Below are 115,354 nucleotides of genomic sequence, written 5' to 3' on the forward strand. Positions count from 1 at the left end.
CATTATATGCGGGACACTTATATACATTATATGCGGGACACTTATATACATTATATGCGGGACACTTATATACATTATATGCGGGACACTTATATACATTATATGCGGGACACTTATATACATTATATGCAGGGCACTTATATACATTATATGCGGGACACTTATATACATTATATGCAGGACACTTATATACATTATATGCAGGACACTTATATACATTATATGCAGGACACTTATATACATTATATGCGGGACACTTATATACATTATATGCGGGACACTTATATACATTATATGCGGGACACTTATATACATTATATGCGGGACACTTATATACATTATATGCAGGGCACTTATATACATTATATGCGGGACACTTATATACATTATATGCAGGACACTTATATACATTATATGCGGGACACTTATATACATTATATGCGGGACACTTATATACATTATATGCGGGACACTTATATACATTATATGCGGGACACTTATATACATTATATGCAGGACACTTATATACATTATATGCGGGACACTTATATACATTATATGCAGGGCACTTATATACATTATATGCGGGACACTTATATACATTATATGCAGGACACTTATATACATTATATGCGGGACACTTATATACATTATATGCGGGACACTTATATACATTATATGCGGGACACTTATATACATTATATGCGGGACACTTATATACATTATATGCGGGACACTTATATACATTATATGCGGGACACTTATATACATTATATGCGGGACACTTATATACATTATATGCGGGACACTTATATACATTATATGCGGGACACTTATATACATTATATGCGGGACACTTCTATACAGTATATGCGGGACACTTCTATACATTATATGCGGGACACTTCTATACATTATATGCGGGACACTTCTATACATTATATGCGGGACACTTCTATACATTATATGCGGGACACTTCTATACATTATATGCGGGACACTTCTATACATTATATGCGGGACACTTCTATACATTATATGCGGGACACTTCTATACATTATATGCGGGACACTTCTATACATTATATGCGGGACACTTCTATACATTATATGCGGGACACTTATATACATTATATGCGGGACACTTATATACATTATATGCGGGACACTTATATACATTATATGCGGGACACTTATATACATTATATGCGGGACACTTATATACATTATATGCGGGACACTTATATACATTATATGCGGGACACTTATATACATTATATGCGGGACACTTATATACATTATATGCGGGACACTTATATACATTATATGCGGGACACTTATATACATTATATGCGGGACACTTATATACATTATATGCGGGACCCTTCTATACATTATATGCAGGACACTTCTATACATTATATGCGGGACACTTATATACATTATATGCGGGACACTTATATACATTATATGCAGGACACTTATATACATTATATGCAGGACACTTATATACATTATATGCAGGACACTTATATACATTATATGCAGGACACTTCTATACATTATATGCGGGACACTTATATACATTATATGCAGGACACTTATATACATTATATGCAGGACACTTCTATACATTATATGCGGGACACTTATATGCATTATATGCGGGACACTTATATGCATTATATGCAGGACACTTATATACATTATATGCGGGACACTTCTATACATTATATGCGGGACACTTCTATACATTATATGCGGGACACTTATATGCATTATATGCGGGACACTTATATGCATTATATGCGGGACACTTATATGCATTATATGCGGGGCACTTCTATGCATTATATGCGGGACACTTCTATACATTATATGCGGGACACTTCTATACATTATATGCGGGACACTTCTATACATTATATGCGGGACACTTCTATACATTATATGCGGGACACTTCTATACATTATATGCGGGACACTTCTATACATTATATGCGGGACACTTCTATACATTATATGCGGGACACTTCTATACATTATATGCGGGACACTTCTATACATTATATGCGGGACACTTATATACATTATATGCGGGACACTTATATACATTATATGCGGGACACTTATATACATTATATGCAGGACACTTCTATACATTATATGCGGGACACTTCTATACATTATATGCGGGACACTTCTCTACATTATATGCGGGACACTTATATACATTATATGCAGGGCACTTATATACATTATATGCGGGACACTTATATACATTATATGCGGGACACTTATATACATTATATGCGGGACACTTATATACATTATATGCGGGACACTTATATACATTATATGCGGGACACTTATATACATTATATGCGGGACACTTATATACATTATATGCGGGACACTTCTATACATTATATGCAGGGCACTTATATACATTATATGCGGGACACTTATATACATTATATGCGGGACACTTATATACATTATATGCAGGACACTTATATACATTATATGCAGGACACTTATATACATTATATGCAGGACACTTATATACATTATATGCAGGACACTTATATACATTATATGCAGGACACTTCTATACATTATATGCAGGACACTTATATACATTATATGCAGGGCACTTATATACATTATATGCGGGACACTTATATACATTATATGCAGGACACTTATATACATTATATGCGGGACACTTATATACATTATATGCAGGACACTTATATACATTATATGCAGGACACTTATATACATTATATGCAGGACACTTCTATACATTATATGCAGGACACTTATATACATTATATGCAGGGCACTTATATACATTATATGCGGGACACTTATATACATTATATGCAGGACACTTATATACATTATATGCGGGACACTTATATACATTATATGCAGGACACTTATATACATTATATGCAGGACACTTATATACATTATATGCAGGACACTTCTTTGAAACGCAATTTGAGCCGTTTATCATTGAATTCAATGAAGAACAGCGCAAATGTTCGGCCGTCAAAGACGCCTCGCATAATGCAAGGAGGAGCTTTTACGTCTGAAACGACGCAGCTGTTTTCTCCTGAAAACAGTCTCTAATTTCAGACGTAAAAGCCAGTTATTGTGTGCACATACCCTTAGAGTGTAGTGCTTGTTTTCAGCCGTTTTCTGTCTTTCTCTAAACTATTTTTGGTAGGGGTGCCCTGAGGACAGTTTTTTTTTTCCAGGGGTCCCTCTAGTCCTAAAAGGTTGGGAAACTCTGCCCTAAGAAATCACATAATAAATCAGAAACTAAATACTGCCACCTGGTGGCAAGATGTGAAACTTACATTATCTCTCAAACTAGTCCAATGTTTTATAAATGTATTCTTTTTTTAAACATAGAAATTTACTAGTAATACTCGCTGAAATCAAGATGTTAGTCCGCTACTGCCATCTAGCTGGACAGTAAGGCAGCACAATTAATCTTTTGGGGACATATATAATTCAATTTAATACGTATATGGCTTCGTTCACACCTGTGTCGGTGTGCTCCGTTCTTCTGTTCCGTCAGAGGAGCAGAACAAGGGAACGGAAACAACGGTACCGATGCACAACGGTCACCGCCGGAAAGAATTGATTTGAATGGTTTCTGTTGGAGTGCACTTGTCCAAGATGGATGCGGTGGTCTGTGGTTGTTGTGCGCATGTGCGGGGCGCCGTTCATCACGGCGCAACATGGACTTGGGCTCTGTGCAGTTGCGCACTGCTCACTTCCGGACGCCGTGTACTGCGTAATTGAGGTGCCGCCTCTCCTCGTGCATGCGCCAGCTGAACATCCTATGGACAAGTAAGTGTGTTACACTGCTCAGCTGTGTACCCCCTATTTAAATCTTCTGGTCACACTCTTCCAGCACCCCCTGACGAAGCCAGGTGCGAAACGCACGTTGGGGTGTTCTGGCAGTGGAATGGCTCATGGTGGGTTTTTGGTATGCGTATCTTGAGGTCTTAGTGATCTTTCTTTTCCATGACTGTTACTATATATTCTTTGTGGTCATACTTCAGGCATTTGTTGTGGTGATTGATATCAGTACATTTATACTCATGACACATATTTTATAGTCTATGATATAGTATGCATTATACTACCATTGTTTGCCCTGCCTTATATTCATCACTGTCTATTCTCTTTGTACTATCTGTACATTGTTTTTATGGGTGGTAATTTTTAAAGTGTCTTGATCAACTGTGTGGTTTGTCTTCAATAAAGTCATTTTGTATTTTTCTAAGATACGTTTGATTTGGTCTTATTCTAGCATGTAGGGATAACTTTTTGGTGTTTCTATGCATGGGGTCCCATATATGCAACTTTACTCATTGATATATGACCTTGAATTTATAGGTATTCTTTTTTTGGTTTAAATATCTCTCAAACTAGTCCAATGTTTTATAAACGTATTATTTTTTTTAAACATAGAAATTTACTAGTAATACTCGCTGAAATCAAGACGTTAGTCCGCTACTGCCATCTAGCTGGACAGTAAGGCAGCACAATTAATCTTTTAGGGACATATATAATTCAATTTAATACGTATATGGCTTTGTTCACACCTGTGTCGGTGTGCTTCGTCGTTCTGTTCCGTCAGAGGAGCAGAACAAGTGAACGGAAGCAACGGTCACCGCCGGAAATCATTGATTTTAATGGTTTCTGTTGGGGTGTGCGTGATTTTACCAAACACAATAGCACAGCATGCTGCGCTATTGTCTCCAGGGATTTCGGCCGGATCTGTGACGAAAGCCTCTACTGGAGCCTCCAACGCAGGTGTGAACGAGGCCTAACTTTCGCAAATAAATTCGGATCAGCCTGCATCGTTAGTGTCAACGGTGACACATATCTAATAACCAAAGAACCCGCCATTTACTATTTTTATTTATGGGCATGGCTAGAATTGGCGCAGATTTATGCTTCATACATAAAGTGCGCACGTTTCCTAGACTAAAACAAAACCAGTTGGCCATCTGATGACTGATCTGAGCCAGCGTACCTTGTAGAATGGTTGAAGAGTAAAAAGCGTTAAAGATGTGATGAGATAAGTCGACTTAAAGAGAACCTTTCACCTCCCCATAGATGTTCAGCTGAGTGCAGCATGTAATAGGCAGGGCTGTGCAAACCCTGGGGCACTTCACATTTTTTCCCTATCTTTCTCCGTTATTTAGATATCGGTGCCGCTATATTTGGCCGATATTTAAATAACCCCCTGAACGTTCAATGGGGCGTGTAATATCGCTGTGACACTGTCCAACCAGCCACTGAGTGTCACAGCAAGAGATAGAGAGAGGAGAGCGTGTGCGCATGCGCAGCTCAGAGCTGTGAGAGCATGCGCGCACGCTCTCACTCCTTAGCTTTCAGCAGACAAGCTGTACAAGACTGATCCCTCCCGAGAGATCACAGTCTTGTCCTTGTCTGCCGAGAGCTGAAGGGTGAGTGGGAGCGTGCTCGCGCACACGGCTCCGATGCCGAAGATACTCCCGCCGCCATGGAACAGAAGAATTCACATTCTTCTTGTCCTCTTCTGTTCCGTGGAGGCGGCGGAGCTGCGCACGCGCTCTCCTCTCTCAAGCTCTTGCTGTGACACGGTCAGTAGCTGATTGGACAGTGTCACAGCGATGTTACACGCCCCCTTGCCAATTACACACCCCATGGACAGTTCAGGGCACCGATATCTAAATAACGGAGGAAGATGGGAAAAAAAGTGAAAGTGCAGCCCAGCCCATAACATGCTGCACACGTATGGGGAGGTGAAAGGTTCTCTTTAAAGGAAATGATAACACCCATCATACATACTGGAACATTTATCTGATGTTTTATATGTTACTGCTGTCCTTTATTGCAATCCTCTATGTCCTGTACCTTAAAGGGGTTGTCCAGGAAAACATGGTAACTTTCTTTCAGAAACAGCGCCACCCGTCCATGGGTTGCATTTGGTATTGCAGCTCAGCTCCATTGAAGAGAATGGGGTTGACATGCAATACCACACATAACCCATGGACAGGTGTGGCACAGTTTTTTTTAAAAGAAAAACAGCCGTGTTTTTATATTTCTGGTCAACCCCTTTAATGAAGTCTTCCATTGAGGTACAGGACATACTGGCTCATGTAATGGTGTAACTGGCGCCTAGTTTCTACAGTTGCCCCCTAGTGTACACGCCGGTCTATGCGTCACATAGATAGCCATTAATTTGGTTTGGTAATGCTGCATTTCCCATGCAGTGGCCAGGTGTGGCTTCCCCCAGCAATTTCAGCTCGTCACCAGGGGTTAGGGAAGCTGGACCCACAGCAATAGCCAGATAACGTGCCAACTTAGTTTTAAAAACAAGTTGTCTCGATGAAACAATGCCATTCATATTTGACCCCTAAAGTGTCCAGATAAACCCCTTAAAGGGGTTGTCCAGGATTAGAAAAACATGGCTACGTCCAAAAAAAAGCACTACACCAGTCCATGGGTTGTGTCTGGTATTGCAGCTCAGCTCTTCACTTCAATGAAACCAAGCTGCAATGCCACACACAACCTGTGAACAGGTGTGGCGCTGTTTTTTGGCAACCACATTTTTAAAAAAAAAATCCTGTACAACCCTATAAGGCTCCTGGTGTTTTATCTGTATAGAAAACACGAAAAGAAGATTAAAGAAATTCCAGTTAAGAATAAAAAAAAAAAAGAAGAGGCCCAATTTATGAAACGTAGATTTAATTCCAGTGTTCTATTTACAACGTCATCTCCTAAGAAAGGCTTTTTCTTTTATTAACTTTTAAAATAACTTAGTTTGAAACGCGCGCCTTTATAAAAGGTTTCTACCACAATGCAGACAAGCGGCGGAACCAAACTGCATTATTACCACTGGTCCATAAAGTAAAAACATGAATGTATTTCTAGGCAGCAGCCGCCCTTACTGCTCAATACATTCACCAAGACTAGCACCTTATACCACACCCAAAGTCCTAAGACATAAGTACTGCAGCCACGACGTTGTGCTTAAATAAGGGCAAATACTGACACGTGAAAGATCTACAACAGCGGTCTCCAGCCTGTGGCAGAACTACAACTACCAGCATGCCCTGACAGCCACAGGCCGTCACAGCATATGGGGGTTATCGTTTTGCCACTGGCTAGAGATCACTAGTCTACACACTCAGCTATGGAGGTCATTTGGTGGATGGATAGCCGGGGGGACTCTTCCTATGGCCACCCATAGATCCTGGCGCTTTGGTCGGTACCGCAGTGATTGGTTACACTTTGCGCTTCTTAGCAGGAGACGACTCGTCCTTTTCCTCCTCTGAAAGAAGAAAAACTATTATTAGAAGGAACAGAAATCCAAAAAGAGAAGATAATATTGCAATGCAGAAAACATTTTCATGTATGGCCAACAGGTTGGGCCCAAGATGATCGGCTGAACGATCGCTCGTACGAATGCTCGATCCCGATGATCGCCCTGTGATTGGATCGTTCTGCTGCCGCAAAAAATGACCGTTTGTCGGCAGCACGTTTTCCTGTGTAAACAGGGGATGTCCTGCCGGCACACATATGGGGACAGACGAATGTATTAACACTTAGTAGTCTCCATACTCCTGATCATTACTGCATGTAAACGGCGCAAACAAGCACCGATCCACATGAGTTTATCACCGATCGGCGCTCGTTACCTGGCAGAAAATCTTCCCGTATAACCACCCTGAGGGATTCCGATTTTCACATGTATGGTATTGGAGATATTAGAAATGCGGATCTGTCACCTACCAGAAGCGGCGCCCTCGGCTTCTTCATCCGGCAGGAACTTTGCTTTGTTCACTTGCTGGGGAGCGTCATCGCCGTTGTCTTCGTACATGCTGGACCACTTAATTGCCATGTCTTGCTCCGGGGGAGGTCCTTTCTTCTCCTCCACCTTGTAGGAATCGGGAGGTGGGACCGCATTATTCTTCCACACTTTAAATTCTCGTGGCGGCTGTTAGAAAAATAAAACATGAGATTTATTAGAACCTGCAAGAGGTGAATAAAACGTTAAAGTGTCCTGGCGACTTTCGTCCGGCGAGATGCATTTAAAAATGTGGAGAACATCCACTGCGGGGGAGGAGGAACGGGGGACTCAGGACCCTCATTCAAGTGATTGGTTGCGGTCTGGAAAGAGGAAAATAGTATCTCTATTCAAGTGAATGGAGATGTGCTGCAATACCAGACTCGACCTAAGGACAAGAGTGGTGCTGTTTCTGGGGAAAAAAAAAAAAGGTGAAGAGGCTTTTTTTTAAATCTTGAACAACCTTGTAGTCAGGTAATGCATTCTCTTACAACGTAGTCCGTGTGTAAGGAGTCTGACAACCTCATTATAATCCATTCAATGATTTCTATGCTGCTGCAGGTATAAAGCCAGCGGCACTTCACTCACGTCCTCCTTATAAAGCTCAATGGGAGAGAAGATTATCCGATTAAACCCGTCTGCAGGTTATAAGCCTCTACATGACAGACGGCTCCTAAGCTGCCGTCATCCTGACTCACCAGTCCACGTGCCGGTCACATGGTTATAGGTACACAGGCCACAATGGCTACTACTAGGGGACCGGCGTAAAGGAGCGCTGCAGCATAATGAAAGTTCAATGACAGCCTCCTAGTCTAATGTGAACGTCAGCACTGATCTTTTATTTAATGCAAGGCCATATTGCGTCTATAGAGGGTAATCCTTGCTGGAGTCTCTCTCTTAAAGGGATATTCCCACAATGGACAATTAGCACTTATCCAACTGATCACTGAAGGCCCTACCACTGTGACCCCCACTGATCATTAGGACTGGGATCCTAAACCCCCCCCATTACTGCAGTGAGGACATTGCATGGAGCGGTGGTCGAGCATGCCCGCTGCTGCTCCATTCAAGGTCTATAGGAAGGATGGAAACAGAATACAGCGCTTGGCTGTTTCATCATTTTTATAGACCTGGAATGGCGCGGTTGGGGGCAAATGCTCGACCACCGCTCCATTTATGCTCCGCTTTACTGCGGTCGAGCAGGAACGAGGAATGGAGGTAATTTATTTTGGCGATGTGTGGCCCTCATTGCAGGTGGCTGTCCACAGCCGGCCGTGCCCGTTATGGCAGACAGGGAGTACGGGTACGGCCGTGTGCATGGGGCCTAACTTTGTACTTTTAAAAATGTTTATAAACAAAGTTTGAAAAACAAAAAAAATGCATATCATGTAAAATAGCGTATTCTATTGGAAAGAGAGAGTTGTGTCAGCACTCGTCTGTCATACGTTGGGTTATTGGGGCACATCCTGAGCTCTCCTGGCACATACACTGATCATGGTGTGCAGATGTGATGTGATCACGCCGCACCTGCACCGATACAGTGTAGCAAAACCAGAACGGCCTGCAAAAAGGGGACCAGAAGCCAAATCTCCCGCCAGCATCCTCTATATAATCTACTCATCTGTCCACGTACCGCAGCCTTCTTCACCCCCAAGCACCGCCACAGCCGGCGTGGTGAGGACCTGCAGGACTGGGGTGTGTATTAGTTTAGGGGATCTTTAATTATATTGGGATGTGATGAAGGGAGGTCATAGGAACAATGTGGTTCAAATGCCATAGGTTGAGGTCTTGTCCCATAGAAATGGGCAGGAGATATTTTTACCCCCTCATTTCCCTTCTCTAAACCTGGCACATGCCAGCAAACCCGGAGCTGAAAACAGGATTATTTCTCTTCCCTGGACCCCATTTTTTTATCCCCTGAGATATTGGGGTCCCCCTATACCCTGATCCTCTGCATTATATCCCGTCATCCACACTATGCGCCCCCTCCTGGCTCCGGGTGGGATTACCTCCTCGGGAGGCCGCAGCAGGCGCTTCTCCCAGTTGATAGCAGTGGTGCTGGGGGCGCTGAGGAAGGACGGCCGGCTCACAGTCTGAAATAGCTCGTCCGGCCCCGGCAGCCGCTGGGAGGGGAGAGGCCTTTTCACCGCCGTCTTCACCTTCTTCTCCTCCTCGGCTTCGTCTTCACTACTGTCCGAGCTGGAGCTGCCATAAGCCGCGAAGTAACTGAGAGGATCCTTGTCCTCCTCCGGCGCTGCCGCCGCCATTGTGCAGCCTCTAATCCAGTCCCGGGAAACAGCTACTTCCGGGCGGAGGGGACGCACAGGCTGCAGCTAATCCCCCGCTGCTGTAGTGATGTCCGGTGTATGACACGAATAGAGCCCCTCTGCCGGATCACAGGCGGCTGCCATACAGAGGACGGGCGGTGGTTACTTATATGTAGTTACCAGTCTCATAGAATTGTGCACATAAGCCCAGCCTACAATGCCCGCCAGTGTGCCACCATACACAGTGCTATACTACCCCTATACACAGTGCCAGCCAGTGTGCCACCATACACAGTGCTATACTACCCCTATACACAGTGCCAGCCAGTGTGCCACCATACACAGTGCTAGACTACCCCTATACACAGTGCCAGGCAGTGTGCCACCATACACAGTTCTAGACTACCCCCATACACAGTGCCAGGCAGTGTGCCACCATACACAGTGCTAGACTACCACCATACACAGTGCCAGGCAGTGTGCCACCATACACAGTGCTAGACTACCCCCATACACAGTGCAAGGGAGTGTGCCACCATACACAGTGCTAGACTACCCCCATACACAGTGCCAGGCAGTGTGCCACCATACACAGTGCTAGACTACCCCCATACACAGTGCCAGTCAGTGTGCCACCATACACAGTTCTAGACAAACCCCATACACAGTGCCAGGCAGTGTACCACCATACAGAGTGCTAGACTACACCCATACACAGTGCCAGACAGTGTGCCGCCATACACAGTTCTAGACTACCCTTATTCACAGTGCCAGCCAGTGTGCCACCATACACAGTGCTGGACTACCCCCATACACAGTGCCAGCCAGTGTGCCACCATACACAATGCTAGACTACCCTTATACACAGTGCCAGCCAGTGTGCCACCATACACAGTGCTAGACTACCCCTATACACAGTGCCAGCCAGTGTGCCACCATACACAGTGCTAGACTACCCCTATACACAGTGCCAGCCAGTGTGCAACCATACACAGTGCTAGCCAATGTGCCGCCACTAGTCTAGACTACACCTATACACTGTCAGCCAGTGCGCCACGATACACAGTGCTAGACTACCCCTATATGCAGTGTCACCATAAACTGCCAGCCAGTGTGTCACCATTCACAGTGCCAGCCAGTGTGCCACCGTACAGTGCTAGCTAGTGTGCCACTATACACAGTGCTAGACAACCCCTATACACAGGGCCAGCCAGTGTGCAACCATACACAGTGCTAGCCAATGTGCCGCCACTAGTCTAGACTACACCTATACACTGTGTCAGCCAGTGCGCCACTATACACAGCGCTAGACTACCCCTATATGCAGTGTTACCATAAACAGTGCCAGCCAGTGTGTCACCATACAGTGCTAGCCAGTGTGCCACTATACACAGTTTCAGCCAGCGTGCCACCATACACAGTGCTAGACTACCCCTATATACAGTGCTTGCCAGTGTGCCACTATACACAGTGTCAGCCAGCGTGCTACCATACACAGTGCTAGACTACCCCTATATACAGTGCTAGCCAGTGTGCCACTATACACTGTCAGCCAGCGTGCCACTATACACAGTGCTAGACTACCCCTATACACAGTGCTAGCCAGTGTGCTACCACTTGACTACAGCTTTACTCTGTGCCAGCCAGTGCGCCACCATATACAGTGCCAGCCACCATACACAATGCTAGACTACCACCACTATACACAGTCCCAGACAGTGCGCCACCATACACAGTGCTAGAGTAACCCCAAACAAAATGCCAGTGTGCTACCATAAACAGTGCCAAAGTTCTCTCATACACAGTGCGCGCTGGAGTGCCACCATAAACACTACCAGTCATAGAGTGCCCCTGTTACACAGGGGCACAAGGGTACAAGGGTTCTTTCATCAACAGTGCCAGCCAGAACAATGGCAGAATACCACATCAATATTGGCAACCTAGAAAAGTGCCAGAGTTCCCCCATCAATAGTGCCAGAGTATCCCCATTATCAGTGTCAGTCAGAGAATGCCTATATTATCATTGCCAGAGTGCCTTATTAACAGTGACAGAGTCCTCCCATAGATGGTGACTGTTAGAGAGTGCCCCCATAAATTGTGTCCTCCATAGAAATTATTCTGAATGTCTCTCCCATGATGCCTCAGGATAGATCACAGACCATATGCGAGGAGATTTCTCTTGTGCTCATTATCGCCTCCTGCTGAGTAATTCACTGAAGGAGCAGCCACTCCGTGGGGGTGGGGAAGTGACAACTGCTAGAAGCATATTTCTGGATCAGAGATGTGGTCCTGTACCCCAGCACTATTATCATACTACTACATTGCTACTCAATGGGTAGGAGATTTTTCATACCTGACTGGATCTGGTCTATAAGATAAACTCCATCCAAAGTAAATGGAAATTCAGTCTTCGGTGGAGTTTTTACCAATTTCCTACAATGCAAAATCGAACTCCTACTGCGAGGATCTTTTGGGGTAAAATCTACAGAAAGTGAGCACAAGCTTTTCTGGTCTGGGCCACATTTTCAGATCGTACCACCAAGTTTATGGAACATCGAGCGAATCCGCCATAAATGTCTCACTGGTGAGGCTCTACTTCTGAGATTCCCACCTATCAGGAGAATAGGGGTCTCCTCTTCAGCAAGGGGGACGAGGTGGCAGCACATTCACCGGCCATCTCCATTGTAGTTCATGAGTGTTATGGAAACAGCTGAGAACTTCACAACTCTCATAAACTACAATGGAAAGAGACGCACACATCTCCACCTTGTCTTCTCCAGTCTGGAGTGCAGAACCTATAAGACATTTATTATGGGATGTCCTGTTGATATGCCAGAAACGTCTCAGATGAGAATAACCCTTAGGGTATGTTCACAGGGCCTATTTTCCGTCCTTTTTCGGGCTGTAAACGCCCCGAAAAACTGCTAAAATTGTGGGGGTTGAACGCCTACAAACATCTGCCCATTGATTTCAATGGAAAAAACTGCATTCCGTTCTCACAGGGCGTTTCTTATTGTATTCCGTTCTCACGGGGCGTTTTTTACGCGGCGGTTTCTAAAACCCCTTGCAAAAAGCTCTGTATTTACACTCGTTTTATGTTAAACGTGTGAACCTAGCCTTAAAGGAGCAATTTGGGTAAATCTTTTTTTTTTTTATATTTAAAGTTTTTATTGAATTTTTCAACAGACAAAAAGACACATGTCTAAACAGGTAAGTAGACATAATATTACATCTCATATCATGTGATACAAACACTAAAGGAAAAGCAAAGGAGGGTAACAACGAAGGGGGGACATTGGCACAATATGATCATGGGTTGTAGTCCAAATATTGAAGCACAAAGTGAGAACCAAAATTGCACCTAAGTGTATGTTCACACGACAGCGTCCGTAACGGCTGAAATTACGGGGATGTTTTCAGGAGAAAACATCCCCGTAATTTCAGCCGTAATGGCATGTGCAGGCGCTTGAACGCCGCGTCTATTACGGACGTAATTGGCGCTGCTTTTCATTGGAGTCAATGAATAACGGCTCCAATTACGCCCCAAGAAGTGACAGGTCACTTCTTTGACGCGGGCGTCTATTTACGCGCCGTCTTTTGACAGCGGCGCGTAAATATACGCCTCGTGTGAACAGACAAACGTCAGCCCATTGCTTTCAATGGGCAGATGTTTGTCAACGCTATCGAGGCGCATTTTTCGGACGTAATTCGGGGCAAAAACGCCCGAATTACGTCCGTAATTAGTGTGTGTGAACATACCCTAAGACACTTCTAGCAAATTTGCGATTAATCTTCCAAGGGTGTCACACCTTAAGAAAAGCTTTCCGAGATTGAGAATCCCAATGAGACAGCTCCTCGAATTTATAAATCTGATAAACCCGCGCAATCCAATGGACGATAGAAGGAACAGAGTCTGAGAGCCAGTGCAGGGGATTTAACAGTCGAGCTGCAACTATTAAAAAACTTAAATAAGGCAGAGGGGACAACCTGGACCGAGGAGGCCCATATAGAAAGTAAGGTAATTTCCGGCGACACAGGTAAGGAGCATTTGCAGATGGAGTTACATAATGTGAAGATCTCCTCCCAACATTTTAACAACAAGCCACATTCCCACCAAACATGATAAAAAAGTACCTCTCTCCGTCTTACAACGCCAACAGGTGTCACAATGAGACGAGGCAAACAAACATGTCTTATCTGGCGTCCTGTACCAACGGGATAATATTTTGTAACTTTTTTCCTGTATCTTAATGCATCTAGACATTTTATGGGGGGCAATCAGCAGGTCTACCTCATTCCATAGGGAGGTTACTTGGCTCGAAACTCTGTTCTCTCAAGGCCGTACACCACTTAAACTTTTTTCTCTGATTTATAAGAGAATCTCGATACCTCTTCCATCTCGGCTTGGGGAGGAAATTCACTGATGCTGAAATCTCTAGGATACTGATTGCCCCCCAATTTGGGTAAATCTGATGCACTGCTGGACATGAGGGGGCGCTGCATGACACAAGGATTCAAAGAACGCCACACAGTCATGGTCTGCATTAAGCATAGAACAATAAGGGTATGTTCACACGAGGTCATTACGTCCGTAATTGACGGACGTATTTCGGCCGCAAGTACTGGACCGAACACAGTGCAGGGAGCCGGGCTCCTAGCATCATAGTTATCTACGACGCTAGGACTCTCTGCCTCGCCGTGGAACTACTGTCCCGTACTGAAAACATGATTACAGTAAGGGACAGTTGTCCGGCATCGAGGCAGGGACTCCTAGCGTCGTGCATAACTATGATGCTAGGAACCCGGCTCCCTGCACTGTGTTCGGTCCGGGACTTGCGGCCGAAATACGTCCGTCAATTACGGACGTAATGACCTCGTGTGAACATACCCTAACAGTTTGCCCCACAATTGCCCACACAACAGTGCCAGACACACTGCCCCCGTAACATTGCACCTATACAGTGCCCTGATAACAATGCATCCACACAGTGCCCACCCGTAACAGTGCCTGCCACACAATACACCATTAGTATTTACTTCAGCCTGCTGAGCTAGCTCTATAGCCCCTTCATTCTGAGGATTCCAAGGTTTCGTTTTGATTTTTTTTTTAACTAGGTGAATGCTGGGAAGTGTAGTTTAAAGGGGTTTTCCCAGCCAGTAAAAATTGATAGCCTATCCTCAGGATAGGCCATCAATAGCTGATCGTTCGGGGTCTGACTGCCGGGACCCCCGTGGATCAGCTGTTTTGAAAGGGCCTCAGCAGTAGCGGCGAATAACAGTATTACAACCTCCCATTGAAGTGACTGCTGTGTCGGTGATTCACAGTATGAGCATACGAGCGCTGCGGCCCCTTCAAAACAGCTGATCGGCGCAGGTCCCGGCAGTCAGACCCCGAGCGATCAGCTATTGATGGCCTATCCTGAGGATAGGCCATCAATTTTTACTGTCTGGAAAACCCCTTTAACATTATTGTCATGGTGGCAGCAAGGAAGTAGCTAGCTTCTCCACCCTATTTGGCTTGGGACATAACTGCATTGATAGAAAAGTAAAACTTGGAATTTTTAACAAGGAAATGTAGCAGTTGTATTGTACATTCTAAGGCGTCATGCACACGACAACAGTTTTGCGTCCGTATACTATAGTATAAAATGCATGATTTTCTATGGACCAATGCACATGACCGTGGTTTCCACAGCCCGTGCATTGCCCGGAGCCTGGACTGCAATTGTAATGTCATTATACGGCCCACTTTCGCGGTCCGGGCTCATAGAAAGCAATGTACATCTTCTGCGTGCACGGGCCGTCATTGCAGACGGCCCGCGGATAACACTCTGCGGCCCGTCCGTGCCATAACCACGAATCGTACACACAGCTACAGTTGTGTGCAGGGGGCCTTAGGCAGATTAAAAAATAAATAAATTAAAAATAATTTCTTCAAATGTCTGGAAATGTACTTTACCAACAATGCAATACATAGCATGAAATGTTAAATTTTCATAGCTATTGTCCTGCTGATATCAGCCAATAGAGATCATGCTTCTACTGCAAGGGAGGCATGCATTGTGAGCAAGGTTTATCGAAATGAACAACCCCTCTAATAAATTAAGGGCTATTTAAAGTATCTAAAACATACTGATACTTAAAGGGGTTTTCCCACAAACACATGAATCCCCTATCCACAGGCTACGGGATACATGTGTGATCGCTGGGGGTCAGACCGCGGGAGAGCGGAAGTTCCTGAAGTGCTCCATGAGAATGGAGTACTGGTGTGCATACTCGGGCAGCGCTCCATTCATCTCTATAGAGCTGTCGGAGACGACGGTTCCTGAAGTCCCGTAGAAATGAATGGAGCTCTGGTTGAGTATGTGCACCAGCGCCCCATTTTCTTGGACTTTAGGGGGCTTCGGTCTTCCGTTCTCATGGATAGGGAATACATGCGTTTTGTGCTAAAATCCTTTTAAGGGTATGTTCACACGGCCTATTTACGGACGTAATTCGGGCGTTTTGGCCCCGAATTACGTCTGAAAATAGCGCCTCAATAGCGCTGACAAACATCTGCCCATTGAAAGCAATGGGCAGACGTTTGTCTGTTCACACGAGGCGTATATTTACGCGCCGCTGTCAAATGACGGCGCGTAACTAGACGCCCGCGTCAAAGAAGTGACCTGTCACTTCTTTGGCCGTAATTGGAGCCGCTATTCATTGACTCCAATGAATAGCAGCGCTAATTACGGCCGTAATTGACGCGGCGTTCAAGCGCCTGCACATGCCGGTACGGCTGAAATTACGGGGATGTTTTCAGGCTGAAACATCCCCGTAATTTCAGCCGTTACGGACCCCCGCCGTGTGAACATACCCTAAAGGGTATGGCCACATTTGCAACTGCTTTTATTTTATTCTAATGCTTCTAAAATGAAGTAGTCTTGATTAAAAATCTTCTACCTTTTTTTCTGTCTGCAGCTCTTATGCAGATTTGTGTCTCCATGGTTACAGACTACAAACAGACCCTGTGTGCAGTCTGAACCTGCAGACATCTGTTACTCCCTTCTAGGTGCCCCATATCCTACTTTCTGTAGGTTAGCAACAAGATGAGTAACACATGGATGTTGGATCAGACCACACACAGGGTTTGTTGGAGCTGTATACACAAAACGACAGGTTATTTTTATTCAAATCTATTTGCAAATTTGCCTAATTTTTTTAAATTTGGAAATCGGTCCGATCCCCATTTCACATGGTGAATGTTGTATACATATGAAATTGTCAGTGGAACCTGTTAAAAATTGGCAGAACCCACCAAAAAAAATCCCATGTCTATGACCGGCTTAAAGGAGAGATGGCATCGACATCTAGGTGCATTGTTAGAGTATGAATATGAATATTCTACCTATAGGGGGTGCTGTGGTAGGGAAATTCCTGATCTTACGTAGCAGAAACGCTTGTGGTCTGGCGCTTCTTTTTGACACAGAACTGCAAGATAGTAATATATTTTATTTTGACATCTTCCTAGACGTTCTCTATACATACAAATGTTATATACTTTACTATGACCATCGGATCATTTGATAATACACCACTTATAAGGTCCCATTCTAACAGAAGGTAGACATGACACAGTTTGGACCTCTTGGTTGGTGGTGGTGGTGGTGGGGGACAGGCGGTAAATAGCACCAGACCAACCTTCACTATTGGCCTCATAGTAGCAGCATTAGCTTCTTGTTAGTAGCTATACTATTGCAGCTAAGAAGTTGCTAAATAAGTATCCCTTTGCCCACCCTGTTCAATCCCACTCCATACAATGGGAACCAAGCTCCGAAAACCGGCAAGGAAAGTTTTTGTACTCCGTCCGACAAACCATTACCATGTATTTTTTTTCCTGTAAATTAAAAAAATTGCACCGCCATTCAGTGACTCGCGTTCTGCAGAACACAAATCCAATGCTACATGATGATAATATTTATTTGTGGTATGATGGATTAGAAGGAGAACTGGACCTCAGAGGAAGAAACTGGTTATCGAGTGTCGAGCATGCACACGACTCCTTGGGCTCTGTTGGAAGAATGATAGGAAGTGGCGGAGCTCCGAGTTCTCCTGGTTTTGGGAACTTGTTGGAGAAGTTAGAACTTTGTTTGCTGTTCCTTGATTTGTTCTCTACAGTAGATGGACTTTTCAATGTTAGAGAGGTGTTAAAATAAAGTGGGAGGCTGGGCTCTCCTTCAGGGTGGTAGAGAACTGTGGATTCCATTTGGGGTGACGCCAATTTTTCATCAGTAGTAGTTAATTCATTGGATGTTGTCATTGACATGTCCGAGCAGCAGTCTAGAAGACAAAAATGATGATTAGAGAATTGAATGAAAAGGTTCTATCATATATAGTGAGGAGGACTGTTCTTGAATACTGTGAACATGTTGCTTACTAACTTAAAGGGTATGTTCACCTTTGCAACCAATTTTTTTTATTACCCCAATGTATCTAAAGTAAAAAGAAAATGACACAAGTTTGCAAATAGTCTTGATTTAAAAACTGCCGTTTTGTGTCTACAGCTCCTATGCAAACAGAGGCGTAACTTCAGGTTTCTAGGCACCAATGCAAAATCTGTAACAGAGCCCCCAAACTATCATGCATCATTTATAATACTGGTCTCCTCAAATGAGACAAAACCATTCGGACCCCCTCATTCTCCAAGGCCCCCGAAGCAACGCCAACTTCTGCACCCCCTATAGTTACTTCCCTGTATGTGGACCTGTGTCTAGTTGGATTCTACTGTCATGTTTTTCTTCCTTCTATTTGCCCGCTACTTTTGCTACGATACGTAAGATGAGAGTATGACTGCAGGTCGAGACTACACAGGGTTTTTTTTTTAGTCGGTTACTATGGATACACATAGATTTGTATAAGGACTGTAGACACAAAATGGTAGATTTTTACTTAAAGAGGCCATGTGACCTGTTTATAAGTGCCCTATCTCCTACCTAATCTGATAGGCGCTGTAATGTAGATACATTTTTTTTTTTTTTTTTAAAAACGTTTATTTTTGACCAAGTTTGTGCTAATTTGTTCTAAATGCCCTACTGGGCGTTTTTTTAACTTTTCACCAAGTGGGCGTTGTAAAGAGAAGTGTATGACGCTGGCCAATCAGCTTCATACACTTCTCTTCATTCATGTCCAGCTGTACTCACAGCACAGCGTGATCTCGCTATGTCTGGTCATTCTCCCGACACCGGTGAAGTTACTGTGGGAGTAAGTGACGGCACAGCGTGATCTCGCGAGATCACGCTGTGCTGCGAGTACAGCTAGACATGAATTAAGAGAAGTTTATGACGCTGATTGTCTCGACAAAGGTGCGGGATCAGCATCCATCAGACATTTATAGCATATCCTGTAAATATACCATAAATGTCTGTGATGTGGATACCCCTTTAACTGCAGTTTTGGGTGGAGTAAATGCCTAAAATGTGTTGTCTAGAGAGGTCAATAAAAAAATTACCAAAACTATCTGCAAAACTTCTAACATTTTCTTAGTTAATCTGGCCGTAGTCATGAAGACTTGCCATGGACTCGACCAGCTTTGAAATATTTTCATGAAGATGATGAAATTTCCATTGGTCTGAGACAGAATTACCTTTGAAGGATTCCAGTCGTGAGTTTTTCACTCGTAGAACCTCGTCAGTGATTTTTTCTATAAGAAAGTCCTGTGTTCTTTGTTGCCTAATGGATTCGATCAAAGTGTCAAGCCCCTTTGGATTTTTGGCCAGTCGATCCAGCATCTCTCCAGCTCTTTTCCGGCTTGTTGTTTGGCACATTATTTCCTCAGTATCATCCTTGTTAAAGATCATCTTCGAGCGTAGGTAGTCAAAGTGTCTTTCTGCAATAAGTTTTTCGCATAAATAGGGTCGTAAGAGTTCAATGGCCTACAAAATACAAAAACATGGCGGAGGATGCATTACTGTAAAACTTGTGTACTCTCTAATTGGGTCCAACTGATGATCTAGGGGCTGCCTGTAGTCCACCAATACCTCACCGCTCCTCATAGGCCTTGATGGGGTGCCAGCAGAGGTAACATGGCTTGCAGAAGGACCAGAAACCCTCGACTCCCTCAAAGACATGTTGCCAAGCGAATACGCTGCTGCCAAACTACTGTTATCTCCCAGGTGAATAAAGGATCGGGATGTTGACCTCCAACATGGCTGATCCTTCTTTCCCCAACTGCAGACATTACGAGACATTTGGGCTGCCCCAATAAACCATGGGTCATTGGCTGATGCTGCTGTGATCGGTGGATTCGGCTGACTATTATCTGATGTCTCTGGCAATCTTTATCTGATTAACCACCTTCTAATGATGACATATCAAAGCAGTGAATGATAAAGTATGTGACCCCAAGTTCCCTAATCGTCACCACCATAACTCTGTAGTAGCATATAACAGTACGAAATCTGCTCTATGATTGGTTACCTGTTTTGGCTGCCTCTTGTTGGTTAAAGGGGTTATCCAGGATTAGAAAAACATGGCTGTTCTCTTCCAGAAACAGTGCCACACCTTTTCATAGGTTGTCTCTGGTATTGCAGCTCAATTCCATTGAAGTGAATAGGGCTGAGTTGCAGTACCACATACAACCTGGGGACAAATGTGACGTTGTTTTTTAAGGAAGGCAGCCATGTTTTTCTAATTTTAGACAACCCCTTTAAAATGTTAAAGGAACCCTGCCCATAATCCTTAACTAGGGCCGAGGACCCTCTTTTGTGACTATTAGCACTTAGTTCCCCCTAGCAGTCATATTCTCAGCTTCAAGATAATTTAGCTAAATACCTAAATTGTCCCTTCTTAGCAGGTCCACATCTCGTTTGCATGAAGCTCTGTTACTACTGGTGTTTTCCTTAAGGCTGGGTTCACACGACCTATTTTCAGACGTAAACGAGGCGTATTATGCCTCGTTTTACGTCTGAAAATAGGGCTACAATACGTCGGCAAACATCTGCCCATTCATTTGAATGGGTTTGCCGACGTACTGTGCAGACGACCTGTCATTTACGCGTCGTCGTTTGACAGCTGTCAAACGACGACGCGTAAATTGACTGCCTCGGCAAAGAAGTGCAGGACACTTATATACATTATATGCAGGACACTTATATACACATTATATGCAGGACACTTATATACATTATATGCAGGACACTTCTATACATTATATGCAGGACACTTATATACATTATATGCAGGACACTTATATACATTATATGCAGGACACTTATATACATTATATGCGGGACACTTATATACATTATATGCAGGACACTTATATACATTATATGCAGGACACTTCTATACATTATATGCAGGACACTTATATACATTATATGCAGGACACTTATATACATTATATGCAGGACACTTATATACATTATATGCAGGACACTTATATACATTATATGCGGGACACTTATATACATTATATGCAGGACACTTATATACATTATATGCAGGACACTTATATACATTATATGCAGGACACTTATATACATTATATGCAGGACACTTATATACATTATATGCAGGACACTTATATACATTATATGCAGGGCACTTCTTTGCAACGTAATTTGAGCCGTTCTTCATTGAACTCAATGAAGAGCAGCTCAAGATATACGAGCGTCACAGACGCCTCGTATATTACGAGGAGGAGCATTTACGGCTGAAACGACGCAGCTGTTTTCTTCTGAAAACAGGCTGTCATTTCAGCCGTAAAAGACAGCTAGCGTGTGAACATACCCTAACATTTTTCTATTCTGTCCTTCTAGACAAACCTAGAGGAATGTTTTTCTAAGGTCCCTATTGACTTCAATGGGATTTTTTTTTTTTTTTTTTATTCTACCCAATTAAAAAAATGGCAACCTGACAGATCTTTTGAAAGTCAATGAAGGGGTAAAAAACACCACAAACCAAAAAACAATACAGCAGATGTATTAATGTATTTACAACTGTTTTCAGGTATTCGGGCTAAATGTTATATTATGAAGTCCCTGCGACACTTTTTCCGACACATAAATGTGTCAGACAATGTAAGCGGGGCTTTAGAGTTATGACGGAATGTGACTCATTTATTAACATTTTAGTCCTGGTTTTGTTTTTAGCCTGCGCCGGATTCATTAATGCTTGTGCCCTGTTGATGACTCTGATGCACGTTGCACAGGGGAGAGATACTGGCGCACCGCTCACAATGTACGAATCCAGCTTGACATTTTTTGAAGAAAAATACAGAGTGCAAGAAGGTTGAGTTCCTATGTGGTCACCTTTTGTAGTTGGTAGGCAGCACCCTTTGGACTCATGCACACGGCCGCATTACGGCTCCAGGTTTGATTGTAATAGGACATGAGGCCTCTAATGTATCTCCGAGTTCATACAGAGGCATGTGGAGGATCCAACAAAACAAATTGTGGCATGTTCCATCCATCCCCGTATGTAATATTTCTGTACATATATTGCCCGAGGGAGAACGGCCGGCATGTAATACTACATTTAGTAGCGGACGTAAACTTCCCCCAGCAAAGTCAGCTGTTTGCCGAGGGTCTCGTTAGCCGGACCCGTAGTGATCAGGCAGCTCTCATCACGTACAACCCCTTTAAAGAGGCTCTGTCACCACATTATAAGTGGCCTATCTTGTACATGATGTGATCGGCGCTGTAATATAGATTACAGCAGTGTTTTTTATTTAGCAAAACTATCATTTTTGATGGAGTTATGACCTATATTAGCATACCTCCCAACTTTTGATTTTGGAAAAGAGGGACATTTTAAGCCACGCCTCTAACCACACCCAATATCCCGCATAAACACATCAAATCACGGGCAGATCCTTCTGCAAATAATACGCACAAATTCTCACTGCGGATCTCTAGACTGTCTGGATATCACAGATATTATGGATCCGGTTATGTCGTCTTTGTGTTACTTTTCCTATCTTGGGTATAACATTTGCTCATCACGGCGACAGCTGCAAGACAAACCAAAAGGCTGAGAACAATGAAAGTCAAGAGGGAGACCCTGTGGTTGATGACTTTTCAATTGACAGGTAGCAGAGTTACATGATGGGGATTTTTTTTTCCAGTTGTGTAACTCTGCTACCGGTCAATGGAAAAATCATCCATCAGAGCCCCCCTGTAGCTAGCTCCAGATACAGCCCTCCTGTGCATAGCGCCAGACACAGCCCCCCTGTAGATAGCGCCAGACACAGCCCCCTGTAGATAGCTCCAGACACAGCCCCCTGTAGATAGCGCCAGACACAGCCCCTCTGTACATAGCGCCAGACACAGCCCCACTGTAGATAGCTCCACACACAGCTCCCCTGTACATAGCTTAAGATACAGCCCCCTGTAGATAGCTCCACACACAGCCCCCCTGTACATAGCTCCAGATACAGCCCCCTGTAGATAGCTCCACATACATCCCCCCTGTAAGATAGCTCCACATACAGCCCCCTGTAGATAGCGCCACACACAGCCCCCTGTAGATAGCTCCAGACACAGCCCCCTGTAGATAGCGCCAGACACAGCCCCTCTGTACATAGCGCCAGACACAGCCCCACTGTAGATAGCTCCACACACAGCTCCCCTGTACATAACTTAAGATACAGCCCCCTGTAGATAGCTCCACACACAGCCCCCCTGTACATAGCTCCAGATACAGCCCCCTGTAGATAGCTCCACATACATCCCCCCTGTAAGATAGCTCCACATACAGCCCCCTGTAGATAGCGCCACACACAGCCCCCTGTAGATAGCGCCACACACAGCCCCCTGTAGATAGCTCCACACACAGCCCCCTGTAGATAGCTCCACACACAGCCCCCCTGTAGATAGCTCCACACACAGCCCCCCTGTAGATAGCTCCACACACAGCCCCCCTGTACATAGCTCCACACACAGCCCCCCTGTACATAGCTCCACACACAGCCCCCCTGTACATAGCTCCACACACAGCCCCCCTGTACATAGCTCCACACACAGTCCCCCTGTAGGTAGTGCAACACAACCCCCTTATACTTTGTGCCACATTGCCGCCAGAGCGGAGACTGGTAGAGGTAGCCGGCCCTACTGCTGCCGCTCTCCGCTCTGCTTTGACGTCACTCAACGTCAGAAGGCAGGAGTCTTGCAGCGGCGTTCTCACTGGTGTTGATGCCGGCCCGGGATTGAACCAGTCCAGTCACCAGACCGGTGAGGTCAGATGACAGGTCAGGTGACTGGACTGGTCCACTCCCGTGCCGGCATAGATCCCAGTGAGAACACCGCCGCAAGACTCCTGCCTTGTGATCGCTGCTGCAGTCAGCAGCGATCAGCTGTTTTGATGCTGCGCCCAGCGGGACATTTTGCAGACCGCCCGGGATGGCGGGACAGCGGTGACAAACCGGGACTGTCCCGCCGGATCCGGGACGGTTGGGAGGTATGATATTAGCTTTATACTTATGAGTTTCTTAATGAACAACTGGGCGTGTTTTACTTTTTGGCCAAGTGGGCATTGTGCAGAGGAGTGTATGACGCTGACCAATCAGTGACCAATCAGCGTCATGCACTTCGCCCCATTAATTTACACAGCACATAGCGATATAGCTATATCACCATGTGCAGCCACATAAACACACTATAACGCTACTCATGTGTCATGACAATGAATATACATTACCTCCAGCCAGGACGCGATGTCTATTCTCAATCCTGACGCTTCGCTAATACAATCCCAACGGCTAATACAATCCCAATCAAGCACGGAAACCGTAATCTCGCGAGATTACGCTGTAAACTGTCATTTCAAACGAGATTACGCTTGCTGTGCTGTAGTGTCGGGATTGTGTTAGCGAATTGTCAGGATTGAGAATAGACATCACATCCTGGCTGGAGGTAATGTATATTCATTTTCAGGACACTGCAGTAACGTTATAGTGTGTTTATGTGGCTGCACATAGAGATATAGCTATATCGCTATGTGCTGTGTAAATTAATGGAGAGAAGTGTATGACGCTGATTGGTCACTGATTGGTCAGCGTCATACACTCCTCTGTACAACGCCCACTTGGTCAAAAAGTAAAACACGCCCAGTTGTCCATTGAGAAAGTCATTAGCATAAATCTAAAATAGGTCATAACTCCGTCAAAAATGATCGTTTTTCGAAATAAAAAACACTACTGTAATCTACATTACAGCGCCGATCACATCATGTGCAATATAGGGCACTTATAATTTGGTGACAGAGCCTCTTTAAGTCTGCCCTCAGATCCCATGAACAGTGACAATGATTTTTAACCTGTTCCACAATGATTATGTTCATCACATGGAGATATTCCAACATGCCAGAAAATCTTGGAACTTATTGATCACTTCCAATTTTTGGAAAAATCTCCTAATTGCCTCATTACAAGGATTCTCTTCCTCGTCATCAGACTGGACTATAGAGTGAGGCTGTGTATTACCCATACACCCGAATTACGTCTGCCAAAAATAGGAGCAGATCCCATCATATAAGAGTAGGAAAACCTTTCTTTTTATTAGATCCGCTCCAGTTCTTGGCAGAAATATTCGGCCATAACAAGGTGTGACTGAATTGTCTGCAGCTTCCTGTTCCTTAGAATGTGCAGCCCCAAACACCCGCCTCATATTGTCCTCTCCTCACAGTATCGACCTGTCTCTTCATCCATGACTGGTTCAGGTGGAAATCCTCCCTTTACAGATCACCTCCATGTTGTTTACTGATCCAGTCGTCACCACCAATGAATACTTTGCCTCTGGTACTTACGTCTTTCTTAATATCTGCCATTACATCTTCATTCAGCAGGGGAGTCATCTTGGGCGCACCTGAAGGCCACCACCCCCGGCTTGTGACGTGTCTATAGAACGTAGTAAAAGGCGAGCAGTAAAGTGAGATCACAAGTGCGGCACATCTTTTTTTTTTTCATGCACAGACTCGCCCAGTTTCGTTTGAAGACTTTTATGCAGTGACTTGCTGTGCTTCCTGTTACAAGGGGACGGGTTTAAGCTAACAAGTTACTGAAAGCTTCCTGCCAGGGAGGCTGTGGATGGTACTTTGCCCGGTTCTTCCTCCGTTATGACGTGTTCGCTTTCATTTCCTGAATTCTTTGGCCGCTTATCTCACTGGTTGCTGCATTTTACCAAAAATTTGTAGAGCTGAGGCCCGAACAACAGATGTCATGACAGTCACTGCAAGAAGCCCATGAGCCATGTAAAGCCAGGGACATAAAGACAGGGACTGCGTGAGCCTGTGCGAAACATGTCTACCCTACATCTTGTACAAGGTGGTCATTTTCTAGTCCTTTATTTTTGAAAAAATGCTCATTTAACCCCTTGAGGACGCAGCTAATTTGATCCTAGAAGACACAGAGATTGTTTTTGTTGTATCACTGCGTTCCGAGAGCCATAACGTTATAATATTGACGTAGCCGTATAAGGGCTTGTCTTTTGCAGGGCAAGTTGTATTCTCTAATGGCGCCATTTTTGATTTTTTTTTATTAATGGTTTTTATTCTTTTTATTCATCTTGAACACAAAACAGAAAACAAGAAACAGTAGATATCATCATTACAAGCAGTATTTACCCAACTCTCTCCACCGCCCCCCCCCCAGTTCCCTGTGAGCGGAAAAAAATTGCACTATTTTGGGGTACATAGAATGTATTGAAAACATTTTATTAATTTCTTTCTGGGGGAATGGAAAAAAAAAGGAATTTCGCAATTGTTTTTCGGCATTTGCTTTTACGGTGTTCATCGTGCGGTATAAATAACGTGCTAACTTTATTCTGCGGGTTGTTACAATTACGGTGATACCACATTTATATTTGTTTTTTTATATTAAACTACATTTGCACAATAAAAAAAATTATTTAAAAAAGCAATTATCTGTTTTTGTGTTGTCATATTCTGAGAGACTTACACTTTTTATTCTTCCGGTGACTGAGCTGTGTGAGGGCTTGTTTTTTGTAGGACGAGCCGTAGTTTTAATTGGTATCGTGCTGAGATACATACGACTTTTGGATTACTTTTTATTCCATTTTTTTGCGAAGTCGGATGTACAAAAAAAACAACAATTTTGGCATTGTTTTTAATTTACAGCATTCACTGTGCGAGATAAATAACGTGTTAGTTTTATAGTACACGTTTTTATGGTTGCAGCTATTCCAATTACGTGTACTTTATTTTAATATTTTTGGACATATTAAAGCGCTTTTTAATGGGAACTAGGTTTTTTTTGTCTTTTTTTAAAAAAAAAAATTAACATTTTTGTTGCATTATTTTGTGTCCCACTGTTGAACGCTGCAGCCAATCAGCACTGGATCGCCGTAGGAAAGGATGAGTGAATTCTGGTTGTCTTTTTAATTCAGGTTAATCGCAGCCATTACTAAAAATTTTAGGAACAGCGAACAGAGGGGGAAGCGACCGTAGGGGGGGGGGGGAATTTTTATTATTTCTAATTGACATGCACTGTATTTCTGAATATACACTTAACAATACTTGTGTTTTTATATTATATATCTTGAAAATCTACTATAATATTTTTTTAAAGAAAAACAAAACAACCCGGATAACCCCTTGAGTAAAAATAAATTAACAAAAAAAAAAAGCTTTTAGGCAAGACAACACATGGGTAGCATGCACATGAATGGCATTTGCAATATTGACCAATATTACATGGGTCACATCTCCAGGTTATCTGATTTATTTCAGTACTACTTGGATGTTAAATTGTCAAAATGTTAGAATTACACGTCCAAGTGCATTTTCATGACTGTCCAGCAGAGGTCGCACCTGTCTAACTTTTCATCTAGTGAGAAATTTTTTCTTTTTTTGGGATGCTGAACAAAACTAGAGCATAAGGTCTTGTCCACAAGTGACGGAATTGCTGCAGAAATTTTTTTCAGCAATTCCGTTTAAAGTAGCGGACTTTCCACTGCGGAAAAAATGCACCATTTCCTGCGTTTTTGACTGCAGAAAATGGTGCATATTTTGCTGCGTTCTTCACAGTGCCAGGAGATGGTGACATCTCCTCTGAAAAATGCAGCAATTCAGTCCTCTTTCCGCAGCAGGAATTGAAATGCTGCGGCCCGAAAAATATGCACAGCAGGTGAATTTCTGCTCGGAATTCTTAGGGTATGTGCACACACACTAATTACGTCCGTAATTGACGGACGTATTTCGGCCGCAAGTCCCGGACCGAACACAGTGCAGGGAGCCGGGCTCCTAGCTTCATACTTATGTACGATGCTAGTAGTCCCTGCCTCTCCGTGGAACTACTGTCCCGTACTGAAAACATGATTACAGTACGGGACAGTTGTCCTGCAGAGAGGCAGGGACTCCTAGCACCGTATATAACTATGATGCAAGGAGCCCGGCTCCCTGCACTGAGTTCGGTCCGGTACTTGCGGCCGAAATACGTCCGTCAATTACGGACGTAATTAGTGTGTGTGCACATACCCTTACACAGCGTGTGGATGAGATTTGTTAAATCTCATCCACTTTGCTGCTACTGTATGCTGCTGCATATTTTCTGTTCGCAATTCCGGACGGAAAATGCGCAGCAAATCCGCTACTTGTGGACGAGCCCTAAACAAAACTTTTCTTACATATTTTATACTTTGTGCAACTAGCCTTGTCTGCCAGGATGGGACTTATCCATTCACTATATACTTTTATTTGATGTGTTCACAGACTGTAGTTATAAAACAGAATGAGCATTGGTTCATAAAAAGGTAAATTACGGATTTCCTCCATTAGGCCCCACGTACACGTCCGCAGATTTCAATACTGTCTGTAAATACGGATCTGTAGTCATTTATAGTCATCCGTAAATCATCCGCATATAAGGAACAGTGTCCGTAAATACTGTCCATAGTGCATCCGTAATGCATCTGTATTTACGGATCCGCAAAACAACAGGGAGGAATCTTGGGTAATCCCCTGGCATCGCACAGCAACGCTTCTATAATTACGGATGCACATCCGTAGCCGTCCGTAATTACGGAAGCGCCCATAGACCTCTGAGAAGTCTGTGCCATAATTATGGACAAAAAAAACCATGTTCTATCATTTCTACGGCTCGGACACCCATCTGTAAAAATACGGAAAGGTGTCCGTAGCCCATAGAAATGAATCGGTCCGTAATCACGGTCCAGCTCTGTATACAGGTTTCAGAGTGACACATGGAATCCAGTCTTGCTCTGTATACAGTTTGCATGGTGACACATGGGATCCAGTCTAGATCTGTATACAGGTTTCAGGGTGACACATGGGATCCAGTCTAGCTCTGTATACAGGTTGCATGGTGACACATGGGATCCAGTCTAGCTCTGTATACAGATTACAGGGTGACACATGGGATCCAGTCTAGCTCTGTATACAGGTTGCATGGTGAAACAAGGGCTCCATTCTAGATCTGTATACAGGTTGCTGGGTGACACATGGGATCTAGTCTAGCTCTGTATACAGATTGCTGGGTGACAAATGGGAACTAGTCTAGCTTTGTATACATGTTACATGGTGACACATGGGATCCAGTCTAGCTGTGTGTACAGGTTACAGGGTGACACATGGGATCCAGTCTAGCTGTGTATACAGGTTACTGGGTGACACACGGGATCCAGGCTAGCTCTGTATACAGGTTACAGGGTGACACGTGGGATTGAGTCTAGCTCTGTACACAGGTTCAGGGTGACACTTGGGATCCAGTCTAGCTCTGTATACAGGTTACAGGGTGACACATGGGATCCAGACTAGCTCTGTATACAGGCTATAGGGTGACACATGGGATCCAGTCTATTCCTGTATACAGGTTACAATATTGAGACATGGGATCCAGTCTAGTTCTGCATACAGGCTACAGGGTGACACATGGGATCCAGTCTAGGTCTAAATACAGGTTGCATGGTGACACATGGGATCCAGTCTAGATCTGTATACAGGTTACAGGGTGACACATGGGATCCAGTCTAGCTCTATTTACAGGTTACAGGGTGACATATGGGATCCAGTCTAGTTCTGTATACAGGTTGCATGGTGACATATGGGATCCAGTCTAGTTCTGCATACAGGTTACAGAGTGACACATGGGATCCAGTCTACCTCTGTACACAGGTTGCATGGTGACACATGGGATCCAGTCTAGCTCTGTATACAGGTTGCATGGTGACACATGGGGTCCAGTTAATCTAAATACAGGTTACAGGACACATGGGATCCAGTCTAGTTCTGCATACAGGTTACAGGGCGACACATGGAATCCAGTATAGCTCTGTATACAGGCTGCAGGGTGACACGTGGGACCCAGTCTAGCTCTGTAGACAGGTTACAGGGTGACACATGGGATCCAGTCTAGCACTGTATACAGGTTACATGATGACACATGGGATCCAGTCTAGATCTGTATACAGGTTACATGGTGACACATGGGATCCAGTCTAGCTCTGTATACAGGTTACAGGGTGCCACATGGGATCCAGTCTAGCTCTGTATACAGGTTGCATGGTAAAACATGGGATCCAGTCTATATTTAAATACAGGTTACAGGGTTTCACATGGTATCTAGTCTAGTTCTGCATACAGGTTACAGGGCTACACATGGAATCCAGTCTAGTTCTGTATACAGGTTACAGTATGACACATGGGATCCAGTCTAGTTCTGCATACAGGTTACAGGGTGACACGTGGGATCCAGTCTAGCTCTGTACACAGGTTTCAGGATGACACATGGGATCCAGTCTAGCTCTGTATACAGATTACAGGGTAACACATGGGATCCAGTCTAGCTGTGTATACAGGTTACAGGGTGATACACAGGATCCAGGCTAGCTCTGTATACAGGTTACAGGGTGACACATGGGATCGAGTCTAGCTCTGTATACAGGTTACAGGGTAACACATGGGACCCAGTCTATTTCTGTATACAGGTTACAAGGTTAAGACATGGGATCCAGTTTAGTTCTGCATACAGGCTACAGGGTGACACATGGGATCCAGTCTAGGTCTAAATACAGGTTGCATGGTGACACATGGGATCCAGTCTAGATCTGTATACAGGTTACAGGGTGACACATGGGATCCAGTCTAGCTCTATTTACAGGTTACAGGGTGACATATGGGATCCAGTCTAATTCTGCATACAGGTTACAGGATGACACATGGGATCTAGTCTATCTCTGTACACAGGTTTCACGGTGACACTTGGGATCCAGTCTAGCGCTGTATACAGGTTACAGAGTGACACATGGGATCCAGTCTAGCTCTGTATACTGGTTGACACATTGGATCCAGTCTAGCTCTGTATACAGGTTGCATGTGACACATGGGATCCAGTCTAGAACTAAATACAGGTTACAGGGTGACACATGGGATCCAGCCTAGTTCTGCATACAGGCTACAGGGTGACACATGGGATCCAGTCTATATCTGTATACAGGTTGCATGGTGACACATGGGATCCAGTCTAGATCTGTATACAGGTTGCATGGTGACACATGGGATCCAGTCTGGATCTGTATACAGGTTACAGGGTGACACATGGAATCCAGCCTAGATCTTTATATAGGTTGCAGGGTGTCACATGGGACCGAGTCTAGCTCTGTATACAGGTTTCATGGTGACACATGGGATCCAGTCTAGCTCTGTATAGTTTGCTGGGTGACACATGGGATCCAGTTTAGATCTGCATACAGGTTACAGGGTGACACATGGGATCCAGTCTAGCTCTGTATACAGGTTGCATGCTGACACATGGGATCCAGTCTAGATCTGTATACAGGTTACAGGGTGGTGACACATTGAATCCAGTCTAGCTCTGTATACAGATTGCATGGTAACACATTGGATCCAGTCTAGATCTAAATACAGGTTACAGGATGACACATGGGATCCAGTCTAGCTCTATACACAGGTTTCAGGGTGACACTTGGAATCCAGTCTATTTCTGTATAGTTTACAGGATGACACATTGGATCCAGTCTAGATCTGTATACAGGTTACAGGGTTTCACATGGTATCTAGTCTAGTTCTGCATACAGGTTACAGGGCTACACATGGAATCCAGTCTAGTTCTGTATACAGGTTACAGTATGACACATGGGATCCAGTCTAGTTCTGCATACAGGTTACAGGGTGACACGTGGGATCCAGTCTAGCTCTGTACACAGGTTTCAGGATGACACATGGGATCCAGTCTAGCTCTGTATACAGGTTACAGGGTAACACATGGGATCCAGTCTAGCTGTGTATACAGGTTACAGGGTGATACACAGGATCCAGGCTAGCTCTGTATACAGGTTACAGGGTGACACATGGGATCGAGTCTAGCTCTGTATACAGGTTACAGGGTAACACATGGGACCCAGTCTATTTCTGTATACAGGTTACAAGGTTGAGACATGGGATCCAGTTTAGTTCTGCATACAGGCTACAGGGTGACACATGGGATCCAGTCTAGGTCTAAATACAGGTTGCATGGTGACACATGGGATCCAGTCTAGATCTGTATACAGGTTACAGGGTGACACATGGGATCCAGTCTAGCTCTATTTACAGGTTACAGGGTGACATATGGGATCCAGTCTAATTCTGCATACAGGTTACAGGATGACACATGGGATCTAGTCTATCTCTGTACACAGGTTTCACGGTGACACTTGGGATCTAGTCTAGCGCTGTATACAGGTTACAGAGTGACACATGGGATCCAGTCTAGCTCTGTATACTGGTTGACACATTGGATCCAGTCTAGCTCTGTATACAGGTTTCACGGTGACACTTGGGATCTAGTCTAGCGCTGTATACAGGTTACAGAGTGACACATGGGATCCAGTCTAGCTCTGTATACTGGTTGACACATTGGATCCAGTCTAGCTCTGTATACAGGTTGCATGTGACACATGGGATCCAGCCTAGTTCTGCATACAGGCTACAGGGTGACACATGGGATCCAGTCTATATCTGTATACAGGTTGCATGGTGACACATGGGATCCAGTCTAGATCTGTATACAGGTTGCATGGTGACACATGGGATCCAGTCTGGATCTGTATACAGGTTACAGGGTGACACATGGAATCCAGCCTAGATCTTTATATAGGTTGCAGGGTGTCACATGGGACCGAGTCTAGCTCTGTATACAGGTTTCATGGTGACACATGGGATCCAGTCTAGCTCTGTATAGTTTGCTGGGTGACACATGGGATCCAGTTTAGATCTGCATACAGGTTACAGGGTGACACATGGGATCCAGTCTAGCTCTGTATACAGGTTGCATGCTGACACATGGGATCGAGTCTAGATCTGTATACAGGTTACAGGGTGGTGACACATTGAATCCAGTCTAGCTCTGTATACAGATTGCATGGTAACACATTGGATCCAGTCTAGATCTAAATACAGGTTACAGGATGACACATGGGATCCAGTCTAGCTCTATACACAGGTTTCAGGGTGACACTTGGAATCCAGTCTATTTCTGTATAGTTTACAGGATGACACATGGGATCCAGTCTAGATCTGTATACAGGTTACAGGGTGACACATGGGATCCAGTCTAGTTCTGTATACAGGTTACAGGGTGACACATGAGATCCAGTCTAGCTCTGTATACAGGTTACAGGGTGACAAATAGGATCCAGTCTAGCTCTGTATACAGGTTACTGGGTGACACATGGGATCCAGTCTAGCTCTGTATACATGTTACAGGTTGACAAATAGGATTCAGTCTAGCTCTGTATACAGGTTGCATGGTGACACATGGGTTCCAGACTAGCACATATATGTGTTTTACATTGTAACTAATACAATTTATACTTTTTATATTGAATTGGTGTTTAAAACACTCTTTTTCGCTGTAGGTCATTATTCTATTGAGTAAGTTAAACATCCTTTTCCATTGTAATTAATATTTGGCATATGATTGCCTCCCCTCACACACGAGATAGATATATGGTTTAATTCCCAATGATGTAGAGGGGGTTTATGTTTGATCTCTGTTTTGGTATAGCTCTGTATACAGGATACAGGGTGACACATGGGATCCAGTCTCCCACTGTAAACAGCTTGCAGTGTAACAGGTGTGATCTAGTTCAACAATGTTCAGGTTTGAGGGCGACACATGGGATCCAGCCTTGAGGTGTCTACAAGATACATGGTGACATGGGTGATCTATCCAGTGCAGACATTACTGAATATACAGAACAGAAAAAAACATTACACACACTCACATTACAATAAAATCAGGGAGGCTTTTATTAATGAAACAGGACAATTCAGAATAAAACCATAATGTCACAGTTATCGCTTAGTAGAAATATCCAGGAACATGGGCCGGTCATATGTGATCCTGACAACTACACCCTGGATGGCTGGACAGAGGATACTTCACTAGTGCCAAGGAGAAAGTGTTTAGACTGTGTAGATAGACAAGAACAGCAGAGGTATACCGGAAATCTGGGCACACAGACCACATGTTACATTGGTGGGTGCAACAAAGACACAGGTACTGCAAGATGACTGGCCATGAACTGTCATGTGACATTTAACATATAAATCTACTCAATTCAATGTATCAAGTCACAGGACTGAACTGGGTTCAGACAATCTCTTTTTGTTACATAGGTCTTCTGAATATAAGTTCTTCACAGGTTGTCCTATTACTGGGACCCCCAGCGATCGTCTCTAATCTGTGGAGGAACTCAGCAGCAAGTGTTCAATTCCTCTGCAGCGCCATCATTGGGGAAATTATGCATTACACAGTTCTCATTTATATCAATTAGCGATCAATATAATGCATGGATGTGCCAGGTCCTCCAGAGCAAGAAACGTTGTTTCTAGCATGCAGCAATAATTACAGCATTCTGCAACCTCTCGCGGTTGATCATGTCGAGGACGCATTAGTTGCAGAAATTGTGCAAATCAATGCATTTCTATACCCCACAGGTCTTGCATAAGCTTTTACCATGATTATAGTTCTCTCCAAATCTTTCACTCAGGTCAACTTTCAATAATTTTCACATTAGGCTGGGTTCACACGAGCATGTTCGGTCCGTAAAGGATGGAACGTATTTCGGCCGCAAGTCCCGGACGGAACACAGTGCAGGGAGCCGGGCTCCTAGCATCATAGTTATGTACGACGCTAGGAGTCCCTGCCTCGCTGCGGGACAACTGTCCCGTACTGTAATCATGTTTTCCGTACGGGACAGTAGTTCCACGGAGAGGCAGGGACTCCTAGCGTCATACATATCTATGATGCTAGGGGCCCAGCTCCCTGCAGTGTGTTCGGTCCGGGACTTGCGACTGAAATATGTTTCGTCCATTAAGTACCGAACATGCTCTTGTGAGCCCAGCCTTATTGTTGCACTATATACCTCCACACCATTCACATAGTGTCAATTCTACCGTCTAATGTTTTAATACTTATATTAGATGTGCATTGAAAACAAAGCCTACTCGGAATCTAGCTACAACGTTTTTCTGGTAAATACCTGAGTATATATACATGTTATTCACATCATAAAAGTTTAGTAGTTCACACAGTGCACATTTATAAGAGAAAAGTGTCAGTTTAAAACAATATACCTCAGAAAATGATTCACATATTAGTACTATTAAAGGGGTTGTCTCATCTCAACAACAGCCTCATAGAGGGGACCCCCATCTATGAGCCAGAGCAGAGAGCTGCTAACAAACAATGGCTCGCGCTCTGGCGTACCCAGTTACATGGATGACCATTCTTTTAATTGGCTGCCATGTAATACCATGTCTCCCCTGCAGTGGCCGCTGTAGGGAAAATTTGTGACAAACGGCAACTTTCCTAAGCAAAATCAGTTGTTTGCAGGGCTCTTGGAAGCTGGACTGGCGGCTTTGATATAAAAGGGGTGTGATGGGACCCCTTTACGGATACAGTCTTTAACATTAATGTGAATAATTCTGTATAATTTGAATTCACATTATTCTGAACTTCTATTTCATTTTGCTATTGTATACGTATTATAGAATATTCATATAGAGGGATTCCGGATACCATAGACAAGGGTGCAGCCAAAATTCTTTATCTACTAGAGGCCGAGTTGTCTTATGCCTCAATGATGTCATTAATAACTAGTGACCTGATAGGCTGTGACAATTTTGCAAACAGTTGTGATATACATATCCTACCATTGTGTGTATCCAGTTCCTATGCAGATCTAGGTGTCTCCATGGTAACAGACTGCATTCTATGTGTAGTCTGATCTTGCAGTGATGTGTTATTCCCTTCCTTTAATCCCTCTGCCTTCTATCTAAAGGTTTTAAAATAAAATCGTAGAATGATTATCATCATGTATATGTTGCTAAAAGAATTGGTTGTGACCAATGAAAATTGGTTTATATTGTTTTTGTCATTACTGATTGTAGCATTTATCAGTTATTGTATGAGAGAATACCTGTGCAGAAATGCAAATACACAATATTTTCAACAATCTAAATGATTCTCCACAAATTTCCCGAAGTTATAAAAAATATAAGAACACGGTTGGGAACAAGAAAAAATTCTATGATTATAGAAACCTTACTCTTCTTCATGAACTTTGGTTTGTGGCTGAATTTGCCTGTTAAAAAATGATATACACTGTGCTAGGATTGTTTGAGAAGTTGGTTACATCAACATAGTTACCTACAGATAAAATAATCATCGTCCTGCTTGTTTCTAAAGTTCATTAACTTGGTAGCTGCCTTCCCTTTTACATTGGAAGTTATGCCCATACAATTCAGCATAACCGATAGGGATTGTGTGACACTCCCCTGCACCCCCCAACTTCTCAGAAAAAGAAGAGACCTGTTTCTCAGTTTAAAGGGGAGATGCACATCTTTGGGAAGGCCATCTAATAGACACATTTGTCCCTAAAGATTTTTATCATATAGATACCCTAACCTCAAAGGTACCAGCCCTAGTGATAGATTTACTTTAAAGGGTTTATTCAATTTGACCAATCCCTAAGCAGATCACAGTGTCTTTATGCTGGGACCTTCAGTGATCATCTTTAGTCTGTGGGGAAACCTGGCATGAAGTGTTCAATTTCCCTGCAGCACCACCACAGGGAAAATTAAGCACTACACACTGCCCAATTATAGCCACAGGTTGCCTGTGTAATGCAGGACAGGACAGGTCCTCCAGAGAAAGAGACACTCTTTGTATCCACTCTGGCCAAGAGATGAGGATCCTGAACAGGTTACCCCCTCTATAAACTCAGAATTTCCTAAAAGGGTAAATGATAATGGGTTTTCTAAACTGGACAACCCCTTTAAATGGGTTGTATGAGTTTAGAAACATGGCTGCTTTCTTCCAGAAACAGTGCCATTCTTGTCCATGGACTGTGTCTGGTATTGCAACTTAGCTCTATTAATGCACTTTTTGAAAGAAAGCAGCCATCTTTTTCTAATCTCATACAACCTCTCTAAAGTTTTCTTTATTCTCCCAGACTTTATCCTTTGATCGCCTTCTATTAATCTAATGTGTAGATTCTGTATGCTGAGATATGTTACATAAGTCCAGTTGTTGCTAAGCAAATTTGTTTTAACTGTGGTTTAAGACTGTCAGATCTTCTTCAATACTTGTATTTCCCATGAAATAACAATTCTGGAGCATCTTCTCTTATAACTCCACATTGTGCTGTTCCTCTTTTATTCCTCCTGGAAATGTATGACTAAATTGTCAACTGGGTGTTACCATTCATTAGGGTCATTAGGGTGTGTCACTACTCAGACTGACACTGTTAGCACTAATAGGACGGTGTCAGACTGTGTAGGGACACGCCCCATTGGTTAGGAGGAAAAGTAACATCCAGCCGTTAATTTATTTATACATTTCCAGGAGGAACAACAGAGGAACAACAAAATGACGAGTGATCCTCCAGAACTATTATTTTATGGGGAATACTTAGTACTTTACTAAAATAGCCATGTCAGGAGAGCCGACAGGTCCTCTTTAGGCCCATTCTGCAGGTCCAGCTTCTCCCACACGTTTAAGATTTTTTCTTTCCATATATAAATGGTGGATGAAATGATAGGTAAAATAAATTATGACTGTCTACCCAAGAACACAATAACAAATAAAAACTGCACAATATCTAGATACATGGCCTGATTTCTTGTCATTTTTCAGTTGTAATAAAAAAGGACTTTCACTTTAGCGATACAAAAAAGTGCAATTTCAGAAACTTTTTAACAAGCCCCTTCTGATATTTTTTATTTTTTTATAACACAGTGTCATATTTTAACATGTGCATCACAATTTTTTCCTAAAACAATAAACTACAATTTTCTAAAATCCTAGTTTGCCTAAAACACATTTGATAAAATGTCAACATGTATTCAATACGGCTAAAAAGCAAAAACTTTTCTACCATATATGATACAATAAAGTCACCAAGCACTTAGGCACAGTGGAGGTGGCCATTTTTGTGGTGTACCAAATACTAATCTAAATGTAGAATATTGATTCATTTAGCATCCCATGCTATAGCGTGATAACGATTTGCACAAGTGTATTAGTCCGGGCCCCGGATAAGTCGCCCCCACTGTGTTAAGGGTGATAGGTGGTCTGGAAAGTGAGTTTTCATTACTAAAATTCTGCTATTAAAATTGGGCCTCACATATCAGAACTGGCACTTGTTTCTTATAGTAACTAATCAGGAGCCATGTTTTATTTTTTAAAGGGGTTCTCCAGGATTTTTTTTTAGAATCAGTGGCACTCTTGTCCATTAGATTTCCCATACATGGCACTGTTTCTGGAAAAAAAGCAGACCCTTTTAGCTAAGTCTGAATAATCCCTTTAAGTGCAGGTTAAAGCAATGAAAGCTGGACTCTGATTGGTCGCTATAGTCAAAGTTGTTTTCAAGCAGTCTTTAAACACGAGGCCCATTGGGGGAGATCAACAAGGTCTGGTGTACCACATTTCAGGTACCTGGTTGGCAAAATGAACCATATCCCGCATTAAACTATATGGCCGTTGGGCAATATGGAGGATGCTACTGAATTGACGCGGTACAAAATCACTTTCAAATTGTTGGTCTCTCATTTTCTGCGAAAGGAAAGCCCCAGTTCTCACTTTTGTTGTGAAAGTGGTTGGGTCTATGTAAATATGTGGCTACGAATTAATTAATTATGTACGTATATCACTCCCATTGTGTAAACTGCCCCCAATCCACCTAAATTGTGTCAAAATTTTACCAAATTGACATGGTTTGTTAAAATATTCAGAAATTATGGATTTCCGGGCGATAGATCAGGCTCTGTGTGAGAATTTAAGGCGTTTCTTGGATGGATAATGTAATTTAACAAGATGATTTCACCATTTGTGAGTTACTTTAGCCCTCAAATTTTATAACTGGATGTCTCGTAGTATTAGCTCAGTGTCGGATTGTCAGGTTAACGGACGTTAGAGAAGTGGGCACAGTGTGCACTTATTCCCAGCTACAGAGTCCAGACTCTCAGAGATCGGGCGACTTGTTTATCAGTAGAGAACAGCAGGTCAGACATCCATCCACCTTGGACAACTCGGAGTTGGCCACAGGAATCAGCATGTGCTCCTTCAGCTTCTCAAACACCTATAACAAGAGTATAAAAAAAAAATCACTGCTATTATCCAAATACATGTGAAAAATACTTTACTCATTGTATAATGCAAAGATCTGAAACTTTCTAATATACTTTGTGTATCAATTCATCACCATTTTCAAAATCTTTGCTTGCTGTCAGCAAGTGGGAACATTCTAATTTACATTTACAGGCTGGAAACCCATACAGACGTAATACTTCTCGTAGATAAGAGTTTCCTTCAGTCTAGGCAATCATCTGTGAGCTAAATACATAAGCAGTTGAAGTCTAGCCGATCCTGATAATTTGCTACAATGTATCAATGCAAATAAAATGTATCAGTCTGGAGTCTAGACTGGATACAATTGTAGCAAATCTTCAGCTGTGAGCAGGGCTGTGTGTGTTGGGTTTTCAGCCTCACTGCAAATAAAAGGGTCAGATTCAGCACTCATGCACGCAGCTGTAATACGGATCCGTAATTTGGCACCCACAGGGTCCATGTGGGTGACTTTGCTTTGTGCATGGGACCTAACAGTCTTAATAGTCAGTCATAAGTAACCAAGAATATTCAGGTTCTCTATAACTTACTTTCACACTCTCGGGGAACTCCTCGGGTGCTCGGTGGAGGAGTACATGACCTTTTCCAGGTACGTTTAAATAAACACAATTGGCAGCCGCATCATCAGGGACAGTCAGCTTGTCATATCGGTGATCGCTCATCTGCTGCATGGTCTACAAAATAGCAGAATCCCAATTCATCAGGTTTCTTTTACAGACACATAATTCTTAGGCTCTGTTCAGATCAGGTTTGGCCCATACATTTGACGTATGGACAGATGGATCCAAAAATATGTCTCAAAACCAACTTAGTTTCTATAAATTATATTCATATAGTGCAGTGCCAGGGCATGCTGGTAGTTGTAGTTGTACAATGGCTTGAGGACCTGCTCTATATGAATATAATTGATAGGGACACATACTGATCATCATTGCATTCCTTGGACCTTCTATGAGTTGTATCATATCCCAGTAGAGGTAAACCTGTCTGGTTAGTGTTTTCCATGTCTGTTGCTGAATGTTAGAGTTGACTGGTTGATCGTACTCCCTCTGGTGGAGGAAAGTGCAGAGTACAAATTTCCACCACCTGTTCAATGTAACCTTTATATAGTATACACTGTGCAGACCTGCAGCCGCACTGAACCACAACACTAACAGCTAGGCTGATCTAATGGGTCGTCTGATGTGTCAGTGCCAAGAAGTCCAGAGATTTTGAAAGAGTTAATAGGAGGGGATCGCTTGTCCAAAATCCTCTTCTATTAGTCTGAGTGAAGAGCGGCTACAGAGAGCATCTCTCACTCTGGAGGACCTGACTTGTCCTGTCCCGTCCTGAATTATTCCAAATGTTTAAAAAAAAAAGGGATCACTCCTTCGCAGAATCTCCTTTTTTTTTTTTTAAACATTTGCAATTGTCTATTTCATCGGACCACGCTGGGTTTTACCAGCTACCGGTGCCCTCTCCGAAGGTCAGCAGACTGCTAATCGATTGAGTCTATGTACTCTACATGCTCTAAGTTTGTGTTGTGCCGACTATCATGCACAAAAGAAGGGGAGTGTACTCAAAACTCTTTGTTTACACACCCTTCAGTTTACCTGTCCGTTTTACCCTACAATTTCACTTTAGGGGAGCGCCTTGTCTCTCTTTTTTTCCCCATTTTTTTTCCCAATCCTGAATTACACAGACATCCCATAGATTTAAATGGGAAGTGTGTAATACTCAGCTTCCCCTGTGGTGGCACTGCAGGGAAATGAAACACTTATTACAAGGTTTCCCCATAGATTACAGCTGATCACTGGGGATCCCAGCAGGTGGACATTCTGATCAGTTTATTGTCATGGGAATCTAACAAGTAAGGATTGTCCAAAGCACTTTTTTTATGTTTTATTAAAAGGTGGGGCTTTCCTATGACATACATCTTAAATGTTTTGCGAATGTTGCAGGCCATCTAGGAGCCACAGCATCTTCTTTATAGGAAGAATAAATATAGAGAGTGGGATCTAGCATCATCGGGAGCTTCATGAATTGGTTTTCCATGGTAGAGAGGACACACACGAGCCTCAGATGCACAATGTCAGGTGTCAGCTGGAATCATATAAAGCCACTGCCTTTCGATTCTGCAGCAGTAGAAACAAGTTCTATCAACAGGACAACTGAATCTTGGCTTGGTGGGGAACAAGAGAGCCCTTCCTGGAAGAATGTGCAGGACCATGTGGATAGCAATGGTCTGGGAATATTTTGTTTAGTTCCTACAAAATAAATCTCATTGCTACATCATACAATTATATTGTAGAGCATTATGTGGTTCCGAATCTGTGGCAGGCCTTCAACTCGACAATGTCCTATACACAAACAAGATCCATAAAAAATTATTCATATGGAAGAAGTTGACTCAACATTCTTGAATACCTTTGGGAATAATTAAAATATTGATAGCCAATCAGGCCTTATCATCCAACATCAGTACCCGATGCCCAACCTCACTAATATTCTTTTGACTGAATCCCAACAGCCATGATCCAAAATCCATTAGAAAGCCTCCCCTGAAGTGTGGAGATTGTTATGGCAGCAAAGAGAGGACCGTATTGAAAGGGGTTTTCCGCTTTGAAAATCAATTCTTGTTAGAAGGGCCCCTTGACAATAAGCTGATCACAAAGTGTTCCCCTTCTGGGAATCCCAGGAAACAGCTGTAATCTGTGGGGAAACCTGGAAGTGTTCAATTTCCCTGCAGCACCACCACAGGATAAATTAAGTATTACAGAGTTCCCATTCATATCAATGGGTTGTCTGTGTAATAGAGGACAGGACGGGTCTTCCAGAGCAAAAGACGCTCTTTGTAACCGCTCTCCACTCTGGCCAAAAAATGACAATCCTGAACTGGGGACCCCCCTCTATTAACGCAAAATTCTCTCAAAGGGTGTATGAAAATGGGTTTTCTATTTGTCCATAGGTCTGGATGAGTTGATCAATGAGCTCCTGTGGATGTGATGCTTGAGTGTTCGCATAGTACAAGCACCAGATAATGTAGTATTCTTGCCATTTTGTTCTTTACACTTATTAAACCGATTCATGTGTGTTTTGCATCATACCCGCAATATGGTGACAGTCTCAGGAATCTGACTGAGCTAATACTTACTTTGGCCTCATAGGAATATAATGACGCCATATGTTTTATTTTATGGTTTTGGCGCAAACTGAAGAGTTACACAGTAAATAGTAGCCTGGCGTAAGACGCAGAATACCTTACAGTGGCAACACCGATTACGTAATTCAGATATAGAACATTAAATATTTTCATATATGTATCCGTACAAGCCACAGGCCTTGTTCTTCTCCTTCAATGACGCAATATGAATAGGTAGCACTGAGGCCCCATGCACACGACCGTAAAATCGCCCGTAATCACGGACCGTAATTACAGTCCGTCATTGCGGGCTCATTCGTTTCTATGGCCCGTAACGACGGACATATACTGGAAGGTGTCCACGCCGTAGAAACTTTCCCAAAAAAATAGGACATGTCCTATTCTTTTATTTTACAGACCGTGCCCCCATACTTTAATGGGAGCACAGACCGTAAATGCGGATGACTGTCCGCGGCCTTCGTGCCTGTAATTATGGGTTGTAATTACGGGCACGGTTGTGTGCATGGGGCCTGAGGGCGTTGTCCGGCTTTGATCACCCCTTTTTGAAATGCCCTTTTAAAGCATGTTCATGTAATAAAGGGGCGCGAAAGCTGAAACCGGTGTCCAGCAAATATGTCACAACATAAAATAAAGGTTAGAATGAACTTAAATTGATTACTACTTCTTTTTCTTTGTGGTTCAACAGGGAAAACGAGGGGGGCGTTTCGTTGAGAGGGGAAACCGCAATATGAGAAACTATCAACTCTATAAAATAGAAGTAGCTATATTGGAACTTCATGTGACTGAGACATGAGGCATGTTGTGGCTTATTGTTAATAAATGAAAAGATAAAATATCTGCTCTGCTGCCATAGTGGCTGCTGATTTTTGATACGGTAATAGATACAGTATAAATTCAGTAGATTATGTCTTCAGAGACTTTCATGCATCCTAATAAACTCACTCAATACCTTTAGAGCTTTCTGAGCAGCCTCGCTGGAGCCGATGACAATGAGGTTTGGTCCGGCCATGCTGCAAAAACTCTTCAGATGCAAATTTTCACACACGGGGACCGTGGACACTGCATAATCCTGAAGGAATAGAAGAAGATTGAAAGTTATCCAGGTTATGAAGCGAAGTACCACGTTAAGATTTATACACATTGAGCTGTATTCGTATGTGTTCTTATGAGATAAATCTTGAGAGTTATTAAAATATATATCTATATCACTCAGATCCTATATAGTTTATTTTGAGGAAGTCTAAGTAGAACTCTGAGTAAAGGTAGGGAGACCTACAGGCAATGCACCCTGGGAAATATATGCAAATGAACTCCTCTCCAAAGTCTGTAGAAATGTTATCTACATGTCGGTCTTGTTAGCCAGACCCTCACACACACTGGCATTTTTAAAAGCTGCCAAAGACATAATGATTAAGGTTAAAGGGGAAGTCTCTGGGAGAACCCCATTGTAATTATTCATCAGGGAATCGTTTTTCACACTCCCCAAAAGAACACAACTCCTTAGCGGAGCCACAGAGGACACAAATGTTGGATGATAAAGACTGTATCTCCATGACTTTGTTGAGATCCCCCTGAGTCTCTTACATTCTGTAGAAGGGTTGGTGGGATGTATACATACAATAATCTGTCTGCCAGGGAAGGGGAGTTAGTGGCTGGTCCTGGGACTGGTAGATTTTGTGATAAATATTTATGCTTTGTTTTTTTAATGCTATGTTTTTGGAGGGGGGGGAGGGGGGTGAGGGTAATCCATAGGAGGCATGTTGTCTCTCTACTGATCTTTCCATTTAACCATCCGACCATAAACTATAATTGTGTCCACAGTATTTAAATAATTTGTTTAAATGGGTACCCCCTTTATGACGACCATTTGCCCTAATTGGGTATATGGACAGGTGTTGTCGTGGTAAGACAATCTCTTTGAACTCAATAAAACATTTTCTACTGGTCAGAGACTCTAAAGTAGGTCCAACATGTGTCCAACTATTTTTTGGGAGTGATTAGTAATAGTAAATTTAGCCATCATACACCTGGTTTAAGGTAAGTGCACAATAATGTTCATACACGTAGCCTTATTACGGATCTGCTTTGACTGGTATGGGCCCAGAATATACCTCTTTGTGCCTCCAATTTTATATAGAGGCACATGGAGGATTTTTTTCACAGATATTTATCCAGATTTTTCCTTGTATAATATATAACTTAAACTAACGTATAAAGTGTGCACACGGCCTTATTCTTACTTTAAATGTGTCAGCCAGAATTTCTGCTCCGCGTTGGTTGGTCCTTTTGGATAAACCCACAAAAAACTCACGTCCTGAGAAAAAAAATTTGGAGTTTTTATTCAACATGAACCACACACATATCAAATGTGCAGATACCCAGCAATGCAACGTTGTGTATTTACTGGGGTTTGCTGCTCATAATTTTTGTTTTCTATTGCCATTCCACTAAATATGACATATTATGTCATTAAATATTACATTGAAACTTTAAGGATATGTTCACACGGGCTATTTTCGGACATTTTTTGGGCCGCAAACGGCCCAAAAAATCGGACGCAGAACGTCTCCAAACATCAGCCCATTGATTTCAATGGGAAAAACGGCGTTCTGTTCCAACGGGCCGTTTTTTTACATAGCCGTTTTGAAAAACGGCCGGGTAAAAAAACGCCCGCGAAAAAGAAGTGCATGTCACTTCTTGAGCCGTTTTTGGAGCCGTTTTTCATTGACGCTATAAAAAAACAGCTCCAAAAACGGCCGTAAAGAGCACTGCGAAAAACACGAGTTGCTAAAAAAAGTCTGAAAATCAGGAGCTGTTTTCCCTTGAAAACTGCTCCGTACTTTCAGAAATTTTTTGCTAAGCGTGTGAACATAGCCTAAGAGGTAAATGCATTGGCTGCCGCTCCATTCAATGATCTGGGTGTTCACGATCGCTGGGGATCCAGAGCGATCAGAAAATTTCACCTGTTCTGTGGATCATTTATGATTTTGGTAATGTCCAAATGTTCAAACTGCACATCCCTTTTAATGGGGGAAATGTTCAACAGATAGAAATATAACCACATAATTACCTGTGAACAATACATCGCCGCCATCTAAAGTAGCGTTCTCATCTGTCATCTCAACCACATTCATCTGCAGATCCTGCAGCGCTTTCTTCACAGCCTCTACCTGCAAAAACAAAATTATTTGTCATTAGCAAAAATGATAATAGTAAAAAAAAGCAGTACAAATCAGATACAAAAACAGTAGAAATCAGATACAAATATGTGATCTGCTCCTGTGGAGGCTTTTACCTTTTTGACAGCAATTCATATCCGCTACTACATGTTATTCAACCAGCCCCAGCATATCTTAGGTTGAAACTTTTAATCTAGATTCACACGGGCGTTGCGCATCTCGTACGTGAAAAACGACAGTTTTTCACGTCCAAGGTGCATCCGTGCTCTGCGCTGTGGAATGCGATATCACGCATCCCCCATAAACTAGAGTCTATGGGGGGATGCGTGAAGCGTGACAAAATATATGACATGTCCTATTTTCTCACTGACCCTTCACACGGTCCATTGAAACAACGGGCATGTGAACGGCCACATTGAATTATATAGGTCCGTGTGACGGCCATTGTTTCCACGTTCGTGTGAATAAGGCCTTAGGGCCCAAGCTGGCAGTAATGGGGCACCTTGGCCGGCACAATGCACATACTGATTGTCTTTTGAAGGGGAGGCAAGGCATTGCATTACATTCGTCTGCAAATAAAGGAGCTCCTATGTGGCTGTGACATGGTATCATAGGTGGGATAAGCAGGAGTCCCCATTGCTTAACCAGCATAGCATACATCCAATGGAACTGCGGCGACATACCTTACCATGCAGACCTAACCTAAATGCTACTGGTGGGTCTCTCTTTATTGATCAGAAGGATCGGGTTACTATACCAAACCTCACATTTTCTGGGTTCCAACGTGATAAGTCAGATCAAAGCCCTAATACTTTATTCTGATTGTCTGTTGGCAGGTCATTAAATGTTTTCCGCCAACAAGCTCTGTGATTGCAGAGCAAAGCATTAAATAAAAATTTTAAAAAAAGCAGGTGCTGGCGCTGCCAAATTGTAAAGAAGCATGTCCTTTAATAGTTTAGAATGTCCAAAAGTAACGCATTTTGGGGTTAACCCTTAAGATTAACAGAACAACGCTAAGGCTATGTTCACATTTGCTCTGCCAAATCCTTCGTGCAACAGATACCACTGGCACCCGACAGACCCCGACTTACAATGGGGTCTGCCAGGTTCCAGCGTGGTTTCCATTGTCTTGCAGAGAAGAATAGCGCTGCATGCATCTATATTCTTCCCATTAAATTTGCCAAGGCTAAAAACGGAGGCTCTGACCGTAGTATGAACATAGTCTATTGCCCTGTTTACATCTATGTCGGAGCCACCGTCTCAATTTCGGTCAAAGTTGACGAGGAAATAACTGCCATTTTTTTCCATGAAAATGACAGCCACTCCACTGAAACACAATAGAATCCATTGTAATTCAATGCGGTTCGTAGGTGGTAACTGACGTATGAAGGATTCGGCAGAGCGTTGGGGCTTTTGTTATGAACAAGTGTGAATAGAGCCGAACAATCATCTTTTCGGATCAAATCGTTAACATTTATTTGCTTTCAGGCTACATGCACACGTTTGGTGATTTGATGCGGAAAATCTGCATAAAACCGCACAAAAATGCAGGTAATTCCGCAGGTAAAATCCGCACTTAAAGGCTATGGACACCTTTGAAAGGCCTTTTTTTATTTTATTTTTTATAAAAAAGAGGTCAATCAGTGTGATTGGTGCAACTTTATAATTAGTTTTTATTAAAAATAATTTTTACTTTTTGAGATACAGCTGCTTTGTATTCTCTATTCGCTAAATTCTGTTCCCGCGAGGTCCGTGGGATTGACGGGTTCAGTGTCAGCGAGTCCTGCGTGTGATCCACCTGTAATCTATCTCATTTAAGTTCACAATTTAGACGTGATAGATTACAGGTGGACGATACGCAGGACCTGCAGACACTGAAGGTCCGCGGGACTGACTGATTCAGGTCTTAGCGAACGATACAGCTGCTCTGTATAGAGAATACAGAGCAGCTGTATCTAAAAATGTAAAAATTAATTTTTAATAAAAACTAATTATAAAGTTGCACCAATCACACTGATTTGACCTTTTTATTAAAAAAAATCTATGCCTTTTAAAGGTTTGCATGGTCTTTATTGGTGTGTTTTTCTATGCATTTTTAATTTTGATGTGGAAACAGGTGTAGATTTTATGTTGCATATTTAGGTGAGTTTATTTTTTAAAAACTTGTCAAATACAATTCTGAGTCAGAAATACAAGATAAATTCACATGATACAGATTTTAAAATCTGCACCACAGGTAAATTTACAGGTGGAAAAATTCTGCAACGTGGAGATGAGACTACGCAGAATCTCAATTACTTTGCTGGTAATGTATTATGCTGCAGATTTGCCGCAGGAAAATCCATGTGGCAATTTCGCATGTAACCACCCTTTCTTTGGGGGGGGGGGGGGGGGGTTTCTTTGAAATTTTAATACATGTTCCTGCTGACCTCTGAAAATAAATCTGTGGACCTGAGTGCGGCGCCCTGCAACCGCTGACACTCTGTATTCCCACAATAGAGTCACCACATAATGCACTGTGCTGATCATTGTCAGCTACGGACTTGAATCTTTTAATTTCTTATGTAGTCTGTCTTTTTGCTACAATAGCATAATAAAATTTTGTTATTTTAATCCATTTGTAGTTGGAAAACAGGGCTTATGTTGCTGGCAGGCAATTTTTTGTATTGTGGCCAATACCCTGCTCACTTGTGGTGGCGAATGGTTGCAAGCTTTTGCCAATAATACCCGGGACAATCGTGCAGCCATTGGTCACCGCTAGTGAGCAGGATTTCGGTTGCATGCCGACATCACTATGTGGGATCGCTCCTTTAAGGCTTCGTTCACATCTGCGTCAGGGTTCCGTTCTGACGTGCCATTGGAGCTTGCCGTCAGAACGAAACCCTGACTGAGACAAACGGAAACCATTGATTTCAAAGGTGACGGATCTGGTCCATATGGTTTCCGTTTGTCTCAGTTGTGCAAGGGTTCCGTCGTTTTGACGGAATGAATACCGTAGTCGACTGCGCCATTGATTCCGTCAAAACGACGGGACCCTTAAACAACAATGACAAATGGAAACCATTTGCACCGGATCCTATGGCTTCCATTTGTCTCACTCAGGGTTCCGTTCTGAAAGGAAGCTCCGACGGAACGTCAGAACGGAGCCCTGACGCAGATATGAACGAAGCCTAATTTTTCTTAATCAGTAAAGATGAATCTACTAATGGTTGCATGGTAAATGTGGCTGCATTGAGCAACCAGGAAAATCCCTTTTGTAAATAATTCCCTGGGGCCACCAAGCCGATGTGACAAGCTAGAAGTTATATCGCTATGCAGATCATGTTACTTTTGAAGATTTTTAATTTTCTTGATATTTAGAGAAGAGATTTACTTTGGTGGAATGTCACATCAGAAGACAGTGGAATGTTTTGTACTTAATAGGATTAATAGTAAAATACTTCAGGACTTTTAATTGTCATTACACAAGTCCTCTGAACTGTGGAACCCGGAGCCGGTAGTCATTCAGTTCCTCATACCTGTACAATTAATACCGGTAAGAAGCTATGGAATGACGTAAGTGCTTATTTATACTGACAATTAATGCAGTGGCCATCCAAGTCTAATAGAAAAACATAAATCTCTCTAATGTCTGCCCCAAGTACCCCGGGCTGTAGATGGCATATGTCAAACCACACGATGAAATATGCAGCGCTGTAAACACGGCAATATATCTCCCGTACAACGCTCAAGCTTGACATAAATACGAGGCTGACATTTGACAGAAAACTGAGACTTCGTGGGACTTCTGAGAAAATTTATAGAAGAATCTTGGCTAAACTGAAATCAACAATGGTATGTTACATCACCGAAAATAATCTGAGCCCTGAAGAATTCACAGTATTTAGAAGCAAAACCGGCATCAGGTAAGGCGGCAGTGCCATTCCGAACAGAATACTTGACAGGTAACCTTACCTGAGAACGGTCAGGACTTAAGGCTTTATAGGCTTTACCTAAATGTTGCATGTCTAACATTTCTGTCATATCTCCAAAAAGAAGGGGCCAGACATCTATCCTCTGCTTTGTAGGATCCTTCTCCCCAGTCCAATAATACTAAACCTTAAAGGTAATGTCCATTCTTGATAACCATTTTCTTAATAATCTTAATAGATCCTAAATTCTGCACTCATTAATTTCTTAATATATCTTTGTAGCGGTTAGAGCTCCTTTTTTTTTTTTGTGATACAGACCTCCAAATAGTCAGAATGAAATAGTAAAATTCCACCACCACTAGGGGGAGCTTGGGAGCTCACTTTATACTGTTTATAAACTAAACTCCATAACCCAGGATGCAGTACGCTCCCCCTAGTGGTGGCAGCATGTTATCATTAAACTCTATTTAAAAAAAATAAAAAAAAATTATATATATATATATATATATATATATATATATATATATATATATATATATATACACACACGCAGAGAATTTGGAGCTCTGTATCAGAAAAACAGCTCTGACCTATCCTGCACTGATCCTGAATTACACCTTCTTTTATAGCCCAGAGCTGCATTCAGAATTCTGCTGAATGTTATTGTAAATAGTCAACAATCAAGTTGACAGACACCCCCATACACCTTTTTTGAGCTCCTAAAATGCAGTGGAATAGTTTGTTTTATTTGGGTACTCTAGGTCACTGTTATACATTCAATATATAGCGTTATTATGTAGGCATGGTATGGTAGATATTTTGCACTACATGTTATTTAGGTAAAGCATGGTTCTATTTTTCTCATTCCAAATGGGTTGGATGGTCCACACAGGTTTTGCCCAAGGGCTTCCACATGCCTTGACCTGGCCCGGAATGTAGGCATGTATTTGCCCAAAGTAAGCCATTAGAGGTATAGGGCATATTAATACTATATTCTCTTCTGTTAATACTATATTCTCTTCTGTAATGGACAGGGCAGCTTGCTCTGCCATTAGTTCCCGGTGACTTGGCTCCATTCTCCGGAATATCAGTTCAGGCTATATTCTTGCATATAGGACAAGCTATAACATTATTTTGATTGATCCAAACTGTATTTCACTTTGCGGCGCCGAAAAATAATATGAGTAATACGGAAACATCCTGAAATTTCGAAGCAGACACATTCCTGCGTTATAAAATGTCTATGAAGGTAGATGAGAGTATCTGCCAGAGCTCCTCCATTTCTGGGAAAGAAGCAATAAATGTGTGTTAATGACATTTCTAAGAATTTCCTGTTGTCCAACTCCACAGTAAAATCCAGTCTGTCGCACATGAAATCCATTACACGTGTATCAAGCGAGTCAGCCCACCAGACCAGAGGCTTCTCCTTCATGTGCTGTTTGGAAACAAGCTTGAGATATCAATCAGAACGGGGAAGTTATATAGTAATGCACTGCGCTATTAGGCCTTGTTCACACAGTGTAGTTCTGCTGCAGATTTTGCATGTATTTTTTAAGTCAACAACAGGAACAAACTAAACAGAAGAAATATACAAAGGAAGGCCCTATAGGTCTACTCTCCTGGATACAATTCTGGTTTAAGCTAAAAAAAATGCATGCAAAATCTGCAGCAAATCTATGCAGTGCAAACAAGGCCTTTGGCAATGAAGAAAAGTGGAACCAAGTGGAGGCCAACATTCCCCTTTTTACCATTTCATGTAAATGCATTAAATATTCAGGTTGGGGCATGCACACAGTGGCACATGCTTATACAAAGCAAAGGAAAAATAAGGAAGGGTTTTGATAGGAAAGGAGTATGCCCAAAAAAATCCAGAATTCCTCCAGAAGGAAGAACTCTTGCTCTCTAGTAGGTTACTGTCCTGTGAAAAGCTTGGAAACATCAACCAAACCACATATACCCATCTGTAAACAGCACTGTTTTGGATTGATGTCTACTTTGCAGTTAGCCACTTGTAGGTGGCACTAGAGAGACAGTTTTCATCCTTCTGGAGGACAGATATTTTTCATACTTTTTCTCAAGGACCTAAACATTTTCCTACCAGCTATATCTTTACAACGAGAATCAGTACCTTCCAGGAGCAAAGAACGGTGCAATTGGAGGTGTTAATTTGGGAAGCAGGGGAGAAGCCTTAATTTTTGGCCATATAGTGTAAAACATGGCCTTCCTTGACACCATATTGTAAAGTCATGTCTTCATATGTCTTTGTGAAGTATACTTAAGAGGCCTACTATTAATACAACACCGTTTATTCCTAGAATTTACAGACAGGTAGTTGTTATGGTCCTTGTCTGAGGATGGATATCCTCAAACTAATTTTTTTGGAATCCCGGTGATGTTCTAGTTTTGTATGTGTATATGACTATAGGTGGCACCAGAGAGATAGTTTTTTATTCCCCTCTGGTGAAGAGATATTTTGCATACTTTTGCCATGGAGCATTGGCCTTAAGACTCTCTACCAGCTGGATCTCCACAAGGAGAATCAGTACCTTCCAAGATTTATGATTATAGTAATTGTGTAAGGATCCAATGTTCACAGCTGGGGTCATACTTCACTTGACCCACAAAACCAGGTGATGTGACTTATTTATAAATAGTGGGAAGGTTTGTGATCTATGATTTTGGTGAAATGGGAAATTACCTGCAAAAGAGGTTCTTTGTAGGTCTTTGGTGACTACTACCCATTCCTCACCAAGTGGAAAGCACGTACAGTCATGTTTCAAGCAAACTCCGCCCCTGAGTGAGAAGGGTTTAAAAGTAGTGGTTTGAAGTGATGCATCATGGTACCTAACAAAAAGTGTAAAAATAATACACTTACACTTCTATAACCTATAATTTTTAAGTCCTATCATCATTGTGACCCTAAAAAGGTGCCATCTGTGTAAAATAAGGTGAATACTGGAGTTGTACTTTTAGTAAGAAAATACTGAAATAAAATATTAGCTTACATTTCATTTTGAAACTCAATAAAAAGTTATTATGCTAAAATATTTAATAAAAATACTTCCTGAACCATAAGACGAGTGTCATATGAGCCTGGCGGCCCTTGACGGATTGACACTGTGAATTATGGATACCACAGATCTGTCATTTTTTCCCCCCTTCACGGTTGAGGATTATGCATAAAACACATGACCCGATGACAGTTCGGACTGGAGCCTCTATCCCACTGGCATTATCCTGTCAGTAAGCGGGAGGACTGCATGCACGGTCTGCCGCTTGTTTAAACGTAAGGGGTTAGCGGAGGACAGCGCACTGCGGGTTTATACACACACACGAGTAAACTGCACCCGTACAACTGTTACAATAATGAAGCATCAGTCAACACAGCTTTAGATTATTACATCAGAAGCTCTAACCCCAGGCAAATATTTTCCACACAGTAGACATAACCTTGGTTGAAATGAAAACATGACCTGTCATTCAGCGCGGTACACGGCTATGCTAACTCAAACACCCCATTGTATAGAGCAACGCATAGATCACGAAGGGTCCTTCCTAAGAGTCAATGCCCGGCTTGTTTATTTCTAATGTTTGTGATAAAATTGACCATTAGGACTGGAAATATACTTGTTATGACAACCCGTCTGCACCACGTAAAAATGACAAGCATCTGAAGTTCATTTCATCACATTATATTACATAAGGGAAATGATATATGTATATGTTGCTGCCTAAAAGGCAAGCTGTGATGTCATCAGTTATAATTGTTAAATCTTTATATAAGATAATGCACTTAATATTGTGGTTTACCCCCAATAAGATGACATTTTTGTTATTTTTATATGATCCGTGTTTTATAGTCCAGAACTGCATTCAAAATTCTGCTAGTTTCTATTGGAAACAGTCAATAAGTTTGTCAACAGGACAACACCTAACAGTTTAGTTGAGATTATACAATGAATTGCGCTTTCGCATTCTGGGAGATTTGGTTTATTTTACATTAGATTACTGTACAGTGCCTGGTGTAAAACACTCCCAAAAGGCAAATCCCCAGAGCAAGTGGAGTACAGACACTGAACTAGAATCAAATGCTGGAAGATTTCAGCTCTGAAGCCCAAATTGTTAAATGCAGCTCTGGGCTATGACACAGGCTGTAACTCAGGATCAGTACAAGATAAGTAATGTAATGTATTTGCAAAGTTGCTCAACCCTTTATGTAGATTAATTCTGTGTAAACTGTAAAGCTTTTGTCCACAATTTTAAAGAATATTTCACACTGAAAATAAATATCCCCAGCTAATATAAGTCCCTCAGATATCTTCTGTCCAATTACTAAAACATAGCTTGTATTTAGGTGTTTCTCAGGTATATCTGCATCTGGAAAAGCTGTATGACAAGCAGTGTCAGTGCAGCGCCAACAGAAGTACGTGAACCAACGTTTCCCAAATCCTTACTTTGACAATTTATACAGACATGGATGTCTCAATATTCTCTATAGTGATCAGTATAGGAGTGTACTTGTTACATAGAAAATTCCTCCCATTACATGACGCTACCTCTACTCTAAGGATCTTTCTGAAGATAATAATCCATAATACGGGATGGATGATGATGGATATGTACGGTAGTTCTTGTTGAACTGAAAATACTAGAAATGCAGCCTATAAGTTGAACCCGAGATATTTCCTGCTCTGAACTTGGTTAAAGTGACCGCATGCTATAGTTATTGAAGACATGTACATTGTAGTGTATAATTTCTTAGTTCTATGAGCCTAAGAGTAGTTATTGTGTTCATTCACAGTTTAATATTTACAGCATGAAACGGAGTCAACTACTGTAACCCATACATACCAACTATCCAGGATTATCCAGGAGACTCCTGGAAAAAGAGGGGACCCCCTGAGACTCTCAGAAGGGTAGACTTGGGTGCTTAAGTCTTGTGAAGTTTTGGGTGTTGAAATCTGGGGTCTCACAAAGTTTTGAATGTTGAAGTCTGGTGAAGTCTGGGGTCTGGTGAAGTCTTAGGTGCTGAAGTCAGAGGTCGGGTGAGGTCTTGGGTATAAAAGTCTAGGTTCTGGTTGACAAGTATTGATTGCTAATGTCAGGGGTCTTGTGAAGTTTTGAGTGCTGACATTTGGGGTCTGATAAAGTCTTGGTTGCTGAAGTCTGGGGTCTGGTTGATAAGTATTGAGTGCTGATGTCTGGGGTCATGAAGTTTTGAGTGCTGAAGTTTGGGGTCTGATAAAGTCTTGGGTGTTGAAGTCTGTAGTTTGGTAAAATCTTGGTAATGGAAGTCTGGGGTCTGGTAAAATCTTTGGTGCCGGTGAAATCTTCAACGCTAAAATCTGAGCTGGTGCTGGGGTGCGTAAGTGACAAATCCTAAGTGTTTATATGTGTCTGTACAGTTCACGTGTACTACTCATTATCTAAGGGCATAAATTTGTGGGGGGGGGGGGGGGGGGGAGTCTATATATTAAGGGATGATGCTTCTTGTACTGCCCACAGTTTCTCCCTGAAGTGATTTCTCAAAAGTAGGCAAGTATGTTGAAACCTTTAAAATTCAATTGCAAACATTGTCAGATATGGAATTTTATTCTTTTTTAACATATAGTTGTTAAGTTCTGTCATCATTGGCATCAATGTGAAATTATGTGATGATTGGAGTTGTACTAGAAGTCAATTAAACTATAAGTACAGTCTTGGATTCTGGACGCAACGTACAAAAAAAGAACATGAAAAACTCATACAGAAATGGTTAAACCCAATGAGTGCAGCAAGACCACAGTACCAACCAATGTGCCACAATGCTGCCCATCGTCTTAACTGAGAGTCTTGAATTTCACAAAGTTCCAGGATACACAGAAATTTCTGTTCATGTCAAGCCTAACACAAGCGACCAAGTCACACAAGCAACTTAATCCATGATGCGCTTTTTTGCCTTGAGTCCATTTCAACAATGGTAAATGTTGCAAGATTTGAATTGCACCTTTGCCTGCAGAAACTTATGTGAACACAGGGGTGAATCTAATGGGGGTGTAGAGGTAACAGTTACACCCAGGCCTTGGTGTCTGAGGTTATCCAAAGTCTCCTATGCCACATGAGAAGACACCGATAGGGTGGGGGGCCCAAGTTAATGATTTTGCATTGGGACCAAGGAGCTTGAAGTTATGCCTCTGCATGAACGTCAGCTGAATTTCAATCAATATATTGTATTTTATATTTCACTGTCTATTTAATTCGGCCGTGTGATATGCTTTCAATAAATAAGTAAGGGCTTGTCCACACGTAACGGAATTGCTGCAGAAATTCTGCAGAAACTAGCAGAAATTCCGCTGCGGAAAGACCGCACCATTTCCTGCGTTTTTTACTGCAGAAAATGGTGCGGATTTTGCTGTGTTTTCCTCACTGCTGGAAGATGGTGACATCTCCTCTGAATAACGCAGCAATTCAGTCCACTTTCCGCAGCAGGCATTGACACGCTGCGGTACCCACTTTGCTACTACTCTATCCTGCTGCGTATTTTACGTCCGCAATTCCGGACGGAATATACGCAGCAATTCTGTTACGTCTGGACAAGACCTGAGAGTTCTCCAGAAAAATGTATGGATTTCATTACAAGCAAATCAGAAATGAATCAATCCAATGTGGTCGAGCAAAGTTTGTTATAAAAACACAAGAATTTATTCAGGCCAGTTAAAAAGGAAAAGTTATATAACCGTTTTACTGGCACCGGGACTCAGCTTAGAAATACCAGTACAGATTCTGTCTGATAGGGATGATGACATGAAATGGGGATCCGTACAAGCATGCTGAGAAAGTGCATCGCTGAATACTTTTTCTCTTCCTTTTACAAAATGATCAATTGTTAAATATTGGGCAAAGAAACATTCTCCGCTCTGTCTGGACATGCTTGTTGGGCAAAGTATGCACCTGGCCAAGCCAAGAATTCATTATCTTTTTAGGCACCAAATATATCCCCAACTACCCCGAATGCCTGCCAGCTCCCCGTCCATTCCTGACCACACGCCATGTGTCCTATTTTCTAGTTGAAAAGTATTTAAAATTCATGAGTCTTGTTGAAAGCTCGGCTGTCACATTCTCCTCATTCCACAGTGTATGGGAAAATAGAAGCTTCAACCTAGGCCATTATTGCTGCTGAATACGAGATATGTCATTAAATTGCAAATAAAGCCACTTGGAGATAAAGTCGGTATCAATCACCAGGAATTCCTGGGCTAGATTTCACCATCGGGGCTCCTTTCCAGCTGCGTTGTTTGTGCTAAAAAAGCCTGTGAAAGAGGTAAAGTTAAACTAGAAGCTACTATTTAAGAGGTTGGGGAGAAAAAAATGTTGCGCTTGAACTAAAGCATTCACTAACAAAACAACCAACGGCAGAACTGAAGACATGCTTTGTTCTTAAACAATGGCAAAGACCCTTGGTCTACTTGGTACAATGCCGAAAAACCATAGCAACGTCTGAGGGACAATACCAGAATTTTAGGAACTGAGAAGAATAGGGTGATGACCAAGGCCGGATTCAGGGAAAGGCCAAGAAACCAATGACCTTGGATGGCGGTAAGTGTATGGCATCTTGAGAGGAAGCTTTAAAAATAAATATCCGAGATAAAATTGCAAAATGTAGGGCAATAGGTAAACAAACCAAAAAACAAGCTTCTTGGAACAGAAGAACTCAGCATGTGGATGGTTTCATTAGGGTAGAACTGAAAACAGGATCTATCCGGGATAATGGATAATATCAGAAATATTGAGATAATCTGCTGGGTCATTATGGTCTCCACCGAGTGTGTTCATCTTTTTCAAGCTCCCTAACGGCCTTTTCCTTGGGACGATTTTTGTGTAAAAACCATTATATCGCGCAATCATTGTCCAGGGTAAACATTAGCAGTGATTACACGACCAGGGAGAATTTGCTCGTTTATCGTTGATCTAAACTTTTCTGATGGCATATAAATTATTATTTATTGGCATTATATACCCTCGTGTAATTAAATCGACATCTGCTATTTGTTAGCAGAAGAATAATGAGGAAGGAATGGCGATCTCAAAAGCGATCAAGATTGCGAAAAAACATGACTATTGTTACATCAATTCATGTGTTTTGAACGTTAACAACTCGCTATATCGTCGATCACCGATCAATATATCGTCGATCACTCTTAGCCTGGGCATGGATGCATCTTATCCCTCCTGGATTATTATTCTATGCAGCCATATTGACCTGATTATATCCTGGCGCCACACAACAGGATCTCAACAGCTATATCTAGCACAGTAGGAATAAGGTGCAAAGTGCAGTTCTGTAGGTTGCGGGTCAACTGGGGAAGGTGCATTTGGTGTATATTTCTTGGCAAAATATGGAGTAGATTTCTACAGATTCAGGGGCAGACTGACCACTTGGGCACTGCCCTGAGATCCATAGAAGTAGCCAGGTTAATGGGCCTCCATCTATTGCTGGCAGTGGAGTGATTTATTAGCTAGTCTGATGACTGCGCAGCATTCTTTACATGACGTCACCTCTTTGGTGCTCTGACGTTCAAGCGTACAATGCCATCAGATAGTACCGCTGTGGGACGAAAGCTCTAGATGTGATACATCCAAGACACGTCCCTCGTCCCTAAAGACATCAGACAAAGAATACCCCCATCATCCAGACAGTGGCACAACCACCCACCCTCAGGGATGGCAAACCCAAGGACCTAAATATATTTGTGGTAACAATAGAGGTATACAAGATGAGGTCAGAGTGATCCAAAGACTGAAACATTTATATTTGGATAATTTCAATACATGGCAAAAGCACCACTGGAATTTTTCTTTTAAGGGTCCAATCACATTGTGCTTGCAGTGTCCGTCAGAGGGGAGTATTTCCTGAAATATACTTCAAACGGATACCACTATATAGGCATACAGTGGCATCTGTCACCATGGGCTACAGTTGATAAAGGTTTACCAATGTATTCCTTCCTGACGGAGGAAAAAGGATGCTCTTTTGGTCTCCATCGGTTGAATGAGGACCTCTGAATGCATTTGATGTATGAGCCAGGAACTTTCTCGAGGCATATGACGAGCAGACACTGCAAACACAGTGTGAATTCAACCTTAGAAACAATTCTTCACTGAACATATGCCACCTTCTTACCCCTTTACGACTGGCCCCCAGGTGTATCATGTCGCAGACAAGTGGTAAGAGTACCATGACCCTTATCGTCTCTCAATCTCCCCTGACCAACTTCTGCTGTTTTTGGAAGAAAATATATGGACCTTACAAAGACCAGAAATACAGCTTAGTGAAAGCGCCCTTAGTCTGCAAATTCAAAATGCTTTCTTTAGCATTTGGAAAGAATCTGCATGTCATAATGGACATCTATTCTCTTGCACACATGTTTTTTGTAACATTAAAAAGTCACTGACTCATAAAACATGCATGATCTCAGCAGACCCTTATTTGATCTTACTCCCCAGGCCTCCTTCGTGCAGAACAAGATGACTTACGCAAATTTTCTTTAGATGCCTTTACATGGCAACAAGGGGGAACGGAGCAACAGGATATAAGGACCAAAAATGGACAAGACCTTAATTTCCTGGATGACCAAATCTTAGAATAATGTAGTGGAAAGAATGGTTTGCTCAGAAGAGTGATGAGGTCTGATCTGAAGACCCTGCCGTGGAAGAAAAGCCCAGTGAATGAAGTTTAACATTTCTCCTGCGGAGTGGAAATCTTGGCAGGATCGTGTCCTTGCAAACAAAACATTCAGTGTTCCTCCAGCTGTTTTGCAAAGAATTGGCCAAGTGACAACTTTGCAAGGGGAAAAGATGCACAAGTTTTCCATAAACTACAGCAGACTATGTAAGCGACACAACTCCTCCCAGGATAATGCCCGGTCTGTTTAATAAAGAATAATGTCTGATTTATTCGCCAGGTTCATTATTTGGATAGAGCCATTCCTGCATGCCATCGAGTCAGCGGTGATTATTTATCAATTAGGAGATTCCTCCGACAAACCGGCCTTTTCACAAAAGACGGACAAGCTGTTTATGTTGGACGGTAAAATATCATATTAAAAAGAGAACAGTTTATGTCAAGGAGAATCACACACAAAAAAAAGGCTTAAAGGCAAAGAAGGATTTCAAAGAACAGCTGAGGAATAATCAAAAGCCATAGAGAACCTCGTTATCTGTCAGGGTTTGACGTTTTCTTCATTATTAAATCTTGAACAGGCAAGTAATGTTAATAGGATCCACAGATTTTGAATATTAAAGCGGGTGCATGGGATTAGAAGAAAGGGTCTGCTTTTTTCAAGAAACAGCGCCACTCTTGTGCATGGGCTGTGTCTGGTATTGCAGCTTAGCACCGATCAGACGAACAAGCTGCAATACTATACACAAAAAAATAGACCCTTTCTTCTAATTGTGGGCAACCTCTTAAAATATGACAAACGAACACCAAAGTAGGAACAATAGTCACCAATCACCAAAAACTAGTTCTCCAGTTGTGTCCCTTCCCAAACCATGTATTGGACATAGAATTAAAGTATACATTGTGTATACACCCCCCCCCCCCATAAGCCGAATTGTATGCAAAAAATTGTATGGCAGTAGTGTATATCTGCCATTGTTTTGACTGTAGAGTATACATATTATGCCGTATTGTATCAGCGTACGTTATTCTATAGCTAAATTAACTAAGGCCTTGTTCACATGGCCATATTATGACTCCAGCACCCATAGAAGTCAATGGGGCAGGATTGTACCTTCATATGACTCTGATTTGCTACAAAGGCATATAGAGGCTTTTCCTGATGGATTCAGAGGGATTTGTCAGAATTTTTTTTATGTTTCATCGGATGCTGTATAGGGTTCATTTATAATACGCTATATATAAAAACTGTATTGAAGTAAAAACGTATAAGCTGCAGTAGGAATTACGTTCTCCAATGCGTTTCAGATTGAAGGTGGTTTCAACAAGATATGCGCAATAAGGAAATAGGGATATCAGAGGGAGGTCTCCTCCTCAGGACCCCCGTCTATTAACCTCTATCCGGCCTGGCCATGCATTTGAAATGAATGGACGAAATGTAATAATATATTGCCACTGTCAAGGCTCCAAATCCTCTGCATAGACATAGATTTAAAATCTAATGTTCTGTCTGCCTGAAGTCACCACTAGAGGGAGCATGGGAGCTTACAGCATACTGTGTTCAATGTATAATAGTATGCAATTAGTTTCCTCTAGTGGTAACATATTATCTTTTAATTCCACGTCTTTGCAGGGATTTGGAGCTCTGTATCAGAAAAGTGGAGCTTTGACTGCTATAAAGAAATGAATCAAAACAGAACCACAAACATAATGGTGTTCAAGGGTGGATAATAACTTTAAATAACTTCTACCACGGGGACCTACAATATGGAATGGGACTGTCCAAACCAGATGATTTCACACTCAATGACCACTGGGCCAATTTCTTAGGCCCCATGCACACGACCGTAGAATTCTTCCGTAATTACGGACCCATCTACTTCTATTGACCACGGACACCTTCCAGTATATTTACGGGAAGGTGTCCGGGCCGTAGAAAGCCTCCGCAAAACATAGGACATGTCCTATCTTTTGCTTTCTATGGCCAGTGCTCCCATACTTTGTATGGGAGCACGGGCCGTAAATGCGGGTGGCTGTCTGCAGCCACCAGTGACTGGCCGTGCCTGTAAACGCGGACCGTGATTACGGGCACTGCCGTGTACATGAGGCCTTACCCCTTGCTTGCTATCAATGCAATTTTTTTAGAGAGAGGAGTCCTGCACAGGTTCTCATCACCCAGCAGCAAAGGGGGATGAGGCCCATTAGGGTTGGGCCCCTCCCTCCAAGGACCCCATGTTCTACCTCTATGGTACGTATGCCCTTGTTTATACTCACCCGTAGGTGCTTTAATGGGGTCATCCATATTTGAATACTTATTCTCAAATATTACTACAGTATAACCTCATGAAAAATAAAGTGTTTAATAAGGCTGTCAGAGAATAGAGAAGACTTGTTCTGCGTCATGCCGTTGCCCTCGAAGTGTAGGCTTTGGCGTAGGCATACAGCTGAACTCGCTTTGCCTAGAGATTTGGTAGATTTACTGCACAGTTATGAAAACACTTTGCTAGAAAACAGACTTGGCAGCCCTATTAGTTCTTAGTCATTGTGGATTACTTCCCATATTACTGTGAAACATCACAGGAATCACGGAGATTAATCACAGCCCACTGTCCCCACCACCGCTGCCATTCCACATATTCTCCTGTCTCGACCTGTCTCGCTCCACCTGCCAAAATAATGAGACTCCCTGACAATCTCTTCTCATTACTGCATGATGCCAGATCCTTCCATTTTATTCCTTAGTAACATCTGATGACGATCATTTGCGTCTGAAATCAGAAGTCCTCCAGCCGAAAGCTAATCCCAACAGCTCATCCGGGCTTTTTTAGGATAGACCAGTATTATACTTGTGTCTGAACTGGATGGACTCTGAGACTTCACCGCTCTATCTATTGTATCATAGGTTTCACTGGAAAATGATGAGTTATTAGTCCAGATGTCCTTATGCAATAACAATGTATAACAGAATGCAGATTTCCGAAGAATGATCAAGGAAAAACTTACATTGCAGAGCAAATAACATTTTAACTAGTTCTGCAACTTTTGGACACAACAGAACTGAAATAGTAGTAGCAGAGGCGTAGCTAGGGGTTTAGCACAGGGCAGGGGCAAAACATATCTGAGTGGGCCCCAACCCTGTGTGCCCCCCCTAACGCATGTTTACAACTGAAGAGGAGCATTCTAATTATATACCAGCCGTCATCCCCGTATATAATCCCCATCATCACTGTATATAACCCCATCATCCATGAATATTCAAGCCATCATCCCTGTATATACCAGCCATCACCCCTGTATATAACCCCTATAATCTCTGTATATAACCCCCATCATTCCTGAATAAACAATCCATCATCCCTGTTTATAACCCCCATTATCCCTGTATATACCAGCCATCATTCCTGTATATAACCCCTATAATCTCTGTATATACCAGCCTGGCTAGTATAGATGGGGGTTATAAACAGGGATGATGGCTGGTATATACAGGGATGATGGGGGTTATATACAGGGATGATGCGGGTTATATAAGGGGATGATGGCTGGTATACACAGGGATGATGGGGGTTAATGCAGGGATGATGGCTGGACTACCCATCATCCCTGTATATAACAACCATCATCCCTGTATATAAGAACCATAATCCCTGTATATGACAATCATCATTCCTGTATACCCCATCATCCCTGTATATACCAGACAGCCTACCCCTGTCATATGGGTTTGTACAGCAAAAATGACTGCTCCAAACATGACCCGAACAATGGTAAGGATATGCTGGAAGTTGCTGTTTAAAAATAAATCATATCATAATCAAACCACCCATCATCTCGCTGCAGATCATACAGTGACTACATTACTGATTAGAGGCAAAATAAACATTTACGTTAAGTGACTCACTGGTGATGTCTTTTCAGATTCTGCACCTATAAGCAAAGATAAGATTCTTATTGTGCCACACTCTACTCCTCTAAATATAATAGCGCCATACCCTGTGTCCCTGATTATAATAGCACCATAAACTGTGTCCCTGATTATAATAGCACCATACACTGTGTCCCTGACTATAATAGCACCATACACTGTGTCCCTGATTATAATAGTACCATATACTGTGCCCCTGATTATAATAGCACCATACACGGTGTCCTTGGTTATAATAGCGCCATATACTGTGTCCCTGATTGTAATAGTACTATACACTGTGTCACACACACAGTGCTCCCTGCAGATAGTGCCCCCATAGATCCCCCTGTAGATAGTGCCCCACATATAGCCCCCCTGTAGATAGTGCCCCACATATAGCCCCCTGTAGATAGCGCTCTACATATAGCCCCCTGTAGATAGTGCTCTACATATAGCCCCCCCTGTAGATAGCACTCTATATATAGCCCCCCTGTAGATAGTGCCCCAATTATAGCCCACCTGTAGTGTCCCACATACAGCCTCCTGTAGGTAGCGCTCTACATATAGCACCCACTGTAGATAGCGCTCTACATATAGCCCCCCTGTAGATAGAGCTCCACATATAGCCCCCCTGTAAATAGCGCTCCACATATAGCCCCCCCTGTAGATAGCGCTCTACATATAGCCTCCCCCTGCATATAGTGCCTCACATATAGCCCACCCTGTAGATCGTGCCCTACATATCGCACCCTGTATATAGTGCCTGACATATAGCTTCCCCCTGTAGATAACCCCTTAAGTGAAAAAAACCAACAAACTTTACATACTAACCTTTATCCCGTTCCCGCGTCGTGCGGTGGCAATGCAGACCTGCTCTCTTCTGAGCAGGTCTGCTGGGGCTGAACGCCGCTAGCGTCGTTGAAGGGCGCTGATTGGCTGGGCAAGTCATTCTGCCTGCCAATTAGCGTCATTGTTAGGCGCTGAGTGGTCGGGCACGGAACGTGCCCTGCCATTCAGCACTTTTACATGTAATTGTATCTGTGCCATATAGACGCAGGTACAATTACTAAAGGAGGGCGTGGAGGCGGCTGGTTTCAGTTGTGCCACCGCCCCCTCAGACAGGCAGCAGGCCACTGTGTATGGGGGCAGCGGGAGCAGCAGTCATGTCGCGGTGGCACAACCACCTCAGTAGTAATAGTATCAAAGAATTCATGAATTAATCTAGAATTCCTCTTCCTCATTGGGATTCGAATTTTTTTTATTCAAGATAAGGGTCCTATCCCTGAGGAGTTGGCTCTACATAGTAAGGCTTCGTTGACATCTGTGTCAGGGCTCCGTTCTAGCGTTCCATCTGAGCTTTCCGTTTACATCACCATTGATATTAATGGTGACGGATCCGGTGCAAATAGTTTCTGTTTGTCTCCGTTGTGCAGGTGTTCCGTCGTTTTGACATAATGAATAGCGTAGTTGACTAAGGTATGATCCGGATCCGTCACCATTAAAACCAATGGTGATGCAAATGGAAACCTATTGTTTCCGTTTGTTTCAGTCAGGGTTCCGTTCTGATGGAAAGCTCAGAACGGAGCCCTGACGCAGATGTAAACAAAGCCTAAATCTCATGAATGAGCCATTTGAGAAAGGAGTGGAAAAAATATAGTGTTAGGGTATGTGCACAAACAAAATAAAAAATGTCTTAAAATACGGAGCTGTTTTCAAGTGAAAACAGCTCCTGATTTTCAGACATTTTTTTAATCAAACTCGCGATTTTCGCAGTGTTTTTAACGGCCGTTTTTGGAGCTGTTTTTCTATAACGTCTATGAAAAACGGCTCCAAAAATGGCTCAAGAAGTGACATGCACTTCTTTTTCGCGGCTGCTTTTTTACGCGGCCATTTTTCAAAACGGCCGCGTAAAAAAATGGCCCGTCGGAATAGAACGCCGTTTTTCCATTGAAATCAATGGGCATATGTTTTGAGGCGTTCTGCTTCCGATTCTTTGACCCGAAAAATGGACGCAAATAAGCCGTGTGAACATACCCTAAAAAGGAGAATTGCTGCAATACTTTTAGCATTTATATGTTCAAGAGGTTGTTGGGCTCTCAAGGATGGTAAAATTCCAAAAAAAGGTTTTCAGAGATGCATCTGCTTCTGGAAAAGTCCAATACATATTATAAATATATACATACACTGTATGGACAAAAGTATTGGGATACACCTCTTAATGATTGAATTCAGGTGTTTCAGTCAGTCCCATGGCCACAGGTGTATAAATTCCAGCACCTCACCATACAGTCGCCGTTACAAACATTTGTGAAAGAATGGGTCGTTATAAAAAGCTTGCTGAATGCCAGCATGGTCCTGTAATGTAATGCCACCATTACAACAAGTCCGTTACTATGATATTTTTCCCCTCCTAGATATTCCAGCATCAACTGTGAGATGTATTATTGTAAAGTGAAAGCGTTTAGGAACCACAGCAACTCAGTCACGGAGTGCAGACCATGTAAAGTTCCAGAGCGGGGGCGCCGAGTGCTAAGGAGCATAGTGCATAAAAGTCACCAACGCTCTGCTGACTTAATAACTGCCGAGCTCCAAACCTCCTCTGGTATTAACATCTGCACAAAAACTGTGTCCCGGGAGCTTCATGGCGTAGGGGACGAGCAGCTGCATGCCAGCCTTACATCACCAAGCACAATGGCAAGCGTCGGATGGAGTGGTGTAAAGCCGCCGCCACTGGACTCTGGAGCAGTGGAAACGTGTACTGTGGAGTGACGCTTCTCTATCTGGCGGTCTGATGGAGGAGTCTGGGTTTGGTGAATGCCAGGAGAATGTTACCTGCCTGACTGCATTGTGCCAACTGTAACGTGTGATGGAGGAGGGGTAATACTAAGGGGTCGTTTTTCAGGGGTCGGCCTCGGCTCCTTAGTTCCAGTGAAGATAAATCTTAACGCTTCAGCATACCAAGACATTTTGGACAATTGTAGCTTCCAACTTTGTGGGAACAGTTTGGGGTTCGGTCCTTTTCTGATCCAGGACTGTTCCCCAGTGCACAGGGTCCATAAAGACATGGTTGGTGGAGTTTGGTGTGGAAGAACTTGACTGGCCGCACAGAGCCCTGACCTCAACCCCATCCAACACCTTTAATATGAACTAGAACGGAGATTGTGAGCCAGGCCCCCTCCTCCACCATCAGTGTCTGACATCACAAATGATCTTCTGGACAAATGGGCAAAAACTCCCACAGACACAACCCAAAATCTTGTAGAAAACCTCCAGAAGAGTGGAAGCTGTTTGAGCTCCAAAAGGGGGATCAACTCCATATTAATCTATGGCTTTAGAATGGGATATCATAAAAGCTCCTGTAGGTGTGATGTGTAGGTGTCCCAATACTTTTTGTCCATAGTATATATGTATATTATGCAGGGGCCTGGCTTGACATAAATAGGGATCAAATAATGGGTTGCTTGTACTTACAAATATGAGCTTTGTTAAGACTTGGCCCCAGGAAGACCACAGCTGCAGGATGGTGTTTTTTGTTGTTGCACGTTTGTACTGATGGCTCTGTAGATGGCATACATCCATAACTCTCATTGGAGGTATCTCAAGTATCTCATCCATAGATCCTATCTGTATGGATGAAAGGTATCCTGCAGGCAGAGTTCTTGATATCAGCAGATTTTAGAGCTACATGGGCCCTATTGTTTGATCCCTATTAGAGCCCTTTCAAAGCTTGAACTTAATGGAGATTGTGGTGCCACATGATACCCAAAGTGAAGTGTTACATGAGTCCCTGGATACAAATTGACTGTATGCAATTTGAGTCTTATAACTGTCTTCTTCCTTTTCAATGCATTACTTCTGATTAGCTGTCCTGTCCGAGAATCACAAAAAGTTGAGGAGCATTGCAACCTGGAATCTTTTGTCTAGTGTGAGACTAAAGCTGTGACCCACCATCCAATGTTGCAAGTGCCCATGTAGCCCCAGTGGTATGACACTATTAATACTTAGTTATGTGTTATACCAACATCTCTTTCTACGGTAGTCTTTGCAAGATCACAAGAAAAATGTAAAAAGACTATGAAGATGATCTTTCCACTCGTGTCCATCTCCCAGAGGTCATTAATATTACACACAAACATTTCCTCTTCATTCCTTTCCATTGATATTTCAGGAAAAAAAAAAAAAAGGCCAACGACAGCGGAATCTTTCCCAAACATATTTCTTTGCATTGGTTCAAATAAAAGGAGGTTGATAGCAAAACCAGACAGAACGTATGAGAACATTACCAGACTCACTAGGGAATGCGGAATACGTTACACGATGCTATCACAATCTTCCATGTTGAGTCTTCCCCTTCTTTCTAATCGCTTTTCCATTCTCTAATGCCTAAACCATGTCGTTTGCTTTTTATGCAGTAAAAATGTCTAGTCTTTTGAGAGAAACTACTGAGAAGGACACATACCTCATCCTGCAACATAAATAGCTCACCGCTATAAGGCCTCACAAAGACTGGGACCACTGAGGCCACGGGACTGAGAGAATGGAAACATTTCAAGACGAGGGATGCAGGAATTCGAGGTTCAAACCAGATGGCCGGTCTGAATTGTAAAAGCAGACACAGCGGTAGACAATAATAACAACAATACTTAAAGGGGGACTTAACCACTGTAAAAAGATGTCTTAAAGAGGACCTGTCGGCTCTCCTGACGTATCTAAGTGAACATTTGCATTCCCCATAAATAACAATTCTGGAACATCTTTTCTTAGAACTATCGTTCCTCTGTTATTCCTCCGACCAATTTTTTTGAATAATTTGACAACTGGGTGTTACCAGTTGGGGGTCTGTTCCTACACAGACTGACAATGTCCAATCAGTGCTCACAGTCTCAGATTGTGTAGGCACATGCCCCTTTGACAAGGGGAATGTTAACACCCAGTTGTCAATTTATTAATAAATTTCTAAGAGGAATAACAGAGGAACGACACAACATAGATGCCCCAGAATTGAGATTTTATGGGGAATACAAGTATTTACAAAAACAAACATGTCAAGAGAGCGGACAGGTACTCTTTAGGTTATGTTCACACGTAGGAATTCTGCAGGCGGAATCCGCTGCAAAATTCCGACTCCAGTTAATTTCAGTGGGAGTCGGACACTTTTTCCCGCTAGCTAATTAGTTCAGCTAGCGGGAAAAAGAAGTGTCCTGCACGATCTTCAGGCAGATTCCGTCCGAACCTCCCATTGATGTCAATGGGAGGGAGGAATCTTCCTGCCGTCGGAATGAATAGTTTCACAGCGGATTTTACGGCAGGACCCAACACGCAAAATCCGCCGTGTGAACTAGACCTTAATTGGTCTTAAATGAGCATCCTGGAGGTTACCTAGAATATGAGATTTTCATCAAATCTGGTTATATACAAATAAGGCCAAACTCGATAAAATACAGCCTTATGCCAGGATGGTTCCACAAGACAGGCTAGTACTGATGACCACAAACATGCCGGTTGAATTCAGTGTCAATCCAATATCGCTATTAGCAAAGCTTGACTAATTTTGAGTCTGGGCATTCAACACAGCAAGACCCAGCATACAACACCAACATCAGGACATTGCATGCATCGCTTACCTTAAAGGAACAGTGTCGCCACAATTTTTTTTTTTATATCAGTTTGATGTTAGTGTTTTATTAAAAACGTTTGTATTTATTTGTGTGTTTGTGTGTTACTTTTTTTTATTTTTACACTTTTTCTTCCCTATGGGGGCTGCCATTTTTTTTTCCATTTCTGTATGTGTCGATTAACGACACATACAAACATGGAATAAGGCAGCTCCAGTCCCATAGGGACTGCGAATGGGGCCCGTTCCATCCACTATGGTGTACGCCGTCTGTGTGGGAATGGCGCATGCGCCACTCCCACACAGTCCAATTTGAAATGCGCGCCGTCCGGCGCCATTTTCCTGTGGACCGGAAGACAGTAAGATTACTACTTCCGGTCGCGGCTTCCGGACTTGTGCACATGGAGCAGCGGCAGCAGACGGAGCGGACGGACCGGAGGGAGCGGCGGCGACAGGAGCAGGTAAGTGATTTCTATGTATGTTCGTGTTTTAGTGTGTGATTACTACTGTATGTTAACCTACTACACTGTGTGTTAGCTCAAAAAATGGCGACACACAGTGTAGGAGGTTAGACCGTTCAATCCCCTCGTTTGAATCCAATTTATAATATTTCCTGACTCGTGAAAAAAATAAAAAACATTAGAACAATGTTTAATCACCCACACACTAATTGTTTAACTAAAAAAAAAAATACATTTTTTGCTAACAACACATTCCCTTTAACGGTCTGAGCAATGTATACACCGTGTTCCAAATTATTATGCACATTGGATTTAAATGTCATAAACATTTAATTATTCGTTTTTCAATTAAACTCATGGATGGGCTCTTTGGATCATTGTAATCAATCTCAGACACCTGTGATAATTAGTTTGCCAGGTGTGCCCAAGCAAAGGAAAACTACTTAAGAAGGACGTTCCACATTATTAAGCAGGCCACAGGTTTCAAACAATATGGGAAAGAAAAAGGATCTCTCTGCTGCCGAAAAGCGTGAAATAGTGCAATACCTTGGACAAGGTATGAAAACATTGGATATTTCAAGAAAACTTAAGCGTGATCATCGTACTGTGAAAAGATTTGTGGCTGATTCAGAGCACAGACGGGTTCGTTCATATAAAAGGCATAATGAGGAAGGTTTCTGCCAGACAAATGAATAGGATTAGGAGAGCAGCTAAAATGCCATTGCAAAGCAGCAAACAGGTATTTGAAGCCGCTGGTGCCTCTGGAGTCCCGTGAACCTCAAGGTGTAGGATCCTCCAGAGGTTTGCAAGTGTGCATAAAGCTATTATTCGGCCACCCCTAAACAATGCTCACAAGCAGAAGCGGTTGCAGTGGGCTCAGAAATACATGAAGACTAATTTTCAAACCGTGTTGTTTACTGATTAGTGCCGTGCAATCCTGGATGGTCCAGATGGATGGAGTAGTGGATGGTTGGTGAATGGCCACCATGTCCCAACAAGGCTGCGACGTCAGCAAGGAGGTGGCGGAGTCATGTTTTGGGCTGGAATCATGGGGAGAGACCTGGTAGGCCCCTTTAGGGTCCTTGACGGTGTGAAAATGACCTTTGCAAAGTACGTAGAGTTTATGACTGACCACTTTCTTCCGTGGTACAAAAAGAAGAACCGTGCCTTCCGTAGCAAAATTATCTTCATGCATGGCAATGCACCATCTCATGCTGCAAAGAATACCTCTGTGTCATTGGTTGCTATGGGCATAAAAGGAGAGAAACTCATGGTGTGGCCCCCATGTTCCCTTGACCTCAACCCTATTGAGAACCTTTGGAGCATCCTCAAGCAAAATATCTATGAGGATGGGATGCAGTTCACATCAACACAGAAGCTCTGGGAGGCTATTCTGACATCCTGCAAAGATATTCACGCAGAAACTGTCCAAATACTCACAAATTCCATGGATGCAAGAATTGTGAAGGTGATATCAAAGAAGGGGTCCAATGTTAACATGTAACTTGGCCTGTTAAGTTTTTTTTGATTGAAAGAGCTTTGGATTTCTGTAAATATGACCTTCTGATGCTGCAAATTCAACAAATGACCATTTTAGTTCTCTTTACAACCTTTAAAATGTTTTGATCTCTGTTGTGCATAATAATTTGAAACAGTGCGTTTTGAGTTTTTTACTTCTAAAAAAAAAATCTGTTATCATTAGGAGATTTGTTCAATAAAATTTGCATTATACTCCAACGGTTGATGGCTTGAAGATTATACTGACTGTCATTTGCATCGACTATTTAGGAAAATCAGCGAAAAATAACATTTGCATAATAATTTGGAACACAGTGTATACCAATGCCCACCAGAGTCTCTATGATGTACATATTAATGACCACAAGGGCCTAGGCACCATATGTACCATTAATCACACACAATGGGGCAGATTTACTATTCAAAATAAAGCAAAATTCTGGCGTACATGCAGTGCGCCACATTTATTAACTGTCTTAGACACTTTTTTCAACAAAAATAAATTTTTCGGCAAGGGGACGTGGCTAAGCGGTAATGGGTGGGCTCAAAATGCAACACGATACACCAAAATCGAGCACAAAATGGCATAAACTACGCCAACTAATAGGTGGTATAAGGAAGAGAAACGTTTTCAGCAATATGCACCAGATTTATCATACATCGTGCACCAATTTGATAACTTTGGCGCACTTCCTGACTGCCTGTTCTAAGTTTACGCTGCCTAAAACAGACAGTATTAGCAAATCTGCCCCAATGTGTACACCAATAACTACCAGGTCTGGATTCTGCATATACAAATGATCATAACATACCGGTAATTACCAGGGACTGGATACGAATGTCCAAAGAATAGGCAGAAATAAGTCAGCGAGATTCGTTGTGGAACCAGTAATTCTACAATTACTTCATAAATGATGCAACAACATTGCTTTACTGTCTAGTACCCAATACAAAATTGTAGCCCCAACAGCCAATGCGGAGGAATACATGTGCCACTACAAAATACCACAATTCACTAAAACGACAATAAATAGTATTTGGAAAAGGCATTACACTATGGTAAATGGCCTTCTTCAGAAGGGACTAATGATAACATGTGTCTGGAGTCGGCTCTTCTATGCATTACATGACTGGCCATTCATGGCTGCTGTAGGGGAAATGTATGGCTGGGTGTAATGTCCCCTGACGATAACAGCTGGGGATTTCAGAAGCCGGACTTATGTGGAATCAGTTGGCTTCATTTTCAGAAGGGGTTGTTATGGTGAGAAAATCCCTTTAATCTTGCCTATATTGACCAAGATGATTCATAAAAGTTTACTAAAAATCAAATTTCATCATAAACCACAAAAAAATAAGAAATTCTTCTTAATATCACACGTCTATGACTATAATCATTTCATGAGAGGGCTTTACTGTATTGGGAACCTAGAGGAATTATGTCATCTTCCTACCAGAAATGTGTTACAAACCACATGGAATCCATAAACAAGGGCAACACCCAACAGTTACGATGCAGAGTGGGTGGAGGGATGATGCACTTATCATGGTTTCCCTTTAAAGTTTTAGAAATATGAAGGGATATCCAAAAGGAATCCTAAAAACAAACCATCAAAAAAACCAAAAGAAAAACATAAAATATAAAAAATAAAGCTAGAAGAGCCTCTAATAATATAGCGGGTATTGTACGTGTGACTCTAGATGACACTAGCGTCCCAATGACACCATGACGAGAAGAATGTACTCACTATTTTACCTTATAAGGCCAAACGTTACTCATCGGAAAATACTTCTCCGCACAGATTTAGTGCAGCCGTTACAATGATCAAACGCCAGAAAGTGTCTTTGAAACTTCATATTCCTCTGTGTTGTGATAATCAGCTGGGTTTGAAAAATCCTTCAATAATCTACTCTGTTGGCAGTCTAACAAGGCTCCCGAAAAAACAACAGTTCAACATCTGGAAATAAAATATGCACGGGCCATCGAGAGCCTGAGGAGAACACAGATCCCTTTTCTCTCATAAAGTAAAACAAAAATTTGTCTTTTCCTCAGAACTAATCAAGTCAACAATGTGGGTGGAAAGAGTGAATCAAACTAGGCCTTCATAATCTCACTCTTCAATGGTCACACTCCCAAACACGCTAGGAACATTTTAATGAGGTATGCTAATAAGATCGCTACATTCCTAGAGTATCGCCCCTACCTCATCGGCTCAGAGCTACGGTGACGGCTCTATTTATTTTCCATGCATAGACCGGAATCGGAGTAGAATCTCCTTGCGAAGGGTGGTGGATATTTGGATTTGGTGGGTCTAGTTTGGTCATAATGCTGCACTTATACATGAATGTCAACCCTATAACTGGTGTAGAACTGCTAATTAAAGAGGAAATCCAGTCAAAATTATCTCAATACATGGTCTTATGCCAGACCTGCAGTCTAGGTAGGATAGAAAATGGTTATACCATGGTGATTTCTTCTACAATGCAACTCTGGGTAAGCCCTTTTTAAATCCTGTCTTACTCAGGCCATACTTGAAATGGGATGAACTACATAATTTTGGACTTACCATTACTTGGAAATTTTGGAAAGGTTTTTATAGAATTGTTGACTTGATTTTTTATAAAAGGGTTTTTAAGTTAGAACCATTCTGAAAAAGATTATATAAATGCCTACATACAAAGAGAAGTATTTCTAAATGATCTGATATGAGCATAGATCCACGTGAGGACACATTAAGTTTTTGATCTCGGACACCACTGGTTTTTCTGTGCCTGACCTCTTTGCTTGTCAGAGGTTTAGAAATATATGAGCGAATCCAACATGATCGATCCCTCTTGCCCCTTACATCTGCCGTCGGGGGAGAGTTGGGTGGCCACCATACACATTAGATCGTCAGCCAATCCTGACGAAATTGACAGGTTTGACTGAGTTCTGCCTACTGTATGGGCACCCGTAGACCGGGTTCCAACGGAATTGTGTGTGGAAATTCCACTGCAATTACAGTAGCAGCAAAGTGGATGAGATTTAGAAAATCTCATGCCCACGCTGCGGAAAAAAACGCGGCTTAAACGTTAATAAATTGACCTGTGGTGCGGAATTTAATTCGGAAGCATGTCAATTTATACTGCGTTTTTGGTGATTTTCTGTTGCAGGTTTTCCCCATTAAATTCAATGGGGTTGCAAAACCTGCATTGAAAACCTGGTGCGGTTTTTCGGACGGAAGGTGCTGCGGGTTCCAGGTCGGATACGCTGCGCAGTTTTTACGCAGCTTATCCGACCCGTGGTAACCCGGCCTTAGAAATGTATAGGCCGCTGTTCCAATGATACAGGATTTACACAGGGCTTATCCATGGTGGCCTAGGAGAAGACAAAAACATTGGTACTGTCATTTTGTATCCTACCTAGAATGATAATCTGGATGAAAATTTTTGGGTGGGGAATTAAAAATAAGGGACTAATTCGTAAATTTTGTAGTCAACTTGTTTTTTAGGAGCTTCTAGGAATAGATAGGAACATATGGCCTTGTGTTCTATTCTATAACTTGCTACAAATATATAATATAAATGTTCAAGAATTTTGAGTTAGAATTTTTTATTCAGATATACAGATCATTTTCGGGAAATTTTTAACTGGCAAGAATAAGTCATAATTCAGCCAAATGAAAAGTCAGGAGGAGGCTCAGCAAGAACACATTGTTCTATGACAAAAAAGTACCAAGTGACTTATCAGTAGGAACAGAATTCACCAGTTTCTTGGTAGAGGCCACAAAACGAAGTATTTTTAGTTTACTCTGCAAATACATGGAAAATCATTACATAATGCCACTTTTCAAGAAACCTTATCTCTGACAAAACTAAAATAAGTTTCCTATCATATTCCTGGCTTCTTGATCAAGGTTTCATAACCCTAAAAATATTATCTTCTTTGTGAAGAACGACATATGTTTTTCATTCACATTGTACAGAATTTTCCCAAAAATGTAATTTTATTAAAATTTTTGTGAACGATTTTGTTAATGCTGGCAAATAAATGGTTTTAGACAAAAAAGGCTGATCACACAATGTCCTTTCTGCTGGGAACCCTAATGATCAGAGGTAATCTGTGGGGGAATCTAGCAACAAGTGTTCATTTTCCCTACAGTGCCACCACAGGAGAAATAATGCATTACACGGTTCCCATTGAAATCATTGGTCTGTTGTCTAATGCATGGATGTGCTGGCTCCTCAAGAGTGGGAGATTCTCTTTGTAGCTACTCTCCACTCTGACAAATAGATGAGGCTCTTAAACAGGGATCCCCTTTCTTTAAACTCAACATTCTCTTGTTGGGTATTTGAAAACAAATGCCCTAAACCAGACACCCCCAGGCAAAGCCAGCTCCATAATCAACGGGTGTCGGCTGTATGTTATAGCCGACACTTCATCAGCAACGCGATTATGGGGGGCCAATGGTTATCATGGAATTTGGGGCCTAATGAGGGGCAGAGGAAGGCTTATTAGGAAATTACACCAGAATTTCTGGTTTTTGGGGACCATAGCTCCCAAAAAAAGGAATAAAAATTGATCAAAAAGTCATATGTACCCAAACTACAGCTGGTCCCACAAAAAGCAAACCCTGACATGCTTCAGCAACACAAAAATAAAAAAAATTATGTCTCTCAGGGTATGGCAACACAAACATTTTTTGTTATTTTCTTTACAAATATTTTTTTTTTTTGCAAAAGTTGTACATCTATATATAAATATATATAAATATATATAAATTTGGTATCATCGTAATCTTATTGACCCGCAGAATAAAGTTAACATGCCGGTTATACTGCACGGTAAATGCATAAAAATGAAACAATGGAGGAATTGCTGTATATTTCCCATTACACCCCACAAAACATTATATGGTACACTAAATGGTACTATTAAAAACGACAACCTGTACCGCAAAAAAATAGCCCTCATACGGCTATGTGAAGGAAAAATATAAAGTTATGGCTTTTGGAAGGCTGCTGTGGAATGGTTTTACACAGCCGTAATTTGGTGATATACTGTAAGTTTGGTTTAGTAGAATCAAGGGGATATAGGTGTTGTTGCCGTAATACAGAGGGTAAAATGCGTCTGGACATCCCCTTTAAGTAAGACTTACTGCATGGACATAGATGTAAAGTTGAGTTGCGACAACAGCAGCCAATCAGATTGCAGTTTTCATCATCAAGAAGTGATGTGATTGGTTGTTCTTGGTAAATGCCAACCACCAAGGCATTTCATTGGCAGGGTATTATTTCCTAGACATTTTGAAGTGATAAGGGAAGGTCACAATGGCACTGCACTGGAGAGGAAACTCTTCATACAGCTTTATCCTTATTTAAAAGGCCACATAAAACCCAATCCTATATACATTTTATCTCTGTATATGTTCACTAGACAGACACAAATGGAAAAAGGGTGGGTGGTTTAAATAAACTCTTCTGCTATCACCAGAGTGTCTCATAACTTGGTTTTAAATGTATAATAACCCCAACGCTATCTCGGAATCGCGCAAATGTCTGTTTTATATAGATAGTCTCCTCCGGGGGTCGAGATACTTCTGTTTAGATTAATCATACAACAAGAATGCTGTGGGCTAGATCTGTATTTTATTTTATAGAATCGTTGCAGAGGAAGAGAAAAAAATGATCCTTTCTCTGTTATCTGGGAAGTGCGGTACATTCCTTGTGTTCAAATACTTCGGCTGTGGTACAATCATAAAGTGAATATAAGCTACAAACTGTCAGGGAACACAATGTTCCAGAGAAGAGTAATGACAACGAAATAGAAAGAATGCAGCAGATTGAAAGTGTCGGATGTAATAGCACAGTAGCTATGAAGACTCGTCTACCATATGTCACGTTGGGTACGTGGACCCACTGGGGCGTACCGTCTTGACGGTATGGCAGCTGGCCAACAGGACGCAGGTCACAGTCTATAGTTTGTATAGTGTACCTGTGGTAGCTCGGACAGTAGTGAGACAGGCTCGGCTGGGACTAGGCAACAAGCAGACGTCAGGCGTGGTGTAGCAGAACGGGTGTGGTATATAGCACAGCACGACTGTATTCAGCTCAGCAAGGCACTAAATGAGGATAGCACGGGATACAGGAACACGTACAGGAACAGGGAACACTGGGAACCAATAGGAGAACATTTGCTTAGACAAACTTTGGGTACGACAACAACGCTCAGGCATGGGAGGAAGGGGCTGAGCCCTTCTTATAGTCCAGGGTACTCATGGGCTAATTTTGTCATTAACTTCAGGTGTGCGCTGGTGCTTTAAGAGCGGGCACGAGCATGCGTGCACACCTTACGGGACCCGGCTGGGAGAAGCGGGAGTGAGCGCTGGCGTCTCCTGAGGAGGAAATGGGGAACAGCGCTCACAGTTCCATTGCTGCGGGCGTCTGGAGTTGAGTGAACCTGACGGCCCACGGCCATGACACCATATAAGTGGGCGGCATTGCATCGGTAACTACCGTAACTGTTAAGGTGACCATATGCAGTAGACCAAAGTTGATGAAAATTGACAATTTTAACCATATAGAACCATCTTTGGGTGTAATTTATCAGCGTACAACCGTTTAAGCCGACCAATGACATTATCTTCTGAAAAAAAACGGTCATCTTCTGAAAAGGAGTTGGCCTCGTGTTTTGTCCGATTGTTGCTAATAGTTGAGTGTATACGGTATGTGTCGCTCGGTCAATACATGCACGATTGTCCGTAAAAGACCAACCCACAGGGTTTGTAATACCTTGAAGACCAGGCAATTTTTTGCTTCAAGAAGAAAAAGAAAAAATAAGTCGTGCTTGTAGTTGTTCTCCACATTTTGTTATAAATTGTCGCTGACCACAATTAATCATCTGCTAACCCTTGGATGGGCGTGGAATTCCACTTCATTATCATAATGTCACTTGCTGCAACAATAATGGCCAACATCATCTAAAATACAAATGCCTGCGTTGGCGCAACAATCGTTTACCAGACGAACGTACGTTCATCAATCAACTAACTCCTATCTAATGTGTATGGTCACATTTAGAGCAGATGTTGGGGACCACTGAAAGTGATCCTTGAAATCTGCACTTAGGAGGCGACTACCCATCAAATACTTGGACATTCCCTTACATATTCTGCGCAAAACTCTTCAACAGCTCTATCCAAACCATGGTCATACGTCCCCCACCAATGCCAACAGTCGCTGTGGGCTCCTAGGTAATGCAGGACAGAGACACTTTTATATGACAGAAATCAATTCAACCAATTGCAGTTGTAGTGCAGCCAGAAATTGTGTCTTATTTGTGCTTTGGGAGTCTTTTCCTTCTCTCTGCAGCTGCATCCCCCTCCTATCCCTCCCTTCTATTATTCTAGATGGATGTTTTTGAGTCTGAGGAGGTTTTTGAACATTTACAGAGAGCCCATGGACTGGGAAAGGGGAAATACCAGCTGCTGGAAGGTGAGGAAGATGCCACTTTCCCCTAAGAAGATATAATGTCTCATATATTCACATTTCTGCAAGGAAAATGAAAATAAAAATGTAAACAAACCTATATTACCATGGCCATTTACGTTACATTAGCCAGCAACAATCCCCCTATTAACATGAATGTAGGGATGACTAACAGGAAGGAATAAGAGGCTGCCAGACTCCTCCAATGCCGTTTATCTTCAGAGGAAAACAAATTCAACATGGAAACCAGCCAGAGCTGAACAGCGGCACTATGGGCCCACCCTCCAACTGTACAGAACATGTACATGGCCACTTTTAGTTGCATATCACTGATACGGGAGGACTAATAAGTTATTTTTAAATTAACCCCCAAAAAGTGGTAGACCAGTGTAACAAGTGTTCTCCTGGACCTATTCTACTTTGCATCATTATTGTGTGAGAATGTTGGGTCCATCTGAGGATCGTGTGATCTAGTCGGCCACATGTGAAGGATATTTCAATCATGCATGGGGATAGGTGGCTTTTAGTGTCACTTATTTCATCGGGAAATACAAGAACCCGGCAGGAAAAAAATCCAGCAAATCAGATCAACGTTACCTCAACATCAAATAGTCCACAAGCGGAGCGGAGTCCACATGTGGGGGTGGAGGCATCTCCACCGATAGGCAACTAAACGGTAATATATATTTCTGCTTATGCTGCAAACTTTATGTATAATGATGGTCTAACTTGAAGATGTTAGGGACTCCATGCTCACTAGGCCTTGCAACTTAAAGAGAGTCTGTCATCACATTTTCACCTCCAAAACTGCTAATACCGATGTATATGGAAGGATGATAGTTTTTCCAACATACCTACTGTTACGGAATTATTTGGACAGTGACAGAATCTTCATGATTTGGGCTCTGCTGCCACCACATTGGATTTGTAATGAAACAACTGAGATGCAATTGAAGTTTAGACTTTCAGGTTTAATTCAAGGGGTTGAACAAAAATATCCTGTGAAACGTTTAGGAATTGCCACCATTTTTCTGCACAGCCGCCTCATTTCAGGAGCTCAAAAGTCATTGGACAAATTAACATTACCAGAAATAAAATGTTTTTTTTTGTTTAATACTTTGTAGAGAATCCTTTGCAAGCAATGACGACCTGAAGTCTGGAACCCATGGACATCACTAAACGCTGGGTTTCCTCCTTTGTGACGCTTTGCCCGGCCTTTACTGCAGCGTCTTCAGTTGTTGCTTGTTTGTGGGACTTTCTGCCTTAAGTTTCGTCTTAAAGAGGCTCTGTCACCAGATTCTCAAACCCCTATCTCCTATTGCATGTGATCGGCGCTGCAATGTAGATAACAGTAACGTTTTTTGTTTTTTTTTAAACTTTCATTTTTGGCCAAGTTATGAGCCATTTTATATTTATGCAAATGAGCTTTGAAATGGACAACTGGGCGTGTATTGTGTTTTTAACTGGGCGTGTTTATGTGTATGACGCTGACCAATCAGTGACCAGTCAGCGTCATACACTCCTCAACATCTGCACGCTCCTCTCCTGAAATATTCTGTGCTGCTGTGAACTCTGCTCTTACCATTACGTAGCTCTCAGTCTGTTACCTCTCCTCCACTCCTGTCCTCAATAACACCTTCACATGATTGGCAAGTCACCACCCCGCACAAGATCCTACTGCACGGCTGACAGCCGTCAGCTGTATAGCAAACAGCACGGTTGTGTTGGAAGCGCGCCCTGCTGTGTCTCACTTAGCAGCTGGGTGTGTTCCCCTCATCTAGCTGCTACGTTCTATCCTGACCGCCGGTGAATTCTCCGTGCGGTCTTCGCAGTGCTGCTACCCCGTTTACCTACGGGAGCAGAACGCGGCTCCTGAAATACTCTGTGCTGCCTTAAACTCTGTGGACAGGTCAGGATCCTGTTTTTTTTAAATGCTGCTTGGGAACCCACTCGATCCACTATATAAGGCTGCGCCTCCATCCTCTTCTGCCCCAGTCACTTATTCCCAAGCACTGTAAACTTTCAGATTGGTTGCGCTGTAAATATTCGGAGAACGTGATTGGTTTATGTGCAGGGTAATGAACATACAGACAAGCAGTAGAAGACTGAATTCAATGAAATGCTCAGCCCTTAGTCAGTCTTCTAAAAAGCAGGTTTTTCCCGCGAGTGGTAAAAAATGCTTGCGGAAAAAAGAAGCGGCATGCCCTTTCTTCGGTTGTTTCCATCTCTGACCTCCCATTGACATCAATAGGAGGCAGAGATCGCGTTTCTTTTTGTCCGCGGGCTCAATTGCCACAGATGAAATACGCACCAAATGATCTGCCAGCAGGTCAAAATCTGCTTCAAAATTCCTGAAGGAATTTTGAGGCAGATTTTTCCACCTGCAAAATACTCCGTGTGAACAGGGCCTTAAAGTACTTTTTTTTATGGTTCACAATGGGCTGATTTAAAACCTAGGTATGTTTGAAAAGCTATCATCCTTCCCTATACAGTGGTATTGGTGGATTGGGAGGAGAAAATGTGATGACAGACTCGCTTTAAGTTCAGGCTCCTGAGGGGGTAAATGGAAGGGACATTATTTGGGGTCGGAGATTTCGAAGACTCAGCATTTAAAGTCTTATATTAAGCAAAATAGGTCTACTAGATACCAACACACTAAAACAGAAGCGCCACTTTAAGTAACATGGCATGGACGAAATCTAGTGTTACCTGAACAAATGGGCTATGTGCTAGTATGAAAAGAATTCACCTATACAAAAGGGCACATTGTAAATTGAGTCCCCCTGAAACACCATCCCGATCCCACCTGTAACGATTGGTATCTCCAGCCCACACGTTGTGCTCAATCATCCATCAGTGCTCTGTGTGGGATTCGCAAACATGAGGGCCATGAAAGGGCTTTAGATGAAGCCTTGAAGACAACCGGAATATACATACCAGAGCTCGGCCTACCTGGGAGCATGGAAGCCTACACGTATACTAAAACAGTGCGTTGTCCTCATCCCCAGCCAAGAAATGCAGCTTATAAAACACGGACTTGACTACTTGAGAGGAGCTGAAAACAACTTTTACACCGAGTTCCAGTAATAGATGTGATTTTGGCTTTAGAAGAAGGGGGGTGGATGAAAGGAGGGGGGTGTGGAATGAATGGCAATTTGTCCTCCCAATATTTATTTTGGATTTGGATTATGTGACTGAGCCTTGAAAAACGAAAAATGGGAAAAGACCATCGCTTGTCTTCCATAGTTAATTAGTGGACAAGTAAAGGTTATGCTGCTGCAGGAATTCGTTTCCAGTTAGCGGAAAAGCCAAAAATACCTCAAATAACTTATTTTGGACCCTTTTCAAAAGAAATTGGGTTTAAACCGGAATTAAGAAAAAAAACCAAAAAAACCTTTAACATAGTCAGGGTTAGATGACCTGTGGTATTCCAAGCATCTGCACTGAGCTACTGGGACTTGTAGTACTGGGGAAGCTATGTACAAGTTCATGCATATGTCACGCTACTTTAAGGCCCTTTTACACTGGTGAAAACTTGTTCCCGATCATTGCGCTTTGTACACAGGGGAACGTTCAGCCGATAACTGAGAAAACGCGCTGATCGCATCTTTTATGCAAGCCAAAAAATACTCGCTAGTCGGCAGCACATCTCCCTGCATATAAACACAGAGCAGTGCTACCGATATAATGCATATGCATGGGGACGAACAATCACGGTAACGAGTGTTCATCCCCATACCATACCGAAGATTGTTTCTTGTGAATGGAGCAAACGAGCGCCGATCAACGTGCTGTATCATTGGACGGCGCTCGTTTTCACACCCAGTATCAGGATATTGTTTATAAGCTAAAACTGGAATTGAACCGGTTTAAAACCTCCATTGAAATCTGCATGGGTCATATGTGGATTTTGGTGCGGATATAGCCGTGGATTTCAACCATTGCAATTATTGAAATCTGCACTGAAATTCCACGTTATTTCCGCAAGAGATATGCTGCGGATTGGAAAATCTACAGCATGTCTAGTATCAGCTGCAGATTTTTTTAAGCTGCAAGTGAATGGGGTTTCTCAAAACCTTATTCATTTAGATTGTACTGTACTTTGTTGCGGAATTTCCATGTGGATTCTGCAATTGAAAGGCAGCAATAAATATGTGATCAAAGAATAAAAAATTATTCGTTTTTCCCAGTCATAAACTGCACCCCCTTCCCCTTTGATTCATCTGTGTTCTATTCAGCTGTTCTGTTTCAGGGAAAGCTGGGTGACCTATAGTAGTTGTTACACAGATTTTCCGTAACTCTCAATGGTAAACCTGCCCGGTGATACATCCACCATTCCCATATTATTGCATAACTAGGCAAAATTGCTGGTCAGGACTCTATAAGGGTATGTTCACACGCAGTAGCAAAATACGTCTGAAATTACGGAGCTGTTTTTCAATGGAGTCAATGAAAACCGGCTTCAAAAACGTCCCAAGAAGTGACACGCACTTCTTTGACGCGGGCGTTTTTTTACGCGCCGTCTTATGACAGCGACGCGTAAAATTACACATCGTGGGAACAGAACATTGTAAAACCCATTGCAAGCAATGGGCAGATGTTTGTCGGCGTAATGGAGCCATTTTTTCAGGCGTAATTCAAGCTGTAAAACGCCCGAATTACGTCTGAAAACAGTGCGTGTGAACATACCTTAGGGCTTATAATAGTCCCTCGCCTTCCTCCATTGCTTATATTCTCTTCGTGTAAAGCAGGTACAAGGTATTTTCCCTCCCCTATTACCTGAATTGCTATAAATATTATATTATCGATAAAAAAAGGCACGATAAGTTGCTTACAATGTGTTTTTTTGGAAGATCACAATATACAAAATACATTTTTAGAATATAAAAAAGTCAGAGGCTGCCACTGCCTAAAGTCTACAGGACTGCACTGGGGAACCTGAAATTCCACATTCCAAGTCACAAATGACAAGAAGAACTCGTACAATGTCAGCCGGCGACGTTCAACAACTCAAACAATCTTATGCTGCTAATTATACAGAGCTTAGCATGACAATAACAATGGCCGGCTACGTGGAGCAGACGCTTTTAAAGCTGACAAATGCCTATAAGAATGTTTCTCTGATTTGGTATGGCCCCATCATGCTCTGTCAACTGTGAGGAGTTGTAGTACTAGTAACAGACAACCTGGAAATTGCATAAAAGTCTAATATGTAGACAGTGCTGCATTCCTAGTGCTGTTCATGGAGATTCCACTAGGTGGCGACAGCGAATGAGTTCTAGATTTTCATGGAGAAATATTCTTCACATATAAAGCAAGTAAAAAATGCAAAATAAATGATAAAATATCCAAGAAATCCTCAATGCAGTACTGGGTCCTGGCTTCCATGGTGAGGGAAGTGGCGGCCAGGAACTTACTAGTATACCCGGCACTAGACAATCTACTAAATATATAACGGATACCACCAGATATTTATAATGGTGCGCCCTGTTACTAAGCCGTTTTATTCACGATTCCACATTTGTGCTGTGTCTCTCTGCGATCTTGAAGGCCACCATATTAAATAGAATTATTTGAATGGTGTACCTGATCCTCACCCTATAGATGTAATATTGTCATATGCATAAGACCGATTAAAGATTTTTGTACACTCGCAAAATAATAGGTGGTCCCTGAATTTGTCCATCGGCTGTTCACCTGTCCATGAGCTGTGTCTGGTATTGCAGTAGAGCACTATTGACTTGAAAAGGGATGGCATGCAATACCAGACACAGCCCATGGACAAATGTGGCGCTGTTTCTGAGAAAAAAAAAAGGTGCACTCTCTTCTCTAATCCTTTGACTATTAGGAAGCACTGAATGTACCCAGACCGTTCACAGCACCAGGTACGGGATTAATTGACCACTAATGTCTGTCTTCCGATATTTCCCTTCAATGTATGCAGACCCAGAGGTTCTCTGAAGACATCTAAAAACATATATAGGCCTCATAATGAAAGTAACTCAGTGACACATAGTATCCCCTATAGTCTGATCTCTCAGTTTAGATGTCACTATAGAACCTTCTTGATGTAGGTTTCGGCCGTGCAGAGGCGACCCTGGTTTTTCTCTTGGAAGAATGTAAAACAGGAGCAAGAACAATGAGACCCACCCGACCTCCTCGGCCTAGAACAGTTACATAAGAGATCCAGCTCCAACTTTAATAACCTTCTTATCAGATTCTTATCAGAGTAATCACTAGACATTCTGTACCGGACATAGAAGGAACTGATATTATAGCTCCAAGAGCTTCATTCCCAACATCTGCATTTCGCATCCAGCAATGTGACCCACTGTATAATGCTAAGTCAGCACGTTTCTCTACCTGCGCTCATCCAAGAGGTTTGGATGTTTTCCTTCTAAATGGAAATAAGGGGATTTTTCAAGGGCTTTACAATTTGCACAGCTTGAAAGGTGAATAGTAAAGTAGCTCAAATGATCAATAGCTGAACGTAGGAGCCGCAAAATGACTGGGACACAATACAAGTCAGTGTATTAATGGCTTTGGGTACAGTCTACATCACAATCTACATTGAACAATAGAATATTTGCCAAAATTCTACCAAAAAATTCCAGGAACGCTCCACCCCATCAGCAGATACCAATTCCGGCAAACCGGGAGCACTGCCAGTGATCCTCGCGATTTCACGTTTTAAAAAAAAACAATGCCTGTGTACTAGAAGTATTAATTGCAAAAGCCAAGATAACATAAGAAGGTGCATTATCCTTCTTCCATTAGCCACACACCATTGGGGTAATGGGACCATACTGGGGATGTGAAGAGGAATAGGACTAAACGACCAACATATTCCTCCAAGTATCAAAGCAACAAAACTTCAAATTCTTATTATGCTCATCACACTTATGTTGACCATAATATTTCGGTCCATCTAGAGCAGGGGTCTCAAACTCGGCCGGGTAAGTGGGCCACAAATAGAAAAAATGTGAAGTTGACGAGCCGCATTACTTTCAAATTTGATACAATACAACATTTTTGTTAATAAATTAGTTATTTGAACTACTATAACACTACATTACTATAATAATAACACTACATTACTATAAAATTAATACTACATTAATAATATCGCTAGGTTTAAAATTTGAGATATTTCTTCACGTGCTTATTTCAACAATGCAGTTTTCCAGTTTAAGTGTCGCTAAATGCAGTCCGGCGGCTCAGTTGGGAGCGTTTGGCAGACACACGTCAAGATTGGCAAGCCCCTTTTTAGATAGTGCCACAGTGCCCTCTGTGGATGCTGCAACAGTGCCCTCTGTAGATGCTGCCACAGTGCCCTCTGTAGATGCTGCCACAGTGCCCTCTGTAGATGCTGCCACAGAGTCATCTGTAGATGATGCCTCAGTGCCCTCTGTAGATAATGCCACAGTGCCCTCTGTAGATCATGCAACACACCCCTAGATAATGCCACAGTGTCCTCTGTAGATGCTGCCACAGTGGCCTCTGTAGATGCTGCCATAGTGCCCTCTGCAGATAATGCCACACACACCCTAAGTAGATAGCTCCATTGGGGCTCCCTCTAGGAGTGGAATCCCCAGCCGGAGCGTTGCCAACGCTTTGGCTGGGGATTCCTCTACTGTTGGAGTCCCTGACGTCACTGTCCATACACAGTGATGTCAGGGGATCCTCCTGGACCGGAATGTGATATCAGGGGCAACCCCGGAGCCGGAGTCCCGGAGCAGAGCACTAGTATAGGCTCTGCGCCGGAACTCTGGGGAAGCCATTAACATCAGTGTCCATATATGGACAGTGATGTCAGGGGCAACCCTGGAGCTGGAGTCCCGGGAAGAGCGATAGCAGGCTCTTCCTGGGACTCCAGCTGTGCTCCTGACATCACTGGGACACCTGCCCTGGGGAAGCCCCTGACATCACTGTCGATGTATGGACAGCGATGTCAGAGGCTTCCCCAGAGTCCCAGAGCAGAGACTATACTAGCGCTCTGCCTGGGACTCAAGCTCTGGGGAAGCCCCAGATATTGCTGTCCATATGTAGACAGCGATGTCAGAAGATTCCACAGAGTCCCGAAGCAGAGCCTATACTAGTGCTCTGCCCGGGACTACACTCCGGGGAAGACCCTGAGAACACTGTTCATATGTGGACAGCGATGTCAGAAGATTCCACAGAGTCCCGGAGCTAGCGCTCTGCCCGGGACTTCGCTCTGGGGAAGACCCTGACACACCGTCCATATATGGACGTGGATGTCAGGGAAATCCACAGAGTCCCGGAGCAGAGCCTATACTAGCGCTCTGCCCGGGACTCCACTCTGGGGAAGACCCTGACACACTGTCCATATATGGACAGCGATGTCAGGGAATTATACAGAGTCCCGGAGCAGAGCCTATACTAGCGCTCTGCCCGGGACTACAGCTCTGGGGAAGCCCCAGACATCGTGTGTCCAAACATGGACACCGATGTCAGTGAATTCCACAGAGTCCCAGAGCAGAGGCGATACTAGCGCTCTGCCCGGGACTTCGCTCTGGGGAAGACCCTGACACACCGTCCATATATGGACAGCGAGGTCAGAAGATTCCGCAGAGTCCCGGAGCAGAGCCTATACTAGCGCTCTGTACGGGACTCCGGCTCTGGGAAAGCCCAAGACATCGCTGTTCATATGTGGACAGTGATGTCAGGGAATTCCAGAGTGCCGGAGCAGAATCTGTACTAGCGGCATGTGTCCCGCGGGCCGCGTGCTTGACACCCCTGATCTAGAGGATAATGCCAAGGATTGCCCATTCAGAGGGAAGATAAAGTTTGGAAACAATCTGTATCAAATAGGTATTCAAACCGTCTCTTTTGGACGATGTTCATTGGGAGCGGAGAGGGGGATGTAGGAACATGGCAGATGTCCATCAACCATCAATGTCCACGAGGCCTCAGCCCATCCATGGCTGAAGTAATTAATTTTATCTAAATAATGATGCACAATTCTGAAGAAATCTGCAGCACGTGGGAAGGCTTAGTTAAAGAACTACAGGCAATGCTGAGGAACAATGCAGATATTGGCTAGATCATCTTGGAGGACTGTGCTGTATTGGGTTCCCGGAGCCCAAATCATAACTGATCGATGACCTGAAAACTCTGGAACTGGGAGCTGATTGAAGAGAACCTATAAAAAGAGTTTTGGGCTTTGAACAATCACTTTTTGCCAGAAGGATCTCATTATTTCAGAGTGCCCTGCTGTTGGAACCAGCGATCAGCTGAGGGAGAACCTGGTAGTAAGTGTTCAAATTCCCTGCAGCACCACCACAGGAGAAATTCAGAATTACACAGTGGCTTTTAAAAGCGATGGGCTGTCGGTGTAATCATTACTATAATGTATGGACGTGTCAGAGGGCGTGCTCTTTGTAGCCTTTCTCTGCTCTAGCTAATAGACAGGGGTTCCCAAACAAACAACCCCATTTATGAATTCCCTAACGGGGTATTTGAAAATGTTTCCTACACCAGACAACCCCTTTTAGAATGGTGTCAAGTGCATATTGCTGTATAAAAAGTTTGGTTATAGACAACTGCTCACAAGGAAGGTCTACACCAGTGGTCTCCAACCTGTGGTATAAGCCTGGAAGGAAAAAATAGCTACAGAGAGTCGTCACCCAGTTGAGTCTGGCATTGAGAGATGCCACACAACGCTAAGTTCAATGAAGTACAGTGTAATAGGTGCCCAGGGCAGAGGCTTCAGCAGGACAAAGGGAACTAACTCCGTTGCTACTTATGTGGCACGTGCCCAATGTAGACATTTTTGTTGGATGCTGGACAGAAAGTGATGAATTGTTCTTAACTTTTAGTATCACAGAACTAACAGTTTGTTATAGAACCGACAATGGAATGCTAAAACTGAGAGACGGAACAATGCCCCCAATGTCCCACACACAAGACGTCTTTGTTTTCAGATATGTTGTGTGCACCTCTGACCACCTGCTGCTCCCCATATTACATGTCAACTCCACTGACATTTAACCCCTAACTTTGGGCAATGGCGTGTACAATATCAAGAATTACCATTGAATCATATGTAGATCTAGTTACTTGCACCCCACATACCCGACAGAGATTAAACTATCCTTACACAAGCCAAGGAACCTATAGATGTAATGATATCACTTTGGATTGCTGATCTGTATCCCTTCAAATCTTGATGAATGCCATGAATATAAAAAGATTACATGATGATAAAAGTCATATATGACTCAATGGCGGAGGGGGGTTTAATAAGCAAAACGTTCCACAATTCTTTAGCCATTTATGCCAAATAATTTGGCATACATGGCATAGGGGCAACGTTTTTGGACACTTTTTTTTGCCTGCCTTGACAGCTTTGATAACTGTAAAAAGAAATGGGTATCACTAAGAGTAGTCATAGCATGTGCCAAAGGTATTTAGGACAAGCGGCACATATACTACAACCATAAGGAGGCGTAATACAGAGAAATGTTTAGTAACATGGCAAAAACCATGATATAACCGTACTGTGTGGATACATTTACCCTACTTGAGAGTTTATTTTTAATTATCTATAGAAAAAAGCTAAGTGATGATATATTGGCCACATTAACATGCATGTTATTTCAATGGAAGGTTAGGGAGATAAGTGGTTACTAGACACCTCTGTTACTGCTTATCACCAATTGAGCTAGAAGGATTGGGGGGAAAAAAATCAACCCTATAGATCTTCGCTTCTCACATTAGCAGATGATCAGGCAGGATACCAGACTCACTACTATTCACACATATGTATTATGTATTGCGGAAGATACAGCAGTAATGAGGGGATGTGGGGGGTCCTACATACAACAGAAACAGACATACGGTTGTTAGTGATAGGCCCTGCATCAACCTCTAAAAGATTTTCCCTTAAAAATAAGGGTCCATATATCTTTGATAAATCATTTTACCAGACAAGCAATTAAAATATTATTAATGTTTGGAACAACAGAAGGTAATTGTAGAATTACATATGTAGAACAAGACCCGGGGCACGTTGTTCGGTCTTTCACTGTTATATAATATAAAAAAAATGATCACGGCTGACACATGGCGAATGAATCAGGAAAAAGTAAGGGCACCAGTACACGATGTGGTAATTGATGAACTGCCGAGAACCGCTAGGCAAAAGACCCACGCGGTTTAACACAGATTGCTGTGGATTCGTTACATGTGAAGCACATGCTTTTTATGTGCTTCATCTGTACTTGCCGTAGGGTTAAAACTACATGGCAAAACCGTGGAAATTAGTGATAAAACTAGTGCGTTTTATGCCGCATTGTTCTCGGAGGTGCAATTACCGTAACTCGACCCAATCGTGTATGGACACTTAAGTGTACGGTCTTACATAGCGGCCGCTGTTTACCTGAAAAATCATGTGGCCATCTATGAATAGACTCTTAACAAACACACGACTTTGCAGGTAAACAGCCGTCTACTGGCAAAAGAAAAAAAGCGTACGACCATTAACATTCATTTTGAAGAAATGCTGTTGGGCGCGGTTTTAGCCTGTGCCACGGCCACATCTCAACTGCCCGGTGGCTGCTATGCGAGACCCTCAAAGAAGAGCGATAACAGGGACAAAGTTAGAATCTTGTAAACAGTAAAAAGCACCAACCATTAAACAAGATACGTTATAATATAATTCATTCCCTTATATCAGACCTGCAGCTAGGCTTGCACTCACCCAGGGCAAAGATTCAGAGTTCCCCCCATACACCTAGAACAAAATTTGGCCACATCACCCCATAAAATGTAACATATCTTTATAAATAAATAACATATACATAAATAGTATAGCTATTACGTACACAAATAGAACTGCTATATTGTACACATATCCATACACACACATAACACATCCATATCCACACATAAACCATACACATAGATGGTAGCAAAATACTGTATACATAAATAGTACCGCTATACTGTACACATAAAATACTGATACACCGTACACATAAATAGTATTTATATACCGTACACAAACAGTACTGCTATACCATACACAGAAATAATAATGCTATCCTTAGACATAAACAGTATTGCTATACTATACACAGAAATACTACTACTTTAGTGTACACATAAATAGTACTACTATACCATGCACATAAATAATAACACGATACTGTACATCTAAACAATACTGCTATACTATACACAGAAAAAATAAAACTATATCGTACACAAAAACAGTACTGCTATACTGTACACAGAAATACTACTATCATAGCGTACACCTAAATAGTGCTGCTATACCATACACATATATGTTAGCACTATACTGTATACATAAATAGTACCGCCACACTGTACACAAATAGTACTGCTATAACGTACACATAAATAGTGCTGCTATACTGTACACATCATAATATCACTATACCATACACATATATGTTAGCACTATACTGTACACATAAATAGAACCGCCATACTGTACACAAATAGTACTGCTATAACGTACACATAAATAGTGCTGCTACAGCATACAAATAAATAATATCGCTACACCATATGTACAGGTCCTTAGACCTTATGCAGAGCCGTGTATACCCACTGTATTATGTCCCCGTGCAGCACCATATTACAGTGATATTCTTCTGATAGAAGCAATGATTTTGGCATGGATCAGGCAGAAAAACTTCAATATGAAATCGGCGGCATACGGAGGTAAAGTAGGGTCCAATCGACTTCTATGGGTGCTTTGTTATGGCTCTGTACAACTCAGAGGTCGTGTGCATGAGGTCTTAATCAGAGTTATGTCTAACCAGCAGTACTTATAGTACTATAACCAGCCGATCTATATAGAAATACACGAGCGCACCCACACAGTATGTAATTAAAGTGCATTTGTGGATATGCACAATGACAACTGATTAAATATTGGCCAAAAAAATAAAATTCCAGCGCCACCATCCTGCCCGCTACTCAGAAACGGCTTTTACCAAGTGTGAAGTTGAATTGCTTCCTCTTCCTTCTCACAATATTCTGTTACTTTCACAATGTGCCGCCAGGTCACATAAATGTCTCATTTTCTTATGCATCTTCCTGTCGAAAGAATGTATAGAATCTACCCGGTCACGGGATCATCCAGGTGGCAGAGTGGATAGTGTCAGCTGTGAGATTAATGCATAATCTATCTCTCTTCCGAAACAGAATTAAAGGAGAAATCGACAATTATAATCTGTATCACTGCTCATGATTATATGTGAGGTTGAAGTAGCTGAATGCTTCTATGCAAATCCCTGTGCTCGAAAACCTTCATTCATCCACCCACATTGACGGGATTCATTGAAGTCCTACTGTTATAGCTGACGCACTGCTGAGTCTCCCACCAGTTGTAACCTCGGGGTAGTGTATTCTTAAAAAAACATCAAATCTAAAATCAGCAGCTGATGGAATGGAGCTGATAATATCATCCTCATGTACAATACGTGGCCAAAGTCAGAGGCGTAACTTGAAGCTCCTGGACCCAATGCAAAATCTGTAACTGGGTCCGCTACTACCATGTGCCATTTATAATATTGGTGTCCCCATATTTGGCAAAGGGCTTTTGTGCCCCCTCAGGCTCCAGGGCTCCGGGTGCAACTGCTACCTCTGCACCCCTAAAGCTGTGGCCTGAAATATGTGGACGCCCAAACATTCCATGTGTCCTCATAACATGTTTGTTTTTTTTTTAGATCCATGGTCATTCATTTGACAATATTTCCTTTTAATTCTCTTATAGGACTCTTTCCACCAGATTTTGGAACATTGCTGTAGAGATTTGCGTTGCATTCAGCTAAAAAAAAGCAGTAAACGCTATGTCCATGTTTGCAATAAAAAATTTGTATTAACACGGTGTATCTAAAATCAAAAATATAGCAACTTTGCAATAGATGTTGATTAAAAATTTCCCTTCGTTTCTACATTTCCTATGCAGAACAATACGTCTCCATGGTAACAGACAACACTGGCTACAGGCTACACTGTTTCCGTAATTCATGTTTGGAAATCACATGATTCAGCCACAACACAGAGCGGTAGAACAGGGTTTAGGGGGCGCCGTTCTAGAGATAGGTGCGGGTCCCGCATCTATCTAACATTTATGACATATCCTGTGGATATGTCAGAAATGTCTCTGATGGGAAAACCCCTTTAAATCTCAGCTTTCTGGACTCCTTCAGGAATTTTGAGGCAGATCTTGAACCGCCTGCATGTATTTTTCCGTGTTAATTTTCACCTGCGGCCATTGAAATTTATTCAAAGAATGCGGGCAAAAAACGCTGCAAAAAACACTCAGAAACTAGCACCGCAGGTTTTATTTCTGCCTCCTATTGATTCAATGGGAGGTCAGAGGCAGAAAGGACATGCTGCTTTTTTTTCTACACGTGAGTGGCCAAAAGCCGTTCAGGAAAAAAACGTCTCTGCCTCCCATTGAAGTCAATGAGGGGCTATTTTAGACGTTTTTTGGTGCTAATTCTGACGCGGTTTCCTTTTTCAAGCACCAAAAGACTCTGTGTGAACTGACCCTAAGACATGGGGAAGGGTCGGTCATCTTTGACCACAGAAATAATTTTTACCAGTCTGGGAATCACCTTTTCGTGCCATCTATACATATTGGCCAAGAATTGACTTTTGAGATGATAAATAGTCACGTAATCCAATTCAGTGAGCTTTAAAAAAAACACAACAATGGAATGTGTGGCTAAGAAAACATTACAATACATTATAATGAAATTCTGTTGCCCAATAATAATTAACCTAACAGTGGAATGTCAGCAATGTATGGCCTATGAAGGAAGAATAATGTAGAGTAAATGGTCCATGTTAAAATACCTTATATGTTTACAGTAACAGAGTGCTTTACAAACAGCTGCGTATATATAAAAAAAATACCATAAGGGTATGTTCACATGCTTAACAAAAAACGGCTGAAAATACGCCCTGCTTCCAATGTTTCAGCCACCTTTCGGGCCGTTTACGCCCCAAAAAAACGTGCGAACATACCCTCAGACTGAGTGGCCTTTTTAAGCAACTTTTTGAATCACAAAACCATAAAATGGGTCCTATACCATTAAACACATTTAAAAGTGGGTGCAAAGTTACAGGATTTTATAACACGCTCTATGTGCCAACGTTGTCCCTGAGCTGAGATATTAGGAGCATCGTCTGTATGGAGTCGAAATGTCTGAATCAATGCAGCACATGGAGCCATGATCTCAGCTAGGCGACCTCATAAGCAAATAAACTAAAAAGTCTCATCCTTTTTTATTACTTTCATTTATATGAGTAGAAGTTAATAATAGTGTGCAATTACTTTACATCGGGGGAGGAATAGGGTGGCAATGGAGTCAGACAACTGCTAGGTCATTCTTAAAATGGGTTGGACAGAACCAGCTCAGATTTCGATTCACGTATCAAACATCTTAATGAAAATGGGCTACCTCGTGGGATGTCCTACGATCACCCGTGTAAGGCCAGGACCACACGCACAGTTTTGATGCAGTTTTTGGCTCCGTTTAACCAAACACAGGAGTGGACACAAAAGAAAGGACATGTATCAGTCTTTTCTTTCTGCCTTTCCTTCCTTTTGGATCCACTTCTGGCTTTGGCTAAAAAAAAAAAGCGCCAAAAACTGCGTGTGTGGTGAGCTCATCATCTTCAATTCTGCATCGTGTCCTAACATGGCATTTTGATAATAGGTTGTCCCATCCTGTGGTCCGTTGTCTCTAATGGACTACTCACATAGGCCATCATGTGGCCAGTTTGCAAAGCATTATAGTCCAGACTACAGACTACCTACACAACAACTATACTCTGCAGATGGTGGTGTCGTTGCATCTGAAATTATCCACAGCCCTGCTGGGTCACTATCAGGCCACCCCACCTTGTTAAGCGAGCAATTGTCATAACATTGTAGAAATGGACAACTATAAGGGTATGTTCACACGGTCTGTTTTCAGATGTAATTCGGGAGTTTTACGCCTCGAATTTCGCCTGAAAAAATGCCCCTAATACGCCCACAAACATCTGCCCATTGCTTTCAATGGGAATTACGATGTTCTGTTCCCACTAGCCTTTATTTTACGCGTCGCTGTCAAAATAGGGCGCGTAAAATGATGGCTCGTCAAAATAAGGGCAGGACACTTCTTGGGACGTTTTTGGAGGCGTTTTTCATTGACTCCATTGAAAAACAGCTCCAAAAACGACCGTAAAAAACGCTGCGAAAAACGCGAGTTAAAAAAACTTCTGAAAATCAGGAGCTGTTTTCGCCTGAAAACAGCTCTGTATTTTCAGACATCTTTACTCACTGCGTGTGAACATAGCCTTATACTGTTAACAGATCTCGCAGATACGGACATCTGAGCTAAAAGCCATAGGCCACGGCACTCATTAGTGTCTCAGCTCATTGACTCTTAGGCTGAGTTCATACGTTGCTTGACTTGTCGCAGATTTTGTTGCGGTTTTGATGCAGATCTCACCCTTTTGCATTGCAAAGTGTAAAATCTGCGCTGAAAATCGTCAAATCCGCGACGTGTGTATTCAGCCTAAGGGTATGTGCATACGATAGCAGGCATTTACGTCTGAAAAGACAGACTGTTTTCAGGAGAAAACAGCTGCCTCGTTTCAGACGTAAATGCTCCTCCTCGCATTTTGCGAGGCTTCTCTGACAGCCGTAAATTTTGAGCTGTGCTTCATTGAGTTCAATGAAGAACGGCTCAAATTACGTCTGAAAGAAGTGTCCTGCATATAATGTATATAAGTGTCCTGCATATGATGTATATAAGTGTCCTGCATGTAATGTATATAAGTGTCCTGCATATAATGTATATAAGTGTCCCGCATATAATGTATATAAGTGTCCTGCATATAATGTATATAAGTGTCCCGCATATAATGTATATAAGTGTCCTGCAGATAATGTATATAAGTGTCCTGCATGTAATGTATATAAGTGTCCTGCATATAATGTATAGAAGTGTCCCGCATATAATGTATATAAGTGTCCTGCATATAATGTATATAAGTGTCCTGCATATAATGTATATAAGTGTCCTGCATATAATGTATATAAGTGTCCTGCATATAATGTATATAAGTGTCCCGCATATAATGTATATAAGTGTCCCGCATATAATGTATATAAGTGTCCCGCATATAATGTATATAAGTGTCCTGCAGATAATGTATATAAGTGTCCTGCATATAATGTATATAAGTGTTCTGCATATAATGTATATAAGTGTCCTGCATATAATGTATATAAGTGTTCTGCATATAAGTGTTCTGAATATAATGTATATAAGTGTCCCGCATATAATGTATATAAGTGTTCTGCATATAATGTATATAAGTGTCCTGCATATAATGTATATAAGTGTTCTGCATATAATGTATATAAGTGTCCTGCATATAATGTATAGAAGTGTCCTGCATATAATGTATAGAAGTGTCCTGCATATAATGTATATAAGTGCCCTGCATATAATGTATATAAGTGTTCTGCATATAATGTATATAAGTGTCCCGCATATAATGTATATAAGTGTCCTGCATATAATGTATATAAGTGTCCTGCATATAATGTATATAAGTGTCCTGCATATAATGTATAGAAGTGTCCCGCATATAATGTATATAAGTGTCCCGCATATAATGTATATAAGTGTCCTGCATATAATGTATATAAGTGTCCTGCATATAATGTATAGAAGTGTCCTGCATATAATGTATATAAGTGTCCTGCATATAATGTATATAAGTGCCCCGCATATAATGTATATAAGTGTCCCGCATATAATGTATAGAAGTGTCCTGCATATAATGTATATAAGTGTCCCGCATATAATGTATGTAAGTGTCCCGCATATAATGTATATAAGTGTCCCGCATATAATGTATATAAGTGTCCTGCATATAATGTATATAAGTGTCCTGCATATAATGTATATAAGTGTCCCGCATATAATGTATATAAGTGTCCTGCATATAATGTATATAAGTGTCCTGCATATAATGTATATAAGTGTCCTGCATATAATGTATATAAGTGTCCTGCATATAATGTATATAAGTGTTCTGCATATAATGTATATAAGTGTCCTGCATATAATGTATATAAGTGTCCCGCATATAATGTATATAAGTGTCCCGCATATAATGTATATAAGTGTCCTGCATATAATGTATATAAGTGTTCTGCATATAAGTGTTCTGAATATAATGTATATAAGTGTCCCGCATATAATGTATATAAGTGTTCTGCATATAATGTATATAAGTGTCCTGCATATAATGTATATAAGTGTTCTGCATATAATGTATATAAGTGTCCTGCATATAATGTATAGAAGTGTCCTGCATATAATGTATAGAAGTGTCCTGCATATAATGTATAGAAGTGTCCCGCATATAATAAATATAAATGTCCCGCATATAATGTATATAAGTGTCCTGCATATAATGTATATAAGTGTCCTGCATATAATGTATATAAGTGTCCTGCATATGATGTATATAAGTGTCCTGCATATAATGTATATAAGTGTCCCGCATATAATGTATATAAGTGTCCCGCATATAATGTATATAAGTGTCCCGCATATAATGTATATAAGTGTCCCGCATATAATGTATATAAGTGTCCTGCATATAATGTATATAAGTGTCCTGCACTTCTTTTGATGAGGCTGTATTTTTACGCGTCGTCGTTTGACAGCTGTCAAATGACGATGCGTAAATGACAGGTCGTCTGCACAGTACGTCGGCAAACCCATTCAAATGAATGGGCAGATGTTTGCCGACGTATTGTAGCCCTATTTTCAGACGTAAAACGAGGCAAAATACGCCTCGTATACGTCTGAAATTTGGCCGTGTGAACATACCCTTAGGGTATGTTCACATGCTGAGTCAAAAAACGTCTGAACATACAGAGCTGTTTTTAGAGAAAACAGCCTCTGATTTTCAGGCGTTTTTGAAGCTGAAAATGTAGCTTGTTTTAATTTGGAGCTTCTTTTGAGGCATTTTTCATAGGGTATGTTCACACGTAGAGTCAAAAACGTCTCAAAATACGGAGCTGTTTTCAAGGGAAAAGAGCCCCTGATTTTCAGACGTTTTTTGAGCAACTCGCGTTTTTCGCTGCGTTTTTGCTGCGTTTTTTATGGCCGTTTTTGGAGCTGTTCTTCATTGGAGTCTATGAGAAAACGGCTCCAAAAACGTCCCAAGAAGTGTCCTGCACTTCTTTTGATGAGGCTGTAATTTTACGATCCGTCTTTTGACAGCGTAAAATGACAGGACGTCGGCACAGTACATCGTACAGCCCATTGAAAGTAATGGTTAGATGTTTGCCGACGTATTGGAGCCGTTTGTTTAGACGTAATTCGAGGCGTAAAACGCCTCCAATACGTCTGAAAATAGGTCGTGTGAACCCAGCCATAGTGTTCAATGGAAAAATCAGCTTAAAAAAATGCCTCAAGAAGTGAGATGCTACTTCTTTTTATGCAGCGTCTTTTTACGCTGCGTTTTTTAAAACAGCGGCGTAAAAAGAAGCCCCGTATGAACTAAATGCTGTTTTTCCCATTGATTTCAATGGCCAGATATTTGTAGGCGTTCAGCTTCCGGTTTTATAGGCGTTTTTCGAGGCATAAACACCCCAAAATATGCCTGAAAACACTGCGTAAATGTATCCGTGTGCGTTTTGTTTTTTCAGTATGCTTTGCGTGTGGCATGTGTTTTTCACGCACTTGCAAGCACTTTTTTTTCAATGTAATTGATGCGTGAAACACGGACAGCGCACGGATTTGCGTCCGTGTGCGGTCATTGGTTTTCACGTACCCATTGACTTTAACCGCGACTAGGTGCGTGAAAATATAGGACATGCAGTGAGTTTCACGCAACGGACACTCGCTGCGTGAAAACTCACGCATGTGTGAATAGCCCCATTGAAATTAATGGATCCGTGTGCTGCGCGTTGTATCAACGCACAGCACACGGAAGAGAATCACGCTCATCTGAATGAGCCCTTAGTGTTGCCATCCCTGACATAACTAAGTGAAGCTGCACATTAAAAAAAAGGGGATTCCATATATTCTATAACCTCTTTATATTGAATCCAGGCAAGGAACTTGACATATGACTGAAGATAGCACACACTTGTCTATGGGTTGTATCTGGCATTGCAGCTGCGTAAAACTCACGACATGTCCTATATTTGTGCGTTTCTCGCGCATCACGCACCCATTGAAGTCAATGGGTGCGTGAAAATCACGCGCAGCACACGGAAGCACTTCCGTGTGACGCGCGTGATTCGCGCAATAGCAGTAAAAACTATGAATGAGAACAGAAAAGCACCACGTGCTTTTCTGTTTACAAACATACAAACAGAGGGTCATAATGATGGCGGCTGCACAAAAATCACGCAGCCACGCATCATACGGGGCTGACACACGGAGCTGTTATGGACCTTTTGCGCGCGCAAAACGCACACGCTCGTGTAAATCCGGCCTTAGGTTGGTGATCCATCACAACAAGGACCGACATGGAGGAAGTGAATAATATCCGGATACTTTATCAAGTATCAAGTTGCACTTTGCCCCAAACCATCCCTGTTATTCTGGGTTAGGAAATCCTTTAAACATGTTTCTGTTACAAAGCCGCACGTTTTCTATTTTTGAATTGTGGGAAAATTAAATGATATTTATTTAGCAATAGAACTTTCCATCATTTTCCGAAGAATGAGCTATTAAAGTTCTGGGCAAGTTCTGAACTACAAACACATCATTAAATACAATACATCTTAAGAAAGATCTGCACATTCCCTTGAAATGGATGGCATCTAATGCAATCTCCCTGGTATTTATTATAATGGGATTTTTCCGGCTGTTATTTTTTTCAGGAAGTCTTCCAACTACACATCCCTCCCTGTCACTTGGAGACTCATTTTCCGGCTGGCTGCCCCTTTCCCCTGCCATTATGTAGCGACAGACAGTCCTTCCAAGCTTTGTGCCTGCCATGAATGCTGCAACAAAGATGGACCAGGGGTGTGGTACAGGCAGACAGAAGATCACCCAGCAGAGCACAGGACATGCGTCCTACCACCGCTACATGTCTGCTCCTGTCACGTCGCGAATACACAGCACCTCTGCTATCATCAATAATCCATAGTTACTGCCAAGTGAGTCTAAATAGCTCCTTAGTGTCCAATATTACAGGCATTGTGATAAATCACCGATTCATAGCATAATAAAACAAAATAATCAACTTAATTGTCAATTACACACGGATTGTGCCAAAATTACTTTACAAATATTCTAGATAGATATGAGATAGATCGGAAACATATAGATAAGAGATAAATGATAGATAGATAGATAGATAGATAGATAGATAGATAGATAGATAGATAGATAGATATGTAACCCAGAAAGAGAGAGAAGGATGTATAGATATATAGATAGACCATTTGGGCAATAAAGCACTGCCTGAGGGCCTATGGGAGCTCATAGCCCTCCACCTAGAAACTGCAAAACACACATCTTGGGGGGGGGGGGGGGCGGGGGGCGATAGATAGATAGATAGATAGATAGATAGATAGATAGATAGATAGATAGATAGATAGATAGATAGATAGATAGATAGATAGGATATTTTTACTATATTCATATTGTTTACTAATCCTTATACGATGACTATTGCAAAATCACTATCAACCCACATAGAATTGCCTGGCACACCCTTGCTGGCTGTAGCGCTATGTTACGAGGAGTCGCTGTCTAGGAAGTTCTATTCTTGCACTTGCACCTGCTGCTGTGTGTCGTCCATGTCATTTATTACTGTGTTCCATATGGATCCATCCGTCAGCCTGTGTGTATATGTCACTACAGATCAGTAATGTTTGGCTGCAGGTATCGGATATGCATTGATTTAGCTTTGTAGTGACAATAACATTTAAAGAACCCTGGATCAAAAATCATAGACGATACAAAGTAACGAACTTGTAATGCATTCGTGATCACAGACACCAGACCTATAAAAACAATTTAAATATTTATAACGACATATTTCCGCACATATCTCACACATTATTGAACTTTATCATATCCTTGATCCTCCAGTTATTTGCATTGGCATGGCAGCTCGCAGATCCCACAGATTATTTCTTACAATTACAAAATTCATGGAAATTAAAAATAATTCTCCGGTCTTAAGCCTTTGCTGTCCGTCGGGTAAATTAAATTTGCTAAATCTGCTGATAAGAGCCTCAAATTCCTAATCAGCAGCTTGCAGCGAGCAGATGGTCCGGTGGGCACAGCCAGGCCCTAGCAGACTGGCATATTTCACAGGAGCCACACCTTGTAGAGAGAGCGCAATATATCTTTATACCGCCAAATACATATACTTTATTTTATATATGCATAAATACAATAAGCACCGTATATACGTATATAGCAAAGCTGAAAAATCAGAAAGACACTGCGCCGTTATCTGACATTTTTTTTAAATGCAATGCTGATCCCCGTGCAGGAGGAAAAGGGTTAACAATAACAACAGGTCGTAGGTCATTTACCTCTTTCCTTCGGCTGGAGACCCCAGGTCTGGTCACCAGGGCGGTCTCATTGAGCACGACAGCAATGTCTTCCACAAAGGGGGCATCCGGTACAGTGTCATCTGCATCTAACTCGATGACCTGCAGCCCCAGCTTGTCCTTTAAGACTCTGGTATACAGCTCATGCTCCCTCCTCGCCCTGGCTGTATCCACCTCTCCACTCTCCTTCGTCCGGAGCGCCTGCTGGCTCAAGGAATCTGGGATTCTTCGTACTATGGCATGTGTACATTTGCCTAAGCTTGACACAGCTTGCACAGACATGGTGATAATACGGCTCAGACTGTGACCGGTTCAATGACCAACAGTGTAAATACAACCCTAGTGAGAAGCAAAGCTACATCCTCTGCCTGAATGTAAACCAGTCCCTAGAACAAAGATGTAATGCAGTTTGCAATTGGTCACTTATCACTGCCAGCTGATTGGACGTAGCACAATCCTGTATGACAGATGCATCTTTCCCTGGTGCTGAGCCGAGCGTGTGGTTTCATTCATTCATTGAGATGAGTGGATGTTGCCTGGCACCGGCAGCACCGGGGAAAAGGACTGCAAGTTGCAGCATCTTCTGGGAGATCCTATATAAAGGATCCAGCCCCTGACAGATCCTGGTTTAATGCTTTCTTAAAGGGGATGTCCACTTTGGACAATACCTACTTGTTAGCAGGGTCTAAGGTTGCCAACTTGATATTTTATTTTTTTCAGGACAAATCACGGACAGCAAAATTTTTTACGGAAAATGTGGAAAACCACAATGAATCCTAAAGATTATAAGTAATATAGGTCTATAGCTGAGAATAGTGATATGAAGACATTAGCAGCATGTGCTGTGACCTCTAAACCAATGATAATTACAATCCCAATAATTGGCACAAACTCATTCAACTTAAAAAAAAAAAACACGGACGCATCAATTTTTTTTTACGGACACTGGAAAGAAGACCCTTATTTTTACGGACTGTCCAGGAATTTACGGACGGTTGACAACCCCTGACAATAAACCGTCAGGAAAAAAAGAGGTGTAGCTGCAAGTTGTACAATGTGCAACTTATTTACAAAAGTTTCCCAGAAATTTTCAGCACAAGTACAACAAGGGGTAACGCAGAAACTACACCCCATTCCACAGTAGGCATGTGTCATGTATGTGGGATAATAACGGATTGCTCAGCGGTACACCAGTAGCATATCTGTATGTATGTATATAGCATATTGGGAACACCGCACAATACCTGCCGTTTTGAAGATGTTCTGACCCAGTCATTCAACCATCAGAATTTAAGCCTTGTCAAAGTCGCTCAGATCCTTATGCTTGCCCATATTTTCTCTTCAAGAACTGACGGGTTCCTTGCTGCCTAATATATCCCAGCCCTTGACAGGCGCCAATGTAACCAGATCATTAATGTCATTCACTTCACCTGTCTGTGTGTGTGTGTGTGTGTGTGTGTGTGTGTTCTGCAACTTTATAATAATCTTTGAGCATCAATTCTTCCCTATTTGCAAGATCTCTGCTTTCTGCCAGTGGGTGAAAACATTTTGAACAGATCTAGTACTTCTCACAGATGTGAGTTTATTATAGTTATATCCAGTCTAGATGATCCTCTATAAGAATACATAAGCATACCAAATGTCTCTTGTATCCTGATAGTTTGCTACAATGTATTAGTGTAGGTAAAATGTATCAGTGTGTTTAAAGGGAATAGAGGGGGAGGGGGTCGCTTTGTACTATTAGCTGGAGCTGAGCGCTGTCCGGCATTGTTCTTGGCTCTGTAGACTGTAGGCATTCATAGAAATAAACAGATGCCTATTGAGTTCATTGGGTGCACGGCAATGCTTTATTGGGAGCTCCCCCACAGGGGCTCCCAGCACGATTGCCCCCAATTAGTTATAGAATGAGTCGCTAATATTAATCACACACATGAATGTAAATGTCTGGAGGTTTTCAGAGCTGGGCACAAAGTAGTAATTATTGGGTCAGGGATTCTTCAGAACTTCCTGTCGGTTATCCCATTGAAGATTTCCACAGTCAGCCTCTTTCCTTGGTAAAATGGCTGATAACAGGGAGCAATGGTTAGCAGCAATTTATTAGATTGCCCATATAATCACATCATATCATTTACACCTATACTAAGATCTTCCAATGGAGATAATATAATCCCTTATGTTTTTAGTGTGACTCATTTTTGCATTATCCCCATGGAGGATAAAAAGCGCAGGGGCTCATGTAGATGAGCATATTACAACCATCGAGTTGTATGGAGCCGGAATACTGCTCGCTTGGACTTCTATGGGGTCATACTGTACCTCTATATGGCTCCAATTTCTTTCCAAAGACGTGGAGGTTTCTCTGTCAGATTCCGCATGAAAACAACAGAAGGAATAGAGTGGCATGTCCGATCGGATAACGAATTACGGAGATATTCTCCTGTATAGGAATTGTTTCTGGGGAAGAATAACCCCATAACAGGGAGCGGCACGGAGCAGCATAGGGCGGCATTAGGCAAAGTATGAAGCAGTGGGGACTCCCTGTGCCTCTGCCATGTGTTATAAGATTTGTCAGCTATGTCCTCTGTACCCCTAGAATATTTTTAGTTTAACAATAATTTATTGAATTACAACATAATTCGGATATACAATAATGGTTTGCAAACAATAAATCAAGACTTCACGCAGGAAGTAAAAAAAACGATATCCAGCAGGGTATATTATTTAAAGGAACGAGATAAAATTAAACATTATGAACATTATGTCCGTGAAGCAGGAAGAATGCAGGAAACACAATAATAATTAAAAAACATATATCTGAAAATTCAGCGAGTCATACGGGCGGGTATAGAAAAAGCCTTGGGGTAGACCAGGGGTCTTAAACTTGGCCGGGTAAGTGGGCCACATATAGAAAAAATGGGAAATTGACGGGCCGCATAACTTTCAAATTTGATACAATACAAAATTATTGTTAATCAATTAGTTATTTGAACTACTATAATAATACTACATTACTATAATAACACTACATTACTATAATAATACCGCTAGGTTTAAAATCTGAGAGAATTCTCCACGTGCTTATTTCAACAATCCAGTTTTCCAGTTTGAGGGTATGTTCACACACACTATTTACGGACGTAATTCGGTTGTTTTAGCCCCGAATTACGTCCAAAAATGCGCCTCAATAGCGTCGGCAAACATCTGCCCATTCATTTGAATGGGTCTTACGATGTTCTGTTCAGACGGTCATTTTTTTACGCCCCGCTGTCAAAAGACGGGGCGTAAAAAAGACGCCCGCGTCAAAGAAGTGTCATGTCACTTCTTCAGACGTAAATGGAGCCGTTTTCCATGGACTCCATGGAAAACCAGCTCCAGTTACGTCCGTATTGGACGCGGCGTTCAAGCGCCTGCACATGCCGTTACGGCTGAAATGACGGGGCTGTTTTCTCCTGAAAACAGCCCCGTAAGTTCGGCCTTTACGGACGCTGTAGTGTGAACATACCCTAAGTGTCGCTAAATGCAGTCTGGCATCTCAGTTGGCAGCGTTTGGCAGACACACATGTCAAGATTGGGCAGCCCCTTTTTAGATAGTGCCACAGTGCCCTCTGTAGATAATGCCACAGTGCCCTCTGTAGATAATGCCACAGTGCCCTCTGTAGATAATGCCACAGTGCCCTCTGTAGATAAAGCCACAGTGCCCTCTGTAGATGCTGCCACAGTGCCCTCCATAGATGCTGCCACAGTCCCCTCCATAGATGCTGCCACAGTGCCCTCCGTAGATGTTGCCACAGTGCCCTCCGCAAATGCTGCCACAGTGCCCTCCGCAGATAATGCCACACACACCCCAAGTAGATAGCTCCATTGGCGCTCCCTCTAGGAGTGGAATCCCCAGCCAGAGCGTTGCCAACGCTTTGGCTGGGGATTCCTCTACTGTTGGAGCCCCTGACGTCACTGTCCATACACTGTGATGTCAGGGGATTCTCCTGGATGGGAATGTGATATCAGGGGCAACCCCAGAGCTGGAGTCCCGGGCAGAGCACTAGTAGGCTCTGCCTGGGACTCCAGCTGTGCTACTGACATCACTGGGACTCCTGCTCTAGGGAAGCCCCTGACATCACTGTCGATGTATGGACAGCGATGTCAGGGAATTCCACAGAGTCCTGGAGCAGAGCCGATACTAGCGCTCTACACTGGACTCCAGCTCTGGGGAAGCCCCAGACATCGCTGTCAATATGAGGACAGCGATGTCAGGGGATTCCCTAGAGTCCCGGAGCAGAGCCTATACTAGCGCTCTGCACGGGACTCAGGCTCTGGGGAAGCCCCAGACATTGCTGTCAATATGAGGACAGCAATGTCGGGATTCCCCAGAGTCCCGGAGCAGAGCCTGTACTAGCACTCTGCTCGGGACTCCGCTCTGGGGAAGACCCTGACAGCACTGTCCATATATGGACAGCGATGTCAGGGAATTCCACAGAGTCCCGGAGCAGAGCCTGTACTAGCGCTCTGCCCGGGACTCCGCTCTGGGGAAGACCCTGACACACTGTCCATATATGGACAGCGATGTCAGGGAATTCCACAGAGTCCTGGAGCAGAGCCTGTACTAGCGGCTCTGTGTCCCGCGGGCCGCAGATGACTGCCCCATGGTCCGCATGCGGCCCACCGCCTGCATGCTTGAGACCCCTGGGGTAGACCAAACCATAAATTCCCAATAATAGGCAAAGCAAAGAATAAGGATAGGGACCCGAGTACTCCTCCACCACACATAGAGAACATCACATTGCCAAATAATAAGAAAGGTTTGGGACTGCCATAGTTTGCAGCCATGGGGACCAAATCTTATCAAATTGTGCTACAGTATCTTGTCTAACGGCATTAAGTTTTTCGTAAACCAAACGTTTATTCATGTGATTTTTTACTGCTATAATTGAAAGTCACGGCTTTCTCCAATTTTGAGCAATATGTTTACAAGCTGACATCATAAGGAGTTGAAGCAATTTAAAGGAAGGGTAAGAAAGACCATCTGGTTTCACCCCTAGTAAGCAAACCTCAGGGGTTAGCTCTATGTGAGTGTTCATCACTGAATTAGCAAGTGTCACAATCTATCTCCAAAAGCATTTGACATTCTGATAAGTCCACCACGTGTGCAGATGAGTGTCGGGGTCCACAAACCCTCTAAAGCAGGGGTCTCAAACTCGGCCGGGTAGGTGGGCCACATATAGAACAAATGGGAAGTTGACGGGCCGCATTACTTTCAAATTTGATACAATACAAAATTATTGTTAATCAATTCGTTATTTGAACTACTATAACACTATATTACTATAATAATAATACTACATTACTATAATAATTGCGCTAGGTTTAAAATTTGAGATATTTCTCCACGTGCTTATTTCAACAATCCAGTTTTCCCGTTTAAGTGTCGCTAAATGCAGTCCGGCGGCTCAGTTGGCAGCGTTTGGCAGACACACGTCAAGATTGGGCAGCCCCTTTTTAGATAGTGCCACAGTGCCCTCTGTGGATGCTGCCACAGTGCCCTCTGTGGATGCTGCCACAGTGCCCTCTGTGGATGCTGCCACAGTGCCCTCTGTGGATACTGCCACTGTGCCCTCTGTGGATGCTGCCACTGTGCCCTCTGTGGATGCTGCCGCAGTGCCCTCTGTGAATGCTGCCGCAGTGCCCTCTGTGGATGCTGCCGCAGTGCCTACTGTGGATGCTGCCATAGTGCCCTCTGGAGATGCTGCCACAGATTCCTCTCTAGATGCTGCCACAGTGCCCTCTGTAGATAATGCCACAGTGCCCTCTGTAGATAATGCAACACACCCCTAGATAATGCCACAGTGTCCTCTGTACATACTGCCACAGTGCCCTCTGTAGATGCTGCCACAGTGCCCTCTGTAGATGCTGCCACAGTGCCCTCTGTAGATGCTGCCACAGTGCCCTCTGTAGATGCTGCCACAGTGCCCTCCGCAGATGCTGCCACAGTGCCCTCCGTAGATGCTGCCACAGTGCCCTCCATAGATGCTGCCACAGTCCCCTCCGTAGATGCTGCCACAGTGCCCTCCGTAGATGCTGACACAGTGCCCTCCGCAGATGCTGCCACAGTGCCTTTCGCAGATGCTGCCACAGTGCCCTCCGCAGATGCTGCCACAGTGATGTCAGGGGCTTGCCCAGAGCTGGAATCCCGGAGCAGAGCCGCTTCTAGCACCCTGCCTGGGATTCCAGCTCTGCTCCTGACATATATGGACAGAGATGTCAGGGGCAACCCCAGAGCTGGAGTCCCGGGCAGAGCGATACTAGCGCTCTGCCCGGGACTCCGCTCTGGGGAAGACCCTGACACACTGTCCATATATGGACAGCGATGTCAGGGAATTCCACAGAGTCCCGGAGCAGAGCCGATACTAGCGCTCTGCCCGGGACTCCGCTCTGGGGAAGACACTGACACACTGTCCATATATGGACAGCGATGTCAGGGAATTCCACAGAGTCCCGGAGCAGAGCCGATACTATCGCTCTGCCCGGGACTCCGCTCTGGGGAAGACCCTGACACACTGTCCATATATGGACAGCGATGTCAGGGAATTCCACAGAGTCCCGGAGCAGAGCCTATACTAGCGCTCTGCACGGGACTCCGGCTCTGGGGAAGCCCAGACATCGTTGTTCATATGTGGACAGCGATGTCAGGGAATTCCAGAGTCTCTGAGCAGAGGCGATACTAGCGGCACTGTGTCCTGCGGGCCGCAGATGACAGCTCCAGGGCGGCCCGCGGGCCGCGTGCTTGAGACACTTGCTCTAAAGCATGTGTCAGGAATATCAGGGTACATGGTGTGTATTCTGGTCAGTACCATATATACTCTATGCAACAATTTAAGAGAGGTCTCCATCAGGGTGACTTGTAAACTCCCCCTACTAGCAGAAGTGCAAATGAAACTACATTGCTCATGATCAAGTGAGATATCCAACTCTTCCTCCCACCTGAGCATGAATGGTAACTTGCCTCCAGTAGATGGACAGTTTAAAGTAGAATAACGAAAAGACAATGATCTTGGTAAGTTAGCACTAAAAAAAGACATAGGGATTCCATAGGTGCTAAGTCTAACTTAGGAGAGGCGGAGGTGATTGTTCTCAAAAAATGCTAAATCTGCTGAGCACGGAAAAGTTCAGTAGATGGCGAGTGGAACTTAAAGAGGCTCTGTCACCAGATTTTGCAACCCCTATCTGCTATTGCAGCAGATAGGCGCTGCAATGTAGATTACAGTAACGTTTTTATTTTTAAAAAACGAGCATTTTTGGCCAATTTATGACCATTTTTGTAGTTATGCAAATGAGGCTTGCAAAAGTCCAAGTGGGTGTGTTTAAAAGTAAAAGTCCAAGTGGGCGTGTATTAGGTGCGTACATCGGGCGTTTTTAATACTTTTACTAGCTGGGCGTTCTGACGAGAAGTATCATCCACTTCTCTTCAGAACGCCCAGCTTCTGGCAGTGCAGACACAGCGTGTTCTCGAGAGATCACGCTGTGACGTCACTCACAGGTCCTGCATCGTGTCAGACGAGCGAGGACACCGGCACCAGAGGCTACAGTTGATTCTGCAGCAGCATCAGCGTTTGCAGGTAAGTAGCTACATCGACTTACCTGCTAACGCCGATGCTGCTGCAGAATCAACTGAAGCCTCTGGTGCCGGTGTCCTCGCTCGTCTGACACGATGCAGGACCTGTGAGTGACGTCACAGCGTGATCTCTCGAGAACACGGCTGTGTCTGCACTGCCAGAAGCTGGGCGTTCTGAAGAGAAGTGGATGATACTTCTCATCAGAGCGCCCAGCTAGTAAAAGTATTAAAAACGCCCCGATGTACGCACCTAATACACGCCCAGTTGGACTTTTACTTTTAAACACACCCACTTGGACTTTTGCAAGCCTCATTTGCATAACTACAAAAATGGTCATAACTTGGCCAAAAATGCTCGTTTTTTAAAAATAAAAACGTTACTGTAATCTACATTGCAGCGCCTATCTGCTGCAATAGCAGATAGGGGTTGCTAAATCTGGTGACAGAGCCTCTTTAATATTGAAATAATTAGGAGTCATCAATTTGCCATTAATGATAAAGTCTCTCACGATGAGCAGTTTGTTGTCCAACCACCATCCAAAGGAGTGTGGGTTTAAAGCTGGGGAAAATTCAGGATTACAAAATATAGGCATTAGTAGGGAAGGCCTACCCTGTTACCCTGTAAAGTGAACTTAAACCTAACACTCCGCCATAACACCAGGTCAAAGTAGGAAAATGGAGATACCTGTCTGAAACTGCTAGGATACAGAGCAGAGGTGCAAATTAACGTGGGCCCCTAAAATATTTTTACAGAAATAGTGTGATCTGAGCCACTACTCTTCCTTACAATCTTACATGGAAAGACACTAGTGCATGCTGGGCGGTATAGTTTTTAAGGCAGCTTTACGACGACTGAGGAGTCTTGTGCACAGGTGCTATACTATAGGACCCGTGCACAATACTCCATGGGTGTCATACGGTTGCGTCGACAACTGTGCCACCAATTGTGCGCTGGCGTCTCTTCATGGCCGAATTTGGAATATTGCAGAAAAACTATGTAATAGATATCAATCAGTTTGATCCGCAGGGTCTGATTGGTGGGATCTCCACAATTTAGGGGGGTGGGGTTGTATACCCCATTCTCTGTGCAGAGGCCATTGCTCATTTGCCTCTACTTTCAATGGCAATTGCAAATAAATAAGCAAGTCAGAGCAGTTGTGTCTAAAGCACCAACATATTCCCAGAGAATGCGCTCACAGCTGTCACACACATTACTTATAGACATATAAACAACCAGATAACCAAGGACATAACGGCCACCATAGTAGTTGTAGCCAAACTAGTGCAGAAATTTTGTTTGTTTTTTTGCATGCAGGAATTCTGAAAAGCCACGCCCACTGGCCACACCCTCCAAATAAACCACGCCACATAAGACACACCCACCAAAGACGCCACACCCTAACTGTCCCTGGAAAAAAAAAAAAATGTTGGCAAATATGAAGCTCTAGATAGAAGTATATATCTGTCAGTGACGACAGTTCAGTCAGCAGCCACGACCCCCATATTAAAATCCAACATGCCTGATCTATCTGTCCCCTAATGTCTTGAATAATGGTGAGGAATTGAAACAAACTATATTAGAAAGCTGCAGAACTCTCCATTCTACAAACAGGAATCAGATTGTTCCCCCCCATGATAAACAGTGCCAGAGTTGTCTGGGTCCCACTTATCTCCTGCCCACTATTACAATAACATGCACGCTCAGCAGAGCCACATAGATATACTAACAGCGGAGTTCTAAAAAGTAGATCAGTTATGTCTATGGCCAGAAGTTGAAGCATGGTTGCTGTAAAATCCGAGGGTGACGCTGGGGAGCAGTAGCTTTCATCATCACAATTTGAAAGCAGTATCTAAACTTGTTCCAAAAAAATTGCATTTCATACATATCTAAATTGTGTAAACCACAAATTCTGCAAAACAAAAAATAAATAAACAGCAGCTAAACCTTGGTTTACCCCCTTCTTGTTAAAAATACTATTCAACCAGGCCTATACACATCTGCATTGGAGGCTCCTTTAGGGGCCTCCGTCACAGATCCGGCTGAGAATATCAGAAACAATGGAGCAGCATGCTGAGCTATTTTTTCCAGTAAAAAAAAAAAAATCACGGACACCCTTGCGGAAATCTGACGAAAACGCATTAAAGTCAATGGGTTCTGTAAGGCGCGGTTTAACGGAACCCGAAAGCAGATGTGAACAGGAACTTTTATCAGTTTTAAGGAAAGTTAAGTAAAAAATAATAATAGCTGTCACAGGGTTCTCACCCAGTTTTTCTGGAGTCCTGAACGTCTGAATATGATGTGATATACCCACTGTTCCCATATCACTGGTGTAGGATACAGGAGAAAACCACATTTTTAAACCAGTCACATCTGGCCACAAACACTTCAGCTGTTACAAGCAACTACTAATGCTCATAATAAACTTGGTGCGAGCATGGTGTCCACCTTCACAACCATTATTTCTATTGTCCCAATGTATATAAAATAAAAAATGAAGCAACTTTAAAAATGGTGTAGATTAAAAATGTCATATAATTTCCAATGTAGATTGCTTGACTGCGGGATCAGACTACACAGAGTTTGGTTGTTGTCTGTTACTATAGAGACGCATAGGTCTGCAGAAACAAAACAATAGGACATTTTTAATAAAAAAAACATCTGTAAAGTTGCTGCAATTTTTGTTTTAGATGCATTTGAGCAATAAAAAAAAAATAAAAAAAAAAATGGTTGCGAAGGTGATATAGCCTTTAAAAGGTATTGTCTGAGATCAACAAGAAACGGGCCAAGAACGGGGGAAAACTCTCAAATAATAAAAGAAGCATAAATTACCAGTTAAATCCAGTGTCGACGCTCCAGTGCTCCCTGCCGGATGCTGCAATGACGTCACATCAACACATGTGACTGCTGCAGCCAATCACAGGCCTTAGCGATGGTGGTCATGTGTATCGATGTGACGTCATCGCTGCAGCACAGTAAACATAAAATTGAATAAGTAAGTTATACTTTTATTATTTGATGGTATTTTTCCCCCTTTTTGGTGTTTTTGGGCAACCCCTTTAAATAAAGTGCTACATTAAAAATTGTTAGCACTTTATGTTCTTATCTAAGGAGTCTCATAACTTGTGGACTATCATATTCCAAATGAAAGGACATTTTCTGTATATTTAAATTTCTAACCTGTGATGTTTGATGTCATCAGTTTATTCAACCCGTTGCTGCTAACTCCATGTGGTATCAAAGGGCTCCATGCTTCATGGTGGTCCTCAGTGCAGAGGAATGCTTATCATCCTCATCATCCCACCACTCATAATCCAACCAGTGTCAGGATGTGGAACCTGTGTGGGAGGAAAATGAAGTGAGCTGTGATGATAAAATCAAAGGCAGGCCCAAAAATGCTGGCAGTTTATAGGACTAAAGGCTTCCGGTTCCAGTTAAAAAGGAAAATGCAAGGAATTTTCTTGTATACTGTATCCCCTTAAGGTATGACTCCTCGTATTGTAAATATAAGGATCTTGGACAATTCAACGGTGCGGCAAGTAAGGCAGCAGCATAAGGCCATGAACGGAGAACGCCACCGTCATTTAGGGAGAGAGCAATGCATGTAAAAAATTCAGACCTTACTGTCTTTCTTCCTCAATGACGGGGGTGTACCCATTTCACTGCCTTGGCCGCTGTCCCATTCTTGATTTTTTTCCAACTCCACATATCTTCAATAAGCTGAGTCAGACCATTCAAGTGAATGCTGCTGAACTGCAATACCAAACACAGCCCATGGACGGATATGGCGCTGTTTCTTTTAAAAAGCCAGACCTTTTTCTTCTAAGCTTGGACAGCCCCTTAAATAATATTATTCACAGTTTATTAAATCACCCATGGTTACACACACTAAACGTGAGACGTGAACGGTGGAGAAAACATCCATACAAGAGTAAAAAAATCAAGGTATTTACAAAGTTAGGGCCCTTTTCCACAGGCCAATGATCGATTAAACGAGCATTCATACCAACTTTCATACCCTATCATTGTCCTGGGCAATGATCAGCTGATAAACTAGGAAATGCGCATTCATCGGGTGATTGCATCTTTTATGTGGCCAAAATATTGGTCGCTAGTTGGCAGCCCATCTCCCTGTGTAAAGAGGAAGACGTGCTGCCGAAATGATGGAAATGTATGGGGATGAACGATAATAGTAACCATCACTCATCCCCATGCATAACCGATCATTGCGCCTTGTGAATTGAGCAAACGAGTGCCGATCAACAAGCTGTTTAGTCGATCGGTGCTCGTTTAAGGTGGTTAAACACGGGCGATATTTGCCCATATAAAACCACCTTTAGTCAATGTTTTATTGGGTTGAGGGCTTTATCTGTGAAGTGTTGTAAATTTCAAACAAAATTAATAAAAAAAAACATCTATAGGTCCATCAGGACATAAGGACGTCACAGAGGGTAGTCCCAAGCAGGGAGCCAGAGCGAGCAGCTGACAACCAACTCAGTGGGACCTATGAAAGAAAACCGTATCGGAGAACCCCTTTAAAAAGAACAACGCCTAAAACTGTCCTCTGACCCTAATTCCTGGTCTAGGAATCCATTTGAGTAGAAGAGAAGAGTAGCCAGTAAGTAAAATTGTGTCCACATATTATACTCACCCAATGCACGCAACTGCTATTTTTTGTTTTGGGTGGTAACTATAGGGGATGCTGACGTTGTGGTCGCACACAGGTCTTAAAGGGAAGGTGTCACGAAAAAAAATGTTTTTATATAATATTGCTTTTAGTATGATATTAAAATAAATTTTATTTATTTGTGTTCTTGTGTTGTACTTTTTAGTTTTTTCTTACTTTTACTTCTCTACGGGGGCTGCGATTTTTTTTCATCTCTGTATATGTCGATTAACGACACATACAGAGATGGAATACGGCACATACATCCCCATAGAGAATGCGAACGGGAGCCGTTCCATTCACTATAGCATACGCCGTCTGTGTGGGAACGGCACATTCCACACAGACCAAAAGGAAGGTCTTTGGCAGAGCGAAATCCGGCGCCATTATCATGTGGACCAGAAGCCACGGCCGGACAGTAAGATGACGACATACGGTCGCGGCTTCCGGCCATATGTTCAAGGCAGCGAAGACGCAAGGTATAGGAGCGGAGGCGGCAGCAGAAGCTGGTAAGTTATGTTTGTGTATGTGATGTGTGTATTATGTTCGTGTTATACTGTCTGATTACCACTGTATCTAATCCTCCTACACTGTGCATTCGCTCAGAATATGGCGGCACACAGTGTAGGAGGTTTGAAGATTCAACCCCCTCCTTCTCCTGGCACTAGCCAGAATAAGGGAGGGGGGATTGTGTGAGGACACTAGAGCGAGTGTGTCTACCCCAAATTTGCAGCATAAAGCAATGAGGTTGATTTACCACATTGCCAATGCTGCAATTTTGGGAATTGCTCCCTCTAGTGACCAGCACATGGAAATGTCATAAATTAGAATCTAATTTATAATATTTCCTGATAAAATTTAATAAAATTAAAACAATGTGTAATCAATCACTTATATACTAACTGTTTAACTAAAAAAAAACAAAAAAAAAACATTTCTAGCGACACATTCCCTTTAAATCCTGAAGAAGGGGCACAAAAGGTCCCTCTGCCCCATATGAGGATCCCAGTAGTTGGGCGCATAATTACAGATTTTGCATTAGGACCCTTGAGCTTCAAGTTATGCCTCTGGATGGTGCTACCTTTTAGGGTAAGGTCACACGTAGCATAAATATAGATATTTTTGCAACTTTGTGGAAAATCCGCAGTATAATACAGTAACAGAAGAGTGGATGAGATTTGAACAAGTCTCATCCACACGCTGCATAAACGATAAGCCGAAAAAAACGCTCAGAAATTGATCTGTGGTTCGTTTTTTTTAATACGCAGCATGTCAATTGTATTTGCGTAATCGCTGATTTTCAGTTGCAGGTTTTCCCAATTGAATTCAATGGGGAGGTAAAACCTGCAACAAATAGCAGATGTTGCCATTTTTGCAGCGGAAAAACTGTGATTCTGCTGCAGAAATCGCAACTCAGAAAGTAAAAAAAAATCATTATAAATTATCCAGAATTCTCTGCTCCTGCGTCCAGCCCGGCCTCCAGGGATGACGATTTATCCCATATGACTGCTGCAGCCAATAACAGGCTGCAGCGGTCACATGGGATGAGAGGTCATCCAAGAAGGCCAGGCTGCAGGACGACAGAGGGACGCGTCGCCATGGCTACACGTAAATATGAAACTTTTTTTATTTTACGTACAGCTTTCCGCAGTGGACATTCTAGTCGAAAAAATGCACCACAACTTTGTGCGTTTTTTCGTCCAGCATTCCCTGCGGCCCCCAGGGCGGATACACTGTGTACTTTTGTGCAGCGTATCCGCTCTGTGTGAACATAGCCTTAAGGTTCACTGTTCCTTTAAGACATGCCAGTATACAGAACATTCCAGTCCCATCTCTCTGT

At 42.5% G+C, this 115,354-nt stretch overlaps 3 protein-coding genes across 4 annotated transcripts; all 3 read right to left on the reverse strand.

Moving 5' to 3' along the window:
* Positions 1-6,748: 6,748 nt before the first annotated feature.
* C7H1orf52 (chromosome 7 C1orf52 homolog) lies at positions 6,749-10,275 on the reverse strand. The gene is made up of 3 exons (XM_075832119.1): positions 9,877-10,275; positions 7,813-8,017; positions 6,749-7,351 (listed from the first exon to the last, which is right to left on the reverse strand). The coding sequence occupies exons 1-3, from the start codon at positions 10,132-10,134 to the stop codon at positions 7,305-7,307; spliced, it is 510 nt and encodes a 169-aa protein (XP_075688234.1). The 5' UTR covers positions 10,135-10,275; the 3' UTR covers positions 6,749-7,304.
* Positions 10,276-17,605: 7,330 nt separating this feature from the next.
* On the reverse strand, positions 17,606-26,211 carry BCL10 (BCL10 immune signaling adaptor). 2 transcript variants are annotated; one of them, XM_075832120.1, is made up of 3 exons: positions 25,918-26,211; positions 19,757-20,045; positions 17,606-18,453 (listed from the first exon to the last, which is right to left on the reverse strand). In XM_075832120.1, exons 1-3 carry the CDS (start codon positions 25,963-25,965, stop codon positions 18,092-18,094), a joined length of 699 nt encoding a protein of 232 aa, XP_075688235.1. In that variant the 5' UTR covers positions 25,966-26,211; the 3' UTR covers positions 17,606-18,091. The 2 variants fall into 2 exon arrangements, with proteins under 2 accessions (XP_075688235.1, XP_075688236.1); XM_075832121.1 differs by having other exon boundaries at positions 19,757-19,999; positions 25,918-26,210.
* Positions 26,212-35,463: 9,252 nt separating this feature from the next.
* On the reverse strand, positions 35,464-101,707 carry DDAH1 (dimethylarginine dimethylaminohydrolase 1). Its single transcript, XM_075832948.1, has 6 exons — positions 101,227-101,707; positions 45,994-46,093; positions 45,164-45,237; positions 43,873-43,992; positions 40,312-40,455; positions 35,464-39,734 (listed from the first exon to the last, which is right to left on the reverse strand). The coding sequence occupies exons 1-6, from the start codon at positions 101,524-101,526 to the stop codon at positions 39,618-39,620; spliced, it is 855 nt and encodes a 284-aa protein (XP_075689063.1). The 5' UTR covers positions 101,527-101,707; the 3' UTR covers positions 35,464-39,617.
* Positions 101,708-115,354: the final 13,647 nt, after the last annotated feature.

This window comes from Rhinoderma darwinii, chromosome 7 (assembly GCF_050947455.1).
Source record: "Rhinoderma darwinii isolate aRhiDar2 chromosome 7, aRhiDar2.hap1, whole genome shotgun sequence".
In the NCBI taxonomy this organism is placed as follows: Eukaryota; Metazoa; Chordata; class Amphibia; order Anura; family Rhinodermatidae; genus Rhinoderma; species Rhinoderma darwinii.

Excerpts from the sequence above, each read along its gene's own strand:
- BCL10 (XM_075832120.1), bottom strand. The coding sequence starts at position 25,965 with ATGACTCCCCTGCTGAATGAAGATGTAATGGCAGATATTAAGAAAGAC. Across the intron at positions 20,046-25,917 it reads TGGCAGATATTAAGAAAGAC|GCCATTGAACTCTTACGACC; the intron begins GTAAGTACCAGA and ends TGTATTTTGTAG. Across the intron at positions 18,454-19,756 it reads ACGACTGGAATCCTTCAAAG|ACTGCTGCTCGGACATGTCA; the intron begins GTAATTCTGTCT and ends TTTGTCTTCTAG.
- C7H1orf52 (XM_075832119.1), bottom strand. The coding sequence starts at position 10,134 with ATGGCGGCGGCAGCGCCGGAGGAGGACAAGGATCCTCTCAGTTACTTC. Across the intron at positions 8,018-9,876 it reads TGCTGCGGCCTCCCGAGGAG|CCGCCACGAGAATTTAAAGT; the intron begins GTAATCCCACCC and ends TTTTTCTAACAG. Across the intron at positions 7,352-7,812 it reads AGCCGAGGGCGCCGCTTCTG|AGGAGGAAAAGGACGAGTCG; the intron begins GTAGGTGACAGA and ends TTCTTCTTTCAG.
- DDAH1 (XM_075832948.1), bottom strand. The coding sequence starts at position 101,526 with ATGTCTGTGCAAGCTGTGTCAAGCTTAGGCAAATGTACACATGCCATA. Across the intron at positions 46,094-101,226 it reads TCTCCAGCCGAAGGAAAGAG|GTAGAGGCTGTGAAGAAAGC; the intron begins GTAAATGACCTA and ends TTGTTTTTGCAG. Across the intron at positions 45,238-45,993 it reads CGGCGATGTATTGTTCACAG|GACGTGAGTTTTTTGTGGGT; the intron begins GTAATTATGTGG and ends TTTTTTTCTCAG.